General features: G+C 40.4%; 4 protein-coding genes across 11 annotated transcripts; 2 read left to right on the forward strand and 2 right to left on the reverse strand.

Annotated features, from left to right (window-relative positions):
- The first annotated feature begins 11,799 nt into the window (after positions 1-11,799).
- On the forward strand, positions 11,800-43,801 carry DPY19L4 (dpy-19 like 4). 5 transcript variants are annotated; one of them, XM_087962012.1, is made up of 19 exons: positions 11,800-12,034; positions 18,851-18,955; positions 20,606-21,768; positions 22,957-23,047; positions 25,677-25,798; positions 28,921-29,066; positions 30,012-30,135; positions 31,559-31,693; positions 31,899-32,030; positions 32,119-32,217; positions 33,465-33,538; positions 34,331-34,489; positions 35,180-35,296; positions 37,433-37,553; positions 39,211-39,267; positions 40,442-40,524; positions 41,715-41,847; positions 42,375-42,533; positions 43,394-43,801. In XM_087962012.1, the coding sequence occupies exons 3-19, from the start codon at positions 21,706-21,708 to the stop codon at positions 43,556-43,558; spliced, it is 1,980 nt and encodes a 659-aa protein (XP_087818138.1). In that variant the 5' UTR covers positions 11,800-12,034; positions 18,851-18,955; positions 20,606-21,705; the 3' UTR covers positions 43,559-43,801. The 5 variants fall into 5 exon arrangements, with proteins under 5 accessions (XP_087818138.1, XP_026546556.2, XP_026546562.2 ...); XM_026690771.2 differs by having other exon boundaries at positions 21,644-21,768; XM_087962010.1 differs by lacking the exon at positions 11,800-12,034 and adding an exon at positions 15,087-15,247 and having other exon boundaries at positions 21,644-21,768.
- Positions 43,802-48,302: 4,501 nt separating this feature from the next.
- On the forward strand, positions 48,303-73,324 carry INTS8 (integrator complex subunit 8). 2 transcript variants are annotated; one of them, XM_026690744.2, is made up of 28 exons: positions 48,303-48,423; positions 50,213-50,386; positions 53,017-53,191; positions 53,572-53,712; positions 54,209-54,280; positions 54,951-55,002; positions 55,995-56,177; positions 56,925-57,032; positions 57,483-57,632; positions 58,365-58,465; positions 58,897-59,038; positions 59,646-59,716; positions 60,115-60,290; positions 62,000-62,133; positions 62,219-62,329; positions 62,802-63,003; positions 63,645-63,766; positions 64,994-65,178; positions 66,655-66,688; positions 68,659-68,715; positions 68,828-68,889; positions 69,290-69,411; positions 71,020-71,123; positions 72,199-72,249; positions 72,394-72,467; positions 72,540-72,604; positions 72,897-72,940; positions 73,103-73,324. In XM_026690744.2, the coding sequence occupies exons 2-28, from the start codon at positions 50,257-50,259 to the stop codon at positions 73,217-73,219; spliced, it is 2,985 nt and encodes a 994-aa protein (XP_026546529.1). In that variant the 5' UTR covers positions 48,303-48,423; positions 50,213-50,256; the 3' UTR covers positions 73,220-73,324. The 2 variants fall into 2 exon arrangements, with proteins under 2 accessions (XP_026546529.1, XP_087818139.1); XM_087962013.1 differs by lacking the exon at positions 73,103-73,324 and having other exon boundaries at positions 72,807-72,940.
- Positions 73,266-86,901, reverse strand: CCNE2 (cyclin E2). 2 transcript variants are annotated; one of them, XM_026690760.2, is made up of 12 exons: positions 86,237-86,901; positions 83,414-83,453; positions 83,222-83,324; positions 82,193-82,240; positions 81,659-81,810; positions 80,221-80,356; positions 79,437-79,583; positions 78,640-78,735; positions 77,513-77,647; positions 76,196-76,307; positions 75,013-75,167; positions 73,266-74,317 (listed from the first exon to the last, which is right to left on the reverse strand). In XM_026690760.2, exons 2-12 carry the CDS (start codon positions 83,425-83,427, stop codon positions 74,225-74,227), a joined length of 1,191 nt encoding a protein of 396 aa, XP_026546545.1. In that variant the 5' UTR covers positions 83,428-83,453; positions 86,237-86,901; the 3' UTR covers positions 73,266-74,224. The 2 variants fall into 2 exon arrangements, with proteins under 2 accessions (XP_026546545.1, XP_087818140.1); XM_087962014.1 differs by having other exon boundaries at positions 86,036-86,519.
- Positions 86,902-95,487: 8,586 nt separating this feature from the next.
- TP53INP1 (tumor protein p53 inducible nuclear protein 1) lies at positions 95,488-111,326 on the reverse strand. Of its 2 annotated transcripts, none has more exons than XM_026690720.2 (4): positions 111,006-111,326; positions 106,015-106,290; positions 99,364-99,769; positions 95,488-96,531 (listed from the first exon to the last, which is right to left on the reverse strand). In XM_026690720.2, exons 2-4 carry the CDS (start codon positions 106,127-106,129, stop codon positions 96,279-96,281), a joined length of 774 nt encoding a protein of 257 aa, XP_026546505.1. In that variant the 5' UTR covers positions 106,130-106,290; positions 111,006-111,326; the 3' UTR covers positions 95,488-96,278. The 2 variants fall into 2 exon arrangements, with proteins under 2 accessions (XP_026546505.1, XP_087818142.1); XM_087962016.1 differs by lacking the exon at positions 111,006-111,326 and adding an exon at positions 107,597-107,681.
- Positions 111,327-144,179: the final 32,853 nt, after the last annotated feature.

Here is a 144,179-nt window from a genome sequence, read left to right on the forward strand (position 1 = left end):
TGGTCATAGGTTGAGGACTATCTCTTTGCTTAGCAGCTTATTCAGACAGAAGGAGTCACAACAGTTTGTTAACAACTGCTTTTTGCATAGTTCAGCATGATCCATAGAGGAGATGCTTAAAAAATCAGATTATCTCCCATCACAGGTATAGAATAGAATAGAATAGAACAGAACAGAACAGAACAGAACAGAATAGAATAGAATAGAATAGAATAGAATAGAATAGAATAGAACAGAATTCTTTATTGGCCAAGTGTGATTGGGCACACAAGGAATTTGTCTTGGTGCAAATGCTCTCAGCGTACATAAAAGAAAAGATACATTCGTATTTATCCATAGGGAATTGATGCTGCAGCTCTCTGATTACAACGTATTTCCTTTCCAGTGCAAACCTAATGAATTCCACACTTAGCTAGAGCAGAGGTTTGAAACAGCAATTTGTTGAAAAGGTAGCAAGTGATTTTTATAAAAGCAATTATAACCAATTCACCAATACAGTATTATAATGATAGTCTACCCTGCTCTTCATTCTTTAGTGAATGCCTCGAATAAAAAAAAATATTATTATGGTATTATCATTAATACATAATAATAGTAACAAAAAGAACAATATCCTTGTTCAAAGTAATTTTTAAACCGAATTTATAAAATACAAAAACTATAGTAGATATAAAAAACAGCAACTACCACCATCACCGTACATAAAACATAAGAATACCATGAGAAAAAAGTAAATCTAAAAATATAATACATATATAGAGTCTTCATCAAGCACAAGAAAGAACATAATTCCCCCCCACCCCCCAAGAAGAATGCTTTAGAAGTGAAATACTATAATTACAGAGAGCCAGTTTGGTGTAATGGTTAAGGCATTTTGGCTGGAAACTGGGAGCCTGTGAGTTCTGATCCTGCTTTGGGCATAGAGCGAGGAGAATAACTTTAGGCCAGTCACTTTCTCTTAGCCCTAGGAAAGAATCAATGGCATACCAGTCCTAAAAAATCTTTCCAAGAAAACTGCAGGGATTTGTTCGGGCAGTTTCTGAGACTCAGACATGATTGAATGGAAGGAAAAAGAACCCTATACTGCAAAAGACCTATCTCAAGTCTTTTACCTGCCTTGCTGCCTCAGTTGAAGATCATAGGATCTGTGTGAGTAAATGTGGGAGGAGATACTGCACTCCTATGAGTAGCTTTGCCCAGATCACTCAGGGTTTCTAGTTTAGAATTAGGTCTGGAAATTGGCTGACAGATGATGCACAGGCCTAATATGCTAATACAGGTGGTCCTTGACTTACAACAGCTTGTTTAGTGTCCATTTGATGTTACAACGGCACTGAAAAAAATCACATGACCATTTTTCACACTTATGACCATTGCACTATCCCCATGGTCACGTGATTTACATTTGGATACTGGACAACTGGTTCATAGTTATGATGATTACAGTGTCCCGGGGTCATGGGATCGTCTTTTGCGACCTTCTGACATGCAAAATTAATTATCATGCCCCTATCGGAGTCTGAATCTGAGGAGGAAGACAAACAGCTGACAGGGAGTGGGAGTGTGGCTCCGTTGGCTGTGGAGGAAACTGGGGAAGGGCAAGGTCTGGCTGGGCAGAGCAGGAGAGAGATAGAACAAGGGAGAGGGAGTTGAGAGGAAGACCCAGGCCCACCCCCTCTTCATCCTAGGGCACGCAGGGAGGAACGGAGAAGAGAACAACATGGGTTGCGTGGCTTATGGGGGAGGAAAGGGCCCTGATTCACTTTATTGGCCACAGCTGGGAAGAGAGTTTAAAAGAAATGCATGCTGAGTGCGGCAGCTGCTAGGAGCAAATGTGAGTTTATCTTGTGTCGACTTTGATTATCTGTGTTCCTGGCGTCTTCCCAACCGTATTGAGTTATTGCTGTGCCTTCATGTCTGGAATTCTTGCTTCTGCCCTGCCAGACTAATTACCTCATTTTGCCTTGATTGGACTTAAAGTTACACTTTTTGTTGACCATGTCTTGGACTTGATTCTCTGCAGCCAGAGGCTTTTCCTGGAAGAGTTTTTCTCCAGCCAGAAGGTAACCAGGACATTGGGGACAAAGTTGGAGCTAATAAAGGGACACCTACAAATTACCTGGCTGTGTTGCCTTTGTGCCATGCCCCGGGTCATCACATCAATGGGGAATCCAGATTCACTTAACAACTGTGTTACTGGCCCTTCCGGTTTGAGTCTCTTCGGTGACAGACCGAAATCCGTGATCGTGCGTGGTTTCGATCTGTGCTCGCCACCAGAGAGCCCCGAGCTGGTTGGTTTCAGGGCTAAGCCATCCCGTAGAGGTGGTGAAGAAGGGGGAGATTGCCAGCAGGGTCGAGGAGAGCCGCATCTCTCTTCCCCAGCTGGCCATTACTCCCTTTCCCGAAGGCGGTTGCAGCGGTGGTCAGAAATGGCCCTCAAAGAAGAACTGAACCGGAAAAGAATGTGCAGGAGGAAGATAAGAAGAAAAAGTTTTGGTTGACCAGGTTAAATCGAAAAGCAACAACGTAAGCTACCCTGGAATTTAAATTTAATAACATTGTTCCCAAAGAAGATTTTGAAGCTGCGAAGGAGAGAGAGAAGGGAAAGGATTAGGTTTTTCTTTCTTCCCTTCCTTATACTGACAGCTAAAAGACTTAAGCAAGAAAGTGAAAAAAAGCCACTTTGACATTAATAGGCATAGTCAAAGGGATAATAAAGATTTCTGGATATTTAAAAGTTTTTAAAAGCAGGAAAGGAGAAAAAAAAGAATAAAAGGGCAGGATCTGGAAAAATGGAGGAGACTGCCTGGAACTAAGGAATGAAACTATAACTAAAAAGAACTTACAGTGAAATTTTAACAAGATTCCTCAAAGATACATTTTAACTGAAACTTGGTAACAAAATAATAGAACCCCAGGAAGAGAAAGTGGAAAAAAGAAGCAAGAAGAAACAGCCTTGGATTATTTGGATTACTTGGTGATTTTTGGTTTTTGCATCTAGATGACTAAAATTAACTGGGTGGTTGTTTAAAAGTCTTTAAAATGGTATCACTCTTAGAAGAACTGAAAATGGAACTTAAGAAATGGAAATAAGATGCACAAGAAGGGAGAAGTTCTTTTGGCTTCATATTTCAATTCTTAGAAATGGAGATCTGGAACTATGAGAAACAACAAGAAACACTTGCAGAACAAGAAGATTGGGACAAAGAAGGAGCCATCTTTAATGATCAAATAATTTTAAGTGGGGGGGGGGAGAAAAGGGGGGAAAGAGAGTGAAAGGTTTAAGACTAGAAAAAACAACCAAAAAGAAGAAGAACAATTTGAAAGATAAGTATAATATTAGAAAGCAACAGAAGAGGGAATTACAGATGAGAGAGTTAAAAGTAGAGAGACGAGGGGGTAAAAAGGGGAGGGAGAAGAAGAGGGGGAAGAAGGCAAGGAAAAGAAGTTGTAAAAGACAGAAACAAGAAATGGAGAAACAGGGAAAAGATATAAGGATTGTAACCATAAGCTTGTTTAGAGATAATGGGTGAAAATTTAATTGTAAAAGGGATTCTGCAAAGGTACATAAGATAGCATTGTTATATTACAAACAGAAATAATTTTAGAAAATATGACTAAAATGGTGGATAAAATATTTACTATAATGTAGTGGAATGTTTGTTAATAAATAAATGAATTAAAGTGATTGAGAAAATTAAATGGGAACATTTTAATTATTAGTAATGATTTATAAAAATATAAATGAGAAATATGGAAAAAAAAGAATTAACTATGGAAAGTTTATAAGTGTTCCCAAGGAAGTATGATATTTAATTGAAAAGAAATGTTAAAGATGTTAAGATTTTAATGAATATTAATGATAGAATTGAATTGGAATGGCATGTGTGTTTTATTTACATATATATATAATTTTTTCTTTTTAAGAATATAGTGTGTATTTTAAGAATGTACCAAGCAGAATTCAATTGGAAGTTATGTATTATATTGAATGCTATAATCTTAAAGGTATACATTGAAGCTTAAATAAGAGTTTGAATGGATAAAATTAAAAGATATAAAGGTGTCATACTCCAATTGGTAACTACAGATAAAAATTTGTTTAATAAGAAAAAATAATATGAAATTGAAACAGGACAGACAAAAGTATAAATATAGTGATTTGAATTGAGATGAGATAATTAAAATAAAGTTGAGAAAATTAAAAGAGGGGAAAAACTATGTAGAAAATATAAAACGGTAATAAGATATGGAATAGAATATAAAAATGAGCATGAAATTGAGTTTTGTGTCTGTATGAAGAAGTGATAACCTGGGACCATGCTATTTTCAAAAAAAGATGTTTTATTTGTATTTTGTTTTTGTGAAAACCCAAATAAAATTTTCAAAAAAACAACAACTGTGTTACTAATTTAACATCTGCAGTGACTCACTTAACAAATGTAGCAAGAAAAATTGTAAAATGGGGCAACGCTCACTTAACAAGTTTCTCACTTAGTAACATAGATTCTGGGCTCAGTTGTGACTTTAAGTCCAGGACTACCTGTACTAGCCGCTCAAAAGCGTTTTTCATAAACTTTAACTACTAAAGAGTCCTCAAATTGCAGGTGTTTCCAAAGAATCGAGAAGTGCAAAAAGGCTTAAAGCTCATCAATCTAATTTCCTACTCTCTGGACCATCTTATTACATAAGCTTGCATTACTCTTGCCAGCTGTTTGGCATTTTGTGTGTCATACAGCTAATTGCTCTCTTTTGTTAATTGTTACAGGAATCTGTGCCAAATCCAGTAACCATTCTAGGTAGCAACAAACCACTTACAGCATTAGAAGCAGGAAACAAAACATTGTGAATCATCTTTCTGGCAAGTCTACACATGCTGGGCAAAGACTGCACCTACAGCCAGAGATTTCCCAGGAGAAAACTTTCATGCAACAGGATGTTTTTGTATCATTGTAATTCAGTTTGTAGAGCACTTACAAAGGCTAACCACATTGCCAAATTTTCAGCTCCATTCTGTTCTAACTTGCAAGGTAGAATAATAACATACAATAATAATTATGCATTGGCTCATGCAATGTATTATTATATATTGGCGTTTCTACCATACAAGTTATAATACTTTATTGAGGATGATAATGAGGATAAATTATGGTGGTCATTATTTCAAAAGTCTTCTGACGTCAAAACAAGCCACTATCCCAGTCATGATTCAGAGCACAAGTCCTATCATGTCTGGGCTGACTTTGATGTTCTCACAATTTCTTAATGTGCTACTTTGGCTTCTCAGAAATGACACCCGAGATTCCCAAAGCTGCCAGAAAGTTGGGACATGTTCAGAAAATGTTAGGAATACTATGATGAGACATAATACTCATTCCAATATTTCCAGCTTTAGATTTACATTTTTATTTTAAATAAAAATGGTCCCAGTCTCTTAATAATTTATTTTAGAATTATTTGTTCGTTACCTACAGTTCACCTGGCTTTCCAAAATGTCATACTTTCTCTTTTATCAATATTTGAACATGAAGTGACTAGGGCATGCTATCTCCAAGTATTTATACTTCTAAATGCCCTCTGGTCTTCCTTCCTTCCTTCCTTCCTGCCTGCCTTTCACAGTTGTTAAGAGAAGCACTGCAATTGTTAAATTAGTAACCTGATTGTTAAGTGAATTTTTCTTCCCCGTTGACTTTGCTTGTCAGAAGGTCACAAAAAGTGATCACATGACCCCAGGATACTACAACTCTCATTAATATGAGTCGATTGCCAAGCATCTGATTTTTGATCATGTGATCATGAGGATGCTACAATGGTTTTAAGTGTGAAAAACAGTCATAAGTTGCTTTTTTCAGTGCTGTTTTTGAACGGTCACTAAATGAACTGTTGTAAGTTGAAGACTACCTGTACCACTAACTTTCCACACACCCCATCTTTCCCTCTTTTGTCAACAATCTCCTTTATGAGTAACATTCCATAAATGTTTCCCAACTATCAGAATCCCTTTGCTTTTCCCCCCGCCATTCTTGGCAATTCCACCCCCTATTCAGGAGCTTTTAATTTTTTCTTTCAAACTGTACTTTTATTTTACTTTCCAAACTGTATTTCTCTTTCCCTTTATATTCATGCATCATGCTGAGTGCTAAATTTCAGGTTGAAGATCACAATGTCCTATAATATCACAATAAACCAAATCAAGCCAACCGTATTGTGGTAATGTAATGTGTTGAATCATTCAGTACCATGCTACTGTGTCAGTTTCATTTTCTAAATGATCCATAAATAGTTATTATCTGCAATAAATCAGCCAATGGCTGGATGGCTTAAGAGGTGATAGAGGAACTAAAAGCAATAAGAAATGAATTCAACTAAAATAATTATTTGTATATGTGTGCTAATGAAAACAATCTAATTCTGCCTACGTGAAAATATGTTTAGATTGCATTTCTCAGAATTTCCAGGGAGCTTGTTTAGGATTTGGTGCATTCCCAGGTTAGGAAAAGATGCCTCAAAATATTCATTAAAAATTATGTAATAAGCCTTAGGCATTCCACTTCTGATATGATATTGAAGGCGAAGGTGAATGCAGAACAGCTGCAACAGCGCACTCTAGACATGCCAAACATTTTAGCAGCCTTTGAAATTCTTCAGAAATCACATCATTATTTGCATACTAAATGTTTTCATTTACAGTTAAAGGAAGTGAAAATAAGTTTTCAGAACAATAAGCACTATTTCCACCACTACTACTATTCATGCATATATTATTATAAATGTTATGTAAATATTATGGTTCATCACATAGTGAGCCAAATGTTCAAACTGGATCTGGCATTTTTGTCTATACCTTGAGTCCTTTCTATTATATTAAATATGAACACTTATGAAAAAAAAATCTGTTGTTATACCAATAATGATTGGAGCCCTCAGGGCGATACCTAAAAAGGACTTTCTTGATTATCTGGAAATATTGAATTTATCAGACTTGAACACCCTAATTTTACAAAAAAAAAAAAAATCTTCTTGTTTTGGAACTGCCTCTATTCTTAGACATTACCTTAATCATTTTTAGGTCTTTGGTAAAGACTTCAAATCTTTAGCAACGTTGTATGTTGGAGACCATGGTAACAATACAATGATACCATTGGATTGAGAGGTATGTTTGGGTTGTGTGTTTTGGGGTGTCCAAAGACATGTGGGAGGATGGACACATAGAGATAAACAACATCTACATACCATTCAAAAGAGACAATCAGTAAAAAAGACACATAAATACCAAAACATCTCCACACCAGGAAATCAACACTTAGATGAGCAGAGATTAACACCAAGATAAACATTAGATCAACAATCAAGGAGAATACAATACCCCAGTCAAGGAACTACCAACTCAGACAAACAATCTAACATAAATAACAGCCCAATCAAGAAACCATCAAGACCACTCCTATCATAGGGCAAGCTAGTAATATATAAAATGAGAACAAACCCCACTCCCTACTAGCACTGATAATGTTACCTAGTTTGGTAATGAAATATCTGCATGAACACAATTAAGCTCAGAGATCACCAAGGTCCCCACAAATTTTACAAATAAATAAATAAACAAACATTATCTTCTCCATTTTGGTTTCGATGTATCTGAAATAATTCTTGAATAGTTTAGAGGAAAAGGACTGAAAAGCAAATTGGCTCCTGTGCTGTGCAGATTACTTCATGCTTGCATCATGGTTTAATTAAGAAAGTTATCATTAAAATGTACCCTATGAACAAGAGTACTGATACAGCCTTGTGTTTCAAAAAAGATTTGCTAATGTCTGTATTTCTTGATTTATGACAAGACCACAAGCAACTACCTTTTTCTTTTCCAAGGGTTGGTCTGAAGGGAGAAGCCCTTGTTAAAAGGGCTAAGGCAGTGTTAGTGAACCTTTTCGGCACCGACTGCCAAAACAGGAGCACATGCACTGGGAGGGGAGGGAAGCACTGGAAACCAGAAGCTCAATTTCCAGGCACGCACATATGCACTGGGGAGCTGCTCTGCCGGTTTCTGGTACTCCAGCACTGGAACCCCAAAGAGCAACAGGCAACAGCTGGCATGCCTGGAGAGATGGCTCTGCATGCCACTTCCGGCATGTGTGCCATAGGTTTGCCATCACGGGGCTAAAGGCTCCCGAGGTAGGCAGAATAGGGAGTATCAGGGGGTCCTGATGGCATTATACCATAAGCATCTTTCTCAGGGAAACTTTTGGCAGAAGATTTTAATCAGTGAAGCTTTAAATCAGTGGTTGCCAACTGGTGGGCCGGAGACCACTGGTGGTCCACAAGAAAATTTTGGTGGTCCTCAGAGAAATGTCCCCCCCCCCCCCAAAAGCAATTAATCCAGGCTGTGCAGGAACACAAGGCTGCGCCACCCACATGGCCTGCCCACGCAAGCTGGAACTGGAAATTAAGACCAACAGCGGGGGAGGAAAATCCGCCCAGGGTGGCTTGTTGATGTCAGTCCCATATTCCAGACAGAGCTTCAGTAGTCACAAGACTGGCCTTTTGGTCATCCTGGAGCAGCTCCTCCAGTCCATGGCAGGCCAGTGCACCTGGGTGGAGGAGCAGCTGCTCCGGGGTGACCAAAGGACCAGTCCTATGACTACTGCAGCTCTGGAATATGGGACCTATTTTCCCACCAACGTCAGCAAGCCACCGTCAGTCAAAATTCATATTAGTGGTCCGCGGGATTTAAAATTATGAGTTTGGTGGTCCCTGAGGTCCAAAAGGTTGACGACCCCTGCTTTAAATTATTTACTCTCCTATAAGAATATGAGTATCATTATGTGATTTTAATGAAGGGGATGGTGATGATGACAATAATAACCAAATATAACAATAGGATATTGGTTAAAATGGGGATGCCTTGGGGAAAGCCATTCAACTGTCTTTTTATTTAATGTCATTACAAGCCTAGCAATATCCTTGGTCAAAAACTATGGTAGATGGAGATGGAGATTGTGGCATCCATTCCCAATGGATACGTGAATTGTCAGAGGAACATTGAAAGCATACATGCCAGGACCACTTAATAAGGGACAATTACTTTGTGTATTAACCTTGAACTCTCCATCTCCATATTCTAAGTCTGACAGTGAAAAATCTACATATGAATTCCTACTCTGAGCTTCAAGCTGGGATTTGCTTTTGAAATTCTCTCTCCACCTCCCCCCACCTCCCAAGGATAGCAGATTTCAAGTCCTTTTGAATGTCCAGGGGGAGAGTGAAAAGCTCCCTGCTGGTTTTGGAGTGTCAATCTACTCTGAAACTCCTGAATTGAAATTCATATGCAAATTTGACACTATCGAAGTTGGGTAGAATAGAATTGGGGACTGACTAGTAGTTCACAGCTAAAGATAATTGTTCCCTTGTTAGGTATTCATGTATACTAATAATCTTTTTTTCCTTATTCATTATTAGCTGGCAGTGGGTCCCATCCATTCTGAAGGAATCTTTTACCCTTTTGCTGGCCCTAGCTTGCCTTGTAATAGTCTTTTGCACTGTCTGCCCCATTCATCATTAGTCCTTTCTCTCTCTCTCTTAGTATCTGTCTATTTCTCATGCAGTCGGATAAAGTAGATCTCTTATGCCACAGTGCATTGTCTAGCTTTGATAATGCTCCAAATCTCATTGATGCTTTTGCTACCTCCTTTCTGCTTTTGGTATCTGATGAATTATTATATTTATCTTATTTGCTCTTTTATATACCGAGCAATATCTGCAGAAGCAAATAAGTTAGGTACAAATGGAAAAAATTATCTCACAGATAGCCGATTGTACATTGGGAGACGTATACAGAGCCTTTGATGATGATTAAAGTACCTTGGCGGGCATATCTGGAAGTTCTTTCAGATACATTGGCTCTAAGCTATTTAATACTTTAAAGATTAGGAATGACATTGAGTTCAGTCTAGAAATTGATTGGCATCTAGAGCAGCTATCATATAAATGATGTTACATAATTGGTTAGCCTCAGTTAGGTTTAGGCTAATATACCTTTAACTTCTTGCTCTGAAATTTAACTTCTTTGCTTTTATGCAATTTAACCATTGACCATAGATAGACCTTGAAATATTAAACACAAGGTAATGCGTCAAAATTAACTTTGAAATGATTGATCTAATTGCCTTGCAGAAATAGTTAAGAGAATAAGGAAGAAGCATAACGTATGCTTTTACAAATATCTCTTTACTCAAGCTGTTAATGTTGCTTGTAAAGTATTTTGGGAATATAAACAATTTTGGGGTATGAGCAGTAGTCAATATTATAGAAATGTTACAGTATATTTTAATATTACATTGTTATGTATTACAATATTTTATTCAAATTGTATTTTATTTATTTTGGCACCCATCTTATATGTCACAACTCTGGGAGGCTCATCAAAATAAAATAAACCCAAAAGAAACAATAAAAGACAAGACAAAATAGCTAGAAGCCAATGTAGGTTGGGCATTTATGGTCTAATTATATAAGCAAGGGACACGTTATCCTGCTTGGACCTCCATATACTGGACCAAGTATAATTTCTGGATAGTCTTCAAGGGCAGTTCTCCATAGAGTGTCTTGAAGTAATCTAGTTGGGAAGAGAACAAGGCATAAGTGACTATGAGTCTCCTCATCCAGGAATGGCACAATTGGTACATAAGACGAATTTGTGCAAAGGCTTTCTTAGCCATGGTTGTCTCTTACTCCTCAAGCAGAAGTCTTGAAAGATCTCCCAATTGTGCACCAGCTCTGTCTGAGGAAGTGCTAAGTTAACCCATCAAGAGTCAGAGGACCTGACCAATTCTGGGGGGGAAGGGGTGCAGAAAAGCCCAAAGCCATTCGGTCTTGCTGAGGCTAAGTCAGCCAGTTATTCCAGATCTCAGTTTCTAAGCACTTGAACAGCATTGCCTGTCCAATAATATTTTCCCTGCCCTACTTCTGCTCCTTGTGCTGTTGAACGAATTGTCATATAAATACCAAGGTTTCATATAAATATTTAATGGTACTGAAAAAAGTTATTCAAAACTTTTGGATCCAAGGATTGCTGCTTGAGAAGAGGTGAACCACCACCTTATTCAAAGCAGGAGATATCACCCCTTCTGCAATGAGACATTAACCATCACTTGGACCCAACTAAGTACATCACCTCAGAAGACTTTGACCCATCAGAAGGGCCCAGAGCATGGGTGGCCAAACCCATCTGTTTACTTTACTTTACTTGATTGTCATTGCACCTGGTACAATGAAATCAAACACCATCTTCAGTGCACATCATAACCAAGACCATGAAAATAAACACAAACACACATCCTTCACCCTTCACACATTGAACCGGAAACCCCTGACACCACACCAACACTGCACTACACAGCAGAATTCAAAAGAGCTACTGCCCTGGGATGGAAGCTGTTTTTCAGCCTATTTGTCCTTGTTTTTATTATTCTGTACTGTCTGCCAGATGGTAATAGTTCAAAAAAAGGGTTCCCAGGATGAGATGGATCTTTGAGATCTTTGCAATCCAGACTTGGTAGCCCTGCCCGAATATAAATTGCAATGAATGAATGAATCAATCAATCTTTTTACAAGATACGACTAAATCTCTGCGTCCTCAAAGAGGGATTCTCTTTCTTTTGGATTCATTAATGAATGAACTGACATCACGGGAATTACAGCGAGCAAGAGGCAGCGTCTCAGGGCGGAAGTTCAATACGGAGTACTGGCTTGGCCTCAGTACCTACGCGAATTCGATTCCGCATGTGCCTTCGATCCCTGGGAAGGACCGTTCCGCATCGCCCTGCAGAAAAGGAAAAAGATCGAAAATCGGGGAGCTAACAGGAAGTGAAAAGTATCTCCTTCTGTAATCGGGGCAAGGCTGGGGGTTGTTCTAGTGCGATCTGACACTGGGAAAGAGAGACGGGAGTACCGATCACTTTAATGCCGGAGAGATCGGCGGGAGAAAGCGCGTTTGAACTCGGGTTTCTTTCGGTGTGATAACTGGAGATGGAGGAAGGTGAGGTTTCTGTGCGCGCGTTGTGTCTCCCTTTTCATTCCGCCCCGGGCCAGGCAGAGACCTGGGGGGGGGGCGGGCGATCGACGCAAGTCGGTGATAGAAAGAAAGAGGGAAGCGCTGGAAATTTGCGCTAGAAGGAGGCCGCTCAGATGCAAAGAGCAATTTGGGTACAGGCAGAGTCTATGGCTTTACTGGCATAGAGCTAGGAAAAGGGCCGAGGAAGGTGGCAGTTCTAAAAAATAATTTCGCATACCGCTTCAAATCAATAAAACTAGCAGTAACTCAAGCCTCTCTTTTTTGCAAATAACTTTCAAGTGTCAGGATATCATTTTGATACCAGTAACTCATCCGATGTGGTGTTTTTTTTCTGGCTGCTTTGCCCGTAAAGCTTTGTGAAAAGCAGAGCAGGATGAAAAATGAGTGGCAGAAGTGCACATACCAAATGTACCTGCAAATGATCCTCTGTCATTCCGTCAATCACAATGGAATTTGTGATTCTGTCTATGGGAAACTGCAGCTTTTTTGTGGAAAAGACGAAGCATGCAGTGGATGTCATATGCCACTGCAATATATGTGTGAATTCCCTCTCAAAAATACTGTTTCATTGATTATAATTACATTAATTATTTTAAGGGGATATAATATGGAAATGCTATATAAAAATAGAAACTTTTCCATTCAGCACAATGCTAGATTTACATATGGGCATATTAATATAATATTTATGCAGAAATACTTTTCTCAGCTGTACATAATATAGATCTATTAAGTTCAGTTAAAGTTTTAAAAAGCTTCCACTGTACCAATGAAAGGCTTTTTTTCCACCTGTAAAAACAACAACAACAACACACACTTGCTTTCTGGGAATATGTGAATTCAAAGCATGGATGTTTTCAGACTTGTCCTAAAAATGTCCTTCTCTATATCAACTCGTGTTTTCAAATTACAGAAGAAATACTGAGAAGGATGGCTTGTCTGTCTTAGTGGTTTGATATTCCTTACATCTATCTTATTTTTTTCCAATTAATCTTTCAAGTCATATGGCATAGATGTTACTTAGTAAGCCATCAGTCTAAGTTTGGATTATCATAATTTTTGTTGCAGCAATCATAATTCTCTGTTGCAATCTGTAAGTGTTCTTCATAATCTCAGATGTGGTAAGTTTCTTTCATTGAAGTTTTAAATTTTGCCTAGTTTAACAAATTTATCCAAAGAAGCAAGTCTGTCCATTTATTTTTGAATATCTTGCAGATGAGCATATTTGATGTTTGGGACACTGGAAGGCATATCTCTCTCTCTCCTCCTCTGTGTGTGTTTTCCTGGCCTTTGACATCTGTGAGGCCTGTTACATTGGGATTAATTACTCTTGAAATTTAAATGGACCATTCCCATGTGAAATAGCCAAAGAATTTGTTTTGAGCAACTTCATTGAAACTCTTAGGATACATTCCACAGCTAAAAGAAAGGAGGGAAAAGGGGGAAGAGATAAATTGGGATTCAATTGTCATGGATTGTCAACACAAATCATTTGCACTGAACAACTGCTTTTGCTTCTCATTCATAGCACCTATGATACTGTTAAAAGAAGGCATTACTTTTTCCTTTCTGTAATTGAACACTTCATAACATGTTCTACTTTGTACAATGTGTTGTAATTTTTTCAGGTTTGCTTAATTTTGTGATTATTTCCTGCTCAAGGATCATGCATTGTTTATAGATAGCAGCTTGATATACCAGTTCAGCTCTCAGGATGTTGCTTTTACAGCTCTGCATGTACTGCATGAATTACAATAGAAGACCAACAATTTCTGATCCTCAGTTATTTAATAATATCAGTACAATATTGTCATATATCTGATTATATGTAAGCCACACCATACTGGCTGGGTTCAGAAGCTGGTTTGTTTGATTTTTGTTGTTAAGATTCAGAAAATCTAGTTTATGTCTTTTCACATTGCACGAAGAGTTATAGCTTACTGAATAAACATGACATAGAATGCAAAGTATAAAACCATTCACTGTCATTATGACTCATTGTGATATTATGAAATGTGTGAGGGTTTTGCTCCTATTAATTAGTGTATGGGGTTTCTTGGGTTTTAGTTCATCAAGAAAGTCTGCTTGATCAGACCAATATTTAGTGTCCTCTAGTGTAGCTTTAGCAGTGACAAACCAGGTATTCCTTGAAGCTTGCTATTAATTCATTATTCATATTATAATTAATTATTATAACAGATATTTATCACAATACCTGATATATAGAGGTATTTCGTCTGTGGACATGGACATTCCATATTAAACCATTATGGGTAATGACTAATTGCTTCTAGTTTCTCCTACTTCTGAAATATATAAATAAACAAACCTAATTAGGTTACAAAGTGAAAAATCTCAGTTCTATTTTTGGCACTTAACCTTGTTTGACTTTCATTTCACTTGGATAAACAATACTCAAGAATGAAAACAACATTTTCCTTATATTTTTTAAAGCAGCATCAAATTAAACAGAAACAGCGTGTGCGTATATTATGATAATAGTTCAGAGGCTGGCAAAACCATTGTGTACAGTAGTTTTGCCAGCTGCTCTGTGTTTGATATGCAACATGGACCTTGTAATGTTTCCATTTTCTTGTTTCTGCCATTTGTAGAAAACTGAAGAAAAAGAGTAACTTGATCTTCCCAATCAGGAAAGAAATTCACAAGTAGGACAGGCATCAAAATGTTCCTCTGTAGAATACAATGCTTTCTATTGAGATTGATCCTTCTATCCTTGTTTTTAAGTTTCTACCTGACAGCATTCTTTGACTGCAAAGTACACCTAGTCCCACTTGATTGTCTCTCTTTTATTTCACATCTCAAATCATATTTATATGTCTGCAAACCTTGGAGTTCCCAATTCCCGTTGTCTTTGTGTATGCTCAGAGGTTGACTTTTCAGCTGTATGAACAATGACACTAGCAACATGAATAACAGAAGCAAATATAGACTAGAAGAATTAGAATAGATCTTTAAATGGTTTTGTGTTTTCTTAAATCATTTTTTGTGGCTGTAGGTAGTTCCAGATAGTGTCATGCATGTAGAAGACAACCTATGCTCATCAATGGTGGGATTCACCCTTTTTTTACTACCGGTTCTATGGGAGTGTGCTTCACATGCGCAGCGTCCATAAACCACTGATTTTAAGCTTCAAAACTGACCTCATATTCAGTGCTGGTGAGTAAAACAGCTGAGGTGTGGCAATCAGCGTGAATCAGCTGAGCTCACAAACAAGGAAATAAAGCACAGGAAAGGGCAGGGGACGGGTGGGCAGGGCCAACTGCTCACTGGCACTACTGGTTCTCTAGGACCGGTGTAAACTGGCAGCATCCCACCACTGATGCTCACCCATTAATAAAAAAATCTAGATTAATATTTGAATTGGCTTAGGTGTATTTATGAATGAAAATACATACAAGTGAGAGGCTGAGTTTGAATTCTTTGTTTGGAAAGAATTGTTGTCCCTTATCTCCTGAAAAAGCTGGTGTGATTCAGAATATCCTGGGAGCAGGGAAGAGAGAGTAGTAGTGAATAAAGCTGCCTATTTCCCGATAGAATAGGACACTCATAACACGACTGACTGCCCATTATGGCAGCTATGTTAGAGATGCTCTGTGTCATGTTCTTAATCTTCCAGACGTGCCCACTAGCTTAGAGGCTGAAGCAGCGCTTTTTATCTTGAATGTGATTAAAGGAATCATTTCCCTTTGGTAGTTTTTTCCCCTCATTGGACTTATTTCTGATAGAATTAGGAAGAGGGAGAAAAATCATTTGAGGGAAAACTGGCAGTAATGAAATGACACAGTGGAGAAAGAATGAACATATACCTCTTACTTACACAATAACCTTACTGAACTGTACTCTTGTAATATTCATTCATGTGGTTGGATTTATATCTAGAAAAACCAAGATAGATAAGACAAGCTTCTTCCCCATTTTCTCCCAGACATCCTTATGAGTTAGGTTGGGCTAAAAAATAATAATTGCCTTAAACTTAGCCAAAGAATCAAGTTGGATCAGAATAAGCAGATAGCTTGTCCACCATTCCCTTCTCATTTTGTTGATAGCCTTATCTTCCACAAATTCATCAGTTCATTTTTTTAAATGGTCCATGTTGGTGGCTATCATAGCATTCTGTAGTGACCTGATCTCATAGCAATACAGCCCTTTCTTTGTTTGCACCAAACTACAACTTAGACAAGTCCTAATAGGGTCTTGTTTTGGATGTTTCTCCACCTTGTTTTCAATCCTTACTTGAGGCAACTTAAGGTCATCCTCAGCTGTTCTGTTATTAATGTTTTCCATCTTAAGGAGTCAACAACTCAAGCAATTTTGCCATATGTACAATCCCTTTCCCACTATTTTGTTTGTGACAATAGCAGAAGACATCTATGGTGTGGGATCAGCCTAGCATTTATTAGCCACTTCAGGTTAGTGCTGGTATGAACCTGCCTGCCCAGTTCTCAGGCACGCTTTTTCAAATCTAGTCTACTTTGAGGAGCAGGAAAGTTCATTTTTCAAACTGTACTCTCCCCTTCTTCAGTGAAGTCTCCAAACTGAACTCTCAATCAGCAAATGTAAATCTGCCTCAATGTTATGAAGGGGAGACTATGCAGTGAAATAGAAACAAAAGTGTGCCTGCTAGTGCAATTTTCTCACTATGTCTGCCAGCTGTTTTTCAGGCTAATATTGACCATAGGTTGAATGATCTCCCAGAAGTGTAATAAACCTATGTTCAAAAGCAATCAGAACAATGGCTTACAAACTGGTGAAACTTTTGTGATGAGAAGGTAGACACACACAAACATACACACGCAGGTGTACATCCTCCACCTAGCCTGTCAGTGGCTATCATTTACTTGGATTTATCCAGACCTTGGGGTATCTCAGAGATCTGACAGGGGGAGGAGTTTCTTCTCCCCTTCCATCTGCCACATTCTGAGCCCAGGCAGCTGATCCCCAGACTAGGCTAGGTGTCAAATGAAGGGATTTCCTGTGATGAATAAAATCCCAGATTTTGCCATCTGTCAAATCCACTGACAATCAGCCGTGCTGTGATTGGTAGATAGTTCTACCATACAAGGTATTGATGTTAGAAGTTGAGAGGGGGGAGCAGGACATCCTTCTCTGCACAGGAAATGAGGACACTATTCTCTAGTTACTTGCCAGAACAAAATCTATTAGGATTGGCAGTGAACAGTGCTGGTTAAGATCTCTGCTGATTCCAGATAGCAAAAGTTGGAATTAAGATTGCCAGGAGAAATATCAACAACCTCAGATATGCAGATGATACCACTCTAATGGCAGAAAGTGAAGAGGAACTAAAGAGAGTCTTGATGCGAGTAAAGAAGGAGAGTGCAAAAGTTGGCTTGAAACTCAACATTAAGAAAACTAAGATCATGGCATCCGGCCCGCTCAATTCCTGGCAAATAGATGGGGAAGAAATCAAGGTAGATCAGTGGTGGCTAACCTTTTTCGGCTCCTGTGCTAAAAATTGTGTGCGCGCACTCACATGCCAATACCCAGAAGGCAGTGCGTTTTGGGCTCCCCTGCGCATGTTTGCCTGACCCTCTCGTGCCACGCATCTGTGCATGCATGCACGATCCCCCCGGCGCGCAGCGAGCAGCTCTGCACATATATCTCCCATGCCCTCCCACCCCCCACGCATGTACCTCAGATACCTGACAATCAGCTGTTGGGCGCCACCGCATGCCCATATGCACAGTGGGGCTCTTCCGGGTGACCTCTTGCGTGCTGGCAGAAGTGGCTCTGCATGCCACTTCCGGCATGCATGCCATAGGTTCACCATCACGGAGGTAGATCAACCTTGACTGCTCTTTAGAAGGCCAGATCCTGAAGATGAAACTCAAATACTTTGGCCACCTAATGAGAAGGAAGGACTCACTGGAGAAGAGCCTAATGCTGGGAACGGTTGAGGGCAAAAGAAGAAGGGATGGCAGAGAATGAGGTGGATGGATGGAGTCATTGAAGCAGTAGGCATGAGCTTAAATGGACTCCAGAAGATGGTAGAGGACAGGAAGGCCTGGAAGAACGTTGTTCATGGGGTCGCGATGGGTCGGACACAACTTCACAATTAACAACAACAACAATGGGGGGAGACCCTATACTTTTTTAAAACTACACTTTTACTTTGCTGATGTACCCAATTTACAAATTGTTTACAAGATCAGGTTCAGAGAGTGGTTTTGCCCTGCAAAGCTTTTACTAGGAATGAATAGCCAGTGTAGCATAGTGTTCAAGTTCAGTCAATCAAATAGACTTGCAGGCATGTCAGTTCCAATGTTGACTCCAGAACCAAGGAATAGGACTAGGGAGGCAGAGCATCAGTTCCATCCTCAAGGATGGAAACTTATTGTTGGTGACTTGGAGTCTTTTATTCAGCTATCGTCTCACATACTGTGGAGATTGTGGGGAAACACTAGAAAAGGAATGTAATTTTGAATGCCCTGTACTCATCGATGAACATTTTAGTCATGAGGATGATGATTATACAATAGGCTGTATAAATTACATTTAAAATGGAATCTTTATTCCAAATAAAGATTTTTGTGTGCTAGATGTTTTAGACCACTTATTTGAGTATAAACTTCATTGAATACTGAAGTTCTTACATCTCTAAAAATATGTCTAGATGGGTAAATACTTTTGGAATTGTTTGGAATATATATAACAATGCAATCCTATCCATGCATCTTATCTACAAGTAAGGTAGGTAAGTTTTGCATTCTTAGATTAACTTCTGGATATTCTGTCTAACAGCTGTTGAACTGAGGCAAAGAAAGAATCCAAGCTGTACCGAAGTTGAAGAAAAAACTCTCAAAGAAAACAACGAAAAAGGCAAACAATCCAAAAGATCCCTAAAATGTGAGCTATATCACTTTTCTGTCAGTGTTTCAATTCCATATAAGGAATTAAATATAGAAATATGTTTTTCTATGTAGAATGGATAAGAAATCCTTAGTCTGGAAAAAGATGTGAGCTAAAGTTTACCCTATATTTATTCCACTTTGTATACAAGCTTGTATAAAGTGATCAGTCTTCAAAACCAAAGGCAGCTTTGAGGTTATGAAACTATATTTTACAGTCAACGCAGAATGATTACTAAACTGTTTGGCAAATTAATTTTCTTTAAAAATCCACCAAGAAGAGCCTTAAAAGAGGAAAGATCACATGCCCTGTCTCTGGCAGCCTTGCAGGGATGGAATTCCTGCTCTCTTCTGTTAATAGCCTTATAGCTGAACTTGCTCTGTGTATAGGAATTTAAAAGATTTTTTTTAAAATAGCAGTCTCTGCTGTTGAAATACAGATGGCCCTCACTTAATGATGGTAATGTGGACTGGCATTTCCATTGTTATGTGATGTGGTCGTAAAGTGCGACATCTCAAGACTGGGCTGCTTAGTGACACAGTTCTTGCGGTCCCCAGTTACCATTGTTAAGCAAATTATTAAGCAAGTGACATTAAGCACAGACCTCATGTGACTGTGACTTTCAACGTCCTGCTGGCTTCCCCATTGATTTAGTTTGTGGAAAGCTAGCAGGGAAATCACAATCATGTGACCGTGAGAAACTACAATGGTCAGAAATCCAGATCAGTTGTTGAATGCAAGGATCATGATCATGTGACTACAGGGGCACTTTGGTTGCTGGAACTTCAAGGACCAAGTTTTAAGTGCCTCTTGTTCAAGAACCATTACAAATGGCCATAGAATGAGTGGATGCTAACCAAGGATTAGACAATTTCGGGTCTTGAACAGATTATAACAATACAACAATACTTAATAGTTTTCTTCTCAAAATCAAGTCCCTTTGTCACTCCTCTTTTCTTCTGATGCTAGAACTTCATTATACTTATTGGGATGTAATCTGTAAATTTGTCCCCAGTGTTTGTTTGGTACAGGCTGTTGAGAACACCTGAATCTATTTTATTTGTCTGACACTGCTTAAATATAATTTAAAAAATCTTTTAAAAAAACCCACAAGAGGTCTAAATTGATTGGTACGCTATGCACAAATGCCCAAGAATTTAGGTTAAATACAGGTCATTTAAACAGAGACAGCTGCGGGTGTATAACAAGTTACTACTATGTAAAATGCAAACAAGCTGCGTGTTTGATTTTTTTAGCAAGATATGAATGAAGATTAAACTTTTACAGATGTCTGCTTTTAAGGAATGTACCCTGTGTTTGTTTATTTCACCATTCAGGCAAACAAACAATCCTATTTGATTTGAGACAACTCAACAGATACCAAAAGAGGCTAACAAACCTGATTTACCCAATTGTATATTATTTGATGTCTGTAACATCAAATTATAATCTGTGAGTTTATGAAAGTCCCTGGAGCAAAGTCTATAAATATTTTGATTGTTTCATTACAAGATTTATGTAATTCCCAACGGATTCTAGATAATATATAAAATACAATAGCAACATTATAATACAAAGCCGTATTAGTCTTTACAGAAACTATTTCTGAAGACCTTCTGAAAAAGTAATGTTTTTACTATATTTCAGATGACTATAGGAGTGGGAGCCATACTCACCTCAAGGATCAAGGTGTTCCCTGGGAGTGACCTTACACATAGAATGCCTGCAATTGAGATCCCTCTTATTGTACCTCATGATGGGAGGGATCTTTAGCAGACACTCCCTGATCACCCAGCTCCCTGGGTTGGGTGGACAGAATTTATCTTGGAAAGGCAGACTCTTAGATTCCAGGACCTGAACCATCTAAGGCTTTATAAGTAACAACCAACACCTTGAATTGCACTTGGAAACATCAGGAGCCATGCAGGTCCCTCAACAGTGGCGTAACCTGGCAATACCTAGCTATCCATATATGCTCCGTATGCCTATGGCCTGCTGCATTTTGGATCAGTTGAAGTTTCCGGAGGGTCTTCAAAGGGAATCCCACATGGAGCAAATTACAATGTAGTATTTCAATTGCGAGATGACAAGATCACAAGTGACTGTTCCCAGTGCATCCTGTTTCTAGTAAAGTTACAACTGGCACTCTGGCCAGTGTTAGGCCAAAGGTCTCCTGGCCACAACTTTCATCTGCTCTACTTGAATCCCAACTTGTGGGTCTGCTGTTCCCAGGCAAGCACAGAGACTCAACATTACTATTATCCTGAAATAATTAGGCACTCCATTTTGCCTGGATTGCATCTGAGGCCCTTGCCAGTCTGAGTCAGATGAAATCAAGAAATAGACTTCACAGAAGACTACTTTTATTTAGATTGGCTATGGTAACATACTCTTGCAAGCAATGTTTCCTTTTTGATGCTTTGGTAATGGATCTTCCCTTTCTCCATCAAGTCATCCTCTTTGTTCTCTACATCAGGTCAGGACTTCTACCACATCCTCCATTCTTGTGTCTACAGAGCTTGTATATTCTGGTGTTTTGTACTTATGGACTGATTGGACATTAGCCCTCTTCTGCTAGCTGCTTATTGTGTTGCAGAGGGCCTTGACAAGCATTGGGCATTTGACTTGATATGAAAACATAGATTTTCAGTTACTTTATTTGATGTTTATTATATTTCTTTTCAGATGTCTTGATTCCACATTTTACAAAGCTTTTCTTTGGCTGCATTACAGCAATCATAAGTGGAATGATGTATGCCATATATCTTTCTACATACCATGAACGCAAATTTTGGTTTTCTGGTAGGCCGGTAAGGACTCTCAAACAATAAAGTCTGTTATTTTATACAAGTACAAGGTTGGCTTATGAATAAACAGATGTGGCAGTTCCTATAATGTCTAGGCTATATGACAAAGAATACTTAACCTGGTCATTGGTCATGAACAATGAGGGACCTAATTCAAATCATAGGATCAGCCATGGTTGCCTACCCCTAGTCTAGAGTCAAGGTGAAATGATAAGCTGCATAAAGTTGGTTTCTTAGTTTTTCTTATAAAATCTTTAATTATTTTTCCGTGAAGAGGTTAACGTCCCCTTTCACATCAGTTCACAATGAATGTATAGCTTCTACCCTGTTTTTATCGGCATTTTCTTATTGAAGCATGAATGGGTGCACCACACATACAAAAACAAGATTTTCAGCCTTTAAAATATACTTTGGGGCCTGTTGAGTTTCCTGTGAACCATTAAGAAAAACAGAGCTGTCTCAATAGTATGAATCTTGTGGTACTAATATCACAGGAAGTTGAGGCCATAGCTCCAGAGAGTTTTGCCCAGCCTGTAAAAGCATCCTGCTTTGGGGAGTGAAATCTTAGCTTTTAAAAATCTGAAGCAAAGTTGGAAAATATCTCCCTAAAGCTTTTTGGAGCTTCTTCAAGTTTAAGTAACTTGGTAGGCCAGATCAAAACGGGCAATTTGTTATTGATATCATGTAAACATTCACATCATTGTAAGTTAGCTGCTATGTCCTTATGAAACTGTAGATGTAACTCTGAGCTATCTAGCTTTCATAAATAGAAGTAGCAAACTCATATTTTCATATAATTTGTTTAAATATAACCCATCTACTGTATCAAAGAGGAATAGGTAACTGGGTGGATGGGAAACATACTTTTTTGTAAAATAAAATTTGATGCTCAAAGACCATTGTGGGCATTTTGAAAGAGTCCTCTTTCAAAAAGCATAATGAGAGTAAGTGAAAGTTGCATTTAGGGACAATTTTGTCTGCAGAGTGAGTTAATTCTTCAAAAAATGTGATTTGATGTTTTAAACCAATCTAATGGTACCTTTTTTCAACGTCCATTTGAAAATTTTGGGGAAAATTGTGAATTAGTAGACTGTTCAGTTTTGAAAGCATAATCTTTGTGTTCTGAGAAAGGGATTGGGAGATTCATATCATTCCTAGCTTACATTTTCTGGTAACTCTTTTTTTCTCTAGGAACTTGAACGAGAAATCACATTTCAGGGTGACAGTGCCATTTACTATTCATTTTATAAAGAACTGTTAAAAGCCTCCTCTTTGAAAAAAGGTAAGGCAAATACACTTGCTAAATGGTAACTGAAGAGAAATCAGGATTGTACAGTTTGCATTACCTTCTAGGGCTAAATGCTTGCAAATCTTCAGGCTATACAGAACCATGGGACAGATTGAATGAAAGATTATGTGACTCCAAATTTACATGTGTGCTTCAATGCAGTTGAGGGTAACAAAGTTTTTATCTGCCCATTAATCAAATTATTTATGAAAACCTAGCCCATGGGTTAACTTTTTTTTTTCTTTTTCTTCTTTTGGGAGCTCATGTGAATGACTTCATAGTGAGTCATATGGGCTTCTCTAAATCACCATCCATATTTGAGGCACATCTCCTGTTAGTAGCTGAGGCATATCTCCCTAATCATGAGTTAGGTTTAGGCTAAAAGGAGATGTGCCTCAAATCTGGATGGACTCACTGTGAGATAATTCACATGAATTCCTAAAAGAAGAAAAGAAAAAGAGTTGATAGACAATTAGGGAGACTTAAGATTTACAAAAAGCATTGAAATTTAAAAATGTAAGTGTTACGTATGAGATTGCAATATTAATGCAATATCAGGGATTTTCAATTCAATGTATAGAATGGAAAGGATGTGTGTTTGTGTTTATTTTCATCGTCACAATGTACACTGAAGATGGTATTTAATTTCGTTGTATGAGGTGCAATGACAATAAAGTAAACTAAACTAATTTTCTATATCCCTTTCCTCCAGCGGGTCAACACAATCTATATAGCATTCCCACCTACAATTACAGCCAAACAACTCTATAAAATAGTTGGGCTGACCCAAAGTTATTCAAGTTTCCCATGGCTAATGTTGATCTGAGCCGTAGTCTCCCAAGTCCTAGTCCAATATCTTAGTCCAATATACCACACTGGCTCCCAATAGAGTATTTCATTAGATTGTATTGCTGTCTGAAGTCTAGTGCCAGATCTGACTCTGAACATTAAGTACAGAGCTAGATTTCAAACTTCATAATGAAGTTTGTCCCCATGATCATGGGGTGCAGTCATCTTCTCAAACAAGCTTTAGAAAGAATCTAGTTGAATAATCTACTTTCAGAAACAAGCAAGAATAGGTTATCTCCATTAAATCAAATGTCTTTTATATTCCTCCTGGTTTTTATGAGATGACATCTAGGAGCTTTCTATAGTGCGTGATGATGATGGACATTTATCAAAGTAGACTTTACAGCAGGGGTGGGCAAACTACGGCCCGCGGGCCACATCCGGCCTGTTGGTCTGTCCAATCGACCCGCCCCTGAAAAAAATCGCTGGGGGTGGCGTATTGCCCTGTGCCGCATGGCCCCCAAAGCTGCAAAACAGTGCGGAGCGCTCTCGGGGGTAGGAAAGAAAAGAACTTTGCAAAGGCCTCGGCTGGGAGTTCGAAATCACCTTCGAGTGCGACCTCTCCGAAGGTGAGTCCCCGCCGATCCCCTTTTTTTCCGGGGCTGGAGCATCTTCCCGCTGAGGAGTGGGAAGGGTTCCGCCCGGCGGGCGGCGGGCTGCTTAAACTTTGCTCGGGCGGCACTTTAAAAGCCTGCTCCCAGCACCCGAGCAACTTCCCAGCAACTTTCGGCTTCCTTTAACTCGCGGGCGCTGTGCCTGGCCCTGAGCCGTGTGGCGGAGGGGAAGCCCGGTGGGCGGGCGCTGCTTGGAGGAGGCGACCCGGCGGTGCTCCGGCAGCAGCAACAGGCAGTTCCGCCCGGGCTCCGCTCAGGTGTCCGGCTGGGGCTGTCAGGAGTTGCTACCGCTGGCGCAGCTCCAGTCCCGCGTTGCCTTGGGAAGGAAAAGGCAAAACCAGGAGCCGCTGAGCCTGAGCCTCCGGTGCCGCTGCTCCCGTTGCAAAGCACCGCCGCGGCTCTTCCTTTTGCCTTTCCCTTCCTGAGGCAAGCGGGACTGGGAGCGCGCTGAGCCGCGCCGGCGGTAGCAACTCCTGACTCAGAGGGCCTCCGAGGGAGGAGCCTCCGAGGAGGGGAAGGAGGAGAAGATGGGGGGAAGGGGGGATTCCCAAAAATCTTGTGCTGACCCGGCCCGTCTGTCAAATTTTAAAAGTCAATGCGGCCCCCAAGCCAAAAAGTTTTCCCACCCCTGCTTTACAGGGTAGCACACAGAAATACGGTAGGAGCATAAGACAAACTTGTGCGACAACTTATCTCCAATAGTTTCTGCTCATCTCAACAGATCTGACAGAGTGGACAGCTTTGAGCTCCCTGTATGAAACCACGTTAGCTTATTTGATTTATTGGAACACCACCCCAATCAAACATCATTTCCCTCCAGATTCTGATGGGCCAAACCCTGTTGATTTTCCATTGGCTGTTCTATGTGGAGAGGTTCTTAAGAATGTCCACAGTGCCCCTGTACTATGCTGATGGTTGCCTTATTTGTTTGTTTGTCTAATATCCTTGGTATTAGCCAAGTAGAGCCACTTGCTGAGATGACAAATTGGGACAGCCAGATAAGTCTTTCAGATATAAATGAATGAATGAATGAATGAATGAATGAATGAATGAATGAATGAATAAATAAATAATGTGGACATCTGGGTTATTTGTTTTGTTGGATACAACCATTTGTATAATAAGAGAAAAAATTATCTCCTTGCCTCCTTCATTTGCAGGCATTCATCAGCTTATTCATGACAACAGGACCCTGTCACTAAAAACAATAAACACTGTACAACAGATGACTTTGTATCCGGAATTGATCGCCAGCATTTTATATCAGGCATCTGGCAGTGAAGTATGCATTTATTCTTTTTTATCATCTTGTGTGACCAGAACCAGGAAAGGCTGACTGCCTAAAAGAAACGGGCTTGCTTTATTTCAGAGGCCAGGTGAAAGCAATACAAGCTATTAGGCCGCCACATCGAGAGTACTCCATTTGCTTAGAAAAAAAAATGCAGCTTGCTCCTGTGTAATTCCTCCTGTGCCAACTTAGTTAAGAAAGCAAAAAGTAAGAAACTAATAATGCTGGGATCACACTCAGGATAAAGACTGGCAATTCCAGCCTTATGGTAGCAAGAATTTTGGACCAGCTCATAGAAAAGTGTTGAGGTTCTGGGCTGGCAAATTCTGTATTCATAACCTGGTTTTATCATGAATTCATTAGCTAATCTTATCTGAGTTTATCTGAGGGAACGTCTCTTGCCGGTCACATCTACCCAACCCATTAGAGTGGGCAGGCAGGGAATGTTGTGGGTCCCATCCCTGAGGGAGATACACCTGGTGGGACCCAGAAGAAGGGCCTTCTCTGTGGTGGCTCCCTCTCTCTGGAACATCATTCCCCCAGAGATTAGAATGGCCCCCACTCTAACACTCTTCCGGAAGGCACTGAAGACCTGGTTCTGCCAGTGGGCCTGGGAACCCAGAGCGGGATGGTGCCCATCAAATGTCTCGTGTAATCTGCTGTCGTCGGGGCGGGGGGTTGGGGTGGGAGTTGGGGGGTGATTTATTTTTTTAATTTATTTTTTTCCAGATTTTGTTCTCTTGTGCTTTATTAATTTATTTGATTCTTTTTGTTAGTTTTTATTGTTTTTTTAAATTTTAAATATGGCTTTACATTCTGTACGCCGCCTCGAGTCGCCATGGGTGAATAGGCGGCAATATAAATTCAATAATAAATGAATAATAAATAATCTTTGTCAAGCCACTCTTTTGTTAACATCAGTTCTTAACCCCTTCTTAAAATCCCTGAGCAGCTAAGAGAAGCATTACATAAATTAAAACAATCTCCTTTTTTATTTAATGAATTAATGAATGCTATGCCAGAACAACAAGTCTGAGCAGAAACCTCTGGCCATGAATGATCTATCGTAGCAATCTCTTACAAAGTTAGGGCTAAGGAGTTCTAGCCCAGTGAAACTTCATTTTGAGATATTCATTATTATATTCTCTAGTGCAGTGGTGGCTAACCTTTTTGGGCTCCTGTGCCAAAAACTGTGTGTGCACTTGCGCTTGCGCGTTTGTGTGCCAGCACCCAGAAGGCAATGTGCACATACACACACACACACACACGCCCCCTGCACATGCATGCACAATCCCCCACCTGCCCCCCCCCACCTGCACTGCACCTCACAGCTGATTTTTCGGCTGGTTTGAGGCCTTTTTCGGCCTCCCAGAGGCTTGAAAAAAGCCCCTGCAGGCTTTGCAGGATAAATAATAGGCCCATTTCGTCACTTTAGAGCCATGATGGCATTATTGCCATCATGGCTCTAGTGGCACTTGGGGGAGGCAGGGGAGGGGATTGTTTGGGTGAGTCTACAGGTTTCGCTAGAACGGCACAGATTGGTAGTTGGTAACTGCATTTTAGATTATTCCATGTTGGCATTTTTCAGAAGGCTAATACTCCTATTGTATTATCATTTATGCACTTCACACTGAATCAGTATTTAATTATGGAATTTTTTTGCAAGTCAGCTATCTAGCACGAACGTAGGGAGGAGGTGGGGCTTGATGTGGCAAGCAAGCTGTGGCTGCAGTGAACTACCTAGGGGAGCTTTCTTAGATCATCAGTAGTAAGCAGATCAAAGTTTGAGAATCACTGTTATATGTGAAGAAGGCTAAACGTTTCCAATCCCATGGGTGAAGGTTAAACATGATTTAGTTGGTGAGTTGAATCTATTCTACCTTTTCAGAGTCTAATGGGACAGGTGTGCATAGCTCTTTAAGGCCAAGAAATGCATTTGGCCTTTGTGTTGGTGTAACTCAGGTATACTACTCTAAACATTAGGTAAGGGCAGGAGAGTAGCACTAACACTAGCACTAAGAAGTCAATGGAGATTCTCGGTCATCCAGATCATGGTTGTCCCAAAGAGGCTTCTCATACATGGATGAGAAGTGAAACCTCTTCAAACAAAAAAGGCAAGAAAGTCCAGTTGCCTCCTGAAAAAGCCCCTTTGGGACTAGCACTTAGACTTATATACCGCTTCAAAGTGCTTTTTAGCCCTAAGTGGTTTACAGAGTCTACAGACAAAGACAAAACTTGCATTTGACAAGTTAAGTCATACAAGTTGTTCTCACTTATGGCTGCCCCATTCAGTATCCACTCAAAGTTATGACGGGGATGCTGCAAAGGTTGTAAGTAAGAAAAATGGTCATAAGTTAATTTTTTCAATGCCTTTGTAACTTTGAATGGTCACTAAATGAGTTGTTGTAAGTTGAGGACTATCTGTACAGAGTCTTCTAATAGAGGAAGTGATCCTGGTCAATTCCCTTCTTCCTTTGCTGATACTATTCCAGGGAGTCTTTTGATATTTTTTCAGAAAACAGAAAAAAGGCCCTATTGGCAGTGGTTGTCTTCTTCCCTGCAGCCAGTATTATTCATTGGATTGAAGAAAGGCTGTTCTGAATCTCATATGTTATTATAGCAATAGCACTTAAACTTATATACTGCTTTATAGTGCTTCAGAGCCCTCTCTAAGCAGTTTACAGAGTCAGCATATTGCCCCCAACAATTTGGGTGCTCATTTTACCTACCTCGGAAGGATGGAAGGATGAGTCAATCTTGAGTCTGGTGGGATTCGATCTACCAAATTGCAGGCAGGTGGCTGCAGCAGAAGTAGTTTGCAGTACTGCACTCTAACCACTGTGCCACCGAGGCTTTCCAATTATCATTGAAAATACATCTAGGGGGAAAAAAGAACTTTCCAAAAGTGACAGAACTGGAATTATTTTTTATGAGAGTTTTCAGTAACCAGATGAAAACATTTAGACTCATGATTTGGCCTTTCCTTGTTTACATAAGTTGAGCGTCCCTTGGGGCTACAGGAAGCTGTTTCCCTTGGTAAATCCCAGTTGAGATGGTATAACTATCACTCAGTTACTATGTGTTTATAAAACAACATGTATCTTTTTACTTTTCAGGAAGTGATTGAGCCAGTCTATTTTTACATTGGCATAGTATTTGGGCTACAGGGCATCTATGTGACTGCATTGTTCGTAACCAGCTGGCTTATGAGTGGGACTTGGCTAGCAGGGATGCTGACTGTTGCCTGGTTTATTATTAACAGGTAAAATAAATATTGATTTTCTCTCTGCAATGCAGTCTTAAAACACCAGATTTGCCACCTTCAACTTTTAGGTCCAAATAAAGATGAGAGCAGCTCTGGGTAGCTTGGATTTGCCATAGTAGGTCTCTCAGATAACTTTCTGGAATGGTGTACCTAATTTCTTCTTGTTTGACATTAACAAATATATGCTAATATTAAAAAGTCAGGCAAAGCCAGCCTCCCCTTGGCTAATTTGAGCTGCATAGCTTTTGGAACTGTGGATGATCATTTCTTCCCCTCCAAGGATATTTCTTTTATCACTGAACTCTTGTTTTCTTGCCTTAACAAAACAAGCAACTGTATTCTCGATGGGACTGATGAAACCTTAAGGAAGTGTTCTATTGGCAGATTTATATGCAGTTTCCATTAAGTAATATTTTCTGATTGGAATTATTAGAAGAAATACTTCTCACGTTGTTATGACTGATCATCTGTTACATTTGGCTGTTTTGTAGAAAGAAGAATACACTGAAAGTCGCTGCAGTTGACATTGTGTGCAATTGTAGTAACTTCTCTTTCAATTCAAGGTTGAATCCTAATGATTAAATGGACACATCCCTTTTCTTTCTCAGTATCATACAGAAGTGATTGCCAGGGGTTTCTCTGGGGATACATTTTTTACTTCCAAGTTTACCCTGCAAAGATGGAATTTCCTACTGGTCTCTCATTCAAATATTAAGTTTTTTTTTCAAGGTTGACAAGTGAAAAATGACATCTGCTTTCATCGGAACTTGTTTCCAGCTATATAAAGCATAAATAAGAAGACTATATGATCAATCCCAAATGTGCCTATACTTCAAAATAGTAATACAGATGTGCAGTTTCTTACAATCATGCTGCATAATTGAATATTCATGTTGTAAAAATAAGTTAGTACATTGGGGTTTTTTTCTGCTTGCTTTTTAGAGCGGACACAACAAGAATAGATTATTCAATACCTGCTAGGGAGAACTGGGCTTTGCCATATTTTGCTTGCCAAGTTGCAGCTCTAACAGGCTATTTAAAGAATAATATAAACTCCTCTGCTGAGGTAAGAGAAAAGTGTTTTAAGTGGAAATAAAATGGTAAAAAATGGATTTTAAAAGGGTGTAAAGTAGAATATTTGGTGGGTCAAAATCACTTTGGGCCAATATGCTTTTGAGGGGATAGAACCAGTCTCTTGTTTTCTCCTTGTACATCTGGTTTTTAGAAAGATAAGTGTCTGCTAAAGCATATTTTTCTTCCTGAACCAGGAAACTATTAAGTTCCCCCTTTTGAAGGTGTGGTCCTATTCTGCCAATTTCTACTGTTAAAACATCTGACCTTGAAATTGTTTGAGATATTTATGATCTCTTGTTGGAATTTTCTTCCTCTAAGCCTTTCTTTCAAAAGAGACTTTCGACATTTGCTTTGCAAGAATAAGTTCAAACATTGGACTCTCCCATATTGCTGTCTTAAGCTACGTGACTCTTGTGTGAAAACTGCCTGTAAAGGGAGCTAGCTTAAGAAATCCCACTCCATATTTAAAACCCCTCCATTTTGGCTACAGAGACAGCATAGTGTTCTACCTTGACTGCTAGCCCTTGGTTACTAGATTCTTTGCTCCTCCTACCTGTGACAGGAAGACAAACACTTTCCTTTCTGTGGAAATTACTTTGAGGTAATTTCCATTGATAAATCTTTTGTATCACACCTTCTCCCCCATACTTGACACTTTTCCATTTGTTGTGCCTGTTGGTGGCCAATAGAAAAGAAGTTTTATTGTTTTACCATTTTCCCTATCACTTGTGCTGGCAAAACTCTTTGTCAGTTTTACTTGGTTAAGAAAAAGAAAAGAAAGACCCGCCATCTTCTCACATTGAAGCAAAACCATGAAATTTTCTGTCTGCATATTACTGACCCAGCAAACTTGCCTAGCCAAACTTGTAATTAATCATTTGGAATGAAAACGGGCAGGGGGCTGAAAAGAGCAGAAGAGGTGGCTGCAGAAAAGCAGCTGAACATCTCACTATTTCACCAATCCACTGCTGAAATTAAGAGGGGAAACAGAATTCATCAATTAATGTCTCTTCAGATGGAAGCAGCCCAACCACTCTGTGGAAGGAAGCAATCAGAGGAAAATGTGCATTCCTGCATAAAGTGGCTAGATTTAGTGGAGTTTCTGATTAGATTCATCTGGAACTGCATGATAACAAAACTCCCAAGCAATTCTACCTTGTCTTTCCCAATATACATTCAAAGTTCCTAAGTTTAATTGGTTATTTGTAATGCGTTTTAAATTTTTTATGCAATATCGGGTTTTCAATTCAATTGTATAGAATGTGAAGGATGTGTTTCTTTTATTTTATATATATATATAATGTACACTGAAGATGGCATTTAATTTCGTTGTACGAGGTGCAATGCCAATAAAGTAAACTAACTAACTAAAACATTGTTTCCCTTTTCTTCTCTTCCTTCTTATGCTTTCTCAGAGATTTTGTTACCTGTTGGTCAGCGCTTCAACATACACTTTTATGATGATGTGGGAATACAGTCATTATCTACTATTTATCCAAGCGGTCTCTCTTTTCCTGCTTGATGTCATAGGGTTCACACAGACAGAGAAGGTACCTGGACATTCAAACACATTCATTATAAATTTTTAAATTCAGATTCTGCTTTGTTTTCTTTGCCTTCTATAAGTTCCATCTGTAGGATTAGGGCGGGTTTAGAAAATAAAAAACAAAGGACAGAGGGAAAATTATTGTGCGGTTGCAATTCAGTATTTCTTAAAAATCAAGACATTTTGGTGTTTTATTTCCTTATCCGTAGGTGCACGAAATATATAAAATCTACCTGTTTTCCCTCTTCTTGGGATACGTGTTACAATTTGAAAATACAGCTTTATTAGTATCTCCATTATTAAGCCTTGTTGCCACAGCCCTGCTGGCAAAATACCTTCAGGTAATGTTGGAGGCATTATTTGTAGTTATGCACTTCTCTGTATTAAGGTTTAGATCGAGAAATAAACAGGTTTGTTGCTTTTTTGTAGATGAATATGAAAAAGGGAACTCTTCTTTCAAAGCTGCTGAAACTCATCTATTTTTATTTGGTATTCACGGCCACAGTGACTTTGAATCTTACAATGAAGGTAATCTTCATCTTTTAAAAACTTTCATTTAATTGTGCACAGTAATACAGATAAATCATATATAAGTTCCAAGAGAGGAGGAAACTTCTGATAAAGCTATTTCCCAGTGTGTGTGTGTGTGTGTGTTTAAACTGGTAAAATAGTTAATGGACTAAGTCAGCCAAACCTCTCTGAATAGTAGACTAGAGTTATAGGAATGAAAATTCAACCTCAGAGGACACTAGATTAGAAAAGATTAGAGTGCAGTGGGAAAAAGATATTAAATGCTCCAAATGTGTTTAAGCTGCTTTTTTACATATTTGAAATTAAGATGTTGATGCGAAAATTTGGGAATGGGGGAATGAGGGGAGCTAAAACAAAGAAGTAGAGGGCTGCTTCCCAAACTCTATCCAATGTTTTGATTACCAAAGTACAGTAAAACAAAGGATACTGAAGCAAAAATATAAATACCTGCCACAAGGTATCATTAACCAGTTTTTGAAGTATCATTTTCAGGTAGTCCTTGACTTACAACAGTTCATTTAGTGACCATTCAAAGTTACAACATTACTGAAAAAAGTGATGACTGTTTTTCGCACTTATGACCATTGCAACATCCCCGTGGTCACATGATCAAAATTTGGATGCTTAGCAACTGGTTTATATTTATGACAGTTGCAGCCTTCTGACAAGCAAAGACAGCGGGGAAGTCAGATTCATTTAACAACAAGAAGTTGTTAGGTGTCACTAACCTAACAACTGCAATACTTCATTTAGCAACTGTGGCAAGAAAGGTTGTATAAAGTGGGGGATAGCTCACTTAACAACTGTCTCACTTAGCAACAGAATTTGGGGCTCTATTGTGGTTGTAAGCCAAGGACTGCCTGTATATTTATTGAGAAACTGCTAATAGCTAATGAAATTTCAAAAGTGAGATACACTTTACATTCCCAGTTTTTGCAGATAGACCTATCATCTCATCTCTACAATAATATCTTTAGTAATGATCTTTATAAGACACCCACCTCTTGTTGTCTTTGTTTTCTTAATGGGATCTCCAGATTTCGTTGGACTCCATGCATGGGTGAAGAATACAGAAGCTGTATAGCAACTGTATCTGAAAGATAAAGGCTTCCCTTCAATCTTTTGTTACAGAAATTTCTTTTCTGTTAGAAAATGTAATGCCGGTAATCAAATGATACTTATATAATCTCATATAATTCTGTTACCTGAGTGAAAAGAATGCTGCTATCTTTTTTCTTTTTCAGACATTTATTTCCCATAAAGAAAATGAGAATTTAATTAAAGTCCTTGAAGTAAAATTGGGATTAAATACAAATAAGTAAGTTTGAAGTAAGGATCTACATTATTGCAACATAGTTATTTTTATTCTGATACCTCTGTATGGTGATAATTTATAAAACAAAGAAATTAATAAACAGAATTCTAAAAAGTATGGGTTGTTAAACAATACGTTTTGAGTTATGTTCTAAATTTTAACAAAGGAGAATCCAACCTCAGCTCAAACAGCATGAAGTATTTATTAGACGGTATTTTGTATTTGGTTTCCAAAAGGGATTAGTGGTACATAACAGTACAATTGTAGTACTCTCAAAAGTTGCTGTTTCCTGTGGATGCTGCTGCTGTGTGAAAAAAGACAGCTACTTTTAATGGTGCAGAGAGATATTCCATTGACACTTCAAGGCCTTTGAGAAATCCAGTGAGAAACCCTGCACAGTCCTCATAATTATGTGCTAGAAGCACTGGATGAGGGCCTTGCACCAGACAAATAGTTATCCAACATATTTTTAAAACTTCCTGTGTTGGAGCATTCACAACTTCTGGAGGCAAGTTGTTCCACTCATTAATTGTTCTGTCAGGAAATTTCTCCTTAGTTCTATATTGCTTCTCTCCTTGATTAGTTTCCACCCATTGCTCTGGGTGGAACAAATAAAATAAAACTAGTGAAATAAGCTCTGTAAGTGGCCCCGTTTGTTCTTTTAAGCATGTCTGCAAAATGAAGACGTATTTAGGGAATATCCTTTTCCATGTGAAGTCAGTACAACACATTATTCTGATTGGCTGAGATCATGTCTGGCTATTTAATGTGTTTCGCTTCCATTGACATTAACAGGAACTTCACAGTTAATTGGCTGCTTTGTCAAGAATCACTTCAGACACCATCCCAAGACTTCTTCCTGCGGCTCACTCATTCTTCGCTATTGCCATTCTACATTTTGGTACTAATTATTTGCCTTGCTTCTGTGGGTCAGGCTTCCTTTAGGAAAATGAGGTAAGTTGATTTTTATCAAGTTTAATTTTTGTTCCATAGTTTTTGTAGATGCTAGTTACTTGGCATAATTGATACACCCATTATATGTTGCGTAAGGTGAATAAAGCTGAATAAAATGGTAGAATTAAATCTGAATTCTACCTTCCTTTGCATACGGTATAAGTATAATACTTGCATGTCATATTTGCATATGTGTTCAACCCTTTTGTCCTTCACCTTCAAAATTAGGTAGAAAGAATATGAGCTGTCTTTACGTTTGTTATAGCCTTTCTTCCATTTCCCCCCTCAAATACTTCCAGATCTATAATTGGAGCCTGTTGCAAATAGCTTATGACTATTTTAAAAAATCTTGATGTTAGAAAGCATTTCTCAATAGTTAGAAAAATCCAAGAATTTGTGATTAGTTCTTGAACTGGGCAGAATTCACGATCCATCCACACTCTGTTTATTGATCAATACATTATAGTATGTATTCAGAATGCCTGGAGGTATTTGTATCTCATTCTGTCCTTGGTTAACTCCTTTGCTACCCAGTTTTCTTGAATTATTGTTAAGACATCAGAGTTTAGATTTAAGAGAAAATATTATGAAGAGTACAATTGTTGGGTCTGATGGGTCCTTTAATTGTCAAGCAAACTCCATGAGAGAGAGGTATGATGACCCCATCTTCTTTCTCTTCCGATGTCACAGCAATAAACAAGTCAACGAGCCAACCACACATGAGGGCGGGATTGGTGAAAGACCAGAAGTAGCCTACCATATATTACACACAGTTTCCTTGGGGTTGCTTTCTATGATGATGGAAGGGTGAGTCCATGAGAAGGCTGCATGGATTTCTTTTCACTGGGAATGTGGAAGATATTACTGTTTATATTATACATCTGGTTTTATTAAAAATTCCCGGAGCATGGATAAGAGTGGTTGTGATTTTTAAATAAATACTTGTGGCTGGTTAATAACAGGCTTGAATTACAAGCACCTTTATATGGAAGAGGAGTTAAGTAGGGAGACAATTTAAGTGAATTTGTCATTATTACTTCTGTACTCATCAAAGTGTGTTTTGCACGAGAACTAGTAACATGGTAACTTAAGGCATTTGCTCCTACAAAGTGCCGCATTAATCCCCAAATTAGATTACTTTAAAAGGCAGTTATAAAAAAATCAGGTAGAGATATGATTATAAATGACTGCTGACTATGATTAGTTTTATGTTACTTCAAATATTGCTTATGGAATATCTCTGCATAGTTGCCTAGAAACAGTAATAAAGGAAAAATATATTTTCATGTTTATGAGCTTCTCAAAAGCATCTGATTGGCTACCATGAAAAACACAAACTGAAAGATTTTTGATGTTGTTATTACCTTGGTTCCCTTTAAAATAAATGATTACAAAGAACCAGTTGTCATTGTGTGAATTTTGACTACAAAATACAGCTTAATCTAGTGCATTACAGACTCTTACACTTGATATTGATCATTGCAGTATCAGACTTAGGTAGGCAATCTTAGAACCATGGATGAGGGTTGCACCTGAACTTTGAATTATATGCCCAGAGCCACACTCCAAGGACTAGTAGGAAAACCAGATCAAAGCCAAATTTGCTTTAATTTCATTTGTATGTAATTAAATAGAAAAATATTTCATTAGAAATAAATGTTATGTAATGTCTTTATATTTTCCTTCTTTCAAATTCTGCAAGCAACTCTTGAACATCTTGCATGACCTGATATAAGGCTATCTTGGGTGCCTTGAGATGTTTTTGTTGCATCTTCTAGCACAGGGATGTCATACTAAATTTCTTTGAGAGCCACATCCAGGTTGTGTTTAACCTCATGGGGCCAAGATGGAAGTGGGCAGCTTGACATCACTCGTGTTGGGGGCGCCTGTGGTGGCCCGAGCTCTCTGCCAGCGAAAACAGGTTCCCGAGCTCTGTTTTCTGCTCCAATGGCTTCCTGCAACCTTCTGCCAGCAAAAATGGAGCTCGGGAGGTCCATACGTGGCCTTCCTGAGCTCCATTTTCACTGGCAGAAGCACCATGGGATGGTCCTTTGCTATCTCCAGGGCAGCCCCACGGGCCTGATATAAGTACCCCATGGGCCGGATCCAGGCCCCGGGCCTTGAGTTTGACACCCCTGTTCTAGCATGTCCATTGGCCATATGGGTTGGGACTAATAGAGGTCACACAGTTGTTATTTGTTCTTTAGAAAACAGAGAACGAAGGCTGATATGTTGCCCTTATATTTGAGTGAACAGATGTGATGGGGAAACATTACCTGCTGTTCCTAGTTTAGGGAAAACTACAGAATCAAGACCACATTACTGAATAACGAATGTTCATATTCATAGGGTTACAGTATTTTTTATTGTTTAGTATAATATCTGATATTACCCAACCTTAAAGAAAAGTCACACATAGATGAATCCTCCAGGGACTTGCAAATCTTATAGTTACAAATAGCTGACATTCCTGTTGAGCTGACATGATACAACTTTGAGCACTGCTAAATAAAAAAGAATTTCTTAGATACACATAGAACACACCTAGGTTTTTGGTACTATAAAAGCCTTGACCATCCAAATACATGACATTATCAGGAGGAGAACAGACAGAAAGGGACCCCCATTTGTTCCTGACTTCTCAGAAACAGCTGGTACCAGTTGATGCAAGAAACATTTTCACATGGTAACTGACTTTTACCCAGAAGTCTGTTTGCAAAGTTTGCAGATCACAGATTTCCATTTTGTTTCTTTGTTCCCATGAAACTGGTGCCCATGAAGCTATCTTAGAATTGGCAGTGATGTATTAATATAGTGCAGATGAAATTTAACTCTGTTTCTCATTTCTCAAGCCCGAGTCCAGTGGGTTCCGTCAAACTTGTCTTTTTTGCCACATCGGTACCGCCCTTTATCTTTTTTTCTGGATTTGTGTTGTTTCTCTAGAATGAAATATGTGTGGACTCCGTATGTTTGTATGATTGCGGCCTTTGGAGTCTGTTCTCCTGAGCTTTGGACGACTCTTTTCAAGTGGATCCGACTGAAAACTGTGCATCCTGTTCTGCTGGTGAGTTCATCTTGTTTATAGCGACTATAAGGAATGGCTGTATTCACTGGTGGGTGTATAAACAGTCATCTCTCATCAAAATCACGATCTGCAGACAGGATATTCCTAACCCTTTCTAGCCTGGTGTCTTCTAAATATGTTCAGGCTGCAGCTTTCTGAACTCTTGGGTGCTTGGTCAAAGGCTGTTCTGAGTCTTTTAGGAGGCCATCGTTTTAAGGAAAATTGATATGGATAGGATTCGAAGGGTATAGTTTATGGATGAAGCTTGCTGTATAGGATTTTATAGGTAAAGACAGGAAAAGACTTGTGGTTGTAGAGACTTGTGCTATCTCTAAGTTGCATATTTTTTTAACATGATTGTCGCAGTTCAGAATGCATCACTGTATTTGATTTGTTATTTGGCTGAAGAGCTGTAGGTTTAGGGAAGTCTCGTGACTCAAGCACAATGTGAGCTGCAGTGTGATCATGATAAGATGGATGGCTTAGTTTTGGGCAAGGGAGGCTACTGAAGTATTGGTATTCTGTGACTGTTCTTATTCTGCCATCTTGATTATCTGGCAAAATAGCCTTCCCAAGGGCCAAAGATCAATCAGGAGAAGGAAAGACTATATTGGCAACCTGCTTAAGATGCTAAGTGGGTGCTAGATTATATCTTGTTTTCTTCTTTCCCTTGTGTTTGCTGCAAAGAAGAGGCTGTAGTAACATATGCAGTGGTGGTATGCTACCGGTTTGGACTGGTTCGGCCAAAATGGTTGATCAGGCAAGAGGAGGGTGAAAAAATGCTCCGACAATCAGCTGAGAGGAAAAAGAAAAGAAAAGGGCGGGATTGGCCCTCCCACCCGTCCTTGCGCTTTTCTCTTCTTTATCCTCTCAGCTGATTGGCACTGCAGGTCTCAGTTGGTATGGGGAAAGCTGCACGCTGGCGTGAGGCAAAGCAGGCCCACCAAGCCACGCCCACCGAACCAGTGGTAAAACAATTTGAATCCCACCACTGAACATATAGCAAATTGAATACTTGATTAAGTAGATGTCTGGATTTTATTAATGGGTGTCTCACTGGAGCTGCAGAAGTAAAGGCATTTTGGTATTTTATGTGTAGAAGTGTATGTGCTGGCTCACACATGCTTAGATGATAAGTAACTGAAAATGTGTTCCTTTTGTATGTTCATTAACCATTTTTTTACACATAAGTATCATCCATTCAAGTCTGGTAGAGCTACTATCTGCCAATGTTGTATTTTCTGGATGATAAGTCTTTTACATCTCTTCCCTAACCGAATACATTAGAGGCACAACTCTTTTGCCATTTAATGGTGGCCATTTAATGGTGGCCATTTAATGGTGGCCATTTAATGGTGGCCATTTAATGGTGGTGTATTGGCAGCCTGATATGTGGATTTCCTCATACAGCTGAACCACTTATTTTTGTACTTACTGACTGCTCCAAAAGAACTCTATATGCCATCTTTCATCCTTGTTAGGATATAATCTTACTTATGCCTATTAAGAAAAAAAAAGAAGATCAATGGGATATATTCCTAAGTAGAACTGTAGCCCCAAGACATGTACAGTAGTGATTTGAACGAATTTGCATGGGTGGGGACCAAAAAAGAAATTCTGAAATATAACTATTTTATCTGTCTGTTTACTCTTCTAGGCTCTCATTCTGAGTATGGCTGTTCCAGCTATTATAGGGTTTAGTTTGTGGAAAGAGGTAAGAATAGAATATTATATACAATATCAATATTGCCTTCCCCCTCCTCCTACTAACTATGCAGAATATTGGAAGATTTAATGATAAGAGCTAATACTTGGCTTTGATCAGTGGTGGGTTTCCAAATTTTTTCCTACTGGTTATGAGAGTGTGCAGGACTCAAGAACCACCCTCTGTGTCAATGCTGGTGAGCTGCGCTGTTTTTTAGCTTAGCTGAGGCGCAGCAATCTGCTTTACCGTGCGCATCACCTGAGCTAAAAAACAAGGGAATATAGGAGAGGTAAGGGGTGATGGGCAGGGCCAGCCAAAGGTGGCATTTGCTGGTTCCCCAAACTAGTCAAAATTTCTGCTACTGGTATGCCAGAACCGGTCCAAACCAGCTGAATACCACCCCTAGTTTTGATATAGTTCACTACATTATATATAGCAATCTTGCACAGAGAAATTTTCCCATAAAGATTAACTAAATGTCTGCACCAGTAGCACTAAAATGGTATAGATACTAGATAGTACTTTTTGTCTTAACCGTGATTGTACTTGGCTGACTTTGGGTTCACAAGCTATGCAAGATTGGGCTTGGTTAACATTTGGATGGGAAACATCCAGTGAATACTAGGGCGATAAGCCACAGCAGTGTTTCCCAACCTTGGAACTTTAAGATGTGTGGGCTTTTTAACTCCAAGAATTCCTGAGTCAACATGCTGGCTGGGGAATTGAAGTCAACCCATCTTCAAGTTGCCAAGGTTGACACACTTTAGGTAGAGTGAGAGCTATCTTGCAAGAAAGCAGTGGCAAAAGCTTTCTGTAATGCTGCCAAGAAAAATTACATGAACTGGACTTGAAGGAGGTTTTAGCTTTATCTCACATGCAATTCTAATAATATTTTAAAAAGATATTTAAATGATGTTGAATAACTTAACAAAACTAATAGAATACCTCTATTGATAAGTTATGACATTTAATTAGATGTACTTGAACCCAAAAGATGCATTTCTATTAAGGTGGATTATGACAAAGAAATTTATTTTTGCTATATGTAGCAAATGGATTTTTGAGCATGTAAAATGTGGTTTGGTGGTAGAACTAGGAAGGTGTTTTTAGTCCATTTTCCTGCATTATTTAAAGTTTTGTAATTTGTCTTCCCACAGTTCATAGCCTTGGTGCTTCCTTTTAGTTTTTTCCTAGGATAATGGCAGAACTCTCAGAGCTCCAAGAATTTTATGACCCTGATACAGTAGGACTCATGACCTGGATTAAGTAAGTAATCCCTATTTTTTTCTAACTGCAGAATATTTTGGTATTCTGATTCACAGTCATCATTTATCACATAGTGGGTTCAAGAGTTCTTTCCTGAGTTTATCCAGGCTTCTTGTGGGCTATAGAACTGTTATCTGATAATAATAATAAAAAAAACTCTTAGTGGTTTAACCATATGAGCTTTAATTGATACACCATCATTTTCACATATTTGAAATTTGATTATTACATGGTGACTGACAAGGCTGTAGAACAAGGGTGGGCAATTAATTTGCCCACGGGCGAAATTAATCTGGGAAACTGGGACTATTTAGAGAGCTGAACTAATAGGGCTGTTGCCATCACTGCTGCAACTACTTTCACGAGCCACACAGAAACAACCAAAGGCCTAGATGTGGCCCGTAACAGGTTGTATGTGGCCCATGGGCTATAGAATGCCCAGGTCTGCTTTAGAAACTGTCATGATACAAACCATAGTTTCTTGAGCATTAATATTTGAATCAGGAGCTCTGACTTGTTTCCTTTTTAAACAAGCCAGGAACTCAAACCAGCACAAAACAGTTCAGTTTACACAAGATAAGAAGGAAGGACGAAGTGTCTATAGTTAACATAGGTCAAAACTACTCAGCAGCTTAAAAACAAAAACAGCATTTTCAATCATTGAAACAAAATAATAAAACTACATACCCAACCAAAACCTTTTCAAAGGCAGGACCACATTACGGATTTTATGATATTATGAAAATATGTGTAATTGTGCCGGAAAAGGTGTGTTCAGCTGGAAGCTGTGCCAAAGTACCACTGACTATAGTTGCTTCTGGGCCATCAAGTGCCAGGCTTTGGGGCAGCAATCCTTTTTCCAGGCATAAACCTACAGAATTGTTTTAAGATTTATTGAAGTCATGAGGATTAGGTTACCAGCATTTTAGCAACTGAACTATTAGAAGTCTTTTGTCCCCTAAATCAATTGGGCCAATCCTTTTCTAATTTCATTATAGCGACTTTTCTGTGAACTGGCAAGGAGGCAGGTCTTTTTACTGATTTACGGGTGAGCTATTTATAAAACCACCATCTGGATTCTTATTGACCTTTACACTCAGGAACAAAATCTGGCTCGAACAGGATTTCTGAAATCTACATGTGTGTCTTCATGGAATGTGTGAGAGACAAGGCCTCATTATTTTTTACAGAAGACAGGCTCCTATTGCTGCCGTCTTTGCTGGAAGTCCACAGTTAATGGGTGTAATCAGACTGTGCACTGGATGGATGGTGACAAATCTACCTCTATATAATGATGATGACCTTCAAAAGAGAAATGAAAATGTGAGTCTCTATTTATCCTAAGATAGCAGGTTCCTTGCATGTAAAACTAAAATTGGAACTTTTTTCAGATAACCTAAACTCAAACTTCATAGGTAAATATATAATGTACAATACTTTTCTCAAACTCTGAATCTTGTGGCAGCTTCTCTTTATCCAGGAGTCCAGATAGATTTCTCACAGAAAGGCATTGAAATCTATTCTGAAACTGCAGACATAAAAAAAAATGTTTTAGAGGGCTGGTTCTTTGTATCACATTCTCCCATTTTTCTGCTCCTCCATCTAGCTTTATTTTACATTCTGGGGAGCTTCTACATACTATGGCCTGTCCATAAACACTCCCTATAGACAATCCAAGATTTCCTCATCTTTTTGGATAAAACTGGGGAGAGAATGGGTGGTTTTGCCTCCAGCCCCCTTATCTTCTCTTCCAAAATGATAACCAGCTGTTGCTTCCAACATATGTATTTTCAACTTTTTTTAAAAAATTACATTTAAAAAAAACACCTAAATATCTTTTAAATCCATAGATTTTTCAGATCTATTCCAAAAGATCAGCTGAGGACATCTACAAAATACTCACATCTTACAAAGCTACGTATCTAGTCATAGAAGATTCAATTTGCAATGAAGTTGGACCAATGAGAGGATGCAGGGTTAAAGACTTATTAGATATTGCCAATGGTCATGTAAGTAGTAGTGTGACATAATTCAGCCGCAAGCTCTTGTAGTTTACAGGATATATTAATAATTTGCATAATAAGTGTGTTACAAATCAATGAGCCAAATCCAGCACATCTTTTTTGGAAGCAAGATTTACTTGCTCATTGGTAATTGCTACAGATAAATATTACATAGGATACATCTTGTGACCTATTCCTCTGTACAACCTGTATAAGATTCTGAAAAGCAGTCATAGAAGGTAATCATAGCTGAGCAGTGCATTGAAACCAAGTTCTTTTGATTTAGTCCAATGCCACAATGTGAATGCTACATATGCTACATACACATTTAAAGTGAAAGAGCAAATCCTTTAGGGACCAGTTGTAAGTCCCTTCATTCAACATTGTCATAACTGGTCTCTAAGCAAATAGTCATAAATCGAATACTAATATTGGTTAAGATGGTGACGTAGAAATTAAGAGACTGTAAATTCTAGTTCCTCCTTGGACAAAACCTGTCATTTTTAGCCCATCTCACCTCACAGGTTTGTTCTTATGGAGAAAATTAGAGGGAGAAGAAGTATTGGTATGATCCTTACCGTGAGTTGTGTACAAAACAACTACAGTGGGATAAAAATCTTTTTTAAAAAGCAAACAAATTAACTGGTTACATGTGTATAACGTTTTTACTTTTAAAAATTGCTCCTGTTTGTAAAAAATGGAAGTGTATAAGGTGGAACCTAATATTGTAGTAATATTGCTACTTTCATATTGGCATTAGGAACATGAATGTATTTAATTAAGGATTCCAATATAAAATGTGTTTGATTTCTCCCTGAAGATAAATATTTATTTTGCTTGCTTATTGTTTTCTTGTTTTCCTCTAGGTTTATTATGACGAAAATGACAGCTCTGGCTACTCAAAATATGGGCGGTTTTGTCAGGAAATCAAAATGAACTATTCTCCATATGTGAATTACTTCACACGAGTATACTGGAATAGGTCTTATTTGGTATATAAAATCAATTCTATAATATCTTTTCAGTCCTGAGATATTTGCATCTTTTGAAGATGGACTCTGCATATTTTTTTTAAAAGGCTAAGGTTTCCAATAAACCTTTTTTTATTGCATATAAATTGCAGATGCACACAATAGCACATCACTGACTACATGAAAACTGCATAGTGTATCCTGCATGACTATTACAGACTAATTGACACAACAAGAGAGATATTTCCAGAACTATAGAGGATACAACTGTCTTCCAAGAATTAAAAGGCATCTTTTCAGCTTTTCAATTTTAACACCAGTTTGGTTTCAATTTCATAGCAATTACCTTTTCAGCTATGTTTGTTTATTTTGGCATAAATACAAAAAAAAGGATAAGAGAATTTGCTGGACATTATTCTCCAGATATATATATGTATGATATATATGTGTGTGTGTGTGTGTGTGTACACACACACACACACACACATATATATGTATGTATATGTTTGGGAGTGGGGTGGATGGGGAATGTTCTGCTATTTTCATAGTTTGGAAATCCCACTATATTTCTGAAATTTGTTACGATGGAAAAGGTAGAGAGACGAATGACTGAGGATGATAGACTGAGGAATAAGGCTGTGCAGACTAAGTTGTTGGCTGAGAGCAACTTTCTAATTGGGGCTACATTTTTATTATTATTTTTAATAGAGCATTATTATACTCTATGTTTGGTGAAAGGTTTGGTTTAGGTACCCAGTCAATAATAGTATTTTAAATAAGTTGAATTAAACAAAGATTTCCTTTCAGATTTGTAAATCATATATTTTAGGCACTCTTATGTTCTATCTAAAAAGGTAATGAACCAACATAAAATTTAGCCATTTAATAAGGAAAGGTTGAAGGTTCATATTCTAGAAGCTTAGCTTCAACTACTTGATACTTTGTGGGATTATTCTGTTCGTTGTTTATGTTTTTGTGTAATTATTGGCATTTATCATTTTGTCCTAGTCATTATTGGGACAAATTATTGTGGCTTAATAAGAGTATTCCACTCATGTGCTCTCCTATTCATTGGTTTTATAATATGCCCAGGATAAGTTTGGATTTGTAAGCCAAAATGAAAGATCAGATTTTGTTTATGAATCCTGATGTATTTTGGTAGCTACAGTTAAATTTTATTTATTCATAATTTCTTCATCCATTTGAATGGTGGAGCAAGCAAACCATATTTACATACTCATTTTTTTAAAATTAAAGTTGGATTTCTGGCTTGACCGAATGTAGCTATTGTCTGGCTAAAATATTTCTGCAAAATGAAGTCTAAATGACACTACTGACCAAGTTAATAATGTAAATTGGTTTACTTTCATAAAGTAAAAGTTTTTATATTTTAGTACAACTTTATTCTTCACAGCTTTTTTTATTGTTAAACTTTCTTTTCTACTTTTTTCTCTGATTTTTTTCCTGTTTTTAATCTCATGATCTTGAATTAAAAAGTTAAGTGTATGCCCTGAAAATGTTCCTAGTGTACTTGTTGAAAAAGTATTTTATTCTGAAATGTATTTTTTCTGACTTTAATATTACACAATACTTGACAAAGTAGTCAGAGAGGAAAAATGTGAACATTTTATCATTGTCTTGTTGTATGGCATTTTAGGGAAGCTAATCAATGCTGCCTTTTATTGTACAAGTCAAAGCTACCTGAACATAAGATTTTGAAAATGTAATTGTTTTATTTTACATTTAATTGAGCTTGGAGATCTCCTGCCAGGGATATCCATACTAGATGCTGAAAAAGCCAAGATGGTACCCACATCCATGTACTCAAGGCTCTGTCCATTTTTATATATATGTGCATTAGTGCATGTAAAAAAGGGTAGGGTTTTAGTCTCATAGTTAGGATGCCATTTTGATGTTTTGGGCCCTTTCTTCAGCCTGCCTGCCTGCTGCCATAAAAAAAATCACTCCAAATCAGCTGGATGTGAGAGCAATCTAGCTGTGACATCTCTGACCCCATTGATTGCCATGGCTGATTTGCCTGATCTGACTGGCTAGGTAGTGTCCCCTTCCTCCTTCACTGTGACATGTGCATCTCTTCCAAATCTGTGCGCTCCAGGGAAGAGGACAACCTCAGGAGTGTACCAGTCTTCTGTGTAATCCAAATCACTTCACAGAACCTGTTGTAGGGACTAAATCTGAAATGCATTGATTTTTGAAATGTAATTTTCTTTAATATTACAGTCATTTATTTCTGTACAAGTTTATGTCTCTATGCTTCTATGTTGTAGCAGTAAGTTAATGAAAGATACATTTGCTTTGAATAATTTCTAAAGGAAATTAACTTTGCAGTACTACTGCTAACTGTGTTGTGACATTTGAGGGAGAGATGAGAAATGGTGCTTTTAAATGCTCTGCTCATTGGTATTAAGCTATTTCCTTTTATTTTTATTTAGCTTCTGAAGCCTATTGAAATGTATACAGATAGAAACTAATAGCATTTCATTCGGTGGTTTTGAATTTTGAACACAAATTCCAATTCTCTGGATTGGCCTTTCATGAATCCCAGTCCTTCCAACCAGTGCAGTTAAAATTCCACAATCCTAAAATGAATTCCTTTTAAATACTATTCCCAGCGCTGATTATTGTAAACATTTAGAGAATAGTAACACATTTATATTACAAAATTTTACAGTTCTGTATATTCTCCAAAAACAGTTCTGAGCATGAGCAAGAAACATGTAATCTCTCTCTTGAGTTTCAGTGTGTCTTATAATTTAAATACTGGGGGTCTTTCCATACTGGTTATGCTTGAACTGAACAAAAAGACTGTCTCAGTCTTCCATATTCCTTGTTGTGAATATTAACCTATAACACCCATCATGTGTTAATTGAGGCTTTCATATTGTGTTTTTTAAGATAATGAACCAGTGTTACAAGCCCTAGTTGTTTCAATAACATATCCTGTTCCCTCCTAACAGAAAAATACCATACAGGTAGTCCTCGACTTACTGACTGCCATTGAGCTCCAAATTTCTGTTGTGAGTGTTGCAACGTTTTATGAAATTTCTGTTGTGAGTGTTGCAACGTTTTATGACTCTTCTCACCATGATTGCTACATGAAACACTGCAGTTGTTAAATTAGTAATACAGTTGTTAAGTGAACCTGGCTTCCGCATTGATTTTGTGGCAAAAAGTGACCACGTGACACCAGAACATTGTAACTGTTATGAGTCAGTTGCCGAACATCTGAACTTTGATAGTGTGACCATGGAGATGCTGTCACAGTCGTAAGTGTAAAAAACTATCATAAGTCACTTTTATCAGTGAATTGTCAGTAACTTTGAACAATCACTAAATGAGGTGTAAGTCAAGAACTAGTTATAGTGATTGATTTTGGCAAAATATGCTACAAGCACAATTGAAGCTCAGTTTTATTCCAAGCACATTCACATCTCCTTGGGTACATTCTCCTCTGAAACAAATGTGAATTTAAATATGCATATTTAACATTGTATCCTTTGACACAGGCACACACATATTGGTACATGTAAATGCAAGTGTAAAACTGGGTGTTAATTCTCAAGCACCTGAATCACTATAGCATGCAGTGAGCAAATACAAACCAGAGGTTAATTTCCTTCCATTTACTAGAAGAAAGCAGCATGAGAAGTGAAGCCATCTTAGACTTCTGCAGTTTATTAAACCCAGTTACCCACCTAAGTCAACAAGCACTATGATTAGCATGACTGAGGCAGGAATCTCCATTTTAAATATCAACATGAAATTTATTTAGATAAAAGTCTCCTGCTGAACTCAGAAACATATCTATTTGATTTTGCTCATAGTATTATTGAAGTGGATTGCCATTACCTTCTTTCTATTTCAGAGTCTCAGCCCATATGGAGAAATCCAATCTAAGCTGTGCAACAACCATATCCAAACTGCTCACAAACTAAATCTGATGGGGGATCACCACCTGTAGAATCTTCAAGCTTTTAGGAATGTTTTAATTATTATTTTTTTGTAAGTCGCCTAGAGTCACTGAGAGTGACTGCCAAATTCTCAAAATTAGTATTCTCAACCTTGGGAACTTTAGGCATGTAGACTTCAACTCCCAGAATTCCCCAGTCAGCCATGCTGGCTGGGGAATTCTGGGAATTGAAGTCTACATGCCTTAAAAGTTCCCAAGGTTGAGAAAGACTGCTCTAAATAAAATAAAATACACCATGGGTTATTGACTATAGGTATTGTTTACAATTGCCCAACAGTAAGCCTTAAATCATAGCTAACAAAGCTGAGTGGTAATCAGCCAACCTCACTTGAGGTATGAAACAGCCACAATAACTCACTTAGCAAAGAGCTAGAAAAGCCGATTACCTAACGCTGTATGCTCGCAACAAATAGTTTACTAAACATAGGAGATAATCATAATTTAGCCTAGAGTGGGGGCTAATCCAGTCTAAGTCACAGAAGTTTGCAAAAAGCATTTGCAAAAGAAGAATTTCATGTATTTCATAACCATGTTTATACTTATACCTGTTATCTAATACTTGCTTGACAAATAAATAAAGAAAAAAAAATATCCCGATAGATCAGGTCTCTGTACTCATACTCAACACCTTTCGAATTTACCTCGGGATCACCGTGCGCAAAAAGCGCAAGTTACGCTCTTTGCCGAACGAGAAGGAAGGAGGCCCATGACGAAACGCATCGTTCGGCGCCCCGATTCTGATTGGTCAGAATCGAGCAACGGAGGCGGACCAAAAGCTACCGCGGCTGTCTATTCCCCTATCGGAGGCTCGGAAGGTTCGCAGGGGTGCGGGGGGGGGGCGGGAGAGGGAAGGTGTCGTCCATTTTGGTTGATTGTAGGCAGGGCGCCCGCAGGTGGTGGCCCTCATCTGCGAGAGGATCGAGGTGCAGAAAAGGTGAGGGGGGGGAAGTGACTTTTCTCAACTGTTTTGTATGGGTGAGTAGGCGAACTAGATGCATAACAAGGCAGTTGCTTTCACATAAACAAAGAGAACCAGGAGCAATCACGGTCTTCAGGTGGGGCAGGCCGTGGCTCTGAAAAGACGGGGCATTTCGTGTATTTCAGTGAATGTTTTTCACACTTGGCCAGGTTAGGTCCAGGTGTTTGGACTTCAATTCCCAGAATTCCCATGCCTGGCTTTTTCTTTTGGTGCAACCGTGAACAAAGATCCAATTGAACACATAAGAGTAAATTTAAGCATTTCAGCACTCCGGAAGACGGAATTGATACGCTGTGTTCAAATGATAGAAAAATTCAATAATATAAATTATACAGAGATATATAAAAGTGATTGTAACATACATAACATAAATATTAAAGCGAGTGCAGATAAGACCTTTTCCTATTTCTTTAGTCTAGGCTATCCCTAAAACAGATTCCCTTTTTGATTCAATTGTTACTTGGAAATGCCCCCTTTTCCTCAAAATTCCACTTCAGGAGGAGAATATTGGTAGTTCTGTCTCTTCTGCACCTTGGCACATCTTATTTTCTTCTGAAATTCTGCTTCCAGGCTCACAAAATAGCCTTATTTTTGGTTGGGTCAAATCTGGGTTTTGCTTAGGAGAAAATATATATTGGGTATTCTATAGCTGAAGTGTCTGGCAAAGAAAACTGGCAAAGTATTTGAAATAAAATCAATCCCATTTTACACAAAACTGAAAGGAATAGAGCTTAATATTGCAAATATATTTGGAGAATGAGAAATTGGAATATCTGATTTTGGAAAAATAATGGATCCAGATTTTAAGAAATGTAAAATATACTTCTAATCATCTAGGGAAGGTCAGTTTAATATAATTGTTAAGGCATCAGGTTAGAAATTAGAACTCTGAGTTCTAATCTCACCTTAGCTATGAAGCCAACTGAGTAACCTTGGACCATACAATCTCAGTCCTTGGAAGAACATAATGGCAAGCCATTTCTGAAAACCTTATTATAAAAATTGCAGGGGCTAATTCAGGCAGTTGCCAGAGTGAACACAGATTCAGCACTCAAACATAAATCTAGGAATGAAGTTAATTCATTATAATTAGTGATTATTGGACTCCTTAAATAATGTTTTTAACAATTGGATATCAGATGCACTGTGTTAATGTTACAGCTTTCTTATGATTTGGTCATGTCCGTGGCCTTTTTTTGGCTTCAAATAATTATATATGTTAACATAACTTGGTGAAAATATAGCAGTTTGTGTATGTACATGTATGGATTCAAGAGATGTTCTCTATCAATTTTTAAAAATATCTTTAGTAAAATGAAAATATGGGACAATATGGGCTAGATTTATAATATATGATTAAGCTTGTTTAATATTAATATTACATGGATCTTTTTTTTCTTTCAGTTCACTTTAATCACTATTATGAATTTGTTTTTTGATTGGGTACTGTCTATTCTATTTTTTTCTTGTGTTAATTTTTAACTTTCACCACCACCACCACCCCCCAAAAATGGGGAAAAAAGATTGCCAAAGGAAGCTTCAGTCTTATGAAAGCTGAGCCATGGTTCTATTCATTATGAAAATTCTGACTTGTAAATTTGATGAAAAGTTTCTCTAGATAGGAGATCCCAATTTGTTATATTTGGACTGTGAAATCAAGTCTAGATGAAAAGACCTGCAGTTAAACTTTTAGATCTCATAAAGCAATTGTGTTCTGATATGATCCATGTTGCTTCTAAATCAGGGTGCTGACCCAAAGGATTGTTCAAAGGAATTCAAGAAAGGAAGATGAGCGTAGAAGCTGTTGATCGGGAGGCAGCCACATCGAGCCGACCATGCACCCCCCCACAGACCTCCTGGTTTGAGTTCCTGCTAGAAGAGTCTCTGCTGGAGAAACACCTGAAAAAGGCTTCTCCTGGTAAATAATGCTGTTGTTCAAAGCTAAAACTTTTATTTTCGTAAATTATTGCAGAGGATAGAGGAATGTGGTAACATTTTCTATTTTCTAGAATTTTTTTTTTTAAAACAAGTTTTATTAATTTCAAAAACAAACAAATCATCATCAACCATTACATATTTAAACCTTTTTCCATTATAAATTTTACAAGTCAGATAAAACCTTATCTTATACAATACAATTCTATTTTAAACCATTTCTAAATGAACATAAAAACATCTCTTGTCCTCTATTTCTTTCTGACTTGATTATCGTCATTTTATTTCTATGCTTCTAAAGGTTTCACCAATACTTCTCAAAAACATAAACATACACAAACAAACATATAAAAATCTTTTAGTAAAGTAACTTGGCCCCGGTACCTCTCTTTATATGGGCTTTAATTATATTCATGCTCATCTTACAGATCATTACCTATTTTATTTACCATTCTGTATCTTCTATATATACTTCTCACACATTTCACTCTTCATAATTCTATCTTATTCAATCCATCTTAATTTAAATCATTATATTTGTATCTTTTGCCCATCCTTTATTATCACTCTATCTCATTCCTTATACTAAAAAAAAAAAAAAAAGAATTTCTCCTGAAATCTCTAATCAGAGTATGATGCCTTTCTATCCTCTCCCTAAATATTAGATTAACATTTAAAATGACACCTAATATCCAATCTGATTCTGCTTGGTACATTCTATCTATTAATTTTTACTTTTAATAACAATAAAAACAGAGTAATAAATCGGAAATGTTTAAATACATAGTATCCTCCTAAATACGTAGTTAAATAATAAATCTAAATAATAAATCTTATAACATTCTCATTGCCTTTCCCTTCAATATTTTATTACATTTTAAAAATCAATCATTATTAAACATTTCAACATTTTAACTTCTTATTAACTCTTAAACCATTCTAATTTTCTATTTCTAATACAAATATTACAATACCGTCTTATGTACCTTGCAAAATCTTTTTTTAAGAAAATTTATACTTTACCCTTTATCCTGAAAAGATTCCTCTTTTCCCATCCAATTTAAAACTTTGTGGCTTTTCTCCGCCTTTCCCCTTTCTTTCTTCCCCCACCCGATCTTCCTACCCCACCTTCTTCTAACCTCTGTCTTGCTGGCATCCCTTCTCTGTTGTATTCCCTTTTTCTTTTGTTTGCTATCATTATATTTATTTTGCATCATATTTTCTCTTTCTTAAATGTTTTTTAGATCTTAAGTCCTTCATTTTCCTCGCTTTCTTCCTTCCTTCTTCCTTAGGTAAATTTTGGGATTCATTAAAGATGGTGTCTTCGTCTTCCTCTTGTTGTAGTTCCATCTGTCGCATTGTCTGTTCATAGTTAACCAGCGCCATTTCTAAAAATAGAAAAGCTTTTCCCATACCATCTTTACAGGCTGCTTTTGTTTGCTCATATTCATCCCTCAGTTCCTCAAGGGAGAAAGCCATTATAAATCTTTTCTTTTCTTTTTTCCCTCTTTCTTCTTACTCCAACCAAAATATTCCAAAAGAAAAGTAAGACAATCCCAAAGTCCACAATCCTCAATCAATCCAAGCCAAGCCAAAATTCCCACTTTCTCTTCCAGGGGTAGTATCAGACAAAGGAAAAAGAAAATCCAAATCTGTGCTTTAAAGCCTTATTAAAAAAATTCTGTCTCCAAATCCTTAAGGCATCTCCTCCAACAAAATCCAGCCAGATAAATATATTTTTGTCCTCTCCCTTCCGACTTATCCCATAAAGCTAGTTTTACCTGAAAAAAAACAGGTTTCTCAATATCCGTTTGTTAATTCCGTCGGAGGGAGAGTAAACTTTCCTTTCAGCACCTCAGAATTGCCGCTTACTTTCTCTTATGGAAAGAATCATCCAAAAACCATCACTTCCAGGAATTAAATTAAATATATCTCAGAGTCCTGGATCGACCAAGAAGACTTTCACTTTTAAAAACTTTCTCCTCTTCCTCCTGCGCATACTTGCCCAGCTGCCGGCTTCTTTGTGGCGGCCATTACAGACCGCCGCTACGCCGTCTTGGTAAAAGGAGGTTCTGCCGGCCAGGGAGGGGTCTGCAATACCCCAAACCCTTTCCGGATCCCCTACCTTCAGCTGCCCCTGCAGGGCAGCCTTGCTCCGCACCCTTCCGGATCAGAGCCCCAAAGCGGCTAGCGCGGCAGGGATCGCGCAGCCATAATCCCTACCGCTCGCAAAGCCGACAAACCGGAAACCCCTATTTTCTAGGATTTTTACTACATTTTGTAGGATTCTTTTATCCCATAATGAAGTAAAAGCAGTAGTAGGTATTTGCTGATTCTTACTTGCACTGCACTTAAATCTTCAAGGTCCACATCACATAATGTATGTGGGTTTTTTATGTGTGCATAAAAATATAGTTGTTTGAATATGACAGTGATATAGCTCTGACAGTAAAACCAGTGGCATCAATGATTTCACTAAGTTTTCTTTTAGACAAAAATTATATCTATATATGTTTCTTTAAAAGTTGCTTGTTTACTATTCATTTATGTGCTTCTCCATAGGTGGTATTTTAATATACAATGCATATTTTAATCTTTTTTTTTTCTTGACAGATCCTTCGCCAGTCCAGCTAATTGTTCAGTTTTTGGAACAGGCTTCCAAACCTTTAGTCAATGAACAGAATCAAGTTCAGCCTCCCCCTGATAATAAGAGAAACCGGATTTTAAAATTACTTGCTCTAAAAGTTGCAGCACATTTGAAGTGGAATTTGGATGTGTTGGAGAAAAGGTATCAGTTGACTTCTTAGATAAGATTGTTTACATATAATTAAGTCATAGTAAAAAGTATTAATTTTCCTATTGTCTAAATAAGTAGTATTTTGAAGTTTCCATTTTAAAGACACATGAACTAAAAATTCAGTCTCAAGACATATTAATCATTGGTAATCATGATGAATAATCAGGAAACTAAGTTAAGATTTAGTTTGTACCCCCATAGGAGAACATCTGGGATAGTTATTTGCTATTCTGTTTTCCAGCTTGTAGGTTAGATGCACAATAAAAATAGCACAAAGACTGCATTGGAACCTTAATGGTTTTTGTTTTGGTGATGTTCTGTAACAAAATTAAGAGCTGATCATGAATCTTCATTTTTTTTTGGTCTTTTAGTTTATCTGTACCTGTATTGAACATGCTATTAAATGAATTGTTGTGCATCAGTAAGGTTCCTCCTGGAACTAAACACATAGATATGGACCTTGCCTCTTTACCTCCAACCACTGCCATGGCTATATTGCTCTACAACAGATGGTAAGATTTATTTTTCTTGAATACTCTTTACTAGAAGTAAAGTGTTAAGGTCAAAGAAATCCTATTCTGCTTATGAGGTTTATAAGTGGTACGTGCACACTAGATGGCTTTTTTTTCTTTTTGATTAGCTGTCACACAAATAAATCAGTAATTCCATTTGCGTATCATTTTTAGCCTGGGAAAAGAATAAGCTAGTTGGTTTCCAATGTCTCTTCCTTTGAAATTGGTTAGAGCTTTCGATTACAGGTCCTGATTCATAAAAATGACAATTTAAAAATTCGATAAACTAAAGTGAAGCCCTGTTTTATTTCTCTATGTTCTCAACTAGAAGATTGGAGAATGAGTGAAATCAATATTTCCAGTGTGCTACATGCAAATCAGCCTTTTGCTGTCATATTTGTACCAGCTTTAATTTTTTAAATAAGCCCCGATAAATAATGCTAATATCAGAATAATTCACTATTTTGTGCTAAGTTTTGCTTTTTTTTTTTAATAGGGCTATCAGAACCATAGTCAACAGTAGTTTTCCTGTCAGATTGGCAAAACCTGGTCCACCTCAGTTGAATGTGTAAGTCTGTCCATCTGTTTCAGCCTAAACCAAAATCAGGATCCAATTTTCAACTCGGCGTGTGAACAAAATATGTATTAAACTTGTTTGATACTCACATCCTTTGAGTTGGCTATCTGATCAATTGAAGTCTTACAGCATATGTTTAAAATATGTATTACAAGATTTTTAGAGGAAAGAGGACACAATCCCTGACTACAGTATATTTATATAAAATAATTCGGATTCTCTTAGAACAAATACAAAATTATTGAAAAAGCTTAACCCTTAAATGATTCAGTTTTCAATCTTGAAATGTGGTTTATTACAAAAAATGTAAGGAAAACCTTTTTGTTGCTTATTTATTTATGTATCCATTTGTGGGTTTGAGTCAGTGTTGACCCTTGGTGACTGCCTGGAAAGTCCCTGCAGTTCTCTTGGAAAGATTCTGGAAGTGGTTTGCTTTGCCTCCTCCTAGGACTTGAAAGAGAGTGATCCCAAATCACCTGGCTGCCTTTGTGCCTAAGGTGGGATTACATCTTCTGGTTTCTATCCTGATGCCTTAACATCCACACCAAACTATATCTGTTGCATGCTAAACACATAAGGTATACTGGAAATCTAAATAGTGCAATAACTTGATATTGCATTCAATAATAACTTTACAATTGCTTTTGGCTTTTTTGTTTAGTATGAATCAGTTGCAACAAGAAAAGGAAGTCACAGATAACATTTTGAAAGTGGTAAGGGCTTTTTATTAAGTTATCCACTATTAAAAGTTAGTTGATTCAATTACTCAAGAAAAGTGTTAAAGTTAGGACCTTTCTCATATAAAAATGGCATTTGATATCTTTACTGTGATAATTGGAGCATCTTACTTCTAACTCCAGCTCCATTGGATATGTTGAATTTGTGAAGTTTGTGTGAGAAAATTCTTTCAGGAGGGAATATTTTATATTCTTAGCCTTTTGACTTAAATCATACAATAGGGAAGACTCACATAATAAGTCAGAATAAGGATGTTTTGCAGGGAACTAGATCACAAAATGCCAGTTGCAGTACTGTGCAGTTTATTCCAGCATGTCTGTCTGATAAGTATCGGTAGAGGGGAGAAAATCTATTTTATACACACTCTCCCAAGGGCAAAATAGTGAAAACAACAGGGGTACAATCATATGTATCATTCAAATTGCTGTGCAGAAACCTGAATCAAATTAGTGGTGGTAGAAATAATTGCTTACCTTGTGAATTTCAGAGAGATATAATTATATTTTCTTGCTCATAACACCAAGTTGATCTGTTTATCTTTAAACCATCTTTCATAATGGAAAGATAAATTCTCTTTTAAAAATAATTCATAAATACATCTGTTGCAAGATTAGTAACAGGTGTTCTTCTCTTTGGTAGGACATTGTGAGTGTTGTAGGACAATACTTGATACATAGGAACTGCTTTATAAATAACTGTAAACCAAAATCATTACAAAAAGTAAATCATATTTTTCTTTTCATGCAATTACAGGGTAATGATGAGCTTTCTCATTCTGAGCTCAGAGAATATTAAATGGTTATTATTTGGAGATAACTGAGTATGTGAGATATTTGACCCGAGGGATAATTGACATTTGTTAGTGTAAAATTCGATGTAGCTTGAATTAGAGAAGTGCAGCATTTATCTTAAGTAATCAAAACAGGTGTTAATAACTAAGCATTTAAGTTCCTTTGTGTTGTTCCAGCTAAAAGAACAGGCTGCTGATTCCATTCTGGTTTTGGAAGGAGCACTCAAATTAAACAAGGACCTTTACATTCACACTATAAGGACGTTAGATCTGCTAGCTATGGAACCTGGTATGGTTAATGGAGAGACAGAGAGTTCTACAGCCGGATTAAATATTAGCACCGAGGAAATGCAATGCCAGGTGGGTTGATCTTAATGAGTTTGTGTAACAATGATTTTAAGTTAATGACAGCCTTGGAAAAAGTGAATTATGAGCTGTTCTCGAATTATGCCTATCACTACCCCCACGATCATGTGATCACAAATTAATTTTTATTCATAAATAAAGAGGGCACTTGGCAGCCAGTTTGCATTTACAGTAGTTGCAGCCGTGCAGTCACCTGAGTAAGATTTGTAACCTTTCCAGCCAGCTTCCAACAATCAAAGTCAGTTGGGGAAGCCAGATTTGTTTAATTTATACATGATTCGTTTAATAACTGCATGATTCATTTAATGAGCACATGATTCATTTAACAGCCATAGTAAAAATGGTTGTAAAAATGACTCATTTAACAAGCACATTATTTCGCAGTCAAAATTCCAATTGTAATTGTTGTAAAAGTTGAGGCCTACCTTTAATTGTGGATTCATAAATGAAATTCATTTTAAAACAATTAATGGCCCCATCAGCCATTGTTGACATTCTACATTTGAAGATAGTGTAGCTTTCAAGTGTTTTGAAAATGTGAAGAATAGTCACTTTTACAATTGTTGTATTGTTTCAAGACTGATTTATTTGCAAATGTTTGGAAAGAGAAAGCACATTTTTAATGTAGTACATAGAGCAAAGATTTTGTCTCTGCGCATTAAATCATTGCTTTAGAATTTCTTCTGAGGATTCCAACAGGGATTAAAATTTTCTTCTATATTTTTGGGGGGTCTGTTTCAGGTATGCTATGATTTAGGGGCCATCTACTTCCAGCAGGGTTCCACAAACTTTGATTTATATAGGAATGCCAGAGATAAATTTTTTAGAACCAAGGAATTGATTTCAAAGGTGAGTTAACAAGTTTTAAAATAAAGTAGGAAATGAATTTTGTTTTTACCGAAAATGGAAATCCATCTAGAAGTTTCATTGCAAATTTCAAGAAAGTGCCTATAGTTTCACAAGACTGGCCGATCCTCAGATTATTAGAACATTTGTTCAACCTAGTAATCTTGCCATTATTGTGATTTTGTTTCTTTTTAAATAGTAGGATGTTGTAAGTTGTTATGCACAACAAAGTTATACTATGTTGCAAACCGATCTGATATCTTTTAGAAGAAGAATGGTAAATAAGTACTGATAACAACAACAACAAAATGGTATCGATTCTTGGAAAATCATCACACCTCTTTCCATAGGAATTTGAGAAACAAGTCTGTATGAAAGGTGTTTGCCTTGAAGCATAAAACATTGGAAGTGTTTGCTACATTTTTACAACTTTGATAACATTGTATTTTCTAGATTGGCTCATCACTTCATTGCATGATAGATGAAAAGAGGCTAGCTGGTTACTGTCAAGCTTGTTGTGTCCTTGCCCCCTCTGACAGTAGTTCACAACCGTCAACTCCCTACAGTCAAATTCATAGCTGCTTAAGATCTGGCAATTACCAGGTAAACTGCCTACAAACAGGCCTTGCTCTTATAGCTGGTTATTCATTTCTCCAAGTCATTCCAAAGTATTATTGAAGGGTTGAGCATAGCTTCTGCTGATTGGTTAACATTAGTTTTTTTTTTTACCATTGTTACTGATTCAATTTCTGGTCCATCTTTCTTGCAAGGAATTTAGAATAGTGGGCCATCCTCACAGGGGTGGGTTTCTACCGGTTCTGTCCACCTCTGTAGAACCGGTACCTCTGAAGAGCAGCAGACATAGAACCAGTTCTATGTCTGCTGATGTTTTTGCCCACCCGCCCACCTGGACTCTTACCTGACCTTTATTTCCTGCTTTTTCAACTTCAGCTGTGGTGCAAGGCACAGCTGCAGTTAAAAAAGCAGGAAAAAAGTGCTTTTTCAAAGGCTACTTCTCTGCACTCAGCATGCTGATGACGATTTACAGGCATGTACGCAGCGTGCAGGGAAGCATATCATAAATCACCGAACCTCGTAAATCACCGAACTGGTAGTTAACCCTGTCGGATCCCACCCCTGCATCCTCACAATAAATCTGTGGTGTTTATTAGGCAAAACAACATTGACAGCTCAACACCACCCAGTGAATTGGTGGTATAATTGGTGGTTTGTTTCCACATGAAGCCTCACTCTATGCTGCTTTGCAGTGCTGAAGTTTGAAGCACATACCTTTTGAATTAAAACATGCAAGTAGTGCCTGTGTTTGTGTTCTAGGAACTGGTAAAGATTTTCCTTGAAGATAACCGCATGCCCACTTTACCAATTCAGTTCAGACAGTCGGTGTTACGGCAGCTCTCCCAGAAGGCTCAACAAGGGTGAGGCATAAATTGAAGGAGAGAACCACTCTGACCCACATCTATTAATTATTTGTCAAGCCTAGCAGAGTAGATAGATTGCTGAGCAACCCTTTGCCTTTGAGTTGTCTGTTGTACAAGCCCAGAGAAAGAAAAATAATTTGCAAGGATAGAAAGTTAGGGAGAAGTACAGTTGGATGGTGTTCGTGTGAACTAGTTTTAATTTTTAAATTTCCGTTTCTTTCCTTTTTTGTTTTTCCTTATCTTAATTTCTTTGGCTTGTTTTTCTTACCCTTTTCTATGGTTTGTGTAATGTTATTTATCCTATGGTATGATAGGTATTGCATATGTATATTGCATATGTATAATTGGTTGTTATACTAGGATATAAAAACAGCACGTGTAAGTTTTTGTGTGCCAATTTGCCTCGGTTTATTTTTTATTTTACACAGAGATGAAGTTCTTGATGAAATCTATTTCAAGGTTTGTGCATGCAACAATGTTTGTGATGTGATGCAGGGTCGGCCAGTTGGCGTCCAGTTTACTCAGATGTTTCTTAGACCTACCAAAGAAAAAATAGACTTTCTCCTAGAGGTAAAAATATACCCAATTTTAGATTTAACTATACACACATACATGCACTTGTATTTCATTATTCGTGTTTAATGTTCCTTTAAAAATCTGAAGACAAGTCTGCTATTTCTTTTAAAGGCATTTCGTAAGGCAGATTTTTGTACATCTCTAACTTGGCATGTTGCCAATTTATGAGCTAACTCATTTTAAGGTTTTGTTAAGTGGCTTTTTCTATATGCTGCATCTGATTTTGGTTAATTATTAATGAGGATTATCACCATAATAGATGCGGATGTCTCAAGCAAGTTATACCAGTAAACAAACAAAATTCCATTAGATGAAATATGACTGCATAATGTGAAATGAGACTTTTCTCTGATTCTTCATATGCAATAAGCATTTTTAAAAATCCTTTCCTATTCTAGGGTCTATATATGTGGCTTTTCTAATTTGTAACTAAAACTAGGTAGAGAAAATGCTTCCTTCATTCAAAAGATAACTATGTAATGTTATTGCTATAAACAAGGTTTCAAAGAATATACCATGCCAAAAAATGCATACTCTATTTTTCTAAAGAGTTTACTGGATTTTTCTTGAGATTTAATTATTCAATATTTAAACTTCTTAGGTGTGTTCAAAATCAATACATGTAGAAAATGCACCAGAATCTTCAAAAAGAAAAATGGCTTATTTTCTAAAGTAAGTGTGCGATAAGAATTTATACTGTGTTAAAAATTGGACAGTAATTTTGTCTTTTACCTTTTTTTGGATGATAAGGGATAGTGAAACGATTCTGGAAGCTGCTGAAGAGAGAACCATATAAGAGAAAATTAGGGTATTTTGTTTTTGAAAGGGAGATGTATACTCACCTGCAAGCTATTAGTAGCTTACTAAAACTACTTTTCCTACAATCATGCAGCTTTCATTAGCATAATCTGAGGAAGTGATGTGGTTAAATTGGAAGTGTAATTCATTGTAAGATATCTCTGTTAAGAATTCATTGATATATGAATTTCCTAAGTATTACTAACCCAGCAATCTGAAGAAAAAAGTTGTCACTTTTCTTTCCACAAACATTTGCTCTTAATTCTGTGCAGGAATCTGTGTCTGGGTTTGGAAGATCTCCAATTTGTCTTCATGATTTCCTCCCATGAGCTCTTCATAGCTCTATTGAAAGATGATGAACGAAAACTGCTCATTGATCAGATGAGGAAGAGGTCGCTTCGAGTCAATTTAGGCACTAAACTGATAACATCATTTTATGATATTCCAGGTAATTTCTCTCACTTCCCTTAAATTTTTCACAACCTTTTTTTGAGCAGAATAAAATAATATGGTAAGAATATTTTTACTGTAGTCAGCTAATGCAGCTTGTTGAATTGACGTGTTTTCTTAAGTGACACACTTACACATATTTCTGTTGGCTATGGTTAATGTATATGTCTGTACTTCAGAACAGTGGAGTTTATAGCTCAGTATGGGATATCAACAAGTCTACAGATTATTTAACTTCTTTTACTGATTAGTAGCAATTCTCTCGTGAGCAGGCACCTGAGAGAAACACCTACATTTATAACGATTGCAACAGTGAGATGCTTTTCTGCTCGTTTTCTCTGCTATTATCAGGAGGATAAATCAGTGCAATGTTTTGGACTTGGAATGGAGTCATGTAACTTTTTCAAGCTTGTCCCAGCTAGATCCCTGGGAAAGAATGACCTCAACTATATTTGGTTGAAGCGATGGGTTCTTTTACTAGGATTAGTGGTTGCAAATAAAGGAAGGCTAGAACTAAGGTTTCCTGTGCAAAGACTACAAAATTTTCCCCTTTGTGGTCCTTCCCCCTTGTGACCAGATCGTTATTGTCCAATAGCATGCCAGTGCGATGTTTTGGGAACCGCTCTGATGGGCGTATCCTGCAATGGCTTCTCATTCTTTCCAATGCCAGGTGTCCTTGAGGCAGCTGGATTAATCCAGTTTAACATGTCTGGTTCCTGTCAGTGCCACTCTCTCCCCCCCATACGTGTATCTCCTGTCTTCTTGTCCTCCTGTACATCTCCTCCTCCTCTTATTTGAAGCACCTCCAAGCCCAAAGCAGTCGAGGAGAAGCCCCTGCCTCCCATGATGGTGGTGATGGTGGAGGAAACACTATGAGATAAAGAGGATGCTAGACTTGAGATACTTTAAGGGGAAATTACAATATTTAGTGCAGTGGAAAGGGTATCAGCTGATGCAGAGTGGGCACAATGTCAGTGCAGATAAACTAGTAAGAAGGTTTTATGAAAAATACCCTCAGCGACTCTTTGATTGCTGATGGTGTTTTGCATGGAACCTTCTTACTAGTTTGCCTGCACTGACATTGTGGGCACCTGCCCCCCCCCCCTTTACTGCTTTGAACCCCATCCCACCGTTTATGACAGGATGCTAGCAAGATTAGCAGAGAGTAGCAAAGATGGAAGCTCTGATAAACTTGTGCTTTTGCTTAGTTTTCATCATTATAACTAGATGATGCGTCTTTAGATGGGTCAAATGGAAAAGGCATAGGGAGAGACCAGGGTCCTCTTAAGATAAGAAAGACAACAAGGTTGCTCCAGGTTCTGACAAATTTCTCTAAGACCATTAACAAACCATTAATCCTGTTTTGAGAATCATGATACAACAGTGTAATAAGCATGTACCCTTACGTACAATTCTGTATATACTCTGAAAAGTCCCATTATCAATTTAATTTAATTTAGTTACTCAAAAGTGATGTCTTTAGAACACGTGCACACAAAATGCATTCTCTGCCTTCCTCCTGCCTTTTCAGACAGTAAATATAATATTTTATTTAATTGCATAATTACACTAATTTCAGCTGAAATTAATGAAAAGATTAAGCTATCTCATTTCTTAACTTTTGAACAGATCGTGTCCATTCTTACAGTTAATGGTCACTTAGGTATAAATTTCTCAGCAATAAATATATGGTGGTTTTTTTTCCAGCTTTAGCGAGTGTGAATATTGGCCAGTTGGAGCATCAGCTTATTTTATCACTGGATCCTTGGAGAATCCGCCAGATTTTAATTGAGTTACACGGTATGACATCTGAACGCCATTTCTGGACAGTTTCCAATAAGGTAATTTCCTTTATTTAAAGATGAAGAATGTAATGATACATAGTTATAATTATGTAAAAATATAATATATGTATATTTTTTCTAGTGGGAAGTTCCAAATGTTTATGGCAATGTTATCCTAGGAATTAAAGATAATTTGACTAGAGATTTAGTCTACATCTTGATGGCAAAAGGACTACATTGCAGTACAATTAAGGTGAGAAAGATTGCTTATTGGTATTCTGAAAGGCCACAAAGAAAAATTGCCTTATTATTAAAATGTCATAATAGTATTTTGACTTATGATTAAAATATGTAAAAAATCTTATCTTATTACATGGATATACTGACTATGGGTCTGTATAGTGTGAAAGGTTAAATATATTTTAAAGATTACTTGTTTATTTCTCTTATTTTTCTCATGCCTCATTTCTTAGTTCTGTAGTTGTTGGTTTCAATTTTTTAAATATATCAGCACATGCTAAGAAAGACATATGACTTGTCAGATACCTCTTGAATGCAAGAGAAATTTAGAACTAAATTTCATTGAACTGTAACAAGTAGGTGTATTGTACAAAACTTAGCATGTAAAATGCCACAAGTACCTGTCTTCTGCTATAATATCTCAGCATTACTAATTGTTTGTAAATGTGACAACAACAACAAAAACCTGTTGCTTTTTGTTGCAGGATTTTGTCCATGCCAAGAAACTTTTTGCTGCCTGTCTTGAACTTGTGACTGAGTTTTCTCCGAAGTTGCGCCAAGTGATGCTGAATGAAATGCTGCTTCTGGACATTTATACCCATGAAGCAGGAGTAGGACTTTCCGGAGAACGTCCTCCCTCTGACTTGATCAGCAGAGTTCGGGGGTACTTAGAAATGAGGGTGCCTGGTAAGAACCTTCAGGTTAAGAACATGGCAAGATTTCCATCTTTGGGAAGAATTTATTTGTTTATATCCCACCTTTATTATTTTTATAAATAACTCAAGGCAGCAAGCACAACTTCTATTCCTCACAACAGCAACCACCCTGTAAAATGGGTTGGGCTGAGAATGAGTGACTGGCCCAACTGGCTTTCATGGCTAAGACGGGACTAGAACTCACAGTCTCCTTCTATCAAGCCTGGTGTCTTAACTACCTAAACCAAACTGGCTCTATTAAGAGTTATCAATCTTTACAATTTACAATTGTATTATTATCAGTTATAGTTCTTACAATTGCATTTTTGTCTGCTGGCCAGTTGTAATGCTACATTAATGCTGATTGATGGTCAGCCATACATAGAATTGTATATTCAAGATTTCCCGCTTATGGCTCATGAGCCACAAACAAATAATTGGTATTACTTCTCTAACCCACATGTTCTGTCTTGGCACTTTCCTCCTCCTCCTCCCTATTTCCCACTTCATAAACCATAGAGTTCTCTTAAAAGCAAGGAAGTTTTCATAAGCTTGTTAATTGCTTTCAACTTTCAAGGATATAATTTTTGTAAAGAACCATCTGATCAGTTCCTGTTTTAAAATCCATTGTAGATATTCCTCTTCGACAAGTTGTAGCAGAGGAATGTGTTGCCTTTTTGTTAAACTGGCAGGAGAGCGAGTACTTAACTATGCACGTTCCACATTCATTGGTACAGACTAATCCTTATGTGAAGGTAAGGCATAGTTTTGTATTGATTACTTAATTGAGGGATCCTGAACTTGTTTGCTGTATATGTTAAGTTCTAACTTGTTTGCTGTATATGTTAAGGTGTAGTCTACTAGCAGTATTCAGTAGTCCGATCCAAAGTGAGCAGTGGTAGTTTCAGATCTAGGCTGCCACTGGTATCTTAAAAGAAGGTGCACTTTTTTCTGTGTGAATTCACAAGTATGTGACTGGAAGTAGTCATCTCACAGACGGAGGGGAGTCCGTGCCAGATCAAAAGCACTCTTCTGGTCCAAATATTATACATCCCTTTTACTTGTTTTCCCCGAGTGCTTGTTTTTTCTATCTGTACTTATTTCTACCTTGCTTGGTAAAATATTTGCATTTGCAAATAACATTTCTTTGTGGCCATTCACAATTGATTTTGTGGTAGGATAGCTTGTACCATATAACATCAAGTATATACATATTGGGGACATGGTGGCTCAGCAGTTAAAGATGCTGAGCTTGTCAGCTGGCAGGCAGGGTTCAAGACCTGAGTGCCATGTGACAGAATGAGCTCCCATTACTTGCCCCAGCTCCTGCCCACCTAGCAGTTCAAAAGCATGCAAATGCAAGTAGATAAAGACACTTTGGCATGAATTCTAGTCTGTCAGTTCTTTTCTGAGTTCTGCACTTTGGTGAGAAAGTAACTGCTCCATGCACTTTGATTATAGACATGCTGGCCACATGATCAGGGAACCGTCCTTGGACAATCCTGGCTCCCTCCACCAAGAAATGGAAATGAGCACTGCCTCCTAGAGTCAGACACAACAGGGCAGGGGAAACCTTTACCTTTATATATATAGTAAGAATCTTGCCTGGTCCAAAATCTGAATTATTTTAGTTTTATAAGAATAATAATACAATAGTCCAAAATTAGCGAAATCAGAGAACTCTATCATTAATTCTGAATAGTTGAGATGTGTTGGGAGCTTTAGACTATTTGTTTAATATCAGAAGCTCCCTATTCAGGCCCTTAACTGCATTTGAACTTCTGAATTTCAGAAATACCTGCACTATGATGAGCATGGTGTTTCTGGACAATTATCTGGACCTATGTGTTCTTTTGAAGTATCCTGCATATTTCTGGCTAATGATTTTAGTATTAACTTGGATAATACTAAGTTCCAATAGGGATAGATTGCTGGAACAAATAAGATTAATGCATTCAAAGACTTTCTTCTTTTTTGCTTAGTTAGGCCAGCTTTTGGCTGCCACAAGTCAAGATCTTCCTGGACCAAAAGAAGGCAGGTGGGCAGCTACAGACCTTTGGGAGATTGTTGTACAAATCTGCAGTGTATCCCACCAACACAAAAGAGGGAATGATGGCAGAGTGAGTTTAATAAAGCAGAGAGAATCGACATTAGGCATTATGTACAGGTAAACTGCTATAATTTTCTTACATCCCTAAATGTTGTAATCATATTATTCTATATCTAATAGCAATAGGACTTAGATGTCATGCCTCCGTTGGAGTCTGACTCTGAGGAAGAGGAGGAACAGCCAACAGGGAGTGGGAGTGGGGCTCCAGAGATTGTGGAGGAAACTGGGGAAGGGCACAGGCCGGCTGGGCATTCAGAGGAAGACCCAGGCCCATCCCCTCTTCATCCTAGGGCATGTAGGGAGGAGCGGATAAGGGAGAAACGTGAATGGCGTGGTCTACAGGGGAGGAAAGGGCCCTGATCCCCTTCACAGGCTGCAGTTGTGAGGACTGGTTAAAAGGACAAACTGCGCATGGCCTAGTGCTGGAAGCAAAGCATGAATTCTAGTCTGTCAGTTCTTTTCTGAGTTCTGGCAAGTCCTTCCCAGTGTATGTATTTTGATATCTGTGGACATCTTCAAGGCCTTATCCTGCCTTGCCTCATTAATTGCTTCAGTGTCGTTTGTTTTGTTTTTCCTATTTATAATTTATATGTATTTTGAATTTGAATGGAATTTCTTCCTTTTCACAACTGTTCGTGGGGGAGTTTTTTCTCCAGTCAACGATAATTGGACCTTGGAGGACAAGTTGAAGGAATTAAAGGGACTTCACCTATTTTTGTGACTTTGTTGCTTTTGTATCCCACCCTGGGTCATCACATTAGATTTATATACCGCTTCACAGTGCTTTACAGCCCTCTCTCAGCGTTTTATAGAGTCAGCATATTGCCCCCAACAACAATCTGGGTCCTCATAGAAAGATCTTGCTTGTAGTTAAATTTTCTAAGAATATCTAATTTACTTCTAATTAAGCTAATTTACTTCTAATTAAGCTTTTATTTTAAGAATAAAAGTAGTTTCCTAAAATGGTTGAGGGTAAGTTCTGTGCAATATACAAAATAAATACATAGCTTGTACCATATTTACATAATATTTAATGATCTTGTTTGTACATTGTAAACAGAATAATTCCAGGAACAGTGGAATTTTTTCACAAATAGCAAACTCAGGTGATGAGCACTAAAAAGATTGGAGCCAAAACAAGGCAGCTGATAAGACAGGTAGATAGGCATATTCTGGAGAATTTTTCTGAAGTACAAACATATGTAAAACCGATAAAGGCATGGTGAAATAAATGCTCTCCAGAATGGTGGTTGCTTTTGGAAGAGAAAATTTAGGTTGAGGATAGGGGCATGAACTACCATTAGAAAGTGTGGAGATACTTCAATATTTTGGTATGTTTTATGCATATTGTCAGGTCTTGCCATTTCTCCTTACTATTTGAGTATGCTTTGTTTTTGCTGCTCCTTTTGAGGGTCCAAATATTGATTAGATCTGTATTAAAATCTTTTACATTGTTTCACTCTTCTAGAAAAAAAAAGTTATAAACCTAATCTAATAATAAGTCAGTACATTAAACAAACATTTTCTCTTTAGGAATGAGTTATTATCGTTCATCAAAAAATTGCGGGTGAGTTTGGAGTTAAAGATTATAAATGTGTTAAAGCAGGGGTGTCAAACTGGGTTTCTTCAAGAGCCGGTTCACCATTGTAGTTTTCCGCGGACTGACTGGAGGAGGGGGGAAGATGGGACGGATGCCTCCTGCAGCACCCAGCCGGCCAAAACAGGGCACCTCCCACACCCCATTTTGGCCAGCAGAGTGCTGCAGGAGGCCATTCCAGGCCAAAAACTGGGTGTGCACCCCCCACGCCCCATTTTGGCTGCCAGAGGCATCACCAGCCAGGCCTTTGCTATTTCCAGGCCGGCTCCTCAGGCCAGATTTTAAGCACCGCGTGGGCCAGATGTGGCCCGTGGGCCTTGAGTTTATGTTAAAGCATAAAAGCCTGTTTCTACTGAACAGGGATCCCTGCTGGGTATAGTCAGACTACACTAACCATAAGTTAGTGGCGACTACACTGATGTGACCAAAACTTTGCCTGTTTCCTATGTGTGTCACCATAACATCATGTCTATTTTTGGGGTTTATCCCATGAACACCCTATTGCTAATAAGGACGCTAAACAAAAATATTCTAATTAAGAAAGTGATTTTCATACTATACTTGTCAGAAACATTTTTTGACATATTAACAACGGGAATAAGTTGTCCTATTGCTGAGTGGCAGGACTGGGATATGAGTCTGATTTCATCAATTATACGGCCTTCTAAAGCAGGGGTCGCCAACCTTTTGGACCTCAGGGACCACCAAATTCATAATTTTAAATCCTGGGGACCATAGACCCTGGGAAAATCCCAAAGAAAGTCTGCAGGAAAATTCCCCACCCAATTTTCCTACCGATCAATCATTCTTTATTTGGGATCGCAGGATACCGTCTCCAGCTCTGTTCTCAGGGGAAGAGAGAGAGAGAGAATTTTGGCTTCATGCAAAGTAAGCAGCAGAAGCAGCAGAAGTCTTTCTTTCTCTCCCCCAAATTCTGCCAGAAATGAGTCTTTGCCGGCACAATCTCTTGGAGCTGGATGCCTTGCAAGGTCCCAAAGACTCATTTCTGGCGGAGTTTGGGGGAGAGAAAGAAAGACTTTTGCTGCTTCCCTTGTGTGCAGACAAAAGCAGAAGAAGAAAAAAGCAGAAAGAAGCAGCCCGGTGGCCAGGCGAGGCACATGGGGTGAGTGGGGCAAGTCCCACCCCCGCCCTTTCCCCCCCTCTCACTACCTCGTGTTGTTTGCAATGCAAGCGACACAAGCCTTGTGGCCATGTGGGCAGCATAGCCTTGTGTTCCTGCGCAGCCTGGATTAATTGCTTTGGGGGTGACATTTCTCTGCGGACCACCAGTGGTCCCCGGCCCACTGGTTGGCGACCACTGTTCTAAAGGACATCATTTTCATTGCTAATGAGTTAATACAAAATATTTTAAAATATAGTTACTGTAACTTGTCTTCAGATTTGAGAAATGTGAAAATTGATTTAAAACAATTTCTATAAAAAGGACCCCAGCAAATTGTACGCAGTATTGTATCCAAGATAACTTTTAGAGAATTATTTGGGAGCAAATTAAGGTAGTTAAGTCTAGTGGGGCATGAAGATAAACCACTATAAACCTAAATCAATATAGGTAGTCCTCATTTAACAACAGTAATTGGGACTGGCAACTCTATTGCTGAGTGACATCATATGACTTACAGTGCAGTTTGGGTTATTGTTGTTAAGTGCATCTCGCACTATTGTTAGGACAACATCATGTGACCACCATTTGCAACCCCCTGTTTGCTGCCCCACTGACTTTGTAAGAAGCTGGCAATGAAGGTCCCAAAAGATAATCACAGGAGCTGGTTGTCTTATTCGGCACCGACATAACTTCAAATGGTCACTGAACATGTTAAATGAGGGCTATCTGCATGGCAAAAATTTGCCTAGAAAATCTGAACTTCATGGGAAAAGGCTGTTATTTTATATAAGCTCATGTTTTCTCAATGTTTTAATAGGAACCTGTGGTTTTGACAACAATATTATCCTTGTTTGTCAAGCTTCATAACAATCATGTAAGTGCAGTATTCTCTTTTATCATAAATCATCCTCTGTGCTTTTTGAATTCTCTTACTTATTTTATCTTGACTGTATGTGTGTCTATATAATATTTTTCCTTTTTTTTAGGAATTAATTGTGAATAATGTCACAGCAGAGTATATTTCCATTTGGCCATCATCTTTTCCTAAGTAAGGAATTTTGTTTGTCCAACTCTATTTATAAATACAACGAAATGTATTTTTGTTTCTTCAGATCTGTACAAGTTATTTCTTCGCTCAGAGCCCCATGTAAAGCTCCATTGGTCATTTCAGATTAACAGAGAAACTTTTTCTATCTCAATGGGGCTGTCATAAAGAAATACATTTAGAGTGCAATCATTTCCATAACCAATAGAAAACAGAAAAGGAAGTTTATGTATGTAGCAGTGAAGGGGCCAATTTTTGTCTAGAACTCTGTCCTTTAAGTGTAACATTACTAAACAGGACATGGAGGAGTACATAGAATTATTTAAATATTTTTATTAAAACAGATTTTAACCACATCATAGTTTTAAATACAATTCCTAATAATTATGTTTTCCAATTTCAGCTTTCAGTCGTCAGTAGATTTTGAAGCAGTAGCTGTCACCGTCAAAGAACTAGTCAGCTATGTACTCACTATAAATTCAAACAATCATTTCTGGTTGATCACTCAGGCAGATATTTATTTTGGTAAGTAGAGTTAAACCTGTTTCTGTCCATTTTTATATATAAGTTTTGCAGTATATCAGCATGTATGTATGTATGTATGTATGTATGTATGTATGTATGTTTTCTTAAGTTTTCACGGTTACTTACATGTATGGTATTCAGCTTTGTTCGGTATTTTCCCACGTCATTATAGTTGTGCTTTTAAAGTTGTAGACATGTTTGGCAGAATGTCATCTGCCATCATCAGGCTTCTGTAGTGTTGGTCTGTGAGTCAGACTTTCACAGCCGTTTCTGTTTTATGTGAAAGTCTGTGAAAGTCTGACTCACAGACGAACACTATACAGAAGCCTAATGATGGCAGATAAGATTCTGCAACGTGCTACAGCTTTAAAAGCACAACTATAATGACGGGAAAATACCCGAACAAGCTTGAATACCATACATATAAATACCCACGAAAACTTAACATATATATATATATATATATATATATATATATATATGTATGTATGTATGTATGTATGTATGTATGTATGTATGTATGTATGTGGTGGTAGCATCTTGTGTAGCCCTCGTGGGTGTGGGTCTGGTGTCATTCTTCATGTTAGGTACTCGTTTGTTAATGAGGGCGGGTTTCCAAATGGCTGGTAGGCGGGAGGTATCATCTTGTTTATTCATGCTGTGTGGGCGTTTTGATGCTACCACCACACTTCCACGTAGAAAGCAGACTCACACCCACACAGATGATGATACACGACCACGGACCAGAAGCCGTACCGCAGCTGCATCACTACCCGCTTCAAACCCCTCCGACCCATACATGAAGCGAACGGACGCCCACCATGAAGATGTGGCATGACCACAAATGCGAAGCCAAACAACAGGATCACAGCTCACCAGCTCAAATCCCCCAGCAACTAAGACTAACCTAAGCACAACCAAGCCCCCATCTGAACAGAACACACCCCCAGCCAATCAGAACACAGCCAACCCCCACCCAATCAGAACACAGCCAAGCCCCCACCCAGTCAAGCCGCACTCCCACTGGCAGTTAAAAGAAAAACAGCTGCAAGCTCACATTACTCCAAGAAGCACAAAGCCGAAGACACAAGCCTGAAGATGACGAATGAGATTTCGTCGAAACGTCGCCAAAATACTTCCAATTTTACGCGGGAGAAAACCCAATATATATATACACACACACACACTGTTTTATATATATATAGGATTGGGCCAATCTAACGTCTGGGAGAGGTGATGTTCCAAAGGGAAGGTGCCACAACATTTTGGTGCAAGGACAGTGTCACTTAGAGGCCAAGGCTGAAAACTTTATTTCTTTTACTTTTGTCAGGATATTTTGCCTTAATTTGTCCATCTTAGTCAAACATTGTTGGTAGAGAGGACAGTGTAACTAACTTGTAAAATCCGGCCTAATTCACAACAAATGTTAAGCTGTTGTGTAATGCATCTTGGGGTTAGCATGATGAGCCATATCATTATGCATAAATTGGGTCATTGTGGATTATTTAACAAATCTGGAAGTTAAAAATCTTTAACTTCGTGTTACATGTGAATATGACCACTAGATGAAATCATTAACTTTTTTTGTCTTCTCCATCTCTAATGTAGCAACTAATCAATACTCTGCTGCACTTCACTACTATCTTCAGGCAGGAGCAGTGTGCTCAGATTTCTTCACTAAGATGGTGCCACCTGATGTATACACTGATCAGGTGAGTGATGAGTTTAGGTAGCAGTATGCAAGGAATATAGACACACACACACACACACACACACACACAGAGGTCTCTGATGATCTGGGCTGCTCTACAATACAAGCTTTGTATTAAAGTGGACCATTGATTAAAGTTCAGCATTCTAAACATGGGCACTTCAAATTCCTTATTTTATGACATTTTTATCATCTCTCCTACTGCAGTGAACTTAGAATAAAGTGCATTATTTGGAATTGCTCATTCAATGACATTTCCCCATATATATCAAAATTACAGTATGAACACTTCCCCTCCCTCCACCATACTTTTTCCTATCTTTATTTCACTTCCAGCCCATCCATTAGACATCCTTAAATCACCTTAGTTGTATTAGTGCTATAATAGCCATTTCACCTTGAGAGCAATCGGCCAGGTTCAGGATGCATCAGATCTGACTTGCTTTGATGCTTGTTAGTAGCACAATCAGGTGATCGATGGGAGAACAAGAACAGCCCAGTGTCCATTGGCTACTTCATGCTGGGGCAGATAGGTCCTTTCCCCTCTAGGGTTAATCTGACCTGCAGAGGTGTTCTAGGAATGTTCTGGAGGTCAGACATTTCTCTTTCAATGTACACTTGAATGTATTCCAGGCTTTGATTGTTGATATTACATAATAAACCCAGCAAGTATTGATAATTAATTAGAAGGCTTAATATTTAGCAACCTGGCACTGTACAGTGTATCTTTCTGTCATCTTGAGCCTTTTAGTACCAGCAGTATATTAAGCTGTTTTATATTCAGATGTGATACAGATTCTTCAATACTTTTGGCATTTCCAGAAGTTGGGTATCCACAGTAATTCTAACTAGACTAGAAGCCAAGATAATAATGGAACAATTTATAGCAAGTAGAGTCAATGGAACATTGGTAGATGTGTTTGGTTTCAAAGAGGTTGTTTTTGCTTATGCTATCAGTAGTGAAGCAGAAAACAATTGTTAAGCAATATAACTTGTATTCATTGTTTTCCATTTAGGTAGCTGTACCAGGTAAATGGATAAGTTGTAGTTTCTTTAATTTGCATATTTCTCTATAGGTGATTAAACGAATGATAAAATGCTGTTCTCTTCTCAATTGCCATACACAGGTAAGAATATATATCATCTATTAATTGGGAAAATTGTGAAGAGAGAAATACTACCAAAACAGGCCTGTACTGCATTCATCTGGAGTGCAGTATTATTGTATGAATCATGATAAGTTATATATTAGCAAATCATTATTCTTCCAGGTAGCAATTTTGTGCCAGTTTCTTCGAGAGGTAGATTATAAAACTGCATTTAAAGCACTTCAGGAGCAAAACAGGTAAACCAGAGTTTCGTTTACCAAATAAACACATATAAATGGCATAAAAATAACTGAAACCCTGTTTTTCAGCCATGATGCTATGGATTCTTATTATGACTATATATGGGATATTACTATCTTGGAATACTTGACATGTATCCTTTTATTTTAAAAAGCTGCGTGGGATTGATTTGCAACCAGAATGGCTTTAGTAATTGGCTATTAGTTAAACTGGTAATGGTAATTGAATTTATAAGTGTAGCAGGGAGATAGCACAAAATAAGGAAATCCTTTCTCTATTTAAAAAAAGCTACATTTTAAAAGATTAGGACCTTGACCTTGCTCATTTTGCCAGAGGAAGAATTAGGCTCACAGAAGGTGCAAGGAAACTGTTTCTAATAAGAATTTAGATGACTGTTTCCTGGAATTTCCTAAACAGTGTTTCAGATCTTCATCACAAGCGAGGCGAAACAGACAAGAAACAGATAGCCGTAAGTTCTTACAGTTTCTTATATTGAAAGGAATTTCTAAGGTATTGCAGTAGTCTGTGTGTGAAACCATTACATTAAAAAAATCACCCTTTTCCCCCCATTGACAAAATCTGTGAATAAGAATTTACTAACCTAAGTTTTTGTTGATGTTTGGACACATAGATTAAAGCTATTGGGCAGACCGAACTGAATTCTAGCAACCCAGAAGAAGTACTTCAACTTGCTGCTCAACGACGAAAAAAGAAGTTTCTTCAAGCAATGGCAAAGCTTTACTTTTAAAAACTTACTTTCCTTTGCAATATAAGGAGAAGAAAAGTGTCCATTTCAAGATATTTCAACACTTTATTTAACATGAGCATTTTTTATAATACATATTTATAAACATACTGTGGTATTGTCCTATTTATAAAACATAAAATCCCTCATTTTTCACAATACAGAATTAGATTAGCTGTATATTGCATGTGGAAAAATAGATGCAAGTTGTAATGAAGAATGGCCTACTATTCAGCATGTAAGCTCTCCTTTGCATTCAAGCTGTCCTTATTGCAATCCAGTCTTTGTTTCTCTTGCATTGTAGTCAGCTAGTTTATAGAATATATAGTAGCACTTCATGAGGAAAGAGGTAGGATATGGCAGCTGTTCACTGAAGATGTTCCAGTTTAAGTGGAAAATTCTTAAACTGCTTCTTTACCTCTAAAAGTAAAGTTTTTCAGTCTTTGTATTCCCTATTCATGCTTTATTATATTAAGGCAGTTTGTTACCATTCCTTAGTTACACTAATAAGTGTATGGCAGTAGGCACATTGGCTTAGTAACCTTAGGTTAAAAAGGTTAATATAAAGGCTTTTATTTTGTGGCTGCACTGATGTGCAAGCTGAAAAGTGACTCACTTTGTTGAGTCCATAGATTCAGATTTCCTCACTCAGGTCAGAATAATGTTTTATCCTATGCAAAACCAGCATACACCAATAGAAAATTGGCGAAACAGTTCTATTAAATTCACAAATAACTAAATTTGACCAATTCATTTGCATCTGTTAAAAAAAATAAAAGTTTCTTAAGACAGCTTTAAGTTAAAAATCCATAGTTAATTATGAATTTAGTTAATCAGAAGAAATCCAATTTCTCTAGGCCTTGTTGGGCTTCAAATGTCAAAGATCCAGGCCAGCTGCATGTGAACGTCCTTCAGTTGCATCCTGATAGTCTTCTCAGCCACATCATGTGTGAAAACTCTGTGTTTATTCAGTCTTAACAAAGATCCCAGTCTTTGCACACAGAGTTTTCACTTTTCAGAGCTCTTTGGAGGAGTTATTATTCCTCCCGTAGATACCGGTGATAGCTGACTGGGTACCGCTACTTCATAGTTTATTTCATCCTATCCAATAAAAAGAACAAATTATTGTGATGAAAGGGGCGTGGGGAAATCTTCCTAGCCTCTTTGTGTCACTTCTTTGGAAAGGTGAAATAATCACTCTGCAAGGTATGTTGGGCCAAAAGGGAGTGAGTGGTCCAAAGTCACGTGAGAGCTTCTGCGGCCGAGACTTTAACCTGGGTCTCATTGGATTTTGGCCAACATTTTCACAACACCACCACACTGGCTTTCACATATCTCAGAGTTATTATAAGCTGCCTATTGATGATCATTCCTTAAAAAAAATAAATTCATATCATGGTAGTCAAATTATTAAGTCACCATTTAGGCATTATTAAGTCAGCAGCTAGTTTAAAATTCATAACTCTAGCCAAATCATTGCATGCTTTGTCAGCAGCTGGACCTGAATCTGGAAGTCTCCACAGATGATCGTATGGTCTTAACATTTTCTGCTGACAACCCTTTTGTTCATGACTAGTTCAACTACTGTTCTTTAGATTTCAGGTACTCCTCACCCCAGTGTTCTAGGCCTTGTCCAGACCATGGTAGATGATTTTTGCCATCTTAGAACCATAGGAAAACGCATACTACTAGCGAATAACTACATTAGTTAGGAAAGATATAAAGTATTCTAATTCCAAGAAAGTATAAACACAATGGAAGACCAAACACATTAAAGAGGGAAAATTCATTCTTACCAACATATCCAAATAATTTGTATGGGTTTGTATGTTGTGTCTATCTTCCACTGCAATTTTCTTGAAATTTTTCAATTTCACTGGTATTTTTTTTGCTACTTTGAAAAATGGTTCCATCCACTCAACGCATTCTGCAATATTAGCCCAATCCAATCCTAAAAACAAAGTGAAACAATTTATTGTAGCGACCTGAAATATTTGACATCTGTTATATATATATACTAATGTCTCAAAGCCTCCTGTTTATGTTTTACTTCTGTTAACTTGCAAGGCTGGAAGACGCTTTTGCATTGCTCTTACACAGAAGCATCTTAGTCACTATAAGTGCAGGTCAGTGTTGCTTCAGAGTCGTCTTTTAGCAATCTCCACCCACCAATATCTAGCCTGCCAACACATCAAAAAAAATTCTTTATTTCTTTATACTGAGAGCATATGCACCAAAGACAAATTCCTTGTGTGTCCAATCACACTTGGCCAATAAAGAATTCTATTCTAAATTTTTGCATATTGGTGAGCAGAGCAAGGAGACTATCCAAGAGAACAAAGAGGACAAAAGAATGGAAAATAGATAGCTATATAGCCATATTTCCCCCTCATTCTTTACATTATTTTCTCCATTGAATGTTCAAGACAAAAGAGAGAGAAAACAAAGCAACAGAAGAATAGATATTTTTTAAAAAGAGAGGCACAGAATCTCATTGTATGATTCCCCAATTCATACTAACAATATTTTAATCATGCCTAAAATAGAAATGAAAATTGGCCATGGAAATCATAGAAGAAATCTATTACTTTAATGTGTGGCTGAAAAAGGAGGAAATAGAGGATGAAAATAAGGTGGATGAGGCAAGGCCCCAGAAAGCAGGAAGTCTCGGGATGAAAAAAAGTATTGAATTGAAAATTTAGATGCCATTTCTTTAGAACAGAGGTGTCAAACTCACGTCATCATGTAACATATTGCAACTTTTTCCCCCTTTGCTAAACCCAGCATGGGCATGACCAGCACATGACACATCTGGACCACGGGCTGCGAGTTTGACATTCATCACTTTTATGGTCATGTCATGGATATGCCAAATTTATTAAACATTGTACCCTTCAATGTCTTATGGCAGTTGCAGACTCACATACATTAACTTCCAAAAATGAAAAGAAAAACACAATTATTCATAGTTTACCATACCTGAAGCCTTCTTTACTACTAGTTCTGAGGTATGATAGCAGAGGGCAGCAGCTGCCAATATCCTATATTGGAAATCCAGAGAATTGACATCTAGAATACAGAGATCTAAAAGCTGTGGAATGACATACATATCATTAGAAAGAACTTTACAAATACAACAATGCATCAACTGTTGCTCAATATAAGCTCAGTATAAAATCTACAGTATCTTTCCCACAATTCTTATATTAGAAAAACTCAGATTTACTGTTTCATTAGATCTGCATCTGATACATAGCCTATATTTGTGCTGTGGGTCTGCCTCCCAATCAAGCGTTAATTTCTCATGCAAAGCTGATGGTAATTGTCTTTTTATACATTGACGCTGAGCACCAGACAGCAGCTCATTGTGGCTGAGGACTTTCATGCTTCAAAGTCCAGTCAAGTGGCTGTTTTGCTTTCCCACCTAGAGTAGTCTGCAATTTGATTGGAGGCTTAGATTTTCTATCCACTTATCTATTCTCTTAGTTTTTAGTAGATCTATCTAGATTTAGTTTATTGAATTAAATAAATTATGAATCTGCATTAAGTTGAAACCTACTGTATATGAGGGCTACCTCAAGGTTAAACAGATTTCAGACTATCAGGTCTTCTCTGCTCTTTGATTGAGATCCAGAGACCAAGGTATAAATGTAGAATTAAGGTATTTTGAGCCAAAAGTTTTATTTTTAATATCTTAACTAAATTAGTGTAAAGCTGTCTCCCAGCTTTCTTCTTTTGGATAGGGAACTATTCGCTTTTACTATGAAGTCGTATATTTGTATATCTGATGCAAATCAAACAAAAAAATCTACCTGTAAATATTTTATATAGCTTTGAATTACAATTATAGCTGGTTTAATAAATGGAGATTAACAGGTGATGCTATCTTTCTTTGTCACATTCCAAAGAAAGTTAAAACTGATTCTTTTTTGCATCTACACTACAAGAATTCAATATGCTATGCATTTAAAAATATTTTACAACTGCTGACTGCTGTAAAATCTCTTTAAGATTTAGAATACAGTTTTAAGAAAAATTAGGCCTTTAAAATAATTCCAAAAAAGCAACATTTCTTATCCCCAGAGAACAACGCATTAGAGGTCATACAATGAAAGGAGAGGTGCAAATGGAAAAGAAACATGGTTAACTTCATAGACAAGAGCATAAAACAATTCCATATTATGGCTTCCTGTCCTACATTCCTAATGCTATCTAGAATGACAATAGTTTTACTGTCAGTAATATCAGTTGTTCTCGCAGCTTTACACGCCATGCATGCAAAAAAAAGAAACCTACCTGTGCTATTTCAATAAATTTGTCCTGAGAATATTGAGGTAGCAGCACTTTGGGAGCATCCTTCACTGCATCCACTTGAAGATAAAGATTCAGCCAGGAGATTACTGTCACTGGGCACAACTCCCACTTAAGAGCCTACATATATTAAAACATGTTTATAGGGCTGTCTATTGCAGTGGTTTAGCTTTCAAATTGTGTGATATCTGCAGCAGATATTGTCCAAGTAAATAAGCTTTCGTTATTTTAGTCTCACAAGGAGCAGAAGAGGTAGCATTCTTTATTATGTCATTGATAAATAAGTTCTTATTTTCATATTTGACAGCATGCTAATTTTTCAATGTGTAGTGTCAGTGGAAGGGATGACCTTTCAAATCAAAGCATTTTACATAGGTCAACTGTACAACACAAAATTCTAGAACAACTGATATCTACATGAGACCTCCAAAGTCTCCAGATTCCCCCTGAAATTTACCACAGATTTAAAATTGAACATGAGACCATGAGAAAATTATTAAATATATGGGGATTTAACTACGGTATGTTAATTAAATGTATATTCAGTTAAAGCACACAATCAACTGGTTCATTCATTTATTTGTCTGAACCTCAGAGACATTTAGGACCATGACTATTTGAGTAGAATTCTACTCAAAAGCTAAGGGCATCTCTCAGCCTGAAAAAAAAAATGGTAATTTCTGTCAAGTCCTACTCCGGAAATAATCCATTAAAGGGATCCCATTCTGAACAAGCCAAATAAACGGTCCTGTGATAAGAGTAATGTGAATAATCTCAAAAGCAAAAGTTGTTCCAGCTTCATATACTCCTTTAATATAGCTACCAAGCATGAGCAATTCCTAGACCTCACTCTTCTTTATCTCAATAACACAGTTAAATTTTCTTCCATCAACTATTAGGCTGGAAAAAATAACTATGCTTAAAATAACTCATTTTTCTTTTAAAGAGGATGTTTCCCAGCTGATTAGTAATATCCAACTTTAAGACAAGAAGACATAGCATTCATAAAGCAGTATTTAAAAGCAGTTCAGATTAAGACGTTGGTAAATTAATTCCTAGTATATCAGTTCCAGAAAGAAGAGCTCAAATAGTTAGCATCCCAGTTTTGTTACCTTTAGTATAATTAATTCCATCCTTATAATGTCATCTTCACTGCAAGCACCATCAGTAACATAGGCAAACTCCTGCAGTTTAGGAGCATATATCTCCTTTAAAAAAGAAAAAATAGTGTTAAAACAGACTTTGCAGAACTGATTATCATAGTTTTCTAGATCCCTAGACAGTATAAATATATAGTTTAGTTTTATAGCTTGGAAGCTCAATTCAATTACTGATTTTTTTTTAAATTTCCCATAGGAAACATAATTGTCTACATAGATACAATCTATTATGTAAAATAGCAGTGCTCCTATGCAATTCCAGCTGTGTCAGAAATCCATTGGTAATTCTCCTGTCTCTGGTTCAAAACTTTCCTAACCTTGCAAATAAAAAAAAATCAATCTACAAATAACTATCGGCTATGCTAGGATATCTATTCCTAAACTGTACCAGCTTTCCAAATCTCTAGAAATCTCCATTATTTAACTTAAATGAGTGTCCATATACTGAGTAAAATGACATGGCAACATGTTTCACATGCATTATCTTTCCAAATGAAAAAAAAAGGAATTAGCAGGACATCTTAAAAGCTGACCATATGTGCTGTTTTTAGTGAGTTTAGGTCAAAAATATTCCTACAGTCTATGAAAGGGGAATCATTTGGATATTTTCAGGAAGTTTTCTGAAATACTTTTTCTTTCAGAAAAGACTATTTTATCTTATCTCAAACACAGATGGGAACCCCTTAATTCTACCCCAATACTAAGTATAACCAAGTAGCTATAGTAATGTATCGCATGCCTCTACTTACCTCAAGCTTGGAAGCAATGAACAGGGTTGTGATTCCTATAAGCTGAAGCATGGTTTTATTTATGTCCTTCTGAGTCAGCATGAATCTATCAAAAAAGTCTTGGGCCAAATAGAATGTTTCTCTATGAAGTGTGTATACTTCACATACCTGTAATGAAATGCAAAGCAAATAACATTTTGAATGGTAAAATTTTCATTTTGATATTATATGCCCTTAATTTTAAATAAAAGTTAATAAGGTAGAAAAATATTTTTGCTTGATTTTGTTCTAATAATTCTTCACATGTAAAATAAGCATATCTGGGGTTGGAACCATACCATAAGCCTTCCATGTTGTCATTACAGTGCCTTTTCTGTTGCCTTGGTGTATGTGTGTAACATAAAATCCTATATATGCAGGTTTGATTCCTCAATCACACAATGACTTCTGATATATGAAACATTTAAAGTTGCAAGTTTGCAAGTATTTTATAGATGACTTGCTGATGCATGTAGTTTAAGGAGACAAGTCTAGCAAACAGGTGGGTGAAGTTTGTAAAACATCTTTCTTTCTTGCTACTTTCTTGAACAAGGCTGATACCTTTCAGATTTGATAGTAAAATCCACCTTTCTCTTTTAATATTATTTACTGAAGTTCTAGAAGTAATGTTAAATCCTTAATTTAAAACTGGTGCTTTAACTTAAGGGAAATAAGCATTTTAAAAGGAAACAAATTAAATGCTTAAGATTCTTGGACACTATGATATTCCCTCTGTGTTGTTTTACAATCTTATTTCAATACTTACCTCTAGAAGCCAATCCAGTAGGACTGATCTCATATGTGGCTGTAGATTTGAGTGTAGCGATGTGAAATGCTTGCAGTGAGAATATTTGCTTTCTTTTTTGAGAATGTTGAACCAAACATCTCCAGAACTTCCCCAACTAAAATCAAAATAATAACATTTCAGATAAAAGAAAAAATAAACATGCAAATTTGCTTTGGCACAAGTATTTGATTCTGAAACTAAATGCTTCTGTTTGGTGAACCCAATTTATTATTTTTAATTTCTAAAACAAAACGTATTTTAACAGTGATTCTGTTAAATGCTGTGAAATTGTCATATTTTTATTTATTGCATTTCCTAGTTGTTTTTCAATATTACATTTATATTTTCAATATGAAAACAAAAAACAGAATAATAAACAACAGACAGTTCACTTCAGACAAAACTGTAACAGAAGTTTGTTATGTGCAAAAGAAGCAGAAAACAAAATATAGCATGAACAAGATCAAAACACATATTCTATGCAAAGCTGTAGCTTAGCCTGGACTTTTTAGAATTTATATTCCTAAATTCTACTGTCTGCTTAAAAAATAGGATGTTTATTACACAGCAATCAACCAAAATGAATTCCATATTTTAAAAATCAGTTAGCTGTTTTATTTACACCTGAAGCCTCAGCCCAAAAATACTCACATTAGTCATGAGCACAAAACAAATTACTTTATGACAATTTCATACTTTAGCAGAGGAGAGGTCACAAGAAGAGATGTTTTATTTGCTGTATATGAGCTCAGAGCTCCCATTTTCCCTCTCAAAATTGGTGTGTGGTAGAAAACTGTACAACAACCATATTGAGGAAATGCATTTCTTATTTTCAAGTGTTGTTTCTGGAATGAAAGATCTTCAAGTAACTACAATCAGGTAGTTTTCTCCTGGCAAGTAGTCAATTGGATTCCAAATTGCACTTGTCCATTAAGATTTGAGATTTTAGCATTAACTCTGAAAATATGTAGAGTGCTTAGACTAAAACCAAAACATTTGAAACAGCTGCACTGATGGGTTCTTTATTATGTTCCATATATCACTGAAGCCAAGCTAAGTGTGGCCCTTTATATACCCTCTTTAACAATAGTAATGCAAGGAACACATTCTGTCTCCCCAGCTCTGCATTGAACCACGTGTGCTAGCCAAAACACTGCTGCTTCCAAGCATGGTTTATCAATCTCTCTGAATTATTAGGGACACTGTCCAAATGCAGAATGAGATTACTTCAAGCCTATTTAAGGAAACTACTGTATCTATGTAATTTATACATCTTTCTTTTAGATAGCACATTTAATGCTTAGGTACAGTTTAACCATAGTTGTGCATGAGGCTTTCTGAAGGGATATCCCATTTTCTCCATTGATATATCAATACATAGCAATATTTTTAATTAGTTTCAGCACATCTAGCTTACCTCAGATCCGGTAAAGGTGATGGATTTATAAATAGATTTCTAAACCTGTATTTTTTGAATCTGGAGAAGTCTGTGGTTGTACTTTCTTTGTGTGGAGTTTCTATTATTATGCAAGGGGAGACACCGCCTGATATTGTGGATGGCCAACAGCTCTAAAAATAAGATAATAATACAGCTCTCAGATACCACTAGCTTTTGACAAACAGTGATGTCTTCATATCACCATTGAAAAACACATTTTTAATATAGATTTATGTCATTCATGTGATGTTATCAGCACATACTCATTTTAACTAAGCAATTATATTCTAGGAACTAAAATGCAATGTTTCCTTAGTGAAAAATGGTCTTATAAATAAATTATAACATTAAAAGCATGCCTTTATACATGTTTATTAAAACTAGATTCTGCCAATACAGGAGTGAATAAAAATTTCCCCTTATATTGAATCTACATATACTTTCTGAATTACCACATTCTGAAGAACGGAATCCAATTATATTTCAAAGCAGTATTATGCAGATCAACCATACCTTAATTTCATATTGATATCCCACATTTTCTTCATCTATCTTGGAGTCCTTTGTAAAACAAACAAAAATCATTAATACCTAAGCAGCAATGAACTAATATCCACTTCTTCAGATTCATCAAGAGCTTCTCAAACAATTGGGACCCAGGACAAAAACAATAAGACTTTGCATGGCTTGGTTTTCAAAATATTTATCAGATTCTGATACCTATTCAACTTTTTTTCATGATTATTAAACACCTGTACATACACTTTCTTTAAAAGAAAATACAATAATTTAATTTTTTTTTTAACAATCAAGCAAGGTCAATTGCATATATTTAACAGGTAAAGGGGATTCTGGTGTTTGTTATCAAATATTTCCACCAGATGTATGAATACAGCTACTGCTGTATACTTGAGGTTTCCCTGGCAAGTGTCACCCGAAAGTAAAATTGGGCGAATGGAAAAGGCAGGTTCAGGCCATAGTTAAGGTGTCAGATTTTATTCAAGACATGCACTCAAGGTCCCACTCAATCAAATTTCATGTGTGTGTTTGGAACAATCAATCTTCGCAAACTACCCTGCAGGATTTTTGAGGTGGAGCTTAGAACAGATCTCCATCTAAGCTAACATGATTTCTCAGGAAAAAAATAGGTATAAATGCACTAATGAATTGGACCTTTAGTATTTGTAAATCTATAGCATATGCGTGAGATGCTAATACCACATACATATATACATACATACACACACACACATACATACACAAATATGCATATGCACACACAGGGACTTAAGTCAGTTGCATCCAAAGGAGCATGATTCTTTTGTCAAAAGGATGAAAGCAGCATTGCAACATTGTGCTGCAAGCGTTGCCTCATTTTTATATATGCACATCACAGGCAATCCTGTTTTTGTCATTCTTCCCTTACCCTTGGTCTGCCCTACAGATTCCACTGTATTGAATTATTCACTAGCCTTTGTATAAGGCCACCCAGTTCATACATAAGCTTTTTTCCTATATATGACTCTTAAAATTCCAACCCACCTGGATAGATTTCCTTTTTCTGTTTTGAAGTGACAATGGAACCTGCAGTTCTTCTGGACACGTGACCTGGCATGGCTGATGCAGTTTAGCTTGCAAACGGCTACTGCAGAAGGGAAAGATATTTTATTCCATCAGAGACATAGAAGAGTGCACTGCTTTACCTGCATTGTATGTTATAAAAGTGATTATTACCTTCGCCTGGACATCTTATTTGAAATTCCAGATTATTTCCCTGCAAATAACAGAAGATTAGAAGTTAATTCAAAGCCACAATTTCACCACTAAACACTAGCTTGTAAAAATTCCGGCTTTCAGTTACTTATTCTGAAAAAGTGCTTCACTAGTTGTGCCCCACTAGTTGGAGAACTCGTCTCTATGTGTGCATGTGAGCTGCATACTCCACCAAGACTTGCTACAGTAACATAAAGGTCAACAAAGGACCAATGTACAAATGTGTAGCACATCCAAATGCTCCACAGAAAGGCAGGTTCCTGTTCCTCCTGAAAAGCCTGGGCTTGGAAAAGAAAATTCATTGGGCAAATTGCCCAAACCAATCTTGTTTCATCCTGGAAAAAATCTGCATGCGTGAATCAGGTGAATTGAATTGGGAGACTGGCACACTGTCTCAACCTAAGATAACAGATTTCTCTAAACCAGCATTTCTCAACCATAGCAGCTTGAAGATGTACGGACTTCAGCTCCCAGAATTATTGGCTGAGGAATTCTGGGAGTTTAAGTCCACATATTTTCAAGCTGCCAAGGTTGAGAAACACTAGTCTAACCCCTTAGAAGTAAAGGTTACCTTTCCATTTTTGCAAACATCTAGTCAATTTCAGGTTCCCCTACTTCTGTTTATTGCCTCACAGTAGCCATTTTGTACTATATTTAAAGATCCTCTTGAGGCACCTTCTGTTTCTTTTCTCGAAAGCAACTACAACTACAGTATTATAGCCCTGTACAGTATTTGTTACAATGAAGTGAGAACTTTATAATCCAATGTTAAGCAATACAGATACAGAGGATATACTGAAAATCTTAGCAGTTTGAGAACTAGCACAACTGTACCTTCATTAGAGGCCGGTTTTGTACCTGAAACTTTTCTAGGCACAGATACACAGACCGACTACTGTAGAACTCCTAGCCTTTTATTTTATCCATTATTATGGTAGCTCCTTATGACTACAAACAGATACATTGTGGTTTCTCTTGTTGGGGAAACCAAAAACAAAAACAAAATTTCAATACCCTTCCCTTCTTTCTGCTGGGCGGGAAGGGGCCTGATCTTGTCCTATAGCCTTTTTGAGCTCTTCAAATGCCCCCGTGTCTCCGCTCTTAACAACCCCGCGCCAATTTGCAGAGAGCGGGTAAGTGAAGAAGGCGGCAAGAGCAGCAACGCCTGGTTCTCCGAGCGTCCTCCCAATGTCCACCCGGGTCCCGATTGTCGCCACTCTTAACCCGCTGGCGTGGGGTGCTGAGTCCGGGGAGGGGGGGGGGCGATGCAAGTAAAAGGGAGGAGAAGTGGGGTGCAATAACGCCTTGCTAAATTAACAAGGGGGAGGGGAGGTCACAAGCGGGAACCGGGGATGGGGTGGAAACACCCCTTTAAACAAGAGTCACACAAGAGACCAGGAAACCTTTCCCGCCTTCAGTTACTTCTTCGTGGAGTGGGGGGGTGAGGGAGCGCTTCATTGGTCGCACCCCGATAGTCGAAGAGAGACTTTTGACACAAGAGCTCCAAGGGGACCCTAGGAACCCCGATTCCTCCCCACTCTTTGCATTAAGGTTTCCCTCCAAATGGAGCCAGTCCGGACACCCATTTACCTCCCCCACTCCAGGACGACACCGATCAAGAGCCGGTCTTTGGACCCCCGGGCAAATACTTGGGGGGGGCGGGATGTGGGGGGGGGGGTATTTTGGAGGACAAACGAGCCCCCCCCTCCCCAAACTGGCTCTCTCTCCCGCCTTCTGGTGAGAAAGCGCCTTCCACCTCCGCGCATGCCCGGCACCCCATCTGGATTTTGGGGGAGGGGGGGAGTGAAGGGTAAGTGCTGGGGCAGCCCGGGAAATGAACGGGCGGGATCCCCCACCCATCCCCAATCCACCCTCTTGCAACGCGGGAGGGAGTCCGGGTCTCTCCCTCCAAAAATATCCGGCACTCCCAGCCAAGGCAGGCCGATCGAGCCGGGTCTCTTGCCTTAGGATATCTTCCCCCCCTACGCTGGAGGCTCATGGCTCCCCACTTCGGATAAGGCTAGACACCCCTCTCCAGACCCAGCACCCCCAAAACCGCCTCTTCCCATGCCCGGGATTCCCTCCGGGCTGGAAGGTGGGGGGAGGGGGATAGAGATATGACACCACCCAGAAGAGCAGCCCTTTTTCCATCCGAGGGCAGGCACCCTCTCTCCCGCCACGACACCCTCCGAGCTGACCTCCCCGAGGTCGGATGGGCTGGGGATCCCCGTCCTTTCGCCCTCCCCGCCTCAATTCTCCCTCCAAAATGCAAGTCGGCGAGCTGGCGGGCGGGCATCCCGCCTTCTGGCTTCCTTCCCCCTGGCGAGAAGCCTCGCGCCTCGGCCCCGCTGCCAATCGACCAGGGTATCCCACCCCCGTGGCCCCCTAAAGACCCCCTCAGAATCTTGGGGCGCAGTTCCCCCCGAAAGCATCTCCACAGCCGCTCCCCACTCAGCGCTCCCTCGCGTGCCAGAGGAAAACCGGGGTGGGGTGGGGAGCCCGGGCAGGGCAGCCCCCTCCACTCCGGCGCCCCCTCGGGCATCCTTCCCCCACCCTCCCCGCCGGAGCCCCCACGCACCGCACCTCAGCTGCTTCAGCCGCGCAGAAACTGAACTGTTCTCAGCTGGCGCCGGCGCCAAGGCTCTATATGGGCCCCGTCTGCGCATGCGCCAGCGCGGCTCCCGGCTCGTCCCTCCTGTCCGCGCCTGCGGTTCCCGGGCTGCGGATTCTCCCGCCCGCCTGCTCCTCCGGGCGCTTCAACCCGCATCCAGGGCCGGGGGTTACCTCCGCGAGAGAAGGCCGATCCCCTTCAGCCCGGCAACGAGAGCCCCGCTTAGTCTGGGGCTGCTGTTCCCCTCCCTTTGCAGGTGGAGGGAAGGAAGACTTTGAAAGCCGCTCCTCAAACCCGGCGCCACGGCGGTGGGGTTTGCCTTCTTTCCTGCACCCGCTCGGCGCGCTTCGCAGGAAGAAGCGCCAGCCGGAGCTGCTCTGCTCCGGGCTGCTTCATTCTAGCTCCACCAACCCGGCGATGGCGCAATAGCGCGGCGTTCAGTCCCTGCCGGCGGCCAAGCGCGTCCTCCCTTCCCCTTCCAGTCCCGCCAAATGTGCTTCGCTGACATCACCGCTTCGAGCGGCTCCCTGCAGGGCTGACCTCCCTCGGTTCGCCAGCAGCGGCGGCGGCGGGGTGAGGATCTGTCTCTCCCTGGAAATAGCCCGAGAGGCGCCGGGTTTGTACCCGGGGAATTAGCCCACAAGGGATAAAACGAAGCCCCTTGTCCAACGCGCTTGCCCGAGGTAAGGCCCGCGCGTCCTCTTCTCAAGGTCTTTCCTCGTTCCCACGTGCGAGATATTACGGGTTCCTCCCCGCCGGTCCCAACCCGCCTTAAGGCCATTAGACGCAGCCGCGCCCCGGGGAGCCCGCGGAACCCGACGCTCCCCGGGTTTGTTTGGCGCTCTGTCGCCGCCCCTGGGCGGAATCAAGCGGCGCGCCCCAGCCAATGAGAAGGGAGGGAATCTCGGCAACGTGGAGTTGTCAGCAGAATGTAAACACAGCCGGTTTGAAGGGTGACTGAGGAAAAGGAAGCGCCGCTCGGCCTCCAGCACGGGGACTGCAGCCACGGCTTCTCTAAACGGGAAGGGAGGCTGTTGCAGTGTTTCTTCGGAAAAAGCATTGCAAAACTTTGTACCTTTGAAGACTGTTGGATTTTCAACTCAACTCGTTAAGAAGAGAGAAATTCCAAAATTCAAGCCTAAGGTTCCTCTTCTGGAAGAATTCGTCCCTATCAGAAGGAAATTGTCAGGAGGTGCAAAAGGAAACCAAGGCCACTCCGCTTCTTCCTTAAAGCCCAATTCCTACTCTGCACTTCTGCTCAGCCAACCCAGAGGGATTAACGGGGTTTGTTCCCAACAAAAGTTTAGTTTAGTTTACTTTATTGTCATTGCACCTTGTACAACAAAATTAAATAACACCTTCAATGTACATTATGACCAGGGCTGGGATTCTACTGGTTCTGTTCACTTCTGTAGAACCGGTTGCTCTGAAGAGCAGCAAACAGCATCCATAGAACCGGCTCTATGTCTACTGCTGCTGTTTTGGGCCACCCGCCCACCCAGGCTCTTACCTGACCTTTATTTCCTGCGTTTTCAACTGCAGCTGCTTTGCCGCGACACAGCTGCGATTGAAAAAGCAGGAAAAAAGGGCCTTTTCCAACCACTGCACACTTGCACACAGCACTGCTCAGCTGTCCGGGCATCTCAGCAGGTTGTAAATTGCACTTGCGTGACTTGTGCATGCATGCGCCATGCAAAGCAACAGAACCGATAGTTATGGGTCGGATCGCATCCCTGACTATGACTATGAAATTAAACACAAACACACATCCTTCAATTCAATGTACAGAATGTGAAAGATGTATTTATTTTCATAGTCATAATGTATACTGAAGATGGCATTTAATTTCATTGTACGAAGTGCAATGACAATAAAGTAAATTAAACTAAACTTTCCTTGGGAACAAGGCCCATTAAACCTGCTGGGTGAACAGAAGTGTAGGAGTTGGGCTTTAAGGAAGAAGTGGAGGGGCCTTGGTTTCCTTTGGCACCTCCTGACAATTTTCTTCTGATAGGGAAGAATTCCTCCAGAAGAGGAATCTTAGGCTTGAATTTTGGAATTTATCTCTTATTAATGAGTTGACTTAAAAATCCAACAGTCTTAATTACCCCCCCCCCCAACACACACACACCCTGTTAGAGTGCAACTAACTAGTCAGGGGTCTGCGACCTTAAACACTTAAAGAGCCATTTGGACCCATTTCCCACAGAAAACACTGGGAGCCAATAATTTAACAATCGGTGTGACTGGGTGGGTGTGGCCAACTCCACGTCACTCACTCCCACCCAGTCACTTCCTGCTGTGGAATAGGGATTGAGTCTCCATCCCCCACCATCACCCTTACCTTCTTAGGCCAGGCGAGGAGTGACAGGGAGGGGAGGGGTCAGCCAGTGGTGGGATCAGCCAACGGACCCACAGCAGAGGGCCGAAAGAGCCACTGCAGGTTGCAGACCCCTGAACTAGTCCATTCTCCTGGCAGATGCTCCTTGCCCTTCACCCCTTCACTGATGGTGAGCCTTGGTTCTGTCTCTGAGTACCACACTGCTCCAGAACAGTATGAGAAATTGAAGGGAGACAGAATCTCCACTGCCTCAGAGCAGCAGGGAAATGTTTGCTTTTGTGAATCTTAGGCTGTGTGTATAACACGAGGTGTGTGTATAACACGAGGAGGGGTATTCTAGGCTAATAACCACTATAAAACCTGAAATGGATGACACCTAGAATGGATGAGCCATCATGTTAATCATCTCGATATAAACGTGTGTGTGTGTGTGTGTGTGTGTGTGTAAAAGATTTAATCTGGATATGACTGAATTGATAGAAAATATAGTCCCTTTTTTGCATAAAGATGAAATGTTTATTGCTTATGTCAGCTGACATAGATGGTGTGAACTCTTTTTAACAGTGGTCCAATAAATCCTTTTGTCAAATAAATATTCAGCTTCAATCTAAAGATATTTGTTTGAGAGAGATGCCAGATTAACTCTTGGTAAATGGTAATTTTTTTCTTCTGTGCAGTTCTATTTTGCAGATGAGTATCATCTGTGTCTTTCATTTTCCTGTTATTTTTGTACTTTCTAATTGCTGGCAGTTTACTCGCACCCTTGTTCAATATTTTTTTTAGATAGTCAGCTGTCAAACATGATGGCAGCACATCTCCAGTTTCAGTACAATATAAGCATATGACTGATCTGTCAAACTAGTGGTTACACTTACATATTTTTTTTAAAAAGCTTCAGTTTGAATTTCATGCACATTTTCCTGCAATCTACTCCATTGCAAAAATATGCCTTCCAAAGTCATAATGAAAGCAAAATCCCAAAAGTAAAAGTGATCAAAGCCTGCAATGGCTTGACAAAAAGCACTGGCACATTTAAAGGCTAATTGATTAACACTAGGTTGGCAAAAGAACTTCAAAGTAGAAATTACATTGCAGAACCAGTTGAAACAGTCAGAAGCTGTTGTCTCCTTGGCAGTGTAGCATTGGTTGACCTATGTTGCTAGCACTCATCCTTCCAATGCCCAGGCCATTCAGCAGTAAGGACCTTCCAGGAGCTGCTTGGGTCATGCAACTTGTTACCTACAATTCAGCATCAGAAGAATCGACTGGCATTTGTTCAGAATAGTGTAAGCAGAGAAATGAGAAGGTCTGTTGGTATACTACCGAAGGCCAGTCTCTTGGCTTGACCGATGCTGAAGAATTCATCTGATTGTATGATGTACATCTGCTTGGTGGCAATGGTGGAAAGTCAACTGAGCTTCTGTGAGCTAGATAAAATGTGAGGAAAGGAAAATAAAGTGCCAAAGGGAAAGGTGGTAAAATGAATACGGTGAAGATCTGAAGAGTTCATTGATGGAACTGGCCAACAGATACATTCTCAAGGCAAGGTGGGGCTTGAAACTGGAAGATATCTCCTTCCACTAGAAGCAGTATAAAAAGGTTGTACAAGAAAATGTCTTTGAAATCATCAGGAGTCAAAGGAAAATGTATCTTATACTCAAATTTCAAATATTTTTTTGGGGGGGACAGGATGACAGTAATATTTTTCTGTTTTTCATAGATAAAATGTCAATTTATGTAGATATACATTGCATTAATGCTATTAGTCAGTGAGAGCAAACACCAGATTTCTATGCAGGTACCTTTGTATTGTTTTGGAGCAGGCAGAGTCTCTAATTTTAAAAAATCTGGGAGCATTTAAGTAAGTTCATTAATCAGTCAGTTAAGTTAGTGCCACTCTAGTACTTGTTGTCTCTCGGTTCCATCAACCGAGTCTTTTTCAACAGTTGCATTGCATTTTATATTTAACAAAGAGCTTTATCTGAAACGTCTTCCAGAAAAGGCTGCAGTTCTGTGCTACTTGAGCCTCAGTGATCAAGTGATGCTGTAACCAGGGTTTGCACTTGTACGTTATCTCAAAACATCCTTTTGGCAATAGCCCTGTATACGTTTACATGGAATTGCCATTTTCTAGGCAGCTCTTTCAGAAAACATATCTGCCTTATTTCTGAAAGGATGGCCTGTCCTCCTGCATCTCATCTCCCAAGGCCCCCTTGTAGCAATAGGATAGCTTGCTTACAAAAAGCAGCCCAAGTGCAGAATTGCCAATACACTGCAGTGTTAAAGTCATTGGAAATTTGCCTTGATAGTGAGCATAGAAGCAAGGGAAAAGATTAAACTATTTAGGGTAAATCTTGATTAGCTAGCAGTTCTTTGCAAGCTTGTTCGACCCACAAATGGGTAAACATACCTGTATGCAAAGTTTCTCTGTATTCAAGTAGATACAAAAACAATTTTTATTAAAAAATTTACAAATTTGATACACTTGAAACCAGATTCAGAAGAAATGGAAAACAAAAAGACTAAAAATCTCAAGTAGCTGAAGTAAAACCACTGGTTGACTATTGTAGTTCAGTGGTATTTGTCATCATTGATGTCTGTCTTGGACTTTTCTGGCCCTACAAAAATGGCAGAGATGAAACTTTCTCTATGCAAAGAACTGTTCTACAATTACATTTCCCTTACCTATTGCAATTTGTATCAGAATTCTCCTTAGACACAAAGACCACAGTTGGTGGGTATCTTGGGAGATCATTTGGTACCTCACTTGTCAGTGCAGAACCACTAAAGCAGAGGTGGTGTTCAGCAGGTTCTGACCAGTTCTGGAGAACCGGTAGTGGAAATTTTGAGTAGTCTGGAGAACTGGCAAATACCATTTCTGACTGGAGATTTTACAGTATCCTTCCCCTGCCATGCCCACCAAGCTATGCCACGCCCACCAAGCCACACCCACCGAACCGGTAGTAAAAAAAATTGAATCCCACCACTGCACTAAAGGAGGATTTTTCCATTCTTGTAACTTTATTGAAATCAACAGAAAGCTAGCAAGCGTTAAGAGTTTTGAAATTTGGGCTAAATCTAGAGATTAAAAATGTTTGAAATGTAACAAGGAACTTATGCCTGCTCCATTCCCACACATATTATCCCCACAGCATTCCAGTAAATCTCAATCTCTTTCTCTCTCTCCCTCCCTCTCCCTCTCTCCCTCTCTCTTACACACACACAAACAAAGAACTGATTAATATAGAGCAAACATTGGATTCTGAAAACTTTTATCAATTGGCCTTTTTATTGACTGTTTCTTCAGAGGACATTATGAAACAAAATACTTAAGTTATATAGTTGGGTTATTATGATTAATTTCCCTTTTTTTCCTGGAGACCCTTGAAACCTTTTTATTTCACCTGTTAGATTGCTAGCCTACAAAGCAGTGCAGAAAATTAGATGTGAAAATATCTGTGCCTCTAGCACAACTGGCAGAGTAGAGTGTTAATGTGATGAATTCACAGAAGAAATTGCCCTAGAACAGCAATGTAGACCAGCACTATGGCCCAAAGGAATCCAAACCATGACCAAATGGCACAGTGATGCTGTCGCCCAAAATATAACACACAAGGAATAGATGGGAGAGAAACTGATCTGAAACAAGGCTTTCATTACAAAATTCCTGGTTTGGCTATTCTTTGAGTGTAATAGAAAGCAACAATTCACATTGTTAATGTGTCCAAATACAGTCAGGCCAATATTTTACCATTAATATATCAACAGAAAACGGCCTATAAAGAAAGCTCAAAAGACACCAATTTCCCCAGGTAAGACTGAGTAATTCATGCAACATGTTAAACTGCCCAATGGACAAACACACTGGTATCCAACTTTTCTTTAGGCAGCAATCCAAGACATCTTCCTGAGAGGCCAGCATATACAGGAGAAGTTCTGTTAATGTAACATCACATGATAGGCCACAGCCAAAAGTTCCTGGACCATTTATTTGTTGGTGGATTTAGTGGTTTGGATGTGTTTAAGGAAGTGTACAACCATTGGGAGGTAAATGCTTCAATTCCATTGTATTGTTCAGCAAAAAACTAGCTACCAAAATTCAGCAGCTCGGCATAAAAGAGACCCCAAATGAGGCATGGTAGACATATGGCTAGAGACTGCTTACTCATAGCCTAGCACAGTACCATATGTAGACATAACCATAAAGTAACTGCTTTGGGTACAGTAACACTATGTGTCCTAAGCCTAATAAATTGGGACAGAGTGGAAAGTTCCTTCTAACCACTCTGTTTTTTTAAATATAGGAATATTATCTTTTTGTTCAAACACATTGAAATATGCAATCACTTGGCAAAACTTTTCTTCATAGGAATAGATCATTGTAAAAATGAATGAGAAATGAGTCCCATGCATTTTCAAAATGGAAAAAATGGAAAAACAATCAAATGAAATCCAATTAATTTCCATTTGTCATTCATTTTCAATTCTCCTACATTAGATTTCTATTCTGGACCACAGTTAATTGCTCACATGAGATACAAGTAAGGGAAGAAACAGGCTATACAATGAAACTGAAAACCTATCAAACTTGAGTAACTGGTTGAGTTTGAACAACTTTTTAAATGGTTTGTTAACCCACCCACCCCTTTTAATCCATCTGAAAAGTGACAGGTCTGATGTCCTGTTTTAACAAGGGCCTGTTTTATAGCATTTTGCGCTCATTCACCAATACCGGTATATAAAGGCAATACAGTGGGGTTGGTAAATGAATAAATTAATAAGGAGAAACAAAATGGTTAAGTTTTAAAAGAATGGAAAATCAAAAAAGTTTAAGCATTAGAATGGTATGAGAAAAATGTCCTTCCTTGCTCACCCACTGCAGTCAAAAAGTTTTTATCAAGCAACATGCCCTTGGTGGGGATCAGAACTGCAGATCATGATGGAGCAGAAAGACAGGCAACATTATTCCCTCCTTATGGGTCACAACTCGGACTCCGACAGTCCTTAGCTCCAGCCAACACGATCAAGGGCCAAAAACAACTATGAATCTGAAGTCTAACTCATTGCTTCTGAAGATGCCCCATTGCTCCTTGCTGTAGGCGAATCAATGAAGGAAATGGTACTATATCAAAACCAACTGACATTAGACAACAGGATTTCATAACATATTGCATTTTTCATTCCAGATCAAGAACTTGGTATAGAAACTATTCAAGCTCTGGTCATTTTGAGATGTTAAGTACTGTAACCTGCATATGGTATCAACAGGACGGCCAAACCTTGCTTACCAATAGTTCTGTCACAGGCACAAGGAAAATGGCTCTGCAAACAACCTGCCATTGAGAATGCATAGGCTGATATACAGTATTTATCCAAACAGAAAGCCTCTCTTTTTTTTGTATCTTCAAATTCAAGTCTAGTGTGTACAAGTCATTGAAAAAGGCACAGTTTTGTTTATAATATGTATAAAAAAACAGTTCCAGCAAAGTTATTGAAATTCCATTCAACGTAACACAAGGCCTTCATTTTTACAAGTTATTACATTTGTTTTTTGTGGAAAAAAATATACAGATATAATATAAAAAGTCATATTCTAGCCACAAAACACACATTGTTTGAAAAGCAACAAATTCTAATACTCTAATAATTCCAGGCAATAAAACAAGCTATATAAATATACAAGGAAAGAGTCAGGCTTAAAGTTGTATGTAAAAATCCCTTTTACCATAGCATTATTTCCAATATTAAAAACTGACAAGCACGTATTTCTTTTTCCCCATCACTAGCAAGTTTTCCAGTAAAGACAGCAACTGTACCTCTCAATTAGAAGTCCTAACTTCAAATTCTGGCTAAATCAGGAATACAGAAATAAATGTGGCCTTTATTTTAAAATTCCTAAAAGTAAATAATGAGAATACAATAGTTTGGTGGTGGGGAGATGAAGACAACTAAGAGTCACTTGCTGATACAGTACATTATTTCACTTAATCAATTTAAAATCCAAGCCAAACTTGAAAGGGGTTCCTGAGGTATTTTTGGGAGGGGGGAAAATACAGTGATGGTGCTGTGAATTTGACAGATGAAAGGTCCTGAGTGACTACTAAAACAAGGAATGCTTTAGCAGTTTTTAGAAACTGAGCAACAGGATTCAAATCACAGGAATTTAATGGAGAAACATCTCTCCTGAATCCTGGAAGCCGAAAACAAACAAAACAAAAAGCTACTGAACTTTGCCATCTGTGGTTTTAAATTGCTTGTAAATTCTTTGGACTCTTCTTTTGGGATATTTGACAATTAGTGTCTATATAAAAACATGAATCTTTTTTTAGAATATCAGGGAACAGTTAGTTAAGCTCAAGCGAGGAATACACAGTTGCACAGTGACAAATTTGGATTGCCTGGGAAACAACAGCCAGAGGATTTTCAGATTTCTACTTTAGCAATTATCCATTTCTTTTATAGACTATATTCCCGTAGTGTGTCCTAACCACAATTAATAAAACCTGGAAAAAAACATTCTATACCTCACATTTAAACAAAAGAGGATTTTGAAAAATGCAACACCCACAGCAGGCAATGATTTAAACAAACCAGGGCAGAAGATTTATGCATTTCAGCCCTATTAACCTGAACAAGTTTCCAAAACATTTGATTAAATATTATGTTGTAAAATAGTCACCAAGTAACATTGCATTGTTTTGCGTAATTGACTTTAGACAGCACACCAAGAAAAAACATACTCTCTAGCTTGGCATAACAATAAGAAGGAATGTTTCATTTTATCTAAGTGTGGCTCTTTGCCACACTGATCATCTTTGTGTTTTTGTATTGTTTCCTTTGTCTGTGGAGATTAGGTGTAACCTGAAACCAATAAAACTCAACACTGAATCTATACTCAATCTATAGCCATCTTGGAACTGACTTTAAACTGCAAGTCTCAAACTTGAGATATCTGGCGTAATTTTGGAACTTTCTTACTTCCTCCCTATTCCATTTCTGTAGCTTCTTGCCTGATTGAGAGTCCTAGAAAATTGGGTTAAATTTCAAATGGTCTTTAACTATCAGCAAGTAATAGATTTTGGATTTTCCCTCAAAGGATCATTGCTTTTTTTTTGAAAAGTGTATTCCTGTTCTTCAAAATAGTCTTTCCCAAACTGGATAGTAGGTATATTGGTCTACAATTCCCATAATTTAATTATACAAGAATAGGACGACTGGAACACATACTCAAAACCTGGTTTGCCCTCTTCTTCACTTGTAGGTCTATTACATTCTACAAAGGACCTCTGTTGCACAGGAAACTGATAAACCATACTAAAACAGAGATTTTGAAAACTATATAGAAAGATATTAGGTTACACATTTTTCCTCTTCACCTTCCTTCTACTGCTACATAGAAAATCAATTCCATATTAGGAATATAATGCCATTTAGGCCACTGTATTTTGATGGTTGTGTTACTATTTTAAAAGACAATCTACAGTATACACAGATCATTGCAAGTGTATGGGTGACCCTGAGAAATTCTGTAACTACAAGAAGGCTGAAAGATGCCTTGTATCTTGGCTGTAAATACGAATATAAAAAACAAACAAACCCATCCATACCTAATAAAATTTATAAAGTCTGTCACAAGGAGGCAAAGAGGCACAATCACACAAACATTACTACACATACTGTATATGTTTACTAGCTACAAACAAAACATTGAAAAGGCATTCTGTGACACTGAAACCAAAGTGGTTTTCAACTGAATTGTAACACTCAAGTGATTGTGTAAAAACAACTCACGAGCATCCTAAGACAGTTCTCACCTTCATTGTCTCACAATAGTTAACAAATATTATTTCTGGGGAGAAAAATGCAAAATACTCTCAGTAATTATACTGACGCTGGCAAGGCTGGTGAACAAAAAATCCGCTGCTCTTGAGTTGCCGTGTGTAGGGATCCCTGGTGAGATTTTGGCGACGGAGATAGTTTCTGTTCAAGGATTGTCTTTCGCTGAACTCTTTTATCCACTGGGAAGGACGAAAACTCTTGGTACTTTGTTCAAGAAAAGTTGAATGAGCAGCAAGTGCAGCAATGTAGCATTGGACGTGTTGGCCCATTTTGCTTTGGGCTTCAGATCTAAAATTCCAAGCACAAGGATGGAACTGATAGCACTGGCTATAGAGCAAGGACTCAGGCACATGGCAGAGTTTTTTCCATAGGTAACCACAATAACACGTGACACAACGAACCGTAAACTAGTCAATCACATTCCAAGCGAATATGTCAGCCCAACTAATGCACAGGTAGTCCTTGACTTCCGACCATAAAGGAGCCGTTGTGGCTCATCACTTGTGATAGTCATAAATTGAATCGCCCACATGACCAACCTGATTTTATGACTTTTTTTTGCAACAGTTGTTAAGCAAACCAACCGTTTGCTATGGCCTGGTTTTGCTGAAAACCAAAAGTAAGTGCCATATTTGACAAAACCATCATAAAACATAGTCACATGACTGCAGAACATTGCAACAAACAGCTATAAATGTAAGCTTGTTGCTGAGTGCCCAAAGTGCAGTAATGTAATCGGACCAGGGGGAGGGGTTGGCCATCAAAACTTTGATCCCAGTTATAAGTAGCCCCAGGAAGGTCCATCATAACTTAGAATGGTTGCTAAGTTAGCAGTTGTAAGTCAAGGACTAGTAGTTACTTGATGGCTCACAGGGCAAGCACGTGCAGTTAACCTGGGTTAATACTGTAAGTCCTCTTTAATTTAACCAAGGCCCAAAGTCTGTGCAAATCCAACCTAGTTGGATTTTCATTGATTACTGAAATGCAGTGAATAGCACTTTCCCCAAAGTGATATGAAAGTACTGTACTTCTTTCCTCAAAGGAATTTGAGGAAAGCCTTTGGTTGCATGGTCAACTGCCCATTTTCTGTAGGAGAAAGGGAGTGGAAGATTGAGGTGATTAACAGGGCTTCAAGTAAAAGGCAATTCCTTCTTCTCTATTGAGGAGCTCTTGATTCACCTGTCCTGCATTGGGGGAAGGGATCAATCTTTTATCCAATTACTGCCCCTTCACTTTCCCTCTTCTTTCTCCTCCAAATGTTAACTTGTGTAGCTGTCTGCAGTTTACCCTGCTGAGAAATATGAATTTCACTTAATGCGCGTAAAACCATTTTGCAACAGAAGCAGTTCTGATGACAAAAAGGTATTGGAGAAGTTTGTGAATGAGCATTGACAAGGCACAAGAAAATCAAGTTACTGTACAATACAGTTACTGAATGATGCACAGAGCAAAAATTTCACATTTCAGGTCGATGCTAGTAAGATTAAGATGGCACTGACTGAGAAAGGGGTCTTGGAATCCTGATGAGTAACCTAAATGAAAATACCATCCTAATATAAGGACGCTGTCAAAAATGTGAGTATCATACTTCAAAATATTAAGAATATCTCTGGTCCTCAAAAAGGAAACTGTAAAGTTGTGGGAGGAGCAGAACCGCCTAAGAGGCTAACAGAGATGACAAGCTCCTCAACAAGAGAGACTATGGTATCTGGAATGTTTCAGCTTAAAAAGATAGAAATGGAGTAAAATAGTAAAAATAAATGAAATCAAGCATATTATGGAAAATGTGGCTACAGGATAGATTTTCTCTATGGGTATTTAATGGCACCAATGCAGAAAGAACAAAACTATTAAAAGGAATTAGTTCCTTACAGTTTAACTATGGAGTAAATTGCCATCAGATCTGGCAACAATGACCAATTTAGATCTGTTGAAAAGAGGATTCTGCAAAACATGAATAATCCAGCATATTGTCTCTTGAATCATTAGCAGCACAATTTACAACCTGACGGCTAGAAGAGGGGAGAGGTCAATTATGTTTATATGCTATTAATAATTTTCTTGAATATAGATCATTGGCTACTATATTATATATTAGTTTTGAACTAAGTCCTTAGCCTGATTCAGGAAGGTTCTTTTGTCCATTCACTCCTTTTTCAGATCTGAATGTATTTACATTTGCTACTTTTATTAACAATACTGCACCTGTGGATTATCTTAATAAAGGCAGCTGGACTTTCTTATAGTTTTTTTCTTGAAAATGTTTTACTTCTCATCCAAGAAGCTTCTTCAGCAAAATGTTTTCAATAAAAAACTAAGAAAGTCCAGTTGCCTTTTGAAAAGCACCCTTGAACAATCATGACTTGGATGATTGAGAATCTCCACAGTCGTGGAAAAGAAGCAATAATATGGAGCAAAAATGGACATCTCACCTTAATTTCAGTGCACTATACTGAGGTTTCACCTCCAGTGTTCATATCAAAAAGGTGCTTTTTTTTTCCTTTCAAAGGGCAACTGGACTGTCTTTGTTTTTTCCTTGAAGACTCATCCAAGAAGCTTCATTGGTTCTGGAAGACGATGAGGTTTCTTGGATGAGAAGCAAAACATCTTCAAGGAAAAAGCAAAGACAATCCAGTTACCTTTTGAAAGAAAGAGAAAAGCACATTTGAGACAACCATGCCCTGGAAGACTAAGAATCTCCATAGACACATCCAATACTTATATTTATGCCCTTTTCTGAGTGAATGATGGAAGACTAAAACTGAAGTGTCACTGGACCATATCTTATGGGCCATATCTTAATAGGGGACTCGCCTTCAGCTCCTGATCTCATCTATCTATTTCTCATCTATCTGTCTCAATGCTTTTCTTGCTCGCTTCTGTTATCTGGTTACAAGCAAGCAATAACAAAGGCATTGATACCATACAAAGAAGCTCAAAGAAGAGGACAAATGATGGACAGTGATGGAGAGGCAGAGTGGGGGGAGCAAGCATTCTGCTCATAGCATCATCCACACCACTCATAATAATTTTCCATGCTGTCTTAATGCAATTTTCCCAATTTTTTCACTTGGTTACTAGCACCCCTACATTTTTCCTGAATCAAATAAGAGAACATACCTATGATTGCTTTCATCGTGGGACTCTACTTCCTCCTCCTCTTCCTCTTCCTCCTCCTGTTCTTCCTTTTCATCACAACTGTTCTTGTTGAGGTTGTGACAGGTATTATGGATTGCGTATACAGACATGCTGGGATGTTCAATAAGCAGATTTTCCAGTGGGCTGGTTTCTACTTTGAGAGTGGTTAAACCACCTGCTGTAAAACACGGAGGGGGAGTGATGAACCAGCTTTCTTCCATGGAGCACGAGTCTAATTGGATGAAGCAGGATTCACTGGCATCTGCCAAGCAGTCCAAGGAATCAGACAGACAAGAGAAGATGGGCGAGTGGTCATCAGGAGGTGGTTTGCAGATGTTATCCACTTCCTCCTCCTCTTCATCAACAGTAGAAAAGTTTGAACAGGAATCTATCAGGAATTACAACAGAGGGCCTAGTTATGGAAGGTTAATTTATAGCCACAACATATACATTGGTTACAGAATTTATATATAGCCTTGCAACATCAAAAATAATCAAACAGTTGTTAAGTATTATATATAATACATTCCATCAAATTAAAAATAATACTCAAGAGAGTAAACTGGCAATTAATATCTATATCCATGATGGCACGCAGAGCCATTTGTGCTGGCATGTGAGCTGCAGGCAAACTTACCTCACTGCACATGCCTGTACCTCATCGCTGATTTTTTTTCCAGTTAGTTTGAGGCCTTTTTCGGCCTCCCGAAAAGTCACTTTTTGTCACTTCCTGTAATACCGGAAGTGATGAAATGGGCCTATAATTCGGCCTGAGAAGCCTTGCAGAGGCTTTTTCCAAGCCTCTGGGAGGCCGGAAAAGGCCTCAAACCAGCCAAAAAATCAGCTGTGAGGCACAGTGCTGGTAAGGGGGTGGGGATTGTGCGCGCATGCGCAGGGGGCATGGGGAGGGGTGCGCGCATTGCATTCTGGGTGCTGGTACGAGTACAGGCGTGCTGGTGCGCTCACAATTTTTGGCACAGGAGCCCAAAAAGGTTTGCTACCACTATATTGTTTTCTTCCTCACATCATCCATGTTTAGCCTGATATACTGCCTGAATATAAAGAACTTTTTGGTTTAACTGACCTATATCTTACATTTTATATGTGTATATGTAGAGAGAGAAAAACAGGAATCGCAGTAATTTAGTTTCAATACTTATAGGATTGAAAATTTCATTTCCTGTAGTTGAGGAAGGTACATGAGTATTATCCCCTACTATGGATAAGAAGAATTTTCACACCAGTGTAAACATTTGAACCAAAAGCATGCAGTAGCTATCTCCAAACTGGGTGTCCTGTTGTGTTTGGAGGAGTGGGCGCAATAACGGAGACAAGGCATAGGGTAGTGACTCAACTCTTTAATAGTGACTTCAGAACAGAGCAAACACTTGGGCAGCAGCAGCTCTTTTATAGAGCTGGCTGCTGCCGCAATAACCAATGGGAACGAGTTTAACCGCGCTTAGTCTTCCAATCAGGGATGGCCGCTGTCAGCCAATCAGGTTAGCCGAAGGCAGCCAATCATGATCGCTTACTTGCGGACCAATCCGAACTGCAGGTTTACGAGCCTGCAGTTGGAGCGGAGCTCGAAGAGTTTTTAATAACGAGTTTATTTAGTTAGTTCGTAACACCCCTCCCCCTAGGTTCCGTCTGAGGGGTGGGGTGACGTATTCTCGCAAATAGGCAGGCCGTTTCACCTGCCTATTCGATTTCTGCTGTTCTACCGGTTTCCATTCAGGTTCCAGTGGATCGTTTGTAGAACCGGGTGGTGACGACGGTTCCACTGTCTCGCTGGGTGAATCAAGGCTGTTTTCTTGGTTGTTTTCTGGGTTCTCTGGGCTTGCTGCCCTGACTGAGCTGCTATGTGGCGAGGCCATCCCTTGGCTCGGGCTTCCGTCGGGTGGTGAGTATCCCCTGGCTGGTTGTACCGTCTGCTGGGCTTCGCTGATTGGGTCCTCTGTTATTTCTATTTCGGCCCCCTCGTCTTCCCCTCCCCCCCCATTGGAAAATCAGGGGGTGAGAGAGAGTTCGGCGCCAAACGGGAACGAAGTTGGTCTATATGGCGCTTCCACAGCTTGCCGTCATTAGTCTGCAAACGGTACGATCTGGGGCCTGTTAGCTGCGTGATGGTAGCGGGGACCCACAATGGGTCAGCCAAGAAGTTTTTCGCAAAAACTAAATCGCCTACCTTGAACGCACGACACTTGCTGCTGGAACCGCAAGGTTTTTCTGGCGTGTAGGTTGGGTGTAGGCGATTGAGGTGTGAGCGAAGTTTCCGGCCCATTAAGAGTTCGGCCAGGGTTCTGTTCATGGTGCTGTGCGGCGTGATGTGTTGAAGAAGAAGCATCCTGTTTATCTTGTCATCAATATCGCCATGTTCCATTTTGTGCAATGTTTTTTTAATGAATTGTACCATACACTCGGCCCTGCCATTGGCCGCAGGGTGAGCCGGCGAAGTTAAGGCATGGCGGATGCCCCGGTCCGCTAGGTATTGCTCGAATGCAAGGGCAGTGAACTGGGGGCCATTATCCGAGACTAAAACGTCCGGCAGTCCGTGCGTAGCGAATAGTCTATTTAACTTTTTAACAACGGCTTCTGTTGTAGTGCTTTTCATTTTGTGGACTTCGAGCCAGTTTGAATAGGCATCCACCATTATTAGAAAAGTGGGTCCCTTGGTGGGTCCCGCAAAATCAATGTGGATGCGGGACCAGGGGCCACGAGGTGGATCCCATTCAGTTGGCGGTGCCTTCGGTGGGGCAGCGCTGATTTCCTGGCACTTGTTGCATGTGGCCACCCAGGCTTCTATTTGTTTATCGATACCTGGCCACCACGTGTAACTTCTCGCTAACGCCTTCATCCGTACAATGCCTGGATGACCGTCGTGCAATAGTTTTAGGACGCTGTGTTGTAATTTTTTAGGAATGATGACTCTGTCTCCCCATAAAACGCAGCCCTTCTGTGAGAACAATTCCGTTTGTCGGTTTTTAAATGGTGTGAAGATGTTGTCGGGTTCGTTGTCAGGCCAACCTCGTTCTACCCAGCTGAGGACCCGAGCCAATGTGGGGTCCTTCTTTGTTTCCGCTGTGATCTCTCGTGCAGTCAGGGGTGGCGAAGGGAGAGTTTCGATCTGGAGCGCAGTAAGGGTTGGAGCTGGATCGTCTATGGCTTCCGGCAGCGGAGAATGGCTCAAAGCGTCAGCGTGGGGAATGGCTTTCCCCGGGCGGTGTAGCAGTTGATAACCGTATGCGGCTAGAAACTCTGACCAACGGGTCATCCTTGGTGATAAGATGTGGGCAGTAGGCTTGTCCCCCGCTAATATGCCAAGCAATGGCTTGTGGTCGGTTATTATAGTAAACGGCCATCCATAGACATATTCATGAAAACGTTTAATAGCGGCTACAATAGCAAGAGCCTCTTTATCGAGTTGGCTATAGTTCCTTTCAGTCTTTGATAATGTTCGGGAAAAGAAAGCAATAGGTGCCTCATTGCCGTTTGGTAGAACGTGGCTTAAAATGGCTCCCACCCCGACGCGAGGCGTCACACGTGACAGTTAAAGGCAAAGTCTCGTTATACTGCATTAATACAGCGTCGGAGGTCAAGAGATCTTTTACTTGCTGGAACGCTCGTTCTTCCTGTTGTCCCCAGACCCAAGAAGCTTTCTTGTCTAGCAGACGATGTAGGGGCTCAGCTACAGTTGCCTTCTGGGGCAAGAAGATATTATAAAAGTTAATGAGTCCCAGGAAGGCTTGGAGGTCCGTTTTATTCCTAGGTCTGGGGGCGTTTTTTATGGCTGTTACTTTTTTTTCGGTAGGATGAATTCCCTTTTTATCAAGGAGGTGCCCCAGGAATTCAACCCTTTCAGTACAAAGTTGACACTTGTCTTACTTTACCTTTAACCCGGCGTTTTTGAATTTTTGGAGAACTGCTCTGAGTCGGGTCTCCAACACGTCTCTATTGGGGGCAGCTATCAAGACATCATCGAAATAAGGCACGACCCCTTTTATGCCTTGCAGCAATCGCTCCATCAGGCTTTGGAAGATGCCTGGTGCTACACTCATGCCAAACTGGAGCCTATTACATTTAAACGCACCTCTGTGCATGACGATAGTTTGGGCCTCAGCAGTCTCTGCATCTACGGGTAGTTGCTGGTATGCCTGGGCTAGGTCCAATTTTGCAAAGATCTTTCCGCCGCCCAGGGAGTGAAGAAGATGTTGAACCACCGGTACAGGATAAGCGCTTTGCTGAAGCGCGTGGTTTAGGGTGGCTCGGTAATCCCCACAAATTCTTATTGATCCATCCGGTTTTATGGGTGTTACAATCGGGGTTTCCCAACGGCCGTGATCGATTGGTTCTAACACGCCTTGGGCTATCAATTTGTCCAATTGTTCATCAATCTTTGGCTTGAGTGCGAAAGGCACTCGACGAGGCTTAAGGCGTATGGGCGCAACATCGGGGCTGAGGCTAAACGATATGGGGGACCCCTTGTACTTGCCTAGCTTCTCTGTGAATACGTCCTGGAACTCCTGGACGAGGGCGGCTTCCCAGTCACTGCTCCCGGTCTGGTGAATGCCGGCTAGTTCAATCCCCAGTGGAGCGAACCACTGTAAGCCCAACAAACTGGGCCAGTCTCGATCGACGATGGTAAGAGGCAGAGTTGCGGTGTGGTCTTTAAAGGAGACCTGGACGTGGCGGGACCCGGCAACGGGAATTCGGTTTCCCCGATAGTCCCTTAATATGACTTTCTGGGTGCTGAGGTCTTTACGGCGGATGTCAGGGATTAGCTGTTTGAAAGTCCTCCACGAGACCATTGATAGGGATGAACCCGAGTCTACTTCCATTATGCATGGACGATTCTCAATGGCGACGCTCACTCGGATCTTCCTTGCATCCAAGGATGAGGCGTGACCGATGGTAACGGTTTGATGCGTCTCTTCTCGTCTAGCTGACGCAGCAGGCGCTCAATTTCTGTAGTGATAGTGGTTCCATTGGTGATTCAGGCGATCCCGGTTCACGGGCGGGCTGCCCGTAGCTTGGCGGGAGTTGTTCTCTCTACGGATTGGACTTGACCCCCGCTTGCTCCTGCAGACCTTTGCGATATGGCCCCTCTTTCCACAGGAACGGCAGAGTGCATCGAGGAATTTGCAATCAGCTTGCAGGTGATTTGCCCCACAACCAGCGCATTGACGCGAAGGTTTTTGGTCTCGCTGGTCGCGCTCTGACCTGAGTCGGTTGACCTCTTCTTCCTCACTATCCGATGGGAGTTCGAGGTCTTCATGGTACGCCGTTGTTGAGTGTTTTTCTGGAAAAGGCGAAGTATCATTGGTGAGTTGACGGAGCGGTGCGTTGGTGCGGCGCATTCGAGCGGCCGACTTTCTGGTTGCCTCTGCTGCAGTAGCGTCAGCGATGACATCTGCAAGATCGATGTCCCCTTTGGCCATGATTTTGCTCTGTGTCGTGTGGTCATCTAATCCCAGAACTATGCGGTCTCGCATAGCTTCTTCGAGGTTTGAGAAACCACAGAGTCCACCCAGGTTCCGGAGGTCAGCGATGAAGTCTCCAACGCTCACGCCTTTCCGTTGGTCCCTCTGGTAAAATTCGTGTCTTCTGATGAGGGTTGGCACCGCGGGTGCATAATGGGCCCGAAGAATAGGAGCGAGGTTATCCCAATCCATTGACTTAACCTCTACAGGCTTTGCAAGTGCCTTAGCCATTTTGAAAATGGCAGGCCCGCAATGGGTCAGGAAGACCGCTCGTTTCTTGCCAGGCGAAGCGTCCTTCAGGTTGTTGGTCTCCAAAAACATCTGGAACCTGTCCATATACGAGTCCCAGTCTTCGTTAGCCGGGTCAAATGGAGCGGGTGGTATAGCGCTGCTGGCCATCTTGCCGTTGTTGACGCGTGCTCAGTTGGCTCTATTGTCTCCGAATCCCATCCTCGTCGCCAGTGTTATGTTTAGAGGAGTGGGCGCAATAACGGAGACAAGGCATAGGGTAGTGACTCAACTCTTTAATAGTGACTTCAGAACAGAGCAAACACTTGGGCGGCAGCAGCTCTTTTATAGAGCTGGCTGCTGCCGCAATAACCAATGGGAACGAGTTTAACCGTGCTTAGTCTTCCAATCAGGGATGGCCGCTGTCAGCCAATCAGGTTAGCCGAAGGCAGCCAATCATGATCGCTTACTTGCGGACCAATCCGAACTGCAGGTTTACGAGCCTGCAGTTGGAGCGGAGCTCGAAGAGTTTTTAATAATGAGTTTATTTAGTTAGTTCGTAACATGTCCCTCTATCCTTATCAACTTCAGCCAACATGAGCTCTAGGATTGCTTTGGCCTAGCTGCCTATCAATCTGCTACCAAGTTGGAGAAAGCAGCCCTTGAGAATTTATCCTTTTGTTCAATAACAACTGAGAAAACTGGAACAGGGACAAGAAAGAATGAGGAATGGCCAATTTTCTGCTATAATCAATTGTTGAGGCACAATGAAATTGTGCTAGTTCTGAAAAGGTGGGCTAAACAGCTTGAAGTTATATTGTTTTCTTCCTCACATCATCCATGTTTAGCCTGATATACTGCCTGAATATAAAGAACTTTTTGGTTTAAAATCTCTCATTTAGACAACTCTGTTTCAAAGATATCTTACCGATAAAGTCTACCAGAATCCACTCTTCTTCTTCTTCTTTCTCACTGAACTCTGGTTCTTGGCTGGGCAAATTACTGAGTTCTCCCACAAACATATTATTCAGCCTCTGGAACATCACTAAGATGTTTTGTTTGTGCCCACAAAATGAGGTACCACTCCACAACGTACCAACCAAAGTTTAAGGGTGCAGGTAGAAGATTAAAGTGCATAAAAACTTTTATCAGCTGAGGCACTGGATGCAGAGAGGCATGGTTTGTAAACAGTTGCTACAAAAACCTGCAGAGAAGACAATAAGAAAGCATAAGTTTAATGCTCTATGCAAGCACAAAACACATCATGAGGTTATGTATGTATATGTAACCATATATAACTGACACACACACGTGTGTGTATTCTTGACTTATCTGAAAATGGCAAATCTCACTCTAGTTTTAATACACCACTGCCCATGATAGTGTTGTATATGTTGTGTTTACCATGGCATGGTATAACCAGGCAAGCCTGCTGAAGAATTCTGAGTTAAAACCAGGATACCAGTTCAGAAGCTGCCACGGACTCAACAAAGTTCCCTGGATCTGTTTTTGGAGTTCTCCTAAAATTAAAAACCAGAGAAGTCTGCCACCTCTGGTGCTACGGGACTTCCACAGGACACTATAGAAAAGGAGACCTCTCCTTTTGCCATCAGCAACATATTTACATTGTCAAATATCTCCTTTCCTATATTGGCTGCCTTGCATATTGTATTCCCCAATCTGGCTGCCTTCAAATATGCACCAGTCATTTCCCAGAATTCTCAGCAGTAGCCACCCTGGCTGAGGAATCTGGATTTGGGAAATCCATTCATCTAAAACACCCAGGTTGGTCACAACTATGCTAAGCATAATGAGAACTGTTTGGTATTGGCTTAGTCCAGACACTATTCCATGGATTGCATTCATTTTAAAGATTTTCATGAATGCTGTGACTCTGTCATTAAACTTCAGCACCCAAAATTATTAACTTTTAAGCAATATGGTTTGTTATTTTATTTCCTCCCCCAAACATCCCCTCTAAAAGAAAAAAAAAAGAAAAAAGAAAAAAGAGAAAATAATCAACAATCTTCCACTGATAGCTTAAAAGGCTGTATGGACCAAGCCAATTGTGATTTATTAAACAAGTCAACATTAAGATTATTATTGGTTAACACAATGTGTGAAGATACTCATCTCCATTTCTTCTGACCTTCCAAAACAAAATTTGTGTTTTGGAATCTATTTCAAATCCTCAAACTTCATGTTTTTTTCTCTTTGATCATTTCTTTAAATATAGTGCGGGAATATTTAAAACTCCCTTTGTTTTTTCAGAACACACTGTTGCTTCCAGCAGAGGGCACTGCATTGAAAAAGCTTTAAATTCTAGCATTCTCATCCAGAGACCATTAACCCTGATCTTTCAGGTTTTTTTGTCTTGCATATTTGCAGCAGGGTAAAGCAATACAGAGTTGCAGTAGGTTTAGTTATTGGATTTAGAACTCGTCAAAACAGTAAATCAAGCATACTACATAGGGTTTACCATAGAAAGATTATTTAAAATAGTTATTTACATAGGAGAAAATATAAGTGTAAATCTCCTTATATAGCTAAAATCAATCCAATCCACTCTTCTCTTGTCCTGAATACAAAAGTAATGTTCCAAAGCAATTCTTTTCTTCCAGCCAAGCATCACCGCTGATTAAAATCTGAGAAATTCATGCTCATGGAAGTCTGAGATTGCATCAGAATACATCAATTGGATTTTAGCCGTGCCCACAGTGAAAATAAACAAATAGAACAGTTGCCCAATATTGGAGGCGTCTGTACAAAAATACTTTTGAAACATAAAGGGTTGGAGGTGGGTGGGAAAATGATTCTCTTCTCTCCAAAGAATCAAAATGATCTGTTGTACTATTTCATAAGAATACATTCGCTTACGACAATCCAAGACACACTAAGCTTATTGCTGCTCATTCTTTAAATTGGACTAGTATCTCTCTCTCTCCCCTCCCCAAGTGTGTGTGTGTGTGTGTGTGTGTGTGTGTGTGTGTACTTTTGTCTTTCTCAACTACCAACTCCAGGAAGTGCTGTACTAAGATTCTTTTCTAAAGAAACAATGGAAACAGTTCCTAAAACGTTACATAAGGAGGAGGCCCATCTAAAGTATGGTTAGTCATTTGAAATAATTTTATGGACTCATGCTTTTCATTCAAGACAGTAAATGTTATTGGTTAAAGCATAATTTCAAAGGTCATTCCAACAATAGGGATTTCCCCCACCCACCCTTATTCCATGGATAAAAACAAAATAAAGAGAGCAGGAAATGTACTCATCTATTTTTAAAAAAATGGAGAAGTTTCCAATGTCTACCTACCCATAAGTCTCTCAAAAACAACCCTCTGGATCAGACCCCAACCCATCCTAGTTCAACATTTTGTTTCTCACAATAGCCAGCAAGTTGCCTTTAGGTGCTCATAAATTTAAAAAGGCTTAGAACAGTTTTCAAATTCAGTCTGCAGCCAGGGAGAGTGGGGTTTCAATAAGAGAACAGTTTGTAGCTCAGTGTTGAAAACTCTGGAGTCCTTGGTGTTTCCTGGGCTGGGTTGTTTTCTTGCAAATGCTTCATTACCCAATTAGCTAACTTCCTCAGAGCACTGATGATGTTAGCAAGCTAGGTAATGAAAGTCCTCAAGAAAACAACCAACTCCAGAGAGCATCAGGATTCCACAACATGGGGTTTGTAGTACTGAATACATGGGAATGATAGCCTGTCTGTGCGTGCATTTTAGGAATTTATTCTTTACAGGGTTTCCCCCCACACACACACCAGAACTGTCCCTGCTCAGATACACACACACACAGGTAGTCCTCGACTTATCCCCAGAATTGAGCCCAACTTTTTTGTTGCTAAGTGAAATATTGGTTAAGTGAATTTTGACCCATTTTACAACCTTTTGTGCCACAGCTGCTAAGTGAATCCCTGCAGTTGTTAAGTCACAGGGTTGTTCAGTGGACTTCCCCATTGGCTTTGCTTGTCAGAAGGTTGCCAAAAGGGGGATCAACATGACCCCAGGACAGTGCAACCGCCATACATATGAGTCAGTTGGCAAGCATCCTAATTTTTGACTCTGGGGATATTCCACAAACTTCCCCATAGTGTGAAAAACAGCCATAAATCAGTTTTTTCAGTGCGATTGTAACTTTGGTCACTAAATGAACTCTCATGAGTGTGTGTGTGTGTACACACACACACACAAGCAAGTGGGTCGCATTTCCCTGGGGAAAAAAAGGGGGGACGGGCATCCGATGTGTTTTGTTCGATTTGTTTTGTTCCCCAGCTAACTCCTCCCTGGCAGCGGTGCCTGCCAGGCTGCTCCTGGGAGGGTTAGTCACACCTGAGCGCCAAGAAAGCGCTCCGAAGTAGTTAAGGAAGAAAGAAAAGGCTGAAGAAAAGGCCACTTCTCGCTTCGGTTTAAACAAAACAGGATATGCAAAGAGGGCAAGCCGAAACTTCTCCAGCCCCTTGGGCGGGACCGAGCGCTTCCCGCTCCTCCTCTCCCATCTCATCAGGAGGCGGCGAAACGCGAAAGCAACTCCCGCGGCAGGTTGCAAACTAGGCAGAGAAAGTGAAGAATGAAAAAGCTATTAAATGAGAGGATCGAGGCCCGCCGACGCGAGGCAGAATCCCGCCGCGTTGCCCGGCTTTGGGCGCGGGGGGGGACTTGAGGCGCGTTACTCCGAGGATCGCAATAGGCGGGTTGCGTAAAGAAGCATCTCTAAAGCTGGGGCATTTCTGGGTATTCGTCCCGGAGCCCTCGTTGAATGGATGGTGATGTCCGCTTCGATTTCTCGAAGAGAGAGAGAGAGAGAGAAGGAAGTCCTTTCCCGGCCGCTAGTCGTGGCGTGAAACCACGTTTTTCTCTCCCTTCGGTTATTATTTCAAAGTTTTATAGCCGCAGCCAACCATTCCGCAATCACAAGCAAAATGCCAACTCCGAACCTGAGCCTGGATAGCAAAGGCCGGTCCACATTTGGGGAGGAGTAGGATTTAGCGCTGGGCAAACTGAACGCAGAGTAGAAGCCCGTTGGAGTCGCTCTCCCAGTGAATCTGCGCACGTTGCTTAACGGCAAGTCCCCCCGCTTTCACACCAATAAATCTCGATCTCATTCCGAGTTTTAACTCCGGGTAGCCCCCTCCCCTCCATTGAAAATGCCACTTGAGACCACATACAGTCAAAGACTTTAGTAAAGCTTAACACTTTAGTAAAATCAGGTAGGAACTTTCCTCCCTCCTTCCAATCCCTTCGCCTTCTTCCGGGCAGCCCCCCACGGAAATCACCGGGGCGATCGGAGGGCGGTCGAATAGCGGGGCTGCATTTGAACAGCCGTCTTGCGCCGCGTCTCTCCGGGTGTGCGCTGACCGACCGAGCGTCTTCCTTCCCCGCGAGGAACCGCGAGCAAGGACGCGCGGGGCCGGGTAGCCGAGCTCCAAGAGACCGACGCCACAAGTGGTTGCGCTGAGCCGCGCTTGCTACGCTCGTTCGAGCCAAGGCGAAGCCGCCCAGGGGGGCTTTCTCGGGACGCGGCTCTTGAAGGAAAAGCCGGGAAAAGGGGGAGAGGGATGCCAAGAAGAGGAACTACTTTTATCGCGGCGTTACTTCTTCGCCTCGCCACCGGTCCGCTTGTTTACAGCTTTGCAGAAAGGGAAGGTCGGGGGGGGGAGAGAGATTGACTCCTTCCTTATCCACGGAAGGATGGAAGTCGAGCAGTTCGCCCCACCTAAAGGCGCGGCGGCGATGAGAATTCCCCCCTCGCGCCCCCGGTTCGGATCTTTAAATCGGCTCCGGATGCGTCCAGGAGGAAACATGCCCGGGCGGGTCCCGCGGCAAGCGCAGCGCGCATCGGGGGAGTCGCTTTGGCCACCCATCCAGCCGCCCACTCACCCCCGGTGCCCAGCGCTGCCACGCCGGCATCACTCACCGTCCTGCGAACGTCGGGGCAGAGCGAAGCTGGACGGCGGCTACTGAGGTAGGTTGGCAGGGCGGCGGTCCCCTCAGTTCCTTCAAGGCTCCCTGTTGCGTCGGCCCGTCTCGGCTCCCGGCTGAGTCTTTTGTTGTTATAGAATCCAGCGAACAGCTGATCGGCAGGGGCCGTCCCTGGCCCCGCCCCGCCCCGGCCCCCCCACTTTCCCATCCCATCCTGGGCCGAGCGTGTATGTATCTCTCTCTCTGCGTGTGAGAAAGCGCGGGGGGAGGGATGAGGGACGGACAAGCGGCTTCGGCTGCGCACCAATGTGAGCCTGGGCGGTGTTCGGGGCCGCGCCGAGACAGGCTGTCACTAACGCACGTGATCTGGCCCTTCGCTTGCGGAATCGAAGCAAGTTCCGAGAGGTTGCAAGCCCGAACAACAAAAGGAGTTGAGGACGAAGTATAGTAGGGAGAAGTTGTGGGAGGGAGAAGGAAGAGGACAATTCGGGAGGAGGGGAATGGGGAGGAGGGGGTGGGGGTGGGGACAAAGGGATGAAAGGTGGCGGAAAAGAAGAAGCGACGGCCGGGTGGAAAAATACAGAAGAAAGGGAAGAGGAAAAAAGGACCGAGTGATAGGCTGGAAATGTTCCAGCTGTTCTGAGGTTGAGTAAACATCTGGGCACGGAGGAGCCTTTTTCAATGTAATTCCTAAGTTTTTATCTCCTCGATTCTCAGGCTCTCCCCCACACAAGGACCTTTATCTCTCCAGTTCTCACATATCTCTGAGCTTAGCCCTCAGATGGGAATCAGGAAATGCTGCTCTTGGTTTAAGAAGGTGCCAGTCTCTTTCAGAGTGGCGAGTTCCCACCCGTACTTACGTCTCCATTCATCACAAGTCCATACACTGTTTTTATAGTTGCCAGCAACATTATTCCTGGGCATATTCCTTGCTTATGTATATATCACTTGTTTCTCAACCTCAGCAACTTTTAAAATGTGCGGACTTCAATTCCCAGAACAACAGCCAGCTTTTAAGATACCGTAATTATGGACTTCAACTCCCACAATCTTCCAACCAGCATGCTTACTAGGGAATTCTGGGAGTTGGTCTACACATAAAGTGCTGAAAAACACTGATTTAAATCACTAATCCTCTATGTAAACTGGTTTTAAAGAGTTTGAAAGCAAACTCTAGGAAATAAAATATTGAGTGACCAGATATTATACTCGCATTGAATAACTTCACTGATTTGCAGTTTTAAGTACAATTCAGAGGTGTACGGTACTCTGATTCATACACAAAAAATAATTTCTAAATACTAAATATGCATGTCAACAATGTGTCTTCATTATATGGTAAGCTATAATAGAGATTGATTGTGACTTACTATGGACAAGGGAAACAGCATAGAATTACAGTACGGTATATTGTGCCTTCCTTGTTAAGCCATATTAACAAGCCATTTTAGATGTGCTAAGCAAAGTACGACCACAACTTCAGTCCAAAACAGCCAACTTTTGCTGACCTTTGCAGCAAAGGATATATATGGACGGGACTAAAAAAATGTCAAAGTGGCCACAACAGTGCCATCAAAATATTGCCTCTTTTTATATTCATCGCACATGTGGCATACATAAAAGAGGAACACAACTTCTATTCTGGACTCTTGGTTGAGTTTCTATTGGGGACTTTTTTAACCTGCTCCCCTGCCCTCAAATAGAGGTACCTGCCTTACTATGAACGTTATGAACCCTAGTTCACAGGCTGATTATGTCAAGCAACTAGCATGTATTCCCCCACAAATATAAAACAAAAGTGGAATTTGAACCAAGCTGTCCACATACGTCAAATCACAATTGATAACATCTGTTAGTTTAACCAAGGTGGAGAATAGTTATATTCGTAATGCAGACATTTATAATTTGGTGGTTAGGTTTGTATTATAAGCTGAGAGGTAAATTAGATGGATAGATCTACAGATAGATCTAAATGAGCAGAGTAATAAGTAATATAAAAACACTTTTGCTTAATTGGCATCCAGGATGTGGACAGAGTTTTACACCTCGTGTCTAGATTGTTGGTGATTCTGTTTTCATACTGGAAATCAGTATGGTGGAAGTGGTTAAATTACTGGATTGAAATAACAAAGACTCGGGTACAAACCTATCCTAGCCATGGAAACACTGAGTGACTTTAGGCCAGCCATAACTCTCAGCCCAACCGACCTCACAGGTTTTTTGTTAAGAAGAAAAATGCAGGAGGATGTACAGTACTTTGAGTTCCTGGAGGAAAGATAGGATATAAATCTAATATTATAAAGTCATTTACCTAAGATATTGGGTTCGGTTGGTTTAGCTTGAAGAATAAATTGACAATACTTATTTTTGCAGTCTGCAAGGTTATGTTGTAAGGTCTTTGTCCTGAATAGAAGAAATTTTAGGGGTTTTCTTTTCTGAAATTATTCTTCAATATATATTTGCACCAATGACTCTTGAGGAGATAGACATGGTTCTAGGTGCTATCAGTTGAGCCACTTTTTTTTTCTGAACCCAAGGCCCTCCAAGATTGTGAAAATGCCCTGGGAGATGAGCTACATTTGGGTTCATCCTGTAGTGACAGGCTCTTTGAAGAAGTGGGTAGTGATGGTGCAACTTCTCCTAAAGAGACTGTCCTTGGGCCCATGGTTTTTGATAACTATCATCCTGTCTCCAAGCTTCCATTTTTTAGGGAAGGTTGTTGAGCAGGTGGACTGAGACACCCTAGAGGAACAGATTTTCTGTACCCATTTCAGTTAGTTTCACAGTGGATTTAATACAGAGACAGTCTTGATCATGCTAGATTATCTGTGGTGAGCCAGAAAGAGTGGATATACCCATCCCTGTGCTCCTTCCTTAATCTCTCACCAGCTTTCATTCCATCAACTACAATATCTTTCTGCATTGGCTTCAGTGGCTTTTACAGTGATTCTCTTCCATCATCCAGCATTATCCTGTCCATGGTTACTGGTAGAATATCGTCAACTACGTGGTCCATAGCCGCTCAATCTTCTGGAATTGAATCGGAGATGGTTGCTCTTCATCAAAACCTGCAGAGCCTCCAGGCATTAGGAAAGGACCACAGCAGCCTCTCTTGGCCTGCTTCGGGTCGAAATATAAGTATCGTCATCATACTGTTGATCCCGAAGTCCAAACTGGCAAATGATCTCAGACCAGCAGTTTCACGTAGGAGGGGAAAGACAATTGAGTCTATGGTACTCCACAAAGGAGAGGCCTAGTCACATCACAACTTGATTACTACTGTATACTCTACATGGATTGTCCTTGAAGACCACCTGGAATCTTCAACTGAGCAGAACACAAAGGCATGTACAACAATGGTCAGGTGACATCCATGCTTGGTGAGCTGCACTGATTATCAGTGTGCTTCTGGTGTGACTCGTGCTGATTATGGCTTATAAAGCCCTACATGCCATAGGGCCTGCTAACTGAGGAGCCATCTGTCTCCTGTGATACCAGCCCTGCCAGTTTGATCTGACAGGTTGGCACGTTCCAGATTTGTTTGAACAAATGATCCAGACCTTAGTGCCCTCTGAAATAAGGGTCCTCCAGAGAATCAGATGATAACATTCCAGTGGGCCTTAAAAATTTGGCTCTTCCAGATTTTAGGCTAAGAGTACTAAAGCCCCTTGTAGTGTGACTATATGTCCCTCTTAGCTGGATTCATCATTGTATTCATTGTTTATTTTATCTGAATTTCAAATTTCAAATTGTTTTTTATGCTGTGAGCTGGCCAGAGTCAAATGTATCCAGGTTGAATACAGTACAATACATAATCCTTTTAACTAAAGAACCGCCAACTGTTAATGAACATCTCTTTAAGTGTACATAATTTATGCTACCATTGGAGGCCCATTTATATCACAACATTGTTTCTTAAAGACTTGGGTACTCAAGAAAGGTCTCTTTGATATGATCATCTTAATCACAGACTTTCTTTCTGAGATAGATAAGATTGCCTCTTCCTTGTTCTCTTTCAATAGCTAGTTGGGGTTATGAACATGTTAACAACCTGTGATTAGATCATTTAACCTCACTCTGACATTTGACTGCATGTTTTTTAATCCTCTGTTTCTTGATTTTATATTAAGCTTTAATTGATCTCTGTAGGTAGAGGGCATAATTTATGTTAAATGATTTAATGTAAGTTTAATAAGTTTATTAGTGCAAATGTAGGGAGCCTTGTAAATCTGTATGTGAAAATTATAATGCTTTTGTTTTATGCTGTCCTTCTGCTTATGCACAAACACCAGCAGGGGCTGTTAGTCCTTGAAAGAATAATTGCAGCTTGATGTGCCCTGACTTTCAGTGGCCTTTGTCCTGTTTCTATATCATTTGGAACACAGCTGTGCAGTGCTAAGAAGGTTTTTTAAAAACACAACTGAATACTACAGTGTCCTTGAGATATTATATTTATCTACACAGAAGCCCACAGAGTAGAAGGTGTGAGGCAAGCTTAGCATTAGAAGTTTGAATTGCAACTGGAATGTAGTATCTATCATTGAACAGAAGAAATGCAGAAGTACAGAAAAGTTGGCTTCTCACTTTAGGACAATGGTAGGTTGACCGGAAGAGAGAATTGGTGAAAGAACAAGCCAAGATGCCTAAAGCCTGCTTGGTTGTAGTACATTTTCATTTGTAATAATTGATTTTATAATTACTGTTTTTATATATTTGTTGTTTTTATTGATTGTGGTACAGTGCCCAGAGTCCCTTCTGTGAAATGGCCAGCCATATAAATGTAATAAAGACAGCAATTTAGATTTGTCCCAATGTATTTCAAGGGAATTTTGCTTCCGATTATCAGTAAAGGCTTAGAAGGTATTTGAGTCTCAGTCTTGAATATTATATTATCAGCATACAGCATCAAGCATGGCCTTCTACAACCAAGGGAAGGGAAGCGGCCTTTGATGCAGTTTAGAAATGATGGCAGATCATTAAGATAGAAATTAAATAGCATTGAGGTGAAAATGCAGCCTTGACACGCATCCTCATTCATAGGGATAAAGTTTCTACGATCACCATCATTACAACATCTTATTTGCAATTAACTATTTTTGTACAGAGCTCTGTCTTTGTACAGAGATTATTAGAAGGACTAATCTCTTGTCAATAGTATTTTGTTGAGCTTTTGGCAAACTTTGGGTTTAGGGGAAGTCAAATATAACCCTCGGGCCCATAAATGTAGGAGTTCCTCTACTGGGGGACTGGAGTATTTTTCTGCAATGTGAGATTGCCAGACAGAGATCCAGAGCAGAGTGCCATTTCCTGAAGTGTGCTTGGGTTTCTAATGATCCTTTTTTCCAGAAATGATGTTAATTTATTATTTAGAAATCTGGACACAGCTTCCTATATTAAAGAATACATTTAAAGTCTATAGCCATGATGGCGAACCTATGGCACACATGCCACAGGTGGCACGCAGAGCCATTTGTGCCGGCACGCGAGCTGCAGGCCAACTTACCTCACTGCTCATGCGCATGCCTCACAGCTGGTTTTCTGCTGGTTTGAGGCCTTTTCATCACTTCCTGTGATGAAACGGGCCTATTCGGCCTGCAGAGGCTTGTTTCAAGCATCTAGGAGGCTGAAAAAGGCCTCAAACCAGCTGAAAATCAGCTGTGAGGCACAGTACAGGTAAGGGGGGGCGGATTGCGCACACATGTGCAGGGAGTGTGGGGGGTGCTCATTGCCTTATGGGTGCTGGCATGCGAGCGCCAGTGCGCACACAATTTTTGGCACAGGAGCCCAAAAAGGTTAGCCACCACTGGTCTATAGTTTACAGTGTTCGTTGTAGACCCTTTTCTGTAGATTGGGCATATTATACTCAGTTCCAGCTGGAGGCAGTTCTGTATCCTTAAGTTGGTAACAATTGTAAATAGCATGGCAAGTCAAAATATTCATAGATCAGATTTTGCCTGGTAAAATCAAGGGAAATATAGAGGAGCTTTCTGTAGTGTAAAATGTTGAACAAAGAAACAGATATTAGTTTCAGTTACAAGAATTCAAAGGAGAGAATTTATAGTATTATAAGCTTTGTGGTTAGTATCAAAAGTCTAAAAAAAAGAGTAAAATACTCTTGCAAACAACTATTGGAATATTGCAGTTCACAGTAGGAATGGTTACTCAAAGAGGCATCAAGTAATTAGTACCAGGTTTCATTTTTTGATATTTTCAATGTTACCAAATTTTTGTAAACATTTTTTAAATTGAAAACAACTAAGTGGAAGATTAGGAGGCATGTATAAATGATATGAAATATAGGTTTTTCTTAACTGCCTTCCAAAAAAGAGACAAGCTTGTATGGTTTATTGCCTATACACTTCATTTTCATGTTTGTTGTTGGATTATAAATATTAGATCCTTCAAGCCATACACTTTTAATTAGAAAAGTGGGTTTATCATAACCATTATGAGAATTTCCATTCTCAGTTCTTATAATTTAAGGGGATTTATGAGTTCAGCATAAGTTCATCCAGACCTGGCATCCATTTAAGTTTGACTACATTTTGTCAGTGCTAGTTACATTACCAAGATAAATCCATTTAGTTATTGTTAGAGCATATCTAGGATTTAAAAGATATGTTCGTAGAGGCTAATGTATGTCAGTTAAAAAAATTGAACTAAAGTTCTGGCAGTTTTGGATATCAGGCAGTTATTTAGAGCAAGGGTCTTCAAACTTCTGCTGGCTGCCTGCAGTTTGGCATTTCAAATCTCACCAGGCTCAAGGCTGAAACAGAAAGAAGACAGACAGACAGACAGATAGATAAAACTTAAAATCAAGAATAGAATAGAATAGAATAGAATAGAATAGAATAGAATAGAATAGAATACTTTATTGGCCAAGTGTGATTGGACACACAAGGAATTTGTCTTGGTGTAAATACTTAGTATGCATAAAAGAAAAGATACATTCGTTAAGAATCAAGAATCATAACGTACAACACTTAATGATAGTCATAGGGTACAATCAACAATCAAATCATACTAGGAAACAGTCAATATAAATCGTAAGGATACAAGTGATAAAGTTACAGTCCTACAATCACAAGTGGGAGGGGATGGGTGATAAGGAGTGATGAGAAGATTAACAGTAGTAGTAGTGCAGACTTTGTAATAGTTGAACAGTGTTGAGGGAATTATTTGTTTAGCAGAGTGATGGCTTTCGGGAAAAATCTGTTCTTGTGTCTAGTTGTTCTGGTGTGCAGTACTCTATGGCGTCGTTTTGAGGGTAGGAGTTGAAACAGTTTATGTCCGGGTTGTGAGGGGTCTGTAAAGTTATTTAATTTATGCAGATGTAATTTATGTGCTAGAGAGATTGGGCCAACAACCCAAAAAATCATGCAATGGTCTTGAGAGTGACTAAGAATAACCTTCCGTGGTAAGAAAAAGATGTTACTCTGCCCTCTGTCAAAACAATGCACTATTAGTGAAAAGCTTTCTCTGTTGGTGCTTTCCCCACTCCATTCTTTTCAATTTAAATGGAAGAGGCATGACCAGTATACTTAGCCTCATCTCCCCTTCTTGTGTCCTTATGCATAAATTTCACACCTACACTGGCATTTAAGGAACCCTAAATCTCTCAAAGGACAGCATGTCCTGTATGAGCACACATTGTTACAGAGAAGGACCAATCCAGTACTTTGTAATTCAAAAATTCCCTTGCTATGGCAGAACATTATCAGCTATAGCAATCTCACAAATCTGGTCAATATGCAAAGAGATAAGGAGACATGTTGCTGAAAGCATCTTTTGGGGGTGATTTACAACTGACCTCAATTCTTTCAGGAAGTTGCATTTTTCTCTCCATATGGGTGTCTGCAGTGCCTCTCATGGTTGAATTCTGATTTTAATGAGCAAGGCATATTGTTAATAGGATTGCTGGCAAATCCTGTCTTGTTAACATTTCTCCTATTTGTTGAGATCAAGCCATTCAGTATAGTTTGGTTAGATAAAAGCTCAATCAAGTTGAGCCAACTCCTAACGTTCACGTAAACTCATCAATGGAGCCCTTTCAGCAGCTGTATCTAATTCTTTTCACAACTGCTTTCTTTCAGGATTTTTAAAATTTCTATTCCTTGCCTCAGGTCTAGATTAGAATACCCCGGTAGACTCCATTCTACATTCTCACCTGACTTGATCCTGCTTGTACTCAGGTTACAACAGGTTAGTATTAGAGCCAGAGACAAAAATTCATACAATGTCTCTTTGTTGATAGAATAACAATAACAAAAGAACAGCTTCCCCCAATGACAATTTAGTATCCATTTAGTACATCTTTCTTGAATAATTGCTTGAGGCTATTGTAATAATCCTGCTAAAGAACTACTGAAAGTTTAAAAAAAATCCTCTCCTAGGAAAATGAAGTATTTTAGGATATACTAAAAAGGCACAATATTTCCCCTAAAAGAGAAGTAGAAACTCAGCTCCCCTGCCTTTGGTAAAAGGCCATTAAGGCCTGGGCTAGTCTACTCTACATAACAAAGGTCTACTCCTTCAGGCAGACCCATAATAGGAATCCCAAAGCCCTTTCATTACATCATCGTCCAGCAAGGCTCAACCAAGCCTGGGACTCAGGACAGCCTACAGAGCTGCCCTTGCATGGCCCCAGGGGAGTCTGACAACCAATCAGAATACAAGCTCAAATTCAAATCCCAACAGAGGGCATAAAACCCAGGGACTTTCAGCATCTGTTCCCTTTTTCACCCAGAAGCTTCCAGGCATGTGATCCTGTCCACCATTAAGCCATCTTTCCAAGCAGTCACTATGTTTCCAGTGTCTTTTTCCCCACTTGGAACTGAACCCAGAAGGATATTTCTTCTAACAAAAGCATTAAAAGGCTCGATCCAGATATTTTTCAAAAACAGCAAGGTCATTGCTATAGATATATACACTTGAGTTACTCCTCACTATTTTGCATTGTCCATAATCACAATGTCTCAGACACCAGGTATAACATAGCAGAGTTGTGATGAAAGAATGGAATAGTTAACACCTGCTTTGTCTTCACTTTGATTTGATTCTGATCTGCATCCAGAGAGACTCTTGAAAATACCAAATTTGCAGCATGAAAATAAGCTTTGCTTCACAGGATTCATAGAGACCTTGATTGCAACCCTCTGTAAACATAAATCTTCCCCTCTTCCCTGATTATCATGATTGTTTTGCTAAATAAGCCTTGTTAAGAATTTTAGTCTGAGACAAACTGGGGAAGATTTCTTCAAGAAGAGAAGGAAAAATTAAAGCAACCTTTCCCTCCCTCCGTTTAATCCAGAAAAATCTGAAATCTCTAATGCCCAGACCAGACCTAGCAATGCCATTTTGTACTATTAAAACAGTTTGATTAGAATAGAGCTAAGAAACTTTACACTCACCAGCTATTTTAAATTTAAACTCCCACTAGCTCAGGCCAGCATGGCCAATGCAAAGAATTGTGGAAATTGTCATATTTTATTATTACTGATTTATAGTAATCTTTCCCAATCAGGGGCCCTCCAGCTGCACTGAACAATAGAAGGTTTGCTGACTGCTTGCTATAGCTGAATGCTGTACGTTGGGGAGGACTGAGTTAAATAAAGTACAGTATTTATGGAATGCATAAATGTTGAAAATCAAACCAATTGCTTCTGACAGCTACTTAATTGATTCAGGCTCTTACATTAGTGGGGAAAATGTGAATTGCTAAGCCTAATAACAGCAAAAACAAATTCTTCCCCTTTTTATTAGATATTGAAACATTTCAGATCAAAGCAGAATTTCAAGGAGAAAGCCAGGAAGGATGCTTAGGAGTGCATAATAGGTGCTGTTGTTTCCTTGTCTCCCAAGTGCTTGATAAGCTGGTGGTAAATCAGCACTCCTGTTGACTAACAAGAGGCCCGTTTCCCAGGCTTCAATCATTTCCCTGGCTATCTTTGTACCTGCATAGCCAACAATCTTAGTAGCTGCAAAATTGAATGTGTGTCCTTGTTCATTGCAATGTGAACTACCAATTAATACAGGTAGTCCTTGACTTAACAACCATTTTTAGTGACTATTTGAAGTTACAACAGCACTGAAAAAAGTGCCTTCTGGTTACTTTTCACACTTATGACCATTGCAGCATCCCTATGGTCACATATTGAAAATTCAGGCTAAGCTTAGCAATCGGCATTTTTGGTTGCATTGTCCTGGGGTCATTTGAAACCTTCCCAGATGACATTTGATAAGTAAATTCAATGAGGGAAGCCAGATTCACTGAATAGAATAGAATAGAATAGAATAGAATAGAATAGAATAGAATAGAATAGAATAGAATAGAATAGAATAGAACAGAATAGAATAGAATAGAATAGAATAGAATTCTTTATTGGCCAAGTATGATTGGACACACAAGGAATTTGTCTTGGTGCAAATGCTCTCAGTATACATAAAAGAAAAACAAACTGCATTGGTTCGCTTGACAATTATGGGACAAAACTCTCAGAACTGCCTTGTTGGGTAACAAAAATTTTGTGCTCAATTGTGATTGTAAGTTGAGGACTACCTGTAAAACCAACCAAATAATTTAGTATGTAGGGCTACAGAAGCCAGAATTCCCAGCTAGCATATAGTTCATGGATGGCAACAGAATTCTTTCCTCTGACAGAAGAGAACGGATTCTAGTAAGCTCTGACTCCCGTCTATTTCAGCTATGTTTTATTTCACCAGCACCCAGGTCACAGCTCTTTCCATTTAAGGAGGAGCAAACTCTCCTCCCACCCCACCGCCCCATAATCCTAATAAAAACATATTTGTGTTGCTATGGTGTAAAGCTGTGAAAATACCCATTTCCCAATTTTCTAGTGAAACAAGGCTGTGAAAATACGGCTTACCCATAGATCAGTTATGCACAATGTGTGCCAGTAGGTATGGCTAACACAAAAACCATGTTTAAAAAAAAACCTAAATGAGATGGAAAACAACTAAAGATGGAACATCATCAGCTTCACTTGCAAAGAAAAATGTTAGGATAGCTGACAAGCTCTATATGCTATATGAAGAAATGTTTGTCACTTTGGGGCTATGCTAAGTGAAAACTCTCTAGATGAAACATGCTGAGAAAATACTATTTCTTAATTAACCCCCCCCACTTTTTTTTTTTTTACTCATTTCTACCAGCAACCTCCTCAAACTTTGGAGCTGATAACCAAGATGGAGGGAGGGAGGGAGACATGTTGCTGATTATGTCATAAAATGGCTTCTGTAGTAGGCATGTCTAGTTTTGTCCTTGACCTCTCTTGTCTTTCTGGGCCATTTTTTTTATCTCCATACCTTTTTCCAAGCTATCTCTATTCTCTTCTAGAGCAAGGTTATCTAAGCCCTCTTGCCAAACTTTCAGAATGCTCTTTACTATCCCATATTACCTGCCTCTGTTTTTGGGGTGGGGGCACATTTTCAAACAAAAACTACCGTTTAATTTTTTTCCAAAGAGCCGTATGAGCAGAGGAAGTCCTTCTCTTACCACCATTTGTTTAATGACCATTCAAAGTTATGAAAGTGCTGGAAAAAAGTTATTTACAACCAGTCCTTGCAGCCATTCTAAGTTCCCCATGGTCACATGATCAGAATTTGGGCCTATGGCAACTGGCATGTATTTACAATGGTTTCAGTGTCCCAGAGTCACATGATTGCCATGCAGGACCTTCCCAGGGAGCTTCTAGCAAGCAAAGTCAGTGGAGAAAATTGGATTCACTCAACAACCCTGACGGTTTGCTTAATGACCATAGCAAAAAAAAAAAAGGCCAAAAAAAATCTGGAGCAACTCACTTAACAATGTTTAGTGAATGGAAGTTCCAGTCTCAATTGTGATTGTAGGTTGAGGACTATATGTCAGGGTTCCAGGTAATAAATCCATAGCATGCTATAATTTATCCTGATTATTAACTCCATTGTTATGTGGCTGATAAAGAAGCACAGATGTCTCATCTTTGTAAAAAAAAAAAAAAGAATATAATGTTTAAAAAGGCTCAAAAAACTATTGGTAGTTCCAATTCTTACCGGCCAGACATACCAGCTGTCTATTTTTCCTTTAGGACATTTTCCAAATACTCTTTCACTAGTCTAAGAAACAGCTTCTGTGGGCGCATAACCAAAGTGAAGTGGTGTCTTTATACAAATTGCTTCCAACCAGTCTGGAGCAGCTTCCTGTTCCCTGAGGGCTGTTGGGACACAGTGTGGGTGGAAATGAGCCTTGTCAGCTTTCCCTATTTCATACAGTGGTTGCATGGATAAAGAAGCGTTCTAACCTAAATTTATATATTTATTTATCAAATGTCACAGAAATCACTTTCTAATTATTGGCCTACGGTCTGAAAGTAGCTTCCCCCCCGGAAGTCTGCTCAAGGCTTTTTGGTGTCTGATTTATCTGATTCACCACAGAATTTTAAAATAATTAACAAAATATTTGGCAAGCTCCCAAAATCTCAGTGGTAGAACTTGACCCAGGTGTGCTCTGCATAATACCAGATGGTCAATTAAATGCTCTGCTTGTTTACTTAAGCCAGTGAATAAAGTATACATATAATTGCAGTCTTAAGTGTACTGTCTGTAGAAGTACTCCAACAACATCACTTAAGATTCATGCTACCTTTCCATCTGCTTTCCTTGAAAGCGATATCTTAACTCCTGCCAGTGTCCTGCTGACCTACTTGAACTTCTCAGAGTTTGTCTGAGAAAACAAATGATAACGACAAAGTTTAGGAGGCTCCATAATCTCGCTGATAGAAATGAGTAAAAAGGGAATTTAATTAAGAAGTAGTGTTTTCTCAGCATTTTTAATCTAGAGAGTTTTCCCTTGGCATGGCCGCAAAGTAACAAACTTTTCTTCATATAGTATTGTTTGTCAGTAATCCTAATATTTTTCTTTGCAAGATAAATTGAGCTGTTTGTCTGTTTGGGGGTAGAGGAGACAATCAGACAGGATTTATTTATTCATTCATTCATTCATCCTCTCAATTTCTCCACTCACAGAAAGCAATTCTGGGCAGTGTATAACAATCCAATAAACAGTAGAAATACAGATAATCCTCGAGTTATGATGGTTCACTTAGCAATCGTTTGAAGTTACGACATAACTCCCCCCCCCCTTCCAAAGTACTTACAACACAGTCCCGAAGTTACAGATGTTGCAGCACCATGGCAGTCATTCACCATTAGGAATGACCGCAGAGGCACTGCAACATTCACCCTACTTATTCTTCCCCCTTCACTCCTTCCCCCTGCTGGGTCTCCACAGGCACCATGCCTGTGAAGACTCACTTACCTCGTGAGCATCTGTTGAGCTGTCTCTTCTCTGGCACGGTTTCTTTGTCTGCTTTGTTGCTTCAGGTCTTTGGTGCATTTGCAGAGACAGGAGTCTAAAGTACCGTGAGATCAGTAGCACAAGATCTCATGCTACTGATCTCGCACTACTTTAGGACTCTGTTCTCTGCAAATTGTGGCCTGGACAAGATCTTAAGCAAAAGACTTTGCAAACGGAGGGAAGGCTTTGGTGTTTCAGGCCTTCCCGCCATTTGCCATTTGCTTGCCGAAGGCTGCAGGGAGATTGCATCCTGGTAGGTTCCGGTTGTCTTTGCAAAAAAGCCTTTGCTGGGAAAAATGGAGCCCGAGAGGGGCCAGAGCATCCTTCCCAGGCTCTGTTCTTGCCGGCCAAATCTTTTTGCAAGGGCTTGCCAAAGCCTACAGGGATTGTGTAAATCCAGGCTCCAATCGTTTTTGCAAAAAACCCTTGCCACCAAAAATTGATCAATCTCCCTCTAGGCTCTGGTCATCTTTACAAAATGACCTTGCACTGAAAACGTTTTCGGCAGGAAGGACTTTTTCCAAAGATGATCAGATCCTAGAGGGAGATCACAAGCCGAGCAGGGTGCCCTCCCTCGTCCTGCTCTCCCTCTGCTCTCACCGCTCCACTTTTGGAGCACCGGGAGCAGGCATAGAAATGGCGGCCAAGGGGAGACAACATGCTAGATCTTCACAAGTAAGTGAGACTTGGCGTGGCAGGATGGTGGAAGCAATTGTGGGGGGCATAAAGTATCTCAGTAGGTAAGAGGTGACCTTGGGTGGCCTGTTCTATCACTGGTCCTCCCACGGTCTTCCCCACCCTGAGGTACCTCATGCACTTAATGACCCGCACATTCGTTTAGTGTTCCCTTTTGTGATTCATTCCAATGAATCCTCGGGTTACGAATGTAATTGGCCCACTCCGTTATATTCGTAACTTGAGGACTACCTGTATAAAGATACCCTTATTCTGGCATAAATGTTCAAGCAAAACAGGTGCATTATTCCTGATTGAAGTTTTCCCTCCTTCCCTTTTTTCATTGACATAATGAGTGTAGGCACTATAATAGCAACAGGCTAATTATTAGAGAGAGGAGAAAAAATAGAGTTTGTGTTTAGGACTGCACATTTGATACAATAGTAAAGTTTAATTCAAATCAGCACTTCCATTGTTCTATCCAACCTCCCCTCCTATTACAGTAATAAGTAGTGCATACGAGGTGTGTCAAATATATTCATTATTTCACCAAACAGCTCATAACCTAATGGAGATAAATATAATAAATTGGCTTTAAAAATCACTATGTTAAATAGTAGTAATACACAATAAAATGCACCAGGCCTTGGGCAATAGGATAGTTAAGAATTTGTTACCTTCTAAACCCTATCTTTTTTTTTCTCTCTAAACCTTCTCAGTATCTGATATTCTGCTGCTATTGTACTTTATGTAGGGTTAGGGTTGTATTAGGTAACATATTTATGATCCCTGGCGAAATAGGGTTTTCCCTTTCAACACATGCTAATTAACTTAGGGCAGCCAGCTCTAGGGTGTAAAAAAATATTTATTTATAAGATCTAAATGACTGTCTGTCTTGTTACACAACTCTGGGTGGCTAACAGCAATAATTAAAAAAAAAAGAACAATAATGTTATGAACTAATAAAAACTATTTAATAAAACTTATCAACTGCATGATAAGCAGGCTTGTAATCCTGCACCTTTGATTGGCCCATGGATAGCAAACAGGGATTGGTCCTTACGGAGCAGCCTGATTGGCTATTAGTTGAACATCTCCCATTGGGCAAAAGTTAAGCATTTGGACACAAGTCATTGGTTAACGGGTCAGCAGCCAGCTCTATAAAAGAGCTGCTGCTGCCCAAGGTTTTTACGCTCTGTTCTTAATCCTTAATAAAGAGTTGAAGTTCACTAGTTCTCTGACTCGTCTCCGTTCCTTGCACCCATGCCCAGAATATAACACTGGCGACGAAGGTGGGATACGGAGACAATAGAGCTGACTGAACACTAAAGAGCGCCAAACAGAGCACGTGGCTGAACGCGCACCAACAACGGCAATATGGCCAGCGGTGCTATACCACCCGCTCCATTTGACCCGGCAAACGAAGACTGGGACTCGTATATGGATCGGTTCCAGATGTTTCTGGAGACCAATAATTTAAAGGACGCTACAACCGGCAAGAAACGAGCAATATTCCTGACCCATTGCGGGCCGGCCGTATTTAAGATGGCGAAATCACTTGCAAAACCGGCTGAGGTGAAATTGATGGATTGGGACGCCCTCGCGCCCCTCCTACGGGTCCACTATGCACCCGCAGTGCCAACACTTGTCCGAAGGCACGAATTTTACCAGAGGGACCAACGGAAAAGTGAAAGTCTTGCAGACTACATCACTGACCTCCGGAACTTGGGAGGCCTCTGTGGGTTTTCCAACCTCGAAGAAGCTTTGCGAGACCGCATAGTTCTGGGATTAGATGACCAGATGGTACAGAGCAAGATCATGGCCAAAGGGGACATCGATCTTGCCGATGCCATCGCAGACGCTACCGCAGCAGAAGCAACCAGGAAGTCGGCCGCTTGAATGCGCCGCACCAACGCACCACTCCGTCAACTCGCGAATGACACCTCGCCTCGCCCCGAGAAGCACTCAACAACGGCGCACCATGAAGACCTGGAATCCCCATCAGAAAGTGATGAGGAAGAGGTCAACCGACTCCGGTCTGAACGAGACCAACAAAACCAACGATTCCCGCGACAATGCGCGGGTTGTGGGGCAAACCACTCATGATCCGATTGCAAATTCCTCGACGCACTCTGCCGTTCCTGTGGGAAAAGAGGCCACATCGCAAAGGTCTGCAGAAGCAAGCGAGGATCCAGTCCAAAGCGCAGGGAGAATAACTGCAGTCAGTCTTCGGGATTCGCTCCTGCGAATCGAAACCACCAGAACCACCAATGGAACAACCACTCCTACAGAAATAAAACACCTGCCACTTCAACGAGACGAGAAGAGGCACACCAAACCATTACCATCGGCCACGCTACATCCTTAGATGCAAGAAAGATCCGAGTGAAGGTCGCCATCGAGAACCAACCATGCGTGATGGAAGTCGACTCTGGGTCGTCTCTCTCGATGGTTTCCTGGAAGACCTTCAAACAGCTAATCCCGGCCATCCGTCGTCAGGACCTCAGCCCCCAAAGGATCATACTCAAGGATTACCAGTGCAACAGAATCCCGGTTGTCGGTTCCAGCCAAGTCCAAGTCTCCTTCAAGAATCGTATTGCATCACTACCGCTGACCGTCGTCGACCGTGACCGGCCTAGCTTATTAGGCCTACAATGGTTCGCCCGCTCGGGATCGAGGTAGCCGGCGTCCACCGAGCTGAGAGCAACGACTGGGAGGAGTCTCTCGTCCAAGAATTCCAGGACGTTTTTTCAGACGAGCTAGGCAAGTACAAGGGGACCCCAATATCGTTTAACCTCAATCCTGAAGTAGCTCCCATCTGCCTTAAGCCTCGTCGGGTGCCTTTTGCACTTAAACCAAAGATCGACGAGCAACTCGATAAATTAATAGCCCAGGGCGTTTTAGAACCAACCGACCACGCCCGTTGGGAAACCCCAATTGTAACACCCATTAAACCAGATGGATCGTTAAGAATTTGTGGGGATTATCGGGCCACTTTGAACCACGCACTTCAGCAGAGTGCTTACCCGGTGCCGGTGGTTCAACACCTTCTCCACTCCCTGGGTGGTGGGAAGATATTCGCTAAATTGGATTTAGCACAAGCGTACCAACAGTTGCCCGAAGATGCGGAAACTGCGGAAGCACAAACTATCATTACGCATAGAGGCGCTTTTAAGTGCAATAGACTCCAATTCGGAGTGAGCGTAGCTCCGGGAATTTTTCAAAGTTTAATGGAGAGACTCTTACAAGGAATAAAAGGGGTCGTGCCATATTTTGATGATGTTTTAATCGCTGCCCCTAATAGAGACATCTTAGAAAAGCGTCTCAGAATGGTTCTAAGGAAATTTAAAGATGCCGGCCTGAAGGTTAAAAAAAATAAATGTCAACTGTGTACTGAGAGGGTGGAGTTCCTGGGATACCTTCTTGATAGTCAAGGAATCCATCCCACTGATAACAAGCTAAAAGCGATTAAAAACGCCCCAACGCCTAAAAATAGAACAGACCTCCAAGCCTTTCTGGGGCTCATTAACTTCTACAACATTTTCTTGCCCCAGAAGGCGACTGTGGCGGAGCCCTTACACAGACTTCTTGATAAAAGGGCAACCTGGGTCTGGGGACATCGAGAGGAACGCGCCTTCCAACAAGTGAAAGACGTACTAACCTCTGACGCTGTTTTGATGCAGTACAACGAGACTTTACCCTTAACTATTACTTGCAATGCTTCACCGTTTGGAGTGGGAGCAATCTTAAGCCATGTACTACCAAATGGAAATGAAGCACCTATTGCGTTTTCTCACGAACATTATCAAAGGCTGAAAGGAACTATAGCCAACTCGATAAAGAGGCCCTTGCTGTTGTGTCTGCTGTGAAGCGCTTTCACGAATACGTGTATGGACGCCGCATTTACGATAGTCACAGATCACAAACCATTGCTTGGTATTATAGCGGAGACAAGCCAACCCCCTATATATTATCGCCAAGAATGACTCGTTGGTCTGAGTTCCTAGCTGCCTACAATTATCTGTTGCAACATTGCCCGGGGAAAACCATTCCCCACGCTGATGCGTTAAGCCGTTCCCCACTTCCGGAAACCGTCAACGACCCAGCTCCAACCCTCACGATGCTCCAAATTGAGGCGCTGCACTCGCCGCCGCTAACAGCGAGAGACATCGCCATCGAGACGAAACGGGATCCTGTCCTGGCATGAGTTCTCAGCTGGGTCGAACGAGGATGGCCAGCTGACCAACTCCAGGACGATTTCGCACCATTCAAGAATCGGCAAACAGAGCTTTTCTCCCAGAGAGGCTGCGTTCTCTGGGGGGATAGAGTAGTCGTCCCAGAGAGGCTACAACAGACTGTTTTAAAAGTATTACACGAGGGACATCCGGGCATCGTGCGCATGAAGGCGCTCGCACGAAGCTACGCGTGGTGGCCGGGCATCGATAAGCAGATCGCAGCCTGGGTAACCACGTGCCAGAAGTGCCAAGATGTTAGCAACGCCCCACCTAAAGCGACAGCAACCGAGTGGGAAACCCCTCGGGGTCCGTGGTCCCATATCCACGTTGATTTTGCGGGACCCACCAAAGAACACACGTTTTTATTAACATTTGACGCCTATTCAAACTGGCTAGAAATCCAGAAGATGAAAACAACCACAACAGAGTCAGTCATTAATAAACTGAATAAATTATTCGCATCGCATGGGTTACCAGACGTTTTAGTTTCCGATAACGGGCCCCAGTTCACTGCCCTAGCTTTTGAACAGTACCTAGCGGATTGGGGCATCCGCCACGCGCTCACCTCGCCAGCGCACCCTGCGGCTAACGGAAGGGCGGAGCGAATGGTACAGTTCGTCAAAAAAACCCTACATAAAATGGACTATGGGGACATCGATGACAAGCTCAACCGAATACTCCTGCTCCAACACATCACCCCACACAGCATCACGAATAAGACGCCTGCCGAACTACTAATGGGGCGGAAACTTCGCTCTCACCTCGACCGTCTCCATCCTTCTTATTCACCAGAAAAATCTTTCGGATCTAGCGGAAAGTGCCGCAAATTCAAGGTAGGTGACTTGGTGTTTGCTAAAAACTTTTCTGGCGACCCATTATGGGTCCCTGCAACTATTACCCAACCCACCGGCCCCAGATCCTATCGCCTACAGACTAATGACGGGAGAGCATGGAAACGCCATATAGATCAGCTTCGATCCAGATTGGCATCCACCTCCCGTGACTTCCCTAATTCACAAACTAAGCGGGGAGGGGATATCGAGGAGGCCGAAAACGGAATAGATGACGACGTAATCACGGGGACCCAGCAACCTAACCGAAGAAACGCGCAACCTGAAGAAGAATCAGGGAGCAGGGTGGCATCACCGCCCAGAAATAGCACGAGGGAGGCAAGCCCACGGGACCCGGAAGTAAGCCTAGGAGACTGGGATAACAACAACGAGAGCCACGCCGAGTCCTCCCGCACAGAAACGGAACTAGCCGTACCAGAAAACCTTGAAAGCGTTCCACCGGAATCGGACTGCAGACAAAAACCGGTGGAACTGTGGAAATCAAACAGGCAGGTGAAACGACCTGCATATCTACGCGAGTATGTTACCGCACCCCTCAAACGGAACCTAGGGGGGAGGGGTGTTATGAACTAATAAAAACTATTTAATAAAACTTATAAACCGCATGATAAGCAGGCTTGTAATCCTGCACCTTTGATTGGCCCATGGATAGCGAACAGGGATTGGTCCTTACGGAGCAGCCTGATTGGCTATTAGTTGAACATCTCCCATTGGGCAAAAGTTAAGCATTTGGACACAAGTCATTGGTTAACGGGTCAGCAGCCAGCTCTATAAAAGAGCTGCTGCTGCCCAAGGTTTTTACGCTCTGTTCTTAATCCTTAATAAAGAGTTGAAGTTCACTAGTTCTCTGACTCGTCTCCGTTCCTTGCACCCATGCCCAGAATATAACAATAAAATAATCCAACAAACAAACAAGAAAAACACAGCACTGAATCCGACAATGTTCATCCAACTATATGATTTCCCCCAGGCTCCAAACATGCTGTTTTAGTGCCTGGGAAAAATAACTGGTCTTAGCAGCTTTCTGGAAAGGTAGGAGGGTAGGGGCCTGCAAGAGAGTTCAAGAGAGTGGATGTTCCCCAAGATAGAGGCCTCTACAGAAAAGATATACTTCCTAGGTCCCATTTGAAAGCAAGAGATGGTTTGACAGATACCCTTGCCCTATGCCATATAGCAATTGCAATACCACTTAGACTTATATACTGCTTCAGGGTACTTTACAGCCAGCCCACTCTTAAGCAGTTTACAGAGTCACTATATTGCCCCCAACAATTTGGGTCCTCATTTTTCCCACCTCAGAAAGGTGGAAGGCTGAGTCAACCTTGAGCCTGGTGAGATTGGATCTGCCAAACTGCAGGCGGGCAGATGGCTGCAGCAGAAGTAGCTTGTAGTACTGCATTCTAACCACTGCGCCACCAAGGCTCCATATAGTGGGGCTTTAAATGTAATAACTAACACCTTGAATTGCACCCAGAAAGAAACTGGGAGCCAGTTTAGCTTGCACAGTAATGGTGTAATGCAGGGGTCCCCAAACTTGGCAACTTTAAGACTTGTGGACTTCAACTCCCAATATTCTCCAGCCAGCACAGTAAATATTGGGAGTTGAAGTCCACAAGTCTTAAAGTTGCCAATTTTGAAGACCTCTGGTATAATATGACCAACTGAGAGATGCCAACTATTGCACAAGCGATTGTATTACAGATACAGATAATCAGAGTTGGAAGGGACCTTGTAGGTCATCTAGTCCAAACCCCCACCCAAGCGGGAGACCCTACACCATTTCTGACAAATGGCGGTCCAATCTCTTCTTGAAAGTCTCAAGTGATGATGCTCCCACAACTTCTGAGGGCAAGCTGTTCCATGGGTTGATTGTTCTCACTGTCAGAAAGTTTCTCCTTGTTTCCAGGTTAAATCTCTCCTTGTTCAGTTTCCATCCATTATTCCTTGTCTGGCCTACAGGTGCTTTAGAAAATAGCTTGACCCCTTCCTCCCTGTGGCAGCCCCTCAAGTATTGGAAGACCGCTATCATGTCTTCCCTGATCCTTCTCTTTACTAGACTAGCCAAGCCCAGTTCCTGCAACCGTTCGTTGTATGTTTTAGCCTCCAGTCCCCTAATCATCCTGGTTGCTCTTCTCTGTACTTTTTCTAGAGTCTCAACATCTTTTTTATAATGTGACCAAAACTGGATGCAGTACTCTAGGTGTGGTCTTACTAAGGCTTTATAGAGTGGTATTAGTACTTCCCTTGATCTTGACTGTATCCCTCTATTAATACAATTTAGGATTGCATTAGCTTTTTTGGTGGCTGCTGCAAGCTGCTAGCTCATATTTAGCTGGTTGTCCACTAAGACTCCAAGATCCCTCTCACAGTTACTGCTATTAAGCCTGGTTTCACCCAGTCTATATGTGTACTTTTGGTTTTTCTTGTCTAAGTGTAGGACTTTACTTTTCTCTATATTGAATTTCATTTTATTAGATATGGCCAGTATTCTGGACCAGTTGCAATTTTAAGATGGTTTTCAAGAGCAGGTCCATGTATACAGCATGTTGCAATAGTCTAGTTGGGAAGGGAAATCCCCCAACCACTGTGGATTGCTGGGAGTTGAAATCCACACATTTTTAGGTTGCCATGGTTAAGAAATACTGGTCTAACTCATGAAGTGTTGTCCACAGACACTTAGAAGAAACATATAGAAAGCTGACTTGGTGTAAACTGAAACAGCACATTCAGTACAGGCAGTTCTTGGTTAACAAGCTCTTGTTCAATGATTATTCAAAGTTACGATATGACTAGTCCTTAATGTTCTTGCCATTCCAGCATTCTCGTGGCAACATGATCACGATTTTGGTGCTTGCAACCAGCTTGCACTTACAATGGTTGTGGTGTCCCACAGTCATGTGATTGCCATTTGCAGCCTTCTCTGCCAACTTCCCTGTCAGCCTCCAAGATTCTGTCTTCTGCTTGACTCCTTCTGTCTGCCATAGAAATTGGGGGGGGGGAGAGGAATAATTGGGCCTCGATGTGGGAAGGGTGCTGGAGGTGAAGTTGTGTAAATTGTAAAAGTTGGGATGCTTTTGTTGTGGTTAGCCGGCAGCAGGTGCAGATGGCTGAGGAGAGCGATGACTCTGATGAGGGGGCCAGGACCATCACAGAGTGGACTGTTGCCTTCAGAGATTGTGGGGGCTGGCAGCAGTGATGAGGAGGTTCCCAAGGAGCCTGTGCCAAGTGGATTACTCGGAGGAAAGAACAATTACAGCAGCACAGACAACTCGGGAGTAAGGCTGCAAGGTAATGGCCCCTCCCTCAAGAGGATAAAAGCCAGGTTTGGAAAAGCGTTCTTTGCAGACAGCAAAGAAGCTCTGAAACTCAACTGGTGGACATCTTAGTTCGTGTTTGGAGAATTTTGTAAATTCTTATGTCTGGGTTTTTAACAGCCTTGACAAACAACTTGGCAAGGCTCTTGTCAGAGCTAATTAAGCAGCCTTCAGAATAGAATTCGTTATAAAACCTTAAAAGGTGGGGGGTGCTGCCTTTAGTCTGTGTTTGTTCTTTGGGAAACTGGTTGGGTCAGAACAGCTTTCTTGCTTACTGCACAAATGCAGCCACTTATCTTTCCATGCCAAGGTCAACCGTTTTGGCATACCAGATGTCTGAGAAGCTACCCGAAGACATTATACACACCTCAGATTGGATGTCCAGTTTGAATTGTTGGGGGTGGGGACATGGGATAACTTTCTATGTGTGATTTCCATTCCTTTTTGCCTCCTATCTTGAATTTCTTCTGATGCTACCACTTCAAATTCAGTAAAGGTCCTTTTCTCTATAACAATGGAGTCTAAGGTTTCCACTTTTCTTGGATTTTGAATGGAGCTACACCTGACATTCCCACAAGCAAAGTGTTATGTCTGGGCATGTGGGCGATCCGCTATCAGCGGGCCAATCAGAAGTGCAGGTTTACAAACCTGTCGTGGAAAGAAAACTATTAGCATTGCAAGCCAACGAGCTTGCTTAGTTGAACACCCCTCCCCTAGGTTCCGTCTCAAGGGTGGGGTGATGTAATCTCGCAGGTAGGCAGGTCGTCTCACCTGTCTACCTGATCTGCGTTACTCTACCAGTCTTTGCCCGGACTCTAGATCCGGTGGGCTGTTCGTTGAACTCGGTGGCAATGAGGGTCTGGCTTCTCCGCTGGGTGACTCGGGGTTGTCATCTCTACTCCCATCAAGGCTGTCATCCGGATTCTCTGTGTTCGCCGACGCCGCAGTGCTGCTTCGTGAGAGACGACCATCTGCCCCGGCTCATCTTCGGAAGGTGAATATCCTAGGTTTGGTTGCGCTGATTGCTGGGTTTGAGTACTGGGTCGGATACTAGTTCTTTTCCGGCCCCCTTGATTTCCCTTCCCCCAGGTGTGAAGTTCAGGGCTTGTGACGGGGTAGGTGCCAGTCTGGAGCGTAGTTGGTCGATATGGCACTTCCACAGTTTCCCATCAGCAGTTTGTAAACGGTAGGAACGAGGCCCCGTAAGTTGAGTTATGGCAGCGGGGACCCACAATGGGTCACCGGAAAAGTTTTTTGCAAAAACTGGGTTGCCTACCTTGAACGTGCGATACTTGCCGCTGGAACCCAGGGGCTTTTCCGGCGTATAGGCAGGGTGTGGCGGTCAAGGTGTGATCGAAGTTTCCTGCCCATCAGGAGTTTGGCTGGGGTTTTGTTCATGGTGCTGTTTGGAGTAATATGTTGGAGGAGAAGCATCCTGGTCACCTTGTCGTGGATGTTCCCTTGCTCCATCTTGTGTAAGGTTTTCTTTGTGAATTGGACCATTCGTTCAGCCCTGCCGTTGGCCGCAGGGTGAGCCGGCGATGTTAAAGCGTGGCGTATCCCCGGTCTGCTAGGTACTGTTCAAATGCCAAGACAGTGAATTGGGGGCCATTGTCTGAGACCAAGACATCTGGCAACCCGTGTGTAGCAAATAGTCTGTTTAGCTTTTTAATGATTGCCTCTGTGTTGGTGCTCTTCATTTTGTGGACCTCAAGCCAGTTAGAATAGGCATCCACAGTTATGAGAAATGTATGCCCTTGGTAGGTCCCGCAAAATCGATGTGGATACATGACCAGGGACCCCGGGTGCTTCCCATTCTGTCGGTGGTGCTTTTGGGGAGCGGAGCGGTTTCCTGGCACTTGTTGCAGGTTGCCACCCAGGTTTCTATTTGTTTATCTATACCTGGCCACCAAGCGTAGCTCCGTGCCAGTGCCTTCATTCGCACGATGCCCGGATGTCCATCATGCAATAGTTTTAGGACCTTATGTTGTAGTCTCTCTGAGATGATGATTCTGTCTCCCCACAGGACACATCCTTTTTGGGAGAACAGTTCTGTCTGCCTGTGTTTGAAAGGCTTAAAGGTGTCGTTGGGTTGGTTGTCAGGCCAACCTCTTTCCACCAGCTGAGGACTCGTGACAAACAAGGGTCCTTCCTTGTTTCCGAGGCAATGTCTTGTGCAGTCAGCGGTGATGAAGGAAGTGTCTCGATTTGTAGTATAGATAAGGTTGGAGTTGGGTCATCTAGGACTTCTGGTAATGGAGAGCGGCTCAAAGCGTCTGCGTGGGGAATGGCTTTTCCCGGTCGGTGTAGCAGTTGGTAATCGTATGCGGCTAGAAACTCTGACCAGCGTGTCATTCTTGGCGATAAGATGTGGGGAGTCGGTTTATTTCCGCCAAAATGCCAAGTAATGGTTTGTGGTCGGTGATTATAGAAAAGGATCTTCCATATACATACTCATGGAATCGTTTTATCGCAGACACAATAGCGAGAGCCTCTTTATCAAGTTGGCTATAGTTTCTCTCAGTTTTAGATAAAGTTCTTGATAAAAATGCAATAGGTGCCTCAGTACCGTTTGGCAGGACGTGGCTCAGGATGGCTCCCACCCCAAACGGTGAGGTGTCACAGGTGACAGTTAAAGGTAAAGTCTCGTTATATTGTATCAATATAGCATCTGATGTTAGAAGGTCTTTTACTTGCTGAAAGGCTCGCTCTTCTCGATGTCCCCAGACTCAGGAAGCCTTCTTGTCGAGGAGTCTATGCAGGGGTTCAGCAACAGTCGCTTCTGGGGTAGAAAGATGTTATAAAAGTTGATGAGTCCCAGGAAGGCTTGGAGATCTGTTTTGTTTTTAGGTCTCGGGGCGTTTTTTATTGCAGCCAATTTTTTTCAGTAGGGTGAATTCCCTGTTTGTCAAGTAGGTACCCAAGGAATTCAACCCTCTCAGTACACAGTTGACACTTGTCCTTCTTGACCTTCAGGCCAGCGTCTTTGAATTTTTGGAGGACCAATCGTAGTCGTTTTTCTAGTAGGCTTCTAGTGGGGCGGCTATTAGGACATCATCGAAGTATGGTACGACCCTTTTATGCCTTGTAGCAATCTCTCCATCAGACTTTGGAAGATTCCCGGTGCTACACTCACTCCGAATTGGAGTCTATTACACTTAAATGCACCTCTGTGCGTGACTATAGTTTGGGCTTCTGCAGTCTCTGCGTCTCACGGGCAACTGCTGGTATGCCTGGGCTAAGTCCAATTTTGCGAATATTTTTCCGCCCCCAAGGGAGTGAAGAAGGTGTTGGACCACAGGCACGGGGTAAGCGCTCTGCTGAAGTGCGTGATTTAGGGTGGCCTTGTAATCCCCACAAATTCTCAAAGATCCCTCAGGCTTTATGGGGGTCACAATTGGAGTCTCCCATCGGGCGTGGTCAATCGGTTCCAACACGCCCTGGGCTATTAATTTGTCCAATTGTTCATCAATCTTTGGTTTAAGTGCAAAGGGCACTCAACGAGGCTTAAGGCGAATGGGCGCAATATCGGGGCTGAGATTAAACGATATGGGGGAACCCTTGTACTTGCCTAGCTTCTCGGAAAAAAACGTCCTGGAATTCCTGGATGAGGGCAGCTTCCCAGTCATCGCTTTCGGTGTGATAGATGCCAGCTAGTTCAATCCCTAGCGGGCGCGAACCACTGCAAGCCTAACAAGCTGGGCCGATCTCTATCGACGACGGTGAGTGGTAGGGTTGCAGTGTGGTCTTTGAAAGAGACTTGGACGTGTCTGGAACCGGCAACTGGAATTCTGTTTCCTTGGTAGTCTTTTAATATGACTTTCTGAGTGCTGAGGTCCTGGCGACGGATGTCAGGGATCAGCTGTTTGAGGGTTTTCCAGGAGACCATTGATAGGGATGACCGGAGTCGACTTCCATAACGCATGGTCGATTCTCTACGGTGACCTTCACTCGGATTTTCCTTGCATCAAGGGATGAAGCATGGCCGATGGTGATGGTTTGGTGCGCCTCTTCTCGTCTAGTAGAAGTGGCTGGTGTTCGGTTTCTGTAGTAGTGGTGCCATGGGTTGCTTGGGCGGTCCCGATTCACTGGTGGGGTGCCTGATGTCTGCCGGAAATTATTTTCTCTTCGGTTTGGGCTGGACCTCGCTTGCTTCTGCAGGCCTTTGCAATGTGGCCCCTCTTTCCACAGGAACGGCAGAGGGCGTCTAGGAATTTGCAGTCTGATCGCGGGTGATTTCCCCGCATCCGGCACATTGATACGAGGGCTTACGATTCTGCTGGTCTCGCTGATCGTGTTCTGACCTGAGTCTGTTGACCTCCTCTTCCTCACTTTCTGATGAGGATTCGAGGTTTTCATGATGGATGGTCGTTGTGTGCCTCTCAGAAAGAGGTGTAGTGTCACTGGCGAGTTGGCGGTGCGGTGCGCTTGCTCGACGCATTCGAGCTGCTGACTTCCTGGTTGCTTCTGCTGCAGTAGCATCGGCGATGACATCTGCGAGGCCGATGTCCCCCTTGCCATAATCTTGCTCTGGGTCGTGGGGTCTTTTAGACCCAGGACAATTCAATCTCTCATGGCTTCTTCGAGGTTTGCGAAGCCACAGAGTCCTCCCAGGTTCCTGAGGTCCGCGATGAAGTCCCCAACACTTTCGCTTTCCTGTTGGTCCCTTTGGTAAAACTCGTGTCTCCTTATGAGTGTTGGCACTGCTGGGGCATAATGGGCCCGGAGGATTGGGGCGAGGTTGTCCCAGTCCATTGTCTTGAATTCCGCTGGTTTTGCAAGTGCCTTTGCCATTTTAAAAATGGCGGGACCGCAATGGGTCAGGAATACAGCTCGTTTCTTGCCAGGCGTAGCATCCTTTAGATTGTTGGTCCCCAGGAACATCTGGAACCTATCCATATACGAGTCCCAGTCTTCGTTAGCCGGATCGAATGGAGCGGGTGGTATAGTGCTGCTAGTCATTCTGCCGCTTATTGGTGCGCTCTCAGCCACGTGCTCTGTTAGCGTTCGGTGATCAGTCAGCTCTATCGTCTCCGTATTCCATCCTCGTCGCCAGTGTTATGTCTGGGCATGTGGGCGCAAGAACAGAGACGAGGCATCGAAGAAGTGACTCCAACTCTTTATTAGTGACTTCAGAACAGAGCAAAGACTTGGGCAGCAGCAGCTCCTTTTATAGAGCTGGCTGCTGTCACAACACCCAATAGTTTGAGTTTGCGCGCTGGGAGCGCCCAATCAGCGGCGACCGCTGTCAGCCAATCAGATCAGCCAAAAGCGACCAATCACGATCCGCTATCAGCGGGCCAATCAGAAGTGCAGGTTTACAAACCTGTCGTGGAAAGAAAACTATTAGCATTGCAAGCCAACGAGCTTGCTTAGTTCGGAACACAAAGCCAATGGAGAAGCTGGCAGGGTAGGTTGAAAGTGGCTTCTGTAAGTTGTTTGTCACCACTTTTTCTTCTGAGGAGCCCAGCTACAAAGTACAAGACCCCAGGGACCTTGCATTTTGTACAGGTAGTCCTTGACTTACAACAGGTCACTTAATGACCATTTGAACGGCATTGAAAAAAGTGACCTGTGACCATTTTTCACCCTTATGACCATTGCAGCATCCCCACGTGATTTATATTGGGATGTTTGACACATTTAAAATGGTTGCAGTGTCCCGAGGCCATGTGATCACCTTCTGCAGCTTTCTGATGAGCACAGACAATGGGGGAAACCAGATTCACTTAACGACCTTATTGCTATTTTAACAACTGCAGTGATTCAGTTAACAAATGTGGCAAGAAAAACAGAGCAAAACTCACTTAGCAAACTTCTCACTTAGCATAAATATTGACCTCAAATGTGGTTGTAAGTTGAGGACTACCTGTGCAGCAGTTAGACCCGAATTGGGAATTTATACAATTCAGGCATTATCTAAAATTAGAGCTTATAACTACTGGTGCAAAGTTAATGAAATGGAGACTGATAGACTACCCAAATTATGCCTACTAGAGCAAATAAAACTACAATCACAAATCTCCTGGATCATTAAACTAACAAATTTTGTAAGAAGCTGTGGTCTTCCTATCTCTTGTATAACAGGAGAACAATCTAAAAAGAAGAGTTGCCCAAAGAATTAAGGATATAGATGCACAAACTGATATAACTATCCTTAGTAAGGTAGGTAACTTGAAATGGTTGAGTAAATACAAATGTACTTTCCAAGTAGATAGCTACTTGAAGTCACAACTCCCAAAACATCTTAGGGAGATATTCACAAGAGCGAGATTTGAACAGCTTGACACAATGGTTAGATACGGGAGATTTCATGCAATACCGTACAATGTCCATCTCTGCATTTGCGGAGCGGCAGAGGTAGAGGACCTGGCTCACATCCTATTTGACCGTTGCCTGTATAAGAGGATGAGAGACAGGTATCTTGGTCTATATATCAAACGAATGACCCATTGGGATACCCATATCAAAATAACTTACCTTATGTCTGGCCAGAACTTGAAAATAACATTTAAAGTACTACAATATTTAAACAAAATGATTTGGTTGAGGCCTGCATATGTGGGATTGATTGGGGTAGATTGCAAGGGCAACTCCAAAATATAAAGTTATTATATTTTATCTATATCTTAAATTATTGTACATTATTACAATTTTATTTTGGATTGTATTTTATTACTATTTCATCTTAAATCATATTTTGTCTAGATTCCATTTTAAATTGTATTTTATCAAGTTCCATTTTGAATTGCTTTTGTTAAATTTTAGTAACAAATTGTTGCTGGAACTTTGCACTTTGATATGGCCCAAGGGCTAATCAATAAAGACTTATTATTATTATTGACTACCTGTAGGACATGTGCACACAGGCAGCACCTCCTCACCCAGAGCAGATGCCTTCACACCTTCCCTCACCTGGCAGCAGCCATCCTCAGCCCTGCCACACTCACTTAAACCAGGGGTCCCCAACCACCGATCCGCGGACCGATCCCGGTCCGCGGAACAAGTCCTACCGGGCGCTGGCTTGCTGGCGCCGCCATCTTTTTGATGAAAAGTGCTTCGGTGAGCTTTTCCGGTAGAAAGCTCACCGAAGTACGTTTCATCAAAAAGATGGCGGCGCCAGCGCCCGTGAGCTTTTCCGGGTAGAAAGCTCACCGGAAGCACGTTTTCATCAAAAAAGATGGCAGCGCCAGCGCTTCGGTGAGCTTTTCCGGGTAGAAAGCCATTTCTACCCGGAAAAGCTCATCGGAATCGCTGAGCGCTGCCATTTTGATGAAAAGTGCCCGGTGAGGTCACCGGAAGCACTTTTTCATCAAAAAGATGGCGGCGCCCAGCTGATGTCGGTACCGGGCCGCGGCGTAAAAAAGGTTGGGGATCACTGACTTAAACGATCTGCAACCCTCGCTTAATGAAAGCAATGGGGATTGATGGGATTGATGTTCTAAGCCAGTGATGGCGAACCTTTTTGTTGTGGTGTGCCGAAAGTGCGCACGCGGCAGCACCCACCATGCAATGTGCCCTGCTCCTCCTGCGCATGCACGCACAACACCCCCACCCCGCCCCCTTACCTACACTGCATATGCACATGTCTCCCAGCTGAATTTCAGCCCGCTTGAGGCCGTTTTCGGCCTCCTGGAGGCTCGAGGGAAGCCTCTGGAACCTCGGGAGTCTGAAAATGGATCCGTTTCAGCACTTCCGGTATTTCCGGAAGGCCCATTTTTTGGCCTCCTGAGGCTGCAGAGGTTTTCCTTGATCCTCTGGGAGGGCAAAAGTGGCCTCCCCCAAGCTCCAGAGGTCCTCCAGAGGCTGAGAATGGACACTTCTGGTATTTCCGGAAGGCCCGTTTTTCGGCCTCCTGAAACTGCACAGGCTTCCCTTGAGCCTCTGGGAGGGTGAAATGGCCTCAAACGGGCCGAAAATCAGCTGGGAGACTCGCGCATGCGCAGCGCAGGTAAGTTTGCCTGCGGCTCATGTGCCCGCACAAATGGCTCTGCGTGCCATCTGTGGCATGCATGCCATAGGTTCTAAGCCATGCATTGCTTACCAATGGGAAATCCAGTCCTAATTATTGTTGTTAAGCGAGAAATACCTGTGTGGTCTTTATTAAAGAGCCTGATAATTAGTCTTAAAAATAAAAAAGATGGCTTATTTGGTTAGTGATTACTTTAGAAATGTAGGTAGCCCTTAATGGCAATTGAGTTTAGAATAGCCATCACTAAAGGATGTGGTTATAAAGCGCAACTGCATCACTTAGCAGAGCAATCCCCTGGTTAGGTGAGGCAGCTTCTTGCTGACTTCCCACAATCAAAATCAGTGGAGAAGTTGTCAGGAAGTTGCAAATCTCAAACCAGCAAGCAGTTTGCCGAGTGGGGAAGAAGCAGAGGGGTATACCGAGATATAGGAAAGGTCAGGGAGATTATAGAAGGGTGTGAGAGAGGACGCACAATTGTGCAAGGAGAGGTGCGAGAAACAAAGCTTGGCTTGAAGCATGCACAGAGATGCGAAGGAAAGTGTGCAAGGGTGCATCACAGGTCAGGAAGGGTATGCAGGGCTTTGAGTGAGTATATAAGGGTGCAACAGAGCCCAAAGGAGGGCCAAGGAGAGTGAGTAGGGGTGTGTGAGTGGCTGGCACAGCTCAGGCACAGAGGTGCTGTGTGAGGGTGTGCAGGTAGGGAAAATTCAGTCAGCAATTTACAGCGATTTCTGCTGGCTTCCTCATTGACTTTTTGGGGAAATCGCCAAGGAAGGTTGAGAAATGTTGGTTCTCTAGAGACCAACCATCAGATTCCCTGGGAAAGGCCTTATTGAATAATCTGGAAACAGTTTAATTGGGTTGGGCCTAAGGAAAGCCATAGGGTCCTATGGAATATAAATGCTTCCACCTGTGCATTAGATCCAGGCCCCTCCTGGCTAGTTAAAGCTGCCTGGGAGGGGCATTATGTAGGTGGGTTCAAGTGATGGTGAATTCATCCTTGTTGATGAAGGTGTATCCGACTCCTTTTAAAGAGACTCTGGTATGTCCCCTACTCAAGAACCCACTGCTAGTTCTAAATTTCCCCAAAAAAAAAAATATTAAACGTTTATATGCTGTTTTTCTATTTTAACATTTTATTGTACACTGCCCAGCATCCCTCCCCTGTGCAAAATAAATAAATAAACCATTCCTTCAGCACAATTGTAAGTTCTGATAATAGTAATCTTGGAAATGATAAGCAGTGAGTTGGTAGACAGCATGACTCACCTCACAGTGCGGTGGGAAAAACAAGAGAAAGGAGTATTATCTATGTTTGTTGCCTTGAATTACTTATGAAGTAATGCAAGTCTAATAAATAAATACAATTAATTAATATTCAGATGGGCTTGCCTTCAAATACTATGAATGCTTGTCAGTGGGGAAAACCACCATGGAAACAGTTCTTGAAATAACCTACAGATGGATCAGCCCAATCCATTTTCATGTGTCTGACTTCAAAATGCTTGTATTTGTCAAAAATTGTAGAGAAGACATAAATATTTTACAGACAATTTTTCCTTCATATCATGGAATATTACATAGAAATGTAGGGCAAGCAAGGTATGGCCTATTCAGTTATTTTCCTTTTTGCCAAACCAAAAGGGGAAAAAAAGGAAGAAATTCGAACTTGCCATTCTGGATGGGCAAGTTTTGACCTTGCAAAGAGCATGCTCAGAAATACCATCATAAAGTTTGCATAGATATCTGGTACCATATAGCTGATGCAAATTGAGTAGCACATGTCCTACAATATTGACATAATATTATCTGCTAGCAAGTATTTTCTTATCTTGGTAACACTGTAATTCCACATTCCCTCACCTGTTAATCCTTTCTAAAGTGGAAAAAAAGTAGCCTTTACAAGAGCTATACTGTAGTTCAGTATTCCCAAAGTCCTAACATTTATCGCCTTATCTGCAAAATCAGCCTAAATAAAAATACTAGGTTCAAACGAAACTTGATAGAGGTGGATCCATAATTAGTACCCTTAACTTGTTCCAGGAATGGAGACTAGTGGTCCTCTTTGATATTGTTGAAATACAACTAAATATTTCTCACAATTGGCCATCCCTGTTTTGACTTTTTCCAAGATTTAGTTTAGTGACATCTGGAGGGGCCAAGTTACAGTAGGTTCCCTATCCCAATTTTATTCTTTTACAAAACTGTGAAAAGAAGAGGTGGGTTTGGGGCCCAGGGAGGTCATGTATAATGTGCATCATGGAATGTGTGATGTGATGTCATTATGGCTTCCGGCAGATGTCTATGCAGTCTTCTCCAAACTGTTGCCTTCTGGATATTTTGGGCCATTCCAATCCTGGAAGACCAGTCAAACCTACCTAGAAGCCAAATGTAGGAAGAGTTGCTCTATGATGTTAATCAGTCTACAGTACAGGTAGTTTGTGATGACCCAGGATGGAATACAAAATGAACAAAGTCCCAAAAACAGATGAAGCCCCTTTTATTCCTTCACTTTGCTTCAAAGCTCCAAATATCCTTGACTGGAGACAAAAAAAACTCTCCCACAAACAATTACGGAAAGGAGGAAATGCTGGTTTAAACTAAAAATGCTTATAAATTATAAAGAGTAAAAACAACACATACCACACTGAAGCAATTAAGGGAACCAGGCAAGATAAGGGCTTGAAGATGTCCACAGATATCGAAGCAGACACTGGGAAGAACGCCAAACTCAGAGAGGAACAACAGACGAGAGATATTTCCACGCT

Source organism: Notechis scutatus, chromosome 3 (genome assembly GCF_049901735.1).
Source record: "Notechis scutatus isolate UNSWTSFEM ecotype Mainland chromosome 3, rNotScu1.2, whole genome shotgun sequence".
Lineage (NCBI taxonomy): Eukaryota > Metazoa > Chordata > Lepidosauria > Squamata > Elapidae > Notechis > Notechis scutatus.

Coding starts and splice junctions, on each gene's coding strand:
- TP53INP1 (XM_026690720.2), bottom strand. CDS start 106,129: ATGTTCCAGAGGCTGAATAATATGTTTGTGGGAGAACTCAGTAATTTG. Junction 99,770..106,014: donor GATTCTGGTAGACTTTATCG/GTAAGATATCTT, acceptor AATTCCTGATAG/ATTCCTGTTCAAACTTTTCT. Junction 96,532..99,363: donor CACGATGAAAGCAATCATAG/GTATGTTCTCTT, acceptor TTGGAATTTTAG/ATCTGAAGCCCAAAGCAAAA.
- INTS8 (XM_026690744.2), top strand. CDS start 50,257: ATGAGCGTAGAAGCTGTTGATCGGGAGGCAGCCACATCGAGCCGACCA. Junction 63,004..63,644: donor CTTAGAAATGAGGGTGCCTG/GTAAGAACCTTC, acceptor AATCCATTGTAG/ATATTCCTCTTCGACAAGTT. Junction 66,689..68,658: donor CGTTCATCAAAAAATTGCGG/GTGAGTTTGGAG, acceptor ATGTTTTAATAG/GAACCTGTGGTTTTGACAAC.
- CCNE2 (XM_026690760.2), bottom strand. Junction 76,308..77,512: donor AATTTATTGAAATAGCACAG/GTAGGTTTCTTT, acceptor GTCATTCCACAG/CTTTTAGATCTCTGTATTCT. Junction 75,168..76,195: donor AGTAGTAAAGAAGGCTTCAG/GTATGGTAAACT, acceptor CTTTGTTTTTAG/GATTGGATTGGGCTAATATT.
- DPY19L4 (XM_087962010.1), top strand. CDS start 15,187: ATGCGCAGCGTCCATAAACCACTGATTTTAAGCTTCAAAACTGACCTC. Junction 35,297..37,432: donor CTTTCTATGATGATGGAAGG/GTGAGTCCATGA, acceptor TTGTTTCTCTAG/AATGAAATATGTGTGGACTC. Junction 41,848..42,374: donor TTCAAAAGAGAAATGAAAAT/GTGAGTCTCTAT, acceptor TTAAATCCATAG/ATTTTTCAGATCTATTCCAA.